General features: G+C 46.5%; 2 protein-coding genes and 1 pseudogene across 2 annotated transcripts; 2 read left to right on the forward strand and 1 right to left on the reverse strand.

Moving 5' to 3' along the window:
- The first annotated feature begins 12,030 nt into the window (after positions 1–12,030).
- Positions 12,031–12,636, forward strand: LOC120846255. The gene has a single exon (XM_040217956.1). The coding sequence runs from the start codon at positions 12,031–12,033 to the stop codon at positions 12,634–12,636; it is 606 nt and encodes a 201-aa protein (XP_040073890.1).
- Positions 12,637–25,067: 12,431 nt separating this feature from the next.
- Positions 25,068–44,091, forward strand: LOC115312183 (annotated as a pseudogene).
- Positions 44,092–45,428: 1,337 nt separating this feature from the next.
- Positions 45,429–61,009, reverse strand: LOC120846254. The gene is made up of 8 exons (XM_040217955.3): positions 60,966–61,009; positions 55,680–56,058; positions 55,334–55,498; positions 52,237–52,423; positions 50,584–50,826; positions 50,353–50,524; positions 50,143–50,288; positions 45,429–45,607 (listed from the first exon to the last, which is right to left on the reverse strand). The coding sequence occupies exons 1-8, from the start codon at positions 61,007–61,009 to the stop codon at positions 45,429–45,431; spliced, it is 1,515 nt and encodes a 504-aa protein (XP_040073889.3).
- Between the last annotated feature and the right edge of the window lie 83,170 nt (positions 61,010–144,179).

Genomic DNA, 144,179 nt, shown 5'->3' on the forward strand with positions numbered 1-144,179 from the left:
CTGATGGCCCCTTTCTGACTACCCCGACATCTTGCGGTACACTGTTACGTCACAGGGCACTGGCGGGCACTTTGAATTTGGCTTTGTATTTATATTTTTAATAAAAAAACTACGCAACTCTAAAGTGAAACAATTTTTTCGAGATGTCCTGATACGCAATTTAAACGCCTAGCATGAAAAAAAAAAAACTTTTTTTTTTAGTGTCAAAGGTTTTTTAACAAGTTTTTTTGTTTAATATTCTGAACCAGCGCCTGTTATACACCTTGTTTCACGAAGCACAGTCCATATTTCCTGTAAAACAGCCCATCGAACAAAATATTGAAGAACGGGTGAATAACGGTTTTCCTGCCTTAGATTTTTTCTCACGTTCGCTTTTTTCCCCAATTTTTTTTAAAAAGTATTACATCTTACTTCTAAGACTGAATTCACACGGTGGGTGCGTGAACCACAGAATAAATCGAATATTTGTTTTATGATAACTTAATAAATAGGTTTGTAACTGTCTGAGTCGCTGTTTTTGTTGTTCTTTTCAAGATGCGTGGGAGCTGGAAAATTTAAAAACGGCCGGCTGAAAAAAGACAGCAAACTGGACGGACATCTTCAACGGGCCGGCTGAAGATGGACCGCCTGCACTGACTTGACGTGCCACAACTATAAAGCCATCAGAAGTTGGATCTGGTGTCACGGCTGTATTGCCGTGACATTATTTGGCGGTAATATAGCCGTGACACGAGATCCAACTTGTCACGGCTACATAGCCGTGATATAATATCCCGGCAGTACAGCCGTGACACCGATATTGAACTTGTCACGGCTACATAACCGTGGCACAATATCACGGCAATACAGCCGTGACACAGAGATCCAACTTGTTGCAACTATAGAGGTGTGTTTTCATCTTAAATCGGGCAGGGGAAAAGGGTCTAATTTTTAATTTTCACGAAAAAAAATGTTTTAGGGGCATTTCTCAAATGGAGGAAAGCGCAAACTGCATGTTCCCCAGATTTTTTGTTCTCGAGTTACGAGCCGTAGAAGCCGCAGTGGCAGAAACTAGGGTTTTTGCCTGCCGTCGCAGGTCGCGTGTTTGACACCCTCTGCTGGCGCTATTGTTTTCTCTACACCCTTTTAACTTTCCCCCCTCATTTGATAGGTATTATAAAGATACTTTGATGTATTCAAATATTTTTAGGAATTTGATTGTTTTCTAAAAAACATGTCAAACTCGTCACTCCGGTCGCTTTTCGGTCAAATTTGACAGTCCATTACTTTGTCTGTACTTAAGGTGAATTTTCTTTCTTTGGCTCTACAGAAAGCCCAAAGCAAGCCCATTATAGATATAATAATACCATTATGATCTGTCGACTAGCCGCTCCGCTACCTTGACGTAAACGTTGTAAGAAATAACAAATGTTGAAAGTTTGAGGTCGATTTTCTCAGAAACCCCATTTTTGTAAATTTTTATTTTTAAAATTATTTTAGAAATTATAGTCGACTACAGGAAAAGACAGTCTAGAAATGTAATATTTTGGTTGTATGTCCTCTGTTTGAGCCGCAATCGCGTGAAATATGTGAACGTTTGTTATTTTTCACAACGTTTGCGTGGAGGTAGCGGAGCGGCTACTCTGCAGATAATAATATTATTAATTTATATATAATAGGCCTGCTTAGGGCTCTCTATAGAGCTAAAGAAATAAAATGTACCTTAAGTACAGACAAAGTAATGATCTGTCAAAGTTGACCGAAATTCGACCTGAGTCACGAGTTTGACATTTTTTTTCAGAAAACAATCAAATTATTAAAAATATACGCCAAGGTATCTTTATAGTATTTATTAAATGAGGGGGAAAAGTTAAAAAGGTGTAGGAAGTAGACTAGCGCCAGAAGAGGGTGTCAAACACCCGACCTCCGACGGCAGGCAAAACCACTAGATTCTGCCACTGCGGCTTCTACGTTTCGTAACTGAAGAACAAAAAATCTGGGGAATATGCGGTTTGCGCCCTCCTCCATTTGAGAAACGCCCCCAAAACACATATTTTTTCGTGAAAATTAAAAATTAGACCCTTCTGGTCTGCCCGATTTGAGATGAAACCTCCCATATCGGGCAGGTTGAAAGGGTCCAGTTCTTAATTTTCCCGAAAAAACTAATGTTTTAAGGGCATTTCTCAAATGAATGAGAGCGCAAACTGTATGTTCCCCAGATTTTGTGTTCTCGAGTTACGAAGCGGAGAAGCCGCAGTGGCAGAAACTAGTGTTTCTGCCTGCCGTCGCAGGTCGCGTGTTTGACACCCTCCGCTGGCGCTAGTGTTTTTTTACACCCTTTTAACTTTTCCTCCTCATTTAATAGGTTGTATAAAATACCTTCACGCATTCAAATATTTTTAATAGTCTGATTGTTTTCTAAACAAAATGTCAAACTCGTCACTCAGGTCGATTTTTGGTCAACTTTGACAGGTCATTACTTTGTCTGTACTTAAGGTAAATTTTATTTCGTGGGCTCTATAGAAAGCCCTAAGCATGCCTAGTATAGATATAATAATATCATTATGATCTGCTGAGTAGCCGCGCCGCTACCTTCCCGTAAACGTTGTGAAAAATAACATGTTCACATATTTCACGTGATTGCGGCTCAAACAGAGGACATACAACCAAAATATTACATTTCTAGGCTGTTTTCTCTTGCAGTTGACTAAAATGTCTAAAATAATTTAAAAATAAAATTTTACAAAAATGGAGTTTTTGAGAAAATCGACCTCAAACTTTCAACATTTGTTATTTCTTACAACGTTTACGTGAAGGTAGTGGAACGGCTAGCCGACAGATCATAATGATAATATTATATCTATAATGGGCTTGCTTTGGGCTTTCTCGTTATGACGTATATAAGTCGTAATGACGTGTAAAAGTTGACCAAAGAGCGACCGGAGTGACGAGTTTGACATGTATTTTAGAAAACAATCAAATTCCTAAAAATATTTGAATACGTCAAGGTATCTTTATAATACGTATTAAATGAGGGAGAAAAGTTAAAAGGGTGTAGAAAGAACACTAGCGCCAGCAGAGGGTGTCAAACACGCGACCTGCGACGGCAGGCAAAAACACTAGTTTCTGCCACTGCGGTTTCTACGGCTCGTAACTCGAGAACAAAAAATCTGGGGAACATGCAGTTTGCGCTCTGCTCCATTTGAGAAATGCCCCCAAAACATTTTTTTTCCGTGAAAATGAAAAATTAGACCCTTTTAGCCTACCCGATTTGAGATGAAAACACCCAGAAACATGACATGCTGTGACGGCTATACAGCCGTGACAAGTTGAATGTAACTTGTCACGGCTGGCCCAATAGCCGGCTCCAGACGAAGAGTGTAGCGTTTTTCAATGTATTCCCACGCGACAGGACCCACCGGAGTAACTCGAATTCATTTGGGTAAGATTTGGAACACAGCCAGTGTCACACCGCGTATATAAATCGTCTCATCTTAGCATGAACTTACTGCGAAGGCTGTGCAAGCGTGAGCGGGTAGCATTGACTGCCTTGACTGGAGCATTTGCTGCACGAGCGCTCGCACAGCCGCCGAGGCTTCATTCAAAGCAAATAGCTCAGACGTTTAGCCAGCGCGGCGCGGCTAACAATAGTCCATGGTATACTATTCAGTAAACTGCTGCCTGCTTATTGCTGACACCAGCAACTTCCTTTGAAGACATAAGGACATTTATCTCCTGAGAGGCGGGCCAGCAGACGCACACACGTACGGGCTTTCGCCTTTCTGCTTCGCTTTGTACGCCTCCCAGCTTGTACTTGCGTAAATGAAGATAGTTATTAACATTATTTTATTAAGTTCTCGGTTAAGCATAAAACTACAACTAATGCATTCCAGAACCCGACCGAACTGGCCACTGACTTTGTGAAGGCTTTGAACGAATACACTGGCATCACTGCGTGAGGCACATTAAAGACCCGAGGTTACTGGTCGCGCTGCGCCGTCTATGAATCCTTTTTGAGTGACGAGCGTCGGCTTTGGGCTTGTCTGCGAACTAGAATTGAAGGGCCGCCCGACACTCCTCCGCCCGTCAGAACACATTGACATCCTGTCGGTATATCGGTTTTATTGCTTTTTATGACCTATATATTACCGATGCTCAAAATAAAATCACCAAAAAAAAATCGTAATACACGCAAAGATAAATGCTGACAATAGGGAGTTACGACGCATGTGTAAATGTGTTGGCGGGGTATTGGGTATCGTTATCGGAGTCATAGGAACGACACGCTAAAACTCCCTTTTGTCAGCACCTATATTTGCGTAAGGCAGCGCCCGGAGTTTCTAGAACACCGTGTTTGATGTGGAGCAGCACATCCCGAGTACAAATACCATGCGACAGAGACCTCAAGGCTGGCCAAAGTCGCTTTCGTAAAGGAGTACAACCCGCAAGAAATCAGCTTACTACCTATACCTGAATGAGGTGTGGGTGTCGGATAACTTCCCCAAAGAATGGAAGGAAGCACAGTCGTCCTGATTACTAAGCTCGGAAAACCCCTCTCCTTGCACAACCTGCGCCCGATTTACCTTACCTCGTGTCTGGGCACTTGAGAAGGTTCTATAGCTTGGCATACATATACATTTTTTGTTTGCCGACACCTCCGCCCTTTGCCAACACTCTTTATGGCTACAGTGGTGGAAGAGCACGAAAACAGTCGTGGTTGGCCGGTCACCCAGTGCTCCAGCTCTTGCATCCGCAGTTCTACAGCGCTGGGACATTTAAGTGCACGTTAACCGGCGACCTGATAAATGTATCGCAAACTACGGTGTGCCGAGTCGCTGGGCATGTGCCGCGGCTTATCTCCAGTCTGTTGTGCCACCGTCTTGCCAATTTCCCGGGAGCGTGGCGGACTTGCACCTTGTGATGTAAGACGTTTATAAGTTCAACTTATGCGGTAAAATTTCTTGTTCAACATTGTATGCAAAACGTTCCAAAGAGATGAATTCGCATTTTTGCTGAAGGCCCATCCACGCAGTATAGCATTTGACTGCTTGGCCACCTCAGGCAAGAGTGACGATGGTACCAGTCATGCACCAATAAACGTATTTTACATCATCGTTATGAGAGTTTCAGTCGAGTTACAATCGCGAGATACTTGGAAGTTCCTGCTTCGGGCAGATCAACCAACCAAATAAGTAGCTCTGCAGGCGACGTCCGAAACACGGACATCCTGACGACTCGCGGCCGTATCAACACGCAATGTTAAGAAAGTGAAGTCGAACGCTGCTGTGTGCAGACCTTATTTTTTGGGGGGCGTGTGTATCTTTAGAAAGCAATGAACACATTCTAGAACAGTTTAATGGGTTCATCATCAGCAGCTATTCTATGGATATACACGAGCCCACACGTACAAAGTACCGAAATTAAATTTCAAGCTCGCAGTGAAATTAGCATGTTGAATATGTGGGTTTTACTGACGCTGGTACATTCATTACATTCACCGAATAGTTCTATGTCACTGGTTGGCACAATGACCCGCCGCGAGGAGGTTGTAGTATAATGATGATCTGGAGTCATGTCCTCAGTGGCATTCATGGGCGAGTCTTTTTCTTCTGATTCAGCGATTGAGCTGCCACAGATGGAGGACGACAGACTGCACTTATCGGTGGAGACGTGATGACTTGAATAGTAAGGGTGACCCAGAAGACATGGCAAGGTCGACTTACGTGCACCGGGGAAAACCCCAGTGCGGCAGACCGCACCGGGGACAGGAGTTGTCAACTTATAAACCTTGTCCAGAGACCGACTGATGATATTAAAAATATGAATCGAAGGGAGAAATCTTGATCAAATGCAACCGTCTTCGAAACACTTATTCATCCTCTTCTTAACTAAACTTACATCATTCAGTCCTTTTTTTTTCTCTGTCGTCCAGGTAGTGAACTACACGTGCTGTAACGGCATGCGGGGAATGTCAGGTCCGTGTCGCTGCGTGGGGAGGCCGCTCAGGCATCAAGCCTCCTTCCGCAACCGCAGGTAGACAGAACTTAAAACAGCTGGATGTGCTGTCTAAATCGTTCCGCTAGTTGCCCCTGCAGTTCCTGAAATTATTTGTCAGAAAATCGATGCAGTACATCTAAACCACTGCTGCAAAGTAGAAAAAAAAATATTTTTTTTTGCTTTGCATTTTTTATTGTTGTTTACTTCTGTGAAGCCCAATGCTTCGCAGCAGTGGGCTTCGCAGCGCTGCGCATCTGAACGTTCGGCAGGCCATTTTGGGAACGAAAACTCGAAATAAGGACGGTTTCACAATTTTATGTTAAAACGATTTCCTAAGCCTTTACAGCGAACCTTTAACCCTGTTTAACGTCGCTTTGTGGCCGCAACGTTCTTGTGAACTCACGTTACCATTTATTTTACGTAATTGTATGTACAGTGTTCCTCAAACTCCATGCTGCCACTTGGTTCCCCAAATATTGATCTATTGCCGGCTACTCAAAGCTAAATTTTTCACTACAGCTGTGGGAATCTTTTTATTATGCTGGGTCATGATCGGGGGGTCAAAAGGACACCATGTAGTTAGACCGTTAGGCCGATTAATGGCACAACCAGTGCCAAAAACGAACCATCTCATGGCCGTTTTTCTCCACAGTGTATGGGAGGTTTTCTTCCTTTTTTAAATAAAAGAAGAAGGAAGAGTTAGACGAGCTTCTTATTAGGCTTTGCGTGCGTGGTGAGGCAGCATTTGGAAAGGGCGAAATTTTATGGCACGCCTCTCGGCACATCAGTAACAATATTTCTGTTGCTCGTAGTGCCACAGTATCCCGAATATTGCTTTCAGGAAGTAATATATATTTTTATTCTACTTAATAAATGAAGAGAAAGTTTTTTTTTATTCCGATCCCTTTTATTTTTAAGTAAACAAACTGCAAGTGTTTATGAAAACATCCATATATTATACACAGAATACATAATTATTTGTTAACCTCAAGTCAGCCAACACTATGCTAAAGTGCCAACAAATAATTCATAGGGACTTTTAGTAAACCGTTACCGTATTCCGCGTACGGCACTACCAGAGCTTTTTAAGCATGCTTTTAAGCGCGCGCTCGGGAGATACCGTGTCGTTATAGCGGGCTCGCACTGAAGAGCATGCTTTAACGGCTCCGGTAGTGCAGTTCGCGGAACACGGTTCATGTTTTCTAAAAATCCCCAATAATCTCAGAAACAACCCTCTCCCCCTTGCCTACGTTTCCCCAGGAAAGAAGGAAAGAATTTCAGAATAAAGAACAGCTTGCGGTTTGGCAGCCACGTGCCCCCATACTTACAGTCTAGCCGCTTTTCACTCATATGTTTCCACAGATCTTGTTTCTCCCATTGTTCGAGAGAGTGTGCCCGACTCCTAGAGGGAAAGGCATCAGGACAGGGACTGTCAAACCATGCGTGCACTTTGGCTTGGGGTCGAGGAAATGTTCTGTCTGGCGACCTTTATCACTCGCCGGTGATACTTGTCCCCTTTAGATAACGGATGTTTTCTCCATATCGTTTCCTGTTGAAGGTCGTGGAACCCCGGGTTGACCTCATTCATGGGTTCCGGAAGAAATGTCCCTGGAAGAAACGTCCCCGGAAAAAAATATCCCCGGAAAAAAGGTCCCCGGAAATTATGTCCCCGGGAAAAAAAGGCCCCAGGTGGAAAGTAGGAATAAATGGCTCCAAAGGGACATTTTTTACGCTTTCCTCGGTTTTTCCTTATTCTCACGGCCCTCGGGTGATCCTGTCACTGTCCGGTCACAAATGACCCGAGTCCACACTCGTCGAAATGGAACGCCGTCATCTCAACCTCTGCGAAAGGTACGCCGCTGGCCCGCAGTCTTGAATAGTAACGCGTTACTAGTAACGCGTTACTAGTAACGCGTTGCTGTAATTTTGTTACTTTTTTGGTAACTTGTAACTGTAACGAGTTACTTTTTTAAAATGTAACTTGTAACTGTAGTTCTATTACTTTTTTTAGGTAACAATGAAAGTAACGACGTTACTTTTGTCGTTACTTTCCAGTGTTTTATGAATGATATTTCACTGAACGAGCACAATTTAGATACTTCTTGCACTTTTCAAATCGTCTATTCCAACATTTCGAGTGTCAAGTTGGCCTTGCACAAACTTGTGAATACTTTCTTTCTCGCGAGTCACGACCCGAACATAGCCACGTGCAGATATCATGAAAAAAAAAAAATCTAGTTGTCTTTACGCACGCGCTTGTACTTTGTGACTGAACACCTACATCTTAGTGTCTTAAAGCACTATCTATGTTGTGTTTTTTCTTTTTTCAGGGAAAACGCTTTTTAATCCGGTGAATCAACCGTGAAACCACAATACACGCGGAGGGCTCTGCGCATGTTTCGTATTTTGATTAGCGCTAGTACTTCGCACTGCCCATGTTTCGTATTTTTATTTGCGCCACTAATGTGGCGTGGAAATTCTCAAACACTAATTTCGAGAAGCAACTTCTGCTAAGTTGCAATATGAAGTAAAAACGTACTTTTTAATTTTATGCAATTGGTGAAGGGCGTTTTCTAGTTTTTCCTAATTTTTTTTTTGTGTTATAGAAAAGTAACTGAAAAGTAACGTCGTTACTTTTTAAAAGTAATTGTAACTGTAACGAGTTACTCTTTTGTTGCGGTGACTGTAACGGTAACTTCGCTACTTTTTTCTGAAAGTAACTGCAACTGTAACGAATTACTTTTTAAAAGTAACTTACCCAAGACTGCCGCTGGGGCAATCGGAATTGAAAATTTCATGTGTGCCGTCGGCCGTGCGATCCTCTTTTGACTTTCGTGTATGAATCTAGAGTATGTCATTTCATTCCTCATTTTGTAACATTGCATCTCAACTGTTTTTGTTTGTTTTAGAGCGCATGCAGCTCTTAGGCACCCATTTCCGGCTTGAGCGGCGTCGCCGTCGGCGTAACCGCGCGGTGCATTATGGGACGCGTGACCTGTGACGATGACGATGACGTCACGTGATTCCGGTGACGTCAAATGACCCTCGTGAGGTCACGTGACTCCGGTAACGTCACGTGACCCCCGTCTTGTTACGTGACCCGGCGAGTTCACGTGACCTCACGAGGGTCACGTGACCTCACGGCTACGCCGACGCCGCTCGGAGGGAGGAGTAGCAGGCAGGATGAAGAGGTGAGGTGAAGGGAGGAGGAGTATACGTTCTCCTCAGTACCCTTCCCTCCTCCACCTCAAGAGCTGCGCTCTAATTCGGTGTTACAGGGGGTTGTAAGCGACTTTCATTTTTTTCTCCCAGTATTTAAAAGACTGGCATCAAAGCTAATTTAATGACGGAATGTGCTCAGTTGGCGTTTTGACCTTTATTCCCGACTTTATTCCCGACTTGGTTCCTGCAACATTCGAATCACTTCTTACACCCAGGGGCGTTGATGTTAGACTGACTCTCATTTCAGTAGTCAATAAGCGTTCCTAACGGACAGCAAAGCCGCGTGCGTCAGAAACACTTATCAAGAGAAACAATAAAATACGCGTTATTTTCGTTGAAACACAATACCACCGCGTCTTTGTGATAATTTTAGCGGGAAGAAAACGCCTAGAGCTGGGAATATTCCCACAATTTCGTTAAAGGTGCCACGAAAACAAAATGGAAAAATGCTGCGGCGCATTTAAAGGTTCCTTTGTTTGCCAACTACACGCCGGCCAAAGAAGCGTGTCAGGTCAACCGAAAGAAATCAGCCATGAACAGAAACGTGAAAAGGCTTGATAACCACTCTGACGAGGGGTTTCCCCAGGAATTGAAATTAAGGGTGGTGTCGAAATGCTTAGGGGGGCGTGTTGGGGGGGGGGGGGGGGGGGGCATTGAGAATAGAGGAGTCGTTTCTAGTTAAGAGGGTGCCTTCAGAAAAACAGGGGAGATGTACACCCCCCCCCCCCCCCTAGGGTGTGTGTAGGGAAATCACTGACGCTGACAGCGCTTGTTTGGCTTATTAAAGCATGAATCGGTTTATTGAGCCTTCTATGCTTTAAATCATTATTCTTTTAACTTGCTACAGTCCTAATTTTTCTCAGGTATTCATGGAATGTGTCTATTACCACGAGAGGAGTTGTGTTCCGAAGTATTTGATTCGTGCAGCTCTTACTGAACTAACTACCGAACCCTTCGATATATTTCTCACAGAGCCTAGCATTATCCTTAATAAGTGTCTTCCAGTCAAATCTTGTAAACAAAAGCTGTACGCTTTGGGTAGGTGAAAATATACAAAACTCTTAAACACATGAATAAAGAAAAGAAGAACGGAAAATGACGTTTGCTTTTGTTTTACGTCGTTGTGGTCTTCTACATTTACATGCAAGAAGGACAACGTACATCGCGTCCTGGAAACAAAATGGGCAACTTTACATGTTTAAAGTTTACAGTGGTGCTGTGGCGACGCCGCCGAAGTGAAGAACACGTCGATACTTTTCTGTAGACGTAAGCAAAGCAACGTAGAGCGAGAGCCCCAATAGCAACAAACATATAATGCAAAACAGCACGAACACGATCTTGACAGTTTCCAAATGGGCGTAAGTGGCACTTAAACTTTCCACCGTGCTGAAATGTCTTCAAGATAATGCGGCAATATAAGGAGACGTATAAGGGCCTTTCCTAAATCGACTGCGAGCACGAGTCGGCGTGGTAGAACCCCTTCGCAGTCAAGCCAATTTTCTATCAGACAAGAAGCAGCCGCATCGAGGTATAACTGGGGTGACCTCCCGCCATGTTGTAAAATGACTTTACAAAACCTCCGGATAAACTCATCACGTAGTTCGTTATCGTCCCTGCCGTTATTGTCTTCGCAAGCAACCTGAACTCAGCCAAGCAGGTGAGTGGCTGGACGGACGTTCTGCAAGACCGGGTCTTCGCATGCTTCCTGACGTTGGCGACAGGCGGAAGGCTGCATATTATTTTGTTCCCGCGATGTCTCAGATATCATGGTCTCTATGTACGACGCTTCCTAAAGCGATTACCTTTTGCGTCGCGAATCTCTACAAAATATGGAGTATGCGATTCCAAAGGGTATTGCCACCGTATTTCGTACTCGACCTATAGCCTTCTTTTTATGTGGTGCGAATACCATGATATGTCATTGGGTTTGATAAGTGCCCGGTATCAAAACGTGATCGCTTTAATCTCAGATGAGGTCCGCGATGAGATACTTTCAGTGAAATATGGGGTCATTTTTAGTGATCCCTACTACATATATGTCCAACACCGAGGTGTCTACACTATACTTCGAAGTGACGGCAGAATTCTGCTGATGAAGGACAGCCAAGTGGAATGCCTGTCACCTAGGGAAGGTCATGCCGCCGCAAGCTGGAAGCCTCGTCTCTTAGAGCAACTTCCCTTGGATGGGGCTCGATTGACGATGAGTTGCATTTACCCTCCATGGTGTGGGCATCCCACATACGCGGTACTCCTGGATGCCTTAGATCACAAAACCGCCAGTTTTCGCTAGAAACACTATTCTGGATCAACTTATCATGAGTTATATTTCAACGACAGTTACACACCTATTGAAAATGAAGTCAAGATTGTGGGTGGGCACTGGTCTCCATGGAACCTGCGTTTTCCAATGAAGGTACGACCGCGCTTTTACCATTCAACCGGGTGTACGCTTTTTACGAAGAGAAGGTACCCCCTGCCAAAGGGGGCCGTGCTTATCCTTCCCTTCTTCTTCCAGGCATGGACAGCGCTGCTATGCGGGATGTTGTTGAGTGCATTCACTATATTTCTTGCGCTTTGGGCCGACAAGAAAACAATTTTCAGTGCTCACACCGCGGTGCTTGCCTTTGTCGCCTCATTGCTGCAGCGAAGCGATCAACTCTCCTACAACAAACGAAGACAGTTTTCAACAGAGCTTTCTACAGCTCTCTGGAGTGTCATGGGTCTTGTGCTTGCTACGGGATACAAAGGTTCACTGACGGCACTCCTGAGGAACGTACCTCTGGAAGCCGAACATCCGACATTCACGAACCTCAGTAGCGTCTATCAGCAAGGATGTGTCCTCCAGCTTTTCACTTCAAGGATTTGGGGTATGATACTTTGACAAAAGACGCCGCGAAAATCGTCAAGGCCGAATGTCTTAGACTAAGGAAGCACAAAATAATTCAAGACAAAAAGTATTTTCCCATGACGTACGAGTTCGCGGGTCGACACACCAGTACCATCCATCAAGAACTCCGCAAGCTCGACTACGTCTCAACAGGGGAACTCATCTTCAGGGCGATTGATGGACCCGAGATTATGTACGCATGGCAATTCAGGGAAGCTTTCGCGCAGACCGTTGGCCAAGCCCAGGAGTGTGACCTGTTTAGCAGGGCAGAAGCTCTTCAAGAATGCAAGATCAAGTACCAAACCTATAGCGTCGGCGTCTCTACAGAGCCGGAAGTTTTGACACTAGGCGACCTCGTCCCCTTCTTTCTCATCTGGTGTGTGGGACTCGGTGCAGCGGTACTCATCCTTGTGCTTGAAGTGGCTTCGGCTTATTTACGTGTCTTGTGTGTAAAGCCCAGACGCCGCAACAAACAAGTTTTGTTTAAGAAGCCCAGACCCTTCAAACGGCGTAAACAGAGACTGGACATGAATCAGTGTTTGGCTTACTGAACTGAACTTTTTCTCTTCCTTTTGGTGTGCCACTGACCAACTGTGTAACCCCCTCCGCACCCCCAAAAATGACTAAATTAGCTTTCCTGCTGTATGAAAGCAGCCGATCACAGTGAACAATAAAAGGATTCCAGCGAATGGCATAGTATATGTTGAGACAAAAAAAAAAAAAGTGATGGCCGGAAGGAGAATGAGCATGTCGTGGCAGTTGCTCATCACCCCTGGGCACATCGCATGTGTAATAAGTATTCGTATTCTGAGCTTCGTCATTTTGTCGGATTCAATTTTTTGGCGTGATAAGCTGCCTCCGTGTTTTGCAGGAAGGTAAAGCAGCAGACATTTCTTAGAATAGACTGAATATCTGCAAAGTCATCTTGCCTGCCAGCACGGTTGTACAAAAATAAAAGTGTCACAAAGAAAACTATATTGAAGATCTGCTACACTTATAGTTTTAGAACGCAGCTCTTAGGCGCCCGTTTCCGACTTGAACGGAGTCGCCGTCGCCGTCGGCGTCGGCATAACCGTGAGGTCACGCGACCCCGTTGAGTCACGGGTCCCCGTGAGGTCGCGTGACCCCGGTGACGTCACGTGACTCCCGTGAGTTCACGTGTCCCCGGTGACGGCACGTGACCCCCGTGATGTCACGAGGGTCACGTGACGTCATGAGGGTCACATTACGTCACGGGGTCACGTGACCTCACGGGGTCAGGTGACGTCAACGGGGTCACGTGACCTCACAGTTACGCCGACGCCGCTCGGAGGGAGGAGTAGCAGGCAGGATGAGGAGGTGAGGAGGCGGGAGGAAGGATATACCTTCCCCACAGTACCCTTCCCTCCTCCTCCTCAAAAGCTGCGCTCTAATTCGGTGTTACAGGGAATGGGAAGCGGCTTTCATTTTTTTTCACTGTGAAATAAACATTTATAACGATTCTAGCCAAAACCAAATAATCGTGTTTGGGGAGATTTGAGAGGAACTTGTGGGTACCATTTCCAAATAAGTAAAAAGCGCAACACTGTTAGCACAAACAAGCGATTATTAGTTTTTTTTATAGGAACGAAAGGTTAATTGATCTCAAAGTTATTATAGGTGCTGAAAGTGCTTATTTGGGATATAATGAAGACGGTGAAATTTCGTTCCCACTAATACTCTTTCGAAGTAAAATGTGAAAATGCGCCAATGTCGTGTTCGCGCTAATGGCGTCGCGATGTGTACCTTGGGGAATAGTATATTTCCTTATTTGTTGGTGCCGTTTTTTTCTACTTGCCACACGGTGTCTTTTTTTCCAAGGACATATGACCGGACCGCCCGAAGGCCATGAGGATCAGGGAAACCCAGAGATAGAGACTAATGGGGACATTTTTTCCTACTTTCCACCTGGGGCCTTTTTTCCGGAGACATTTTTTCCGGGGTCATTCTTTCCGGGGACATTCTTTCCGGGGACATTTTTTCCTACACCCCTCATTCATAGCTTCCACTAGTCAGAGATGTTATGTTCAAGTTCTCAAAGGACCGGAAACATTGTCATTTTTTTTACCGTCTTACGTTGTGACCCGCAAGCTGCTTTTTTATGCTTTCGGGTTTGGGGCGGGGGGGGGGGGGGGGGGGGGGGGGATAACTAGGCAGCGATTAGTGAAAGCGGGTCTGGAACGCTTGCATGGAAGGGCGAAAGGTTTGCTGTACTGTACCGAGGTCATGCTTGGATTGAAAAAGGGGACATGTGCATACGGGACAGAAAAAAGTGCTAAATGATTGTTAGCATTTCCTGCGAAGAGGAGCTGGAGCACCGTCATCATTTCTTCAGCTGCCTTTACTGTATCCTACCTGCTCTGTCGAAACAAGAAGTTAATTTTTGCCTACGTCTAACTGACCACACTGACCCTCTCGTACGAGGTACTTTCGTCACAGGAACACTCGTCAAGGAGGGCGATTCGTCACCGGAACACAGGTTGCAAGGTTGACCCGGTACCAGAGAGAATACGTTTGGCATTGCTTTAGAGAAATTAACTAGGGTCCAGTGTCCTCGTGTAGCAAAAAATACGGGACTTTCAAGGTAGCGCCGTTTCTCTTCTATCAGGTGTACACGGTGCATGGGCTGTACCACGGTACTGTGAACCCGCTTCTTGTACGCTCTGCTTCCGAGCAAAAAGGGGAAAACCCACTAGCGGTAATTTTCATTGTGCATATTGCATGGTTTGAGTTTTCATATGTCGCAAACTATAGCATCACTTTCATTTCTTTTTCGGACCTTTCTCGGTGCTCTCCGGCTTCATGTCATGTGTGGAAGTCGAGGTAATCCACTGCGACTTCGAGGCGGCCGTGATCGCAGCGTGTCGCAGGAATTTCTCTCAAGCGAGAGTTCAAGGACGTTTCTCTAAGCTTGAAAGTAAGCCATAATCATAATGACAACCTGGTACTTTATTCGGCTTACCATGTAATTAAGCCTCCCAGAAAAATGCGTTCCTCTTTTGGAACGTCATATGCTGTAGCATATTTTCACAAATTCGTAGTATTACCGAGCCCGATCACCAGAACAAACTTTAAACGCCGAAATTGTAATTCGTTTATTAGCTCTTCTACGCGTTCTCATTACTTATTTCATTTAATCAGTACGGTTCGTTCATCTGCACGTTTGGATTATTCTCTTATAGGCATACATATGGTGGAGAAACAACCAGTTGTGTCACTGCCTCTTCGTCACATACCAAAAAAAGAAGTTTTTAAACTGCATATGATCAGAGAATAACAAAAGTGCATGTCAAGCCAATACAATATTCGATCGACGTATATGTCAATAAGTATTGTCTTTTCTAGATGCGAATCTTACCCGCGTTGGCGTTCCTGCCACCTGAAGGCTCCAGATGCCTTTGGCGAGCTTCTCGAGGTCCTTCCTAGTGAGGCCACCGATTTGGCGATATACTACGAAGACACCTATTTTGGACGCCGAAGGCGCAGTGGAGTTCACACAGCCATGTTCCCACCGTGCATGATGCCGTGCAGCAAGATATGCCACGCACTAACAACGCTGTCGAAGCCTGGCATCGATGCTTCCAGGCGAGTTACAGTTGCTTTGGTTCTCCCTGTTTTAATATGCTAGAGTCAGTATTTTCCGTAATATTTTATATTAAACTGCACTTGTTTTGTTTCTGGCTGCGGTCCAACGTCGACTGCTGCCTTCCCAACCTCTGGTCCTTCCTGAGGTGTCTGAAGGATGAGCAAGCACTACAAGAACTGAAGAGGGCCCAGCTAAACGCGGGACAACCGCCGCCGCGTCTCGCAAAGATATATAAAGAAGTAAATGAGCGCATGTCTAGCGTTCTAGAGGAGAAATTCACCGGATCTCCTCCCTGCACGCTTCGAAATATTGCTAGGAATATCCGGTTTTGAGTTCCATGCGCAATAAAATCGAATTTGTTATATGTTCTTTCTAAACCGTGTCGTGGCATCTAGTTATATTTATTTCAGTTTCAGCGCCATGCTTTGATCACAGCTGCCAAACAGGTGCGTTAAATAATTCATAGGAATAAACAGAAGCAAAATTTGTAGTTCTACAGTCCAACTCCACGCCGCGACACGAGTGTTCTTTGTGACGATTATTCCGGCGTGACGACAGTTCCTCCTACGAGATGTCCTGTGACGAGTTGGCTTCCTTGACCAGTTCACCTATGACCAGTTGGCCTGTGACGACCGGGCTTGTGACGAGTTCTTCTAGACCACTTTAATGACGGCACTTTTCAAAGAAACCGCTGCAATTCGTGGTCCAAACGAAACGAAGGCTTATTTACAGCGGTTCAATGACTTAGTATTGTAAGTGATTCTTTTATCAAACGTTTATGGTAGTCTTTTAGAGCGCAGCTCTTAGGCGCCCGTTTCCGGCTAGAGTGACGTCGCCGTCGCCGTCGGCGTAACCTCGCGGTGCATTATGGGTAAATTTCCCCGCTAAATCTAGCGGAAAAATTTCCCCGCTAAATCTAGCGGAAAAATTTCCCCGCTAAATCTAGCGGAAAAATTTCCCAGCTAAATCTAGTGGAAAAATGGCCCCGCTAAATCTAGCGTAAAAATTTCTCTGGGGTGTCACGTGACCTGGGGGCAGGGTGTAAGATAGACAGGTGGGGAAACGGCCCATAGAAGCCTACCGCAGCGCCGTGACCGGATTGTGTACTCGTCTGCTTGCGGGTACCCCCGATTTGCGACAGATGGCGCTGCGGCGAGAGGAAAAAAAGTCGGAATCGGATTTGCGTGGAACTCTATGGGAGAGTGCGCAAAATAAACCGAGAGCACGACATTCCTTCATTGAAAATCCACGAGAAATCATCTCCGTGAGTTTAGCCGGTCGCCACCGGTCGTCCACCCGGAGTGAGAGTTCGCTGTGCTGCACATAGATGGCGCCACAAAAAAAGAGAAACCCGAGGGGGACACAATCCGGTCGCTCATTTGGCTCTCGTTTCCCCACCTGTCTATCTTACACCCTGCCTGGGGGTCACGTGGCCCCCGCCGAGGTCACGTAACACCCCCAGGTCACGTGACCCCAAGGCCACGTGACCCTCAGTACCCTTCCCTCCTCCTGAAGAGCTGCGCTCTAGTTCGGCTTTACAGGGAGTTGTAAACGGCTTTCATTTTTTTTTTCACTTTCTTCCACTGATGCCGAATTCCACAATGGTATACGCTTTGTGCGGGAACTATAGGGGGCGCTTTGAAAAACGCGCGTAACGCCGCTAGCGGAGGAGCTGGCGTTCGACAATGAGGCGTCTTTTTGCATGCCAAGCTGTGGTGGCGGAAGCGCGCACGGACGGAAGTTTTGCTTTTTAAGCCGATATGTTGAGGGTGACGTTGCATGAGGGCTGGGGCAGACCCAAGAAGGGCATCTAGCTGTTATCCGCTTCTTATATTGAGTTTTAGTCGTTAAAGGGGTTATGACACGAAAATTAAACTGATAGATTATTCTTGAAATGGAATGCTCATAAGCTACTTAGTGTATACACCAAGTTACTCAATTTTTATAGCTATAGTAATTGCAATAATCAGTTTACGAATTTTTATCATTTTCATCTGGGTACCAGGCAACACGCCGAGCTGGTCACGCCATGGTGTCCGTAAACCACGTGACCATGAACGCTCTCTCATTCTAGGCGCCCCCATGATCGCCCAAGCTCTCCTCGCCGCGGTACGATCAAAACCGCTCACGCAACTCGGTAACCCGAAAGCTATTCTTGATCTCGCCCCCAGCCCGTTGACCTTCCACCCTGCATGCACTTGCGAAATATTTCCGGATGACAATGACCGCGGCGAGTTCGTCAGTAACTCGCCGCCGCTGGAGCTGGTCGCCAGCGGGTCGCAGTCAAAATGAATAGCTTCCAACATCTCTTAATAACAATCACTCTCATCGCTGCTGCGATCAATGTCGAACACTTTGACAAGGTGAGCGATGCCGTAGACGTAATCGTCACGGACCGCATGTTCAAAACGCGTAAGGTAAATGAGGAAGCTGAAGCTCGAGACGCCAAGAGAGCTAAGTCTGTGAGTGCGTGCAACCGGACGCCGCGCGGGAGGCTGGCTACGTAGACAGCCTTCAGCCCCGTCCGGTCGGCCCCTCCGAGGGATCGGCACATAAATCGATTTATCCACGAAACTATCGCGCCATTTTCAATACAAATTTAACAGGATTATAGGAACATACAATGGGTTTTAGCAGTATTGTTATCTCATATTTTATTTTTTGGCGTGTCATAACCCTTTTAATGGGGGTAATTTCTGTAGTTGCGGTCGAAAGAGGGGTTCGAGCAGTTTCCCGAAAAGCAAGATGGCCACCACCATAACTGCTCTCAGTGGGAAATTTGTTTTGCTCGTCTCTGTAAACGTAGGACGTGACGATGATATTTGGAGGCGAGTGAGATGTTCACGAAGTTTGTGCACTAAGTGTGCTAAGTTTCATTAAGACAGCATGTGTGAAATTTATGTTTCGAACGAATAAAGCGGTACGGGATATCCAATATCGGAACCCAAAATGTTGTGTTGTAACCGGGCTGTGCGAAGTGCTGATTTGGGCACACACAGTTTCTTGGACATAACCGTAACTTGACACAACACTTAATATACCGAAAATTGGTGGCACATGCAACCAGGTGGAAATTTGGTTTGAGCGGCGTAACTGAATGGGAACCGGTTTTGACCGTGAAAGGGCTGTTAAGAGAATACCACTCGTCGTGGGAGGTGCACACTTTACAGGTAGGAAGGGACCAGTGGGGCAGTACTTCCAGTTCGATCAACCTTGCATTAGGTGGCTCCAAAGCTGAAAAAAGAATTGTTGTCTACAGGACTCTGGGTGTCGGCGTTTCCAGATCCAATAGGAGGCTGATCTAAAGAAGGAGCGCTCCACATAAACTTCCATACTCAAACGCCGATTGTCACTTTTTGGACCGTCCGAATTTTTCTTCATGAAGTACAGACTGCGTGCCATACTTGTCCGGAAATATCATCGACACGTACGAAAGGGACGAAACTTCTTTGGAGGATATTCCTCCAACGAAATTGGCACTGCATACCCGAAAGTGGGGATGACATTTCAGTTCGTCCCATCGGCGCTAACATATTTAGGCGTTAGTGGTACGAAAACAAACGTAGAGCGCAAAGCGGCAGGGTAGAATATGTCAGCCGATACAGTGACAGACATGATCGGGAGACCAAATTTCTTGCGTCGTACGGCATGGGTCCATCGCTGTAGCTGTCCCGCAAAACAGCGGCGAGTTGAAGAACTGTGAAACCTTGTTCCCACGAGATACGACGCGTAAATATTGGAGCACTTAACGAAGCAGCAGTTCATGCTGTCAACCCAGCGCAATCGCAGCGTTCCGACTTCAATGCGTACCAACGTACGCGGCGTGGTTTCGTTTCGCTGGGGTACTCACTGCCTATCTTCGGTAACGGCCGCGTGGCGGCGCGCCGGTCGCGTTTTACGGAGTGTATACAATTATTACGTTCGACCAGATGTTTCAAAACTTCAGAGCAGGGGTCCTTTTTCTTCAAACAGCGCTTATGTTCAGTCAACCGTTCATTTATGCAGCAAATAAAACTTCTGCTGTTCTTGAAACTTTTGAGTGTGTGTCGTTACCTGCAGTCTCGAAGTTTTTGAATCTAGGTTCTGGTTCAAAAAATAATTATATATATATAAAAAAAAAACTTTTATGAACATTTGATTTTTTTTTTTGTAATGTAGTTCAAAAAATTATATCAAAAGATTTGTTTTTTTTTGTGCGGAAGGTATTTTAGTTTGGTGAAGCTCCAAAATACGCGACCTGTGACGATCGCCCAAAATCAGGAAATCCACCTTTGGTTCTCTAGAACTAAAAGCTTGAGAATCAAAAATACGACGCAAAAACGGTTTTAGTTTCGCCCAAGTGAAAAATTCGCTCCGTGACCCCTTCTGGCTGCACAATAGGCGACACTGTTCGTACTACTCTATTCGCGAGTTGGGTTCGGCAGACGTGCTTGGGCACTGCGGATGAATTGCAATATAAAGGACGAAAGTTTTGCGAGGAAAAAAAAAAAAAAACGGATGCGCTCCTATGTTTATAATTGCACAACGCAGTCCACGTTTCTGGCTCCCTATTTTCGTGTGCAAGTCTATTTTCCCTCTACTCGCTAGAAGTATAGTTCCCTGTTTTTTGAGCATATAAAAAAAAATCTTGTTTTTTCGGGGTTTATTTTTCGCAGTGGGAGGTGGGGAGGGCCGGTTGCAGCATCGAAAGAATAAGACACAGGTGGGACGAGGGACGAGGTACATTTTCAGAAAGTGTACGTCGTCCTTATATAAGATAAATATTTCTTACATTAAATATAGGGCCTCTTCTTTATTCAAGGGCAGGTGCATTTCGGGGTTTTCCAGTTTTTCATGATTTTTATAAAATCGACTCGGGGTTTAATTTTCGCGGTTAATCGGTAAATGCCGAAAACACAAAACCCTAGTTATAAGCAGTGCGCTAATGCTGATCAGAACAGAATATCATGGTTCCTTTAATACATTTTATTGAGTATGTACCAATAAACCAGTCTTTAATATTCTGAAAAACCCGGGAAGCACAGAATGTGTCGTGCGTGCATTATGCGCGCGTTATGGCTAGTTATGCCGGGCTACGGTGAGCTTTGGGTGGTTTCGGATGCGTTGCACGCACGACACACTTGTGTGCTCGCGGGTTTAATAGAATAATCTATACAATGTAAATTCTTTATTAAAAAATACATGTTAACCACGAAATTGTGATGGCCTTGGCGCCGACAGCTTTGCATATAGTTGGAACGGCAGGAAGAACACTCACAGCGCTGCGTGAGTGTTCTTCCTGTGTATGCGTGAAATTTCTTTTAAGTGTGTCTGATCTTGTGCGCTGTGAAGCAGTATCATGAATATTCCCAGCCTCGGCGTTTTCCCCCTTGAATTGGGAAGGGTGGCTGCCACCATCTACTGTCGAGACCAGTTATAAGTTATAACGAAGTCAACGGGTATTGCAAATTGCTTCGCTATATCCACTTTTTCGTTATATATCACCTCATACAAATAACATAAAAAAAATAGATGACGCAGGTTGTCACGGGTACATGTTTATGGAGCCTGCAGAAAGCTGTCGAGGCTTCCCTGCAGTCGTCCTCTGCTAGATCGGAGCCGCTTCTCGCCAACTACCGAGAAGCTCCGATCGAAAAAACATCCTGCTACGTACGGACCGCGGAGGACGCCGGCGGTGGACGGCATTCCTTGCGTTTATGCACACTCCTTCGAGGAGGGCACGCTTTTGATTCAAGGAGATTGACTTCGTCTTCGTCGAGGTGCCGGTGGTGCCGGGGCTCTCCATCGTTGAGTGGCGATGATTCGCCAAATCGCGGCTTGAGCGACCTCACCGACCAGACGCCGACACGGATCACGAAATAAACAAAGGAGCACGCACGACACCGAGTTCGCGCTCAAGCTTGTTTGTCGTCGGTATAGAGAGCCTAGATTTAAGAGATGGGGTGACTGCTCGATCGAGGTCACGTGGTTTGTGGGCCGCGTTTGCAAAACGAGCTGCAACATCCAAGGAGTCAAAACTCAAAAGCGTAATTCGCCTTCTGCAAACGTGTCCGCCTCTCCACCATGGTGTACTCTCCACCCAGTTTCCTCGCGCCACACTGACCACGCGACAATCAAATGCTAGCGTACTGACTGCTCCCTCTATTAAATCTAGGCTCTCTCCGTCATCTCTGGGAATACGTTATCGCTAGCGCTCCGTACGCACCTATCGGCATGCCACGACGGCTTCTCCGCGTGCGATGCGATAAAGCCGCTTCCCAGATGAGGAGCGGGGAGCAGACGATGTTGCAGAGACCGCCGCCGGTAGCCTTTCCAACATCTTCTCCAGCCTGTTCTGGGTGGCTTCTTGGCCACGGCAGCAAAGTGCGGCGTCCGAGACTGAATAAACTTTCCGAATGTTATTATTTTTTTAATTACCATAAAATGTTTCTTTGCTATATCCGCGGGAGCCGCTCAATTTTCTTTACTAAAAACAGACAGATATGCATTTAAAATCTGCATTGCTCACCCTCATTGACAACTTCACCCCATCTTTCTTCCTCATCGCCATACCTTTTCTTTCCCCTTCCCCTTCTGCCCAGTACAGAGTAACCAACCAGAACCTACGTTCAGGTTAACCTCTCTGTCCTTCCTTAATAAACCCTTCCCTCTTTTGCAAACGAGAATGGCAAATCGTGATCGCTTCGCTGTAGTCGCTTTTTCGTTATAACCGACTTCGTTATAACCGATCTCGGCACGTAAACATGTGAATACACCTCGAGGCTGTGGAAGCAGCCGTCTCTGCAGTCCTGGCGGATCCGGTATCTCGCTGTGTCGGCGGCAGCCGCATCCATCGGCGCAACGTGAAAGCGCGACAGCGTCGACAGTGCATATGTGTTCTCTCGGACGTGTGGTTTCCAAACCGCTAAGGGATGATTTGGCGCCGAAAGTGCGCTGTCTAAAAATAAGAGAAGTAGAATGTGTTCTCCAAGCTAAGTATGTGGGTTCTGCTTCTTTCGAGCGTGCGTGTAACGCATTAAGTCCTGAGTGCTCTTCGATTGCGAGGATCCCTTCGTGGTAACCAAAATAATCACGAAACAAGGAGGTTTATCCCATCCCCTAAACTATCTATTGGTTGCTGTGATTAGTCGTGGACTCGTGGCATCATACGCCTGCTGCGCTATCCGTTGGTGCCTTATGATCTGCCTACGTGACGTTATATGATCGCGTGGGGAGTTACACTTCGTTATCGGGGAGCCAAATTCACGCAGGCTCCTTGAGTATATACTTGGTCTCGCTGTTTGCGTTTTCTTTCAACCGCTCTCGTTGTGCCGAGCAAAGGCGTTGGGTTGCGGATCGCACGGTCCGAGTGTTGCTTCTCACTAGAGCTGCTCGGTAAATCTCGCTCGTTACAGTTATTTGCGCTTAATTACCAGTATGCACCACTGACTATGGCTAAGAATGCCTTTATCTTTGGATACTTACGCATCGCCTACTACGGACTGACTATGTGTTATGTTGCCTCGACCCGCGTATAAAGCTTTTTCGTCACATTCCACCGTGACGCTTCGCACAAAATCCAACCCATAAACCCATTCTGCGTTAATAAGAATGAAAGCAAAGAAGCACTTAATAACTTTAAACATAGTCTCCTTCACATTCAGCGCAAATTTTGACACCGTTACATTAATGCCTCAATTTTGCGATAAAAAAAAGAGAGCTTTTCCACTTTCTGAAGAGAGAAGTCCAGCGAAGCTGGCGCTTTGGTGGCATTTGCTATGTTGGGGTTTAGCTATATTGGGAATTCGCTATGTTATGGTTGGGCGTCGCGGTGATATGGGTTGCGCTTGCGTTTGGCATTTCTTGCTCGTTAATCGTCGATGGCATTGGCTCGACGGTGTCGGTTGAATTAACGCTGTCGCTCTCGTCAGTGCTCGACGAGGGCGAGGTCTTCGTCGAGGGGAGCTTGGTCGGCACTCGAAGTTGTTGTCGGGCTGGGAGCAGCGGCAATGGCAGTTTCGCGTTGGCGGCGTGCCCATTCTCGCTTCTGGGCGCGCCGACGCTCCTCGTATTCCTGCTGCTCCTCTTCGGAACGTACAGCACGGGTGCGACCCATGAGAAATCTGAAGTCCAACTGATAAGGAAAGTGGCGCGATCTCTATGTCACAGACAATGAGGTTTTATTATAGCGCGGTTCCTCCATTCACGACGCTGGCTCTAGTGCGCCACACAGGTGGCCGCCGAAGAGCTCGTGGCGTCGCGCAATGTCAGGGGGGAGAGCCGAGAGAGACGCCGCACGTGGTGGATGTATAGACGACCCGGGAAAGAGGCGGCGGTAATGGAGGGGGGAATAAGGTGGGGAATACATCTTTGCGTTTGAAAACTGTTAGTCTACGCTCGGTCTGTCACCGGAGACGATCCGCCAGAACCTAGCCCGCCATAGACAGCTCCTCTGCAAAAGAAAGATACCGCATAATTACGTATTCACCGCCTTTTTCACCTCGTCGTCCGCAATGAACATCTTGAAACCGAGTGCCTCCTCGAGGGATATAAATATACGATAATCCTTGTACCCCGTTTCACATTAGGTCTTACCGCAGCCCACGCTGCGATCTGATGAAGTTAATCAAGTAGGATCAAAAAAGTGCACCGTCACGGCTCTCGGCTTCCGTATTCGTTGCGCGTGTGCCGTCGCCGGCTAAACCAATCGCGCCCAGTGAAGGCGCCATGATCCCGCACTTTTCTATGCTAATGATTTAGCCGCTGCTTTTGAACACACACAGAAGACGAGCTTCGTGACGATGCACTTTTTGACGCGCTACTTGTTGGGCCCCGTCCAACGTTTTCAATTACCTTAGTTGTAGAATTTCTGCGAAAGGGGTACCCCCCCCCCCCCCCCCCCCTCACTTCAATCCGCCTGAGCGCCTCCCGTCGTCTGAAGCGCCATCTAGATTTTCGTTTCATCACTGCGCATTCTACGGAGCAAACCTTGAACGTCACCTAGACGCTGTGTTTCGAAAAGTATGTATTTCATAGAATACACTGCAGTTGCCATAGCAACCGTCCGGCGCGTCGATCGACGGGAGGCGGGTCGTGGTGAGTGAGGGATGGGGTGTACTGTTCGTGCAAGCAGCGTCCGTGAGCAGTTTCTTAACTGAACTAATCTAATGACGTTGGCCCCGTCCGAGAAGGTTTTATTATAACTTCTGGCGTGGAGGGGGCGCTTCGTAGCTGACGCCAAAAACACTGACCGTCGCCGTCTTACTCAGGGCAGAAAACGGATTGACGCAGTCTGTGGCGTAGTACGACCAAGGAGGTTTCTTACTGTTTCTGGTTTGATGTCTGGCGCTTTATTGGAGGCAACCCTTTGTGAAGCAACTGCAGCCGTTCGCGAAGGCAATGGTGGGCTCCTGCGTCGCTTTCGCTTACGTAAATAGCGTGAAAGCCAACGGTGAAAACTGCAGCAACTACATTACATGTGAATGTATATGCAGCAAGCACGTGTTGCAACGAATGTCGCAGCACGTGAGCAGGCTTACGGGAGAAAGCCCGATGATTATGTGCATTTGAAAGGAGAAATAGAGCATTAAAAATGCACGCACATCGCAGGTTTTCCACAGACAACTCTTGGCGTGCTGCGTGGGAGCGTGCTGCACGGCAGGTTGGGGGGGGGGGGGGGGGGGGGGGGGGTTGCGGGTTGATTAAAAATACTGACGTTCTTTGTTCGGTACACTTCGAAGCTGACTGCTTTGACACAAGTGGTCAAACGAGAAGACTTTGTTTTGGTAGCCTTCCAACTGTTTTCTGCATTTCTAGCATACCTGCGGAACGCGGTGAGTATCGTATACGTAACTGTGAACGCTTATTTTGTATTTTAGTAAGTTGCATCTAAAACTCAAAACGGTGCGCTTATAACAGCCATGCATCTGCAAAACAAGTGCTATAAACGACTCTATTTTCGCGAGTTTGAATTTTCTCTAATTTCTCAGAGTGTCGATTTCGTTGATACGGTGATACTTCCCGTGAACGAGTTTTCGCAATCGTGGAAGGAATGCTATGTATTCATTACGAAAACATTAAATAGGCTGAATTCAACTGGATAACGAGTTGCTTTGAAGGAAAAGTAGTTTCAACTGAAACATTTAAGTGTTTAATAATTGTTTTATGGGGAAATTTAGCATTTTTTCACTGATTTTGCTTCTATCAATATCCTCTTGACTTATCTATTTAGTTTTCTGTATTCTCCTCACCATCCTGAGCGTTATGCTTTTTGTAAGTACTGGGTATAAACGAACAGGTTAAAAAAAAATGAAAAACGCGAGTTTATGTTTACAACTATATTAATAAAAGAGACATATTTTGGTCCCTTTACTCGGCCTAGATGCTTCTGTTGTATTTCGCAGGTAACTGTAAGGTGAAAATAAGATATCTGAGAAAAAGAAATCCAACGTGTCTTAAAGGGGCCCTGCAATCATATTTAAGCGTCTACCTTTTTTGCAGTTTCCACGTCTCTTGGGGTTCGGGCAAGCCAGCGGGCACGGAGAGAGTAACTAAATATCAGTGCGTCATATTTTAACCGGACGACGTGCAAACCTCCTCCACCGACGAGGGCGACCCGCAGTACCGAAAGCGCGCAAAATGTGACGTCTTTGGTCCTGGGCTTACTACTGGTAGGAACCGATAAAAGCTTCTTTTTGGTCTAAATACAAGATATAAGTGGCGCGAACTGTTTCAATTATGCAGAAAAGTAGTTTTTGTTCAGTATTTTAGATCATAAAAGAAACAAATGCAGTTTATAAAGTACGGAAACAAGAAATGACCCGTCGACATACCCGCCAGCAGGGTGTAAGATAGACAGGTGGTGAAACGAGAGCCAAACGAGTGACCGGATTGTGTCCCCCTCGGTTTTCTCTTTTTTTGTGGCGCCATCTATGTGGAGCACCGCGAACTCTCACTCCAGGTGGGCGAACGCTGGCGACCGGTTAAACTGACGGAGAAGGTTTCTCGTGGATTTTCAATAGAGGACTGTCGTCCTTTCAGTTTATTTTGCGCACTCTCCCATAGAGTTCCATGCAAATTCGATTCCAATTTTTTTCTTCTCGCCGCAGCGCCATCTGTCGCAAATCGGGGGTACCCGCAAGCAACCCGCAAGCCGACGAATACACAATACGGTCACGGCGCCGCGGTAGGTTTCTATGGGCCGTTTCCCCACCTGTCTAGCTTACACCCTGCCCGCCAGTAAGCGGTGGAAAAAGCGGCGCATACATGAAAGGAGTATTGGGATCCGGCGCCGACACGGAAAGGTACCGGATGTACGCGGCGGCGCTGCGGTCGTATGTACAGGAGGATCCGACCGGCTCCGAGCGTTCCGAAGGCCTTCGGCAAGAAGCTTTGTCTTGCGGTTTGGCCGTTTTGCGGTATGGCAGCGCGAAGTGGCTCCCATTCTGAACTGATCTTTACCCCGTGTTGGCTGTCGTTAGTGGCCAATGAAGTGTCAGGCCGAATTAGTGTTTAATCGCGCAGCAAATGCAATGAAAGCCGCTCTGGCTGTCCGCTGTATACAGCCTATCCAGAACATGCTTTAGTGGCGCCCTCTCGCGCCGTGGACACGGAGTGCGGCAGCCGTGAGCGCTCTATGAGCTCACCAGCCCTCCTCTAGTTCACGGCCACTCAAGCTACCAAGGACGTCATCGCGGAGGTTATTTTTTTGCTTGTTTTTGTAATTTTAATTTGCCTATAATTTTTAAAATAAAGCGAAATTCGAGAAAAGAAAAGTTTCATTAAGTCACTACGTTCAGTGCGCTCAGGTTCGGTGCAAATTAAAAACCAGTAAAAAAGTCCTTGCAGGGCTCCTTTAAGCAACCTTCAAATCCATAAAAAAAAAAAAATATATATATATATATATATATATGTTTTTTTGTTTTTTTTTGTAATACGCAGCTTTAAAAGCAACAGAGCACTGCAAGCGCCCCTTCCAGCGCTGCATCTTTTTTGTCCTGAGTGATATGGCCGCCGATCGGCAAAACTGGCTTCACCCAATCGCTTTGGGAGAGTGTGAGAGACCGCCACTCCAGAAGTTTTATACAACCTCTTTCGACCCGTCGCATCGTGGTGCTGTCTGTGACGGTGTGAAACGGAGTTAGGGGCGAGCGTTGACCAATCTTCCATCCTCCAGCCACCTCATCGACTGTCACCCGCGGGTTTTGCCGTACCACTCGTTCCACAGCCGAGAAAGAAAAATCAGCCTTCGGGTGTAGACGCGGCGTGAGGGCGCTGCAGAGGGAGCGATGATCGGTCAAAGTCAAAACTGTGCTCCTCATCAACTCGCCGAAGTGACTCACAGCCGTTTCCAATCTACCCCCCGCGTACTTGGATGAATATGCGCTCGTTTCTCATCCTTACTCCCCCCCCCCCCCCCCCCCCCCCCCCCCCCCGAAAAAAAAGAAGAAACAAAACAACAACAAACAAACAAACATTATAACTGTAATCATGCACGCCGCTTCTTTCTCGTTCATACTTCCAAGGAGGAGCGCTCAACTTGGCTAAGTTTTGCCGACGTCAGACTTCCCATTAGGCCGAAGCATTTGGACCTCGAGCAAGAGGGCATGACGTGTATATTTAGCACAACCGTGTACTCCATGATTTTGACTTTTTATTGGCATATGAAGATGGTTTTTTCCCTCCATCTTACGTTTTATAACGTTTTTAAACTCTCACTGGATTATCTCGTCGGGCCAGTGAATAAATATTAGGAGCCGAGTTAATTTGATTGCAAAGAGCCGTGACGATGCACTTTTGGGTGCTGCTTGAAAGGCAACGCCTAAAAGCCGCAAGCTGCGGAAATATTCCGCAAGCTGCGGAAAGCTGCGGTCGAGGCTCGAAGTGAAACGGAATATAGCCTTTCATAATGGTTCGCTCAAGATCCGCGAGGTGGCGACCGCGTCGCCGTAAAGACCTAAATGAAGGGTGCGAACATGGGTGAATTGGTTGTACATTGTATAGATAATTAAAAGCGCCGAAAAACACGAAGGACTAGTAGAAGGAGGACGCACATACACCACAGAGCGCTACGTGGTGTACGTCCTTCCTCATACTCGTCCTTCGTGTATTTTTTTTTTAGCGCTTTTGACGTTCTACAAAAAGGTTGAACACACTGCGTCGTCACGTTTAGCTTATCCCACTTCACGTTTCGCGCGAGTCGAGGCGTCTCGGCATTCGACACCGAGCCTCCGAAGACCTTGCCCTACTATCCAAACTGCGAATCGGAAACACGTGTCATCGTTCAATCTCTCGTCGCACCGAGCGCACGTGTCCTCTCTCCCACGCGCAGAAAAACAAGTTTCCGTTCATCTTGCGTGGTGTTATCTTCAGAACGTCAATTCGTCATTTCGCAGTTTATGCTGTCTTCTAGCACTGCAACTTATTGTTTGCTCAAGACGAGGGATTTCAACGAGACGTAAACAAAGCCTCGGACGCTTGCTGTCAGCCTTCGAGGAGTGGCAGAAACTGTTGCAAACCGAATGACGTCACCGCATCATCGAAACGCAGGTGTTTTAAGAGAGTGTGTGAGAGAGAGAGAGAGAGGAAAGTGGTTGAAAGACAATGGCGTGGACAGTGTCTAAAATTCCGCGAAGCGGCGCTTGGCGTGTTTTGTTATGTCACCTCTTCATTGCCGTATACGGGGCTTTCTGTGTATGCGTGGCATACATATCGTTTTGAATATTGTCGCAGTCCATTATTTCGCGATTTCCTGTTGAATAGGTCGCATATGTCTGTAATACCTTTTCGTCATACCGCGTCAGTCGTGTAAAGGGTTCACGTTAGCCTGCGTGTCCTAAAAAACAAAAACGCTATGAGGGTGTTTTAGTAGATTGTTTCGAAACCTCCCAAAACCACACCCAATAACGATACGATGAAGGCGCAAGGCCGTTGACGGAGTATCGGGTTTCGTGTATCGTCATCGAAGGTATCAGAACGATCTACTTAAACGGGAAGCAAAGCCGCTGCCCCATTGCTAATATGTCATTAAGAAAAGGCACGATGTTAGCTGCTGACTTGATGAAACTATCTGCGGGTGCACGCTCCGAGCACATGTGAAACATGCTCGCTTCATGCACGTGTGCGCTTCGAACATGGGCGGAGTCAGTTTTTGCATGACCAGCCTTTTGCAAGAAAGGACGCTGCCGACACTCTCCCAGTGGCCAGACACAAGTTTGTAAACAAAATGTAATGCAAGTTTGTGTTTTGTCCCTGGTCAGAACTGATTCCTACATTTGCACCGGCAGACCTCGTAGCTATACCCGAATGGTACAATGTATCTCCCAGGGTGCAAGAGTGTGTAGCCTGCCCGAGAGCTTTATTGCACTATTTAAATATTTTCTCTGCTTTAAAAACTTTGTTTCTCTGAATTTTTTAAAATTTTCTTACTAGTATATTATGTGTCCATCCACGAAAATATCGCGTAGCCCGGAGAAAAACGCAACTGCAATTCGGGACTTCGGCATGATTATTGAGGAACAATCTAAAACATATTAGAAAACAACGCAGAAAAAAAATCCGTAGAAATCCTTAAAAAAAAAAAAATTGTCAATTAAGTAATAAAAAGTATCCATTGTACACTATTGGAAAACTGTGAATAAAATATATCAACTTGAAAGGTTTTCGAAGTTTTTATGGCAGTTTTAGATAGCTTTCCAATCTGTGCATTTCGCTTTTTATAGGCGGAGTTCAATCAGACATATGAAAATTCCTTTCGCCCTGGAGGAGTAAACTACGTGTTGCCTTAATCCCGAGGCCCGCTTGAATATGATGCTAGCTATGGCAATTGAATGCGCAAGTATGAGGACATGACTTTACCCGGATTCAAATCAATAAGTTTGGCGTTTTCTCGAACCAAACAGGTTGCATGAAAGAAAGGACACAATATTGGCTTTCGGAATTCTTTCTCCACTGTAATAATGCTTCATTGCCAAGAATATCGCTACTTGGATCGCATGAAATTTTCGTTTTTATATTTGATATTTAATCTACCGGGTGATTCAAGGAGACGGCAGGCTCTTTAAATCGACTGGAAAATTCGGTTTCTTAACCTATCGCGCTACGACTTTGTGCAGCGTTGCCCACAAATGGTGCATTTTTCTTTTTGTAAAATTTGTAAAGAGCAAACTTACCTGAGGAAAAACTAAAGAAAGAAAAAGGCTTAGCTTCTACGAAAACGCAGCGATGCCACCGGTCTGCAAACAACACGGCGCCGTTTCGCACGGGAGACAAGAGATGGCGCAAGCGGTCGCGACACCAACTGCCCGTTAACGGACGAGCAGACGACGCCGAGAGCCGGCGTATTTAGCAGACAAGGAACTGCAGTTCCTTGTTGTTACCGCGCCTGTTTTTGTTTCTGCGACTGTCGCCGCCTGCGGAACGCGCGCCGCTTTTGAGTCGAAAAGATCGTCTGCTAAAAAGGCCTGCTCTCGGCGCCGTATGCTCGTTCGTTGGCGGCGTTCGTTGCGCCATCTCTTGTCTCCCGTGCGAAACGGCGTCCTGTTGTTTGAAGACCGGTGGCGTCGCTGCGTTTCCATAGGAGCTAAGCCTTTTTCTTTCTTTACTTTTTCCTCCGGTAAGTTCGCTCTTTGCAAATTTTATAAAAAAAAAAAAAAAAAATCACCATCCGTGGGCAACGCTGCACAAAGTCGTAGCGCGATGGGTTAGGAAACCGAATTTTCCGGTCGATTTAAAGAGCCTGCCGACTCCTTGAGTCACCCGGTAGTTAACGTTACATTTCCAAACTTACTGTATTTGAAGAACTAAAAAACTAAAAACATCAGTATCTAAACATGTTGGCTACGTATGAGCTTTTTATCTGGTAATATTAAATTTGATGTCTCCACAACAATATCTTTGTTACATTTATGGATTCCAAAATATTTATTTATAGATTATGTGACGGCTTCTGAATTTTAAAGGTGTATTTTATACCAACAGGAAAACCATTTCCAAGCCACCGTTTTAAAATATTACCGAAAAGAACAAGAACAAAGCATGTTGCAATATATCACGGCATACAAGCCTAACTGGTCTTGTCAACAGCTATTCCCGATTTTTGTGAATTCGCTATAAATGGGCACTAGAAAAAAAAAAAAGTTATGATCCCCAGCAGAGTGCTCATTTTCACCTGTCAGTGGCCAAGACGAAAATAAATATGTGTCAATTGAATAATAAAGAAAACCCAAGCGTGAAACAAACTTGTAAAAATCCTGATGCTTAACGTCTTCCGTGGTTGTTTTCCATAGCTTTAAAAAGAGGAAGAAAAAATACTAATTATACTTTATTATTTTACAAATGTGGGCATACTCAAGACCGAAGCCTAATATCAGAACCCCAAGAATATACAAAATATGTGCGCAGGAAAACTAGCAAAACGCCGTTTCTGTTTTACCTTTAAATTTATTGTATGAGAATGCAATTTTTGTTTTCTTTTTTCGTGTCAATTTTATGTTTTTCCCAGGATCACGCATATCTATCGACCCGTACATATACAGGGTGTCACAAATGAAAATTTACACAGTCTTTTTTACCGCAAAAATAAACTAGGCGTCGCCGAACGCTCATTCTCCGCCCAAAGGTAGAGCTAGAGGTCACAATCAGATGCCAAAGTTTCAGCCGGATCCGATAACTTAATCAAAAGTTATAAGTGCTTTTCTGAAATTGTCAATGGGAAAATGGCGGCCGGCGGCGTTTTCAAACACATGGGGCTCTATGGCACCAGAAACCGAAAACAAGCGAAAATGGGCTCCATTTTCCCATTGAAATTTTCAGAAAATCACTTATAACTTTTGATTGAGTTATCGGATCGGGCTGAAACTTTGGCATCTGGTTGTGACCTCTAGCTCTACCTTTGGGCGGAGAATGAGCGTTTGGCGAAGCCTAGTTTATTTTTGCGGTGAAAAAGACCGTGTAAATTTTCTTTTGTGACACCCTGTACGTCGTCATTTCCTTGTCATATCCTTTTTTTTTTGTGTAGTGCTTTTATTTTTGTAACACGTGATAGTATTCTGAAAGCTGATTTTCGATAGCATCGAGAGTCGAACAAAAGGAAACTATCGTCCGTACTAGAGTGCATTCATATGTTCGCATGCGAACAGTTTTTGCAGGTATGTATACGCATAAATACTTCTATCAGCATTCGCCACTGAACAATAGCTGACAGAGCAGCCAGTGAAGCCCGCTAATTAAATCAAAACATTGAGCCTTGAGAGTCAAAATTCCGGCATGGCTGAAGTTGACTGGGGTGTCGCCATTCCACGGCGTTGGCCGCGTGTCGATTCCCATTTACTTCGTCACTGGTCAACACAGGCAGGAAGCACAAGAGGTGAGCCACATACGCAATCAAACGTCCGACAATTCGTACGTCGTGCCAGAAAAAATGGCCGAATTACAAGGCGCCAGCCAATCATGCCTTCACGTTTCGTCACCGCTTCACGCGACAACCTGATTGGCTGATGATGATTGGATGCAGCCATCTTTTTGGGAGAGACGGCAGAAGCATGCCATTCAACATTTCGGGTGCGCAAACAGTGTATGTGTTCACTGTTTTGTTGTTGTTGTTGTTTGCGTGTTCAAATGTTCAAACACCGAAAGTCTCGGAGGTCATGGCCAGATCTATCCTCGCTGAAATCGGTCGGAATCGGCTGTCTTTCTGGCGCGTCCTACAACGCCTCCCTCCGGTCGTTCTCTCACGCCTCCGTCTGGCTGCTAATACGACCGTCATTATTAAGGAATGGCGTCTCAGATTTTATAAGCCACGTTAGTAGGCGCACTTTACTAACCAAATCGACCAGCGAAACGAAAACTGTATGTCGTCCCGTGTGTTGTAAACAGGCCACAACGGACGTTTATTCCGGCTTAACAGTTCAAAAGGCTCCGTTCGCCTTTAGTCACGTAGGCTTAAGAAGCGCGTACAAAACGGTAGCACGAAAAGCTAAAAGAAGAAAGCGAGTGGGCCTCCTGCTTTTAGGCGGCGTTGACCTGACCGTTATATCGCCCCGAAGACGAATTAAGACGGAGCTTATCGAGAATTAGCAAAGCCTGCGGCCATCAGCTGCGCGACTCTGCCTGCCTTCGCCTGGAATAATGAAAAAGCAGCGGGCTTCTTCCAGAAGAGACCGTCTTGGACGAAGAACGACGCGAAGGGCAGAACGCGTCCGTCGACCGCTTTCTCTCTCGCGTCCGCTAGGTAGCCAGAATCACCTGCCGACGAAACAGGCCACAGGCGCTATTGCTGCACTCGTCGAAACAGCTAAACAAAAAAAGCCTGACTATTTGGTATTTTTTATATGCGCTCGACATTAGTATCTATAGGTACTCGCAGCGCCGATTGTTCTCGCTCTATACCGCTGCTTCTCTGAATCGTCAGGTGACAAAGTGACGTCATATGACACTGTGACGTCACGCAACGTGACGTCAGGTGCTTGAGGAGTGTCCGCAGATATTGATTCTGTCAATCATGTCTGCAGACCGTGTATTTTGTGTTATATATGAGCAGTTTTACTTCGACTTTATGGCTGTCTGACGTGCGGCGAATCTGAAGCGCTCAAGTTTCGCCGCTGACTACAGCGCCATTCCAGCCCCTGGCGGAACGCCCCGAGCCAAGTGGCTCGCGTTGGTCATCGCCCCGCTTCGCCCCCATAGGCGGTCTGCTACGCTAGTCAATAATACTAACTACGATAGAGAAGATATAAAAGCCCGGCTAGCAGAAATCTTTCGTTGTTGACTGCAGTAACAACCTTCGATATTGTTGTAGTCAGTCCTTAAAGTTCTACCGCTTTCCTGAAAAGCCTATGCGAGACTCAAATGGCACCAAGCCTCGACCACGGCAGTGCTCCGACAAAAGTAAGTTTCTCGATCGTTAGAAGATCAGTTTTGCTAAATATGCCGGAAAAACGAAATGGAATTGCTGTCAGAACAAAAACATCATGAATACCGAAAGCGGGAAAGTCCGTTCGCAGTGCCTGCGTGACGGAATATTGGGTTTACGTGCGCGTCTGTCCCTTCCCAATCGCGATATTGGAACCTTTGGCATAAATATTTCAACTATAATCACTGACAAGATAAGAACAGCAGGGAGGAGCTTCAGTTACCCGGCCTACTGCTCTATCTTCCAACCTTCAACAGCGCTTCTATCTTGCAAGCTCGAGCGTGACGTACAGCCAAATCGCATCGAAGGGCAACGAAGACGTGCTGGAGGTCGGCCGTTCAGAAGAGACGCCCCGCCGTTCTTACTTCGTCAGTAGTGTTGTAGCAAGGAGGGGGGGGGGGGGGGGGGGGAAGGTGTCTTTTTGGGGTTGCGAGTGTAGCTTTGTCCTGACGTGTGTTTTTTAATCGCTGTCCCCGTTTTTTCAGCTGTTCGACCCTTTATTATACCCACGCACCCCCCCCCCCCCGGCCACACACACACACACACACACAAACACATACACAAAAGGGATGCAAATCCCAGCCACCTCAGCGAACCCGCCCCCCCCCCCCCCCCCATCCTCTTCCTCCCCCTCCCCCCCTCCTCCGAAAAAAAAAAGCCGGGCTACGCCATTAATCGTCAGAGACTATAATAGTTTTTTTTTTTTTTTTTTCGTGGCGATTTTCCGCTGATCGCGCCAGGGATCTTATATTTTTGACTAATTTTTTTCAGTGGGTGTGGTTCACCCGCAAGAATGACGCTGAGGCTCATTATGCAACAAGTTACTAGGCGAGATACCAGCCGAGGTGACCTTAATTTAATGGAGACTGATTGCAGGGAACCCACCAACCGTGTAATTGCACGTGAAAGATTCTTCTTTGATTTTAAATAATTTTCATTCCTTCGCTCGCATATACAGGTGACCTTTCCTCGTCTATTTTGCACTCTTTATATGTGCCTGGTTCTTAGCTAGTTGATGTATCATTAGTTATTTTGTAACCTCTGTAGTCTCTTTTGTCTTCGAGTTCCATGTTTTGGTTTAGTTTGTACCCCAATTTTCAGTATAACTTGGATAAAGATACAGATTAGTCTAGGTGATGACTGCTTTCTCACAAACTGGGAGACATCTTTCTTGAGGTTTAGAATATCAGGAACAGCTGATAGGCCGTGGAAGATCCCTGAAGTAGTCAAGGTTCTTAAACCTACAAATTCTTTGACAGGCCTTGCTCATCGAGATGTGTACATTATCTGCAAGTGTCCTGCCGGGCATTGCGGACAGCAGTTCCCTACTGATGAGGCAGGCTGGTGCAGGAAGCGTGTTCAGGAGAGGATCCGGACATTTCGGTGTAGGACGCTTCGGTGCGGTCTTTTCGGTGCACGGACTTCCCGGTGTGCGGACTTTTCGGTGCATGGCCATTTCGGTGCACAAACTTTTTCGGTGTGGGACTTTTCGGTGTGAGGACATTTCGGTGCACGGACTTTTCGGTGCACGGACATTTCGGTGCACGGTCAATCAAAATAGTGAGTTTTTTTTTTAATTGTGTTTTTTCTAAAATTAAAAAACACTATTTTAGGAAAAAAAAAATTCCACTTGATAATTTTTTAGATTTGGTGATCTATTTACGGTCACTTACTGATATGCGACCTATGTGACTTTGTTAGGTGGAGCACCATCCCGCGGGAGGATCGGAGACGTTGAACGTTGTGTTTAGTTTGCCGGTGTCTTTTTTTTTTTTTTTGTCAACGTAGGCACAAAACTTATCACATCGTGTTTACGCGTCGGGTCGATACAGGCTTTCTCGGCGTCTTCTGTAAAGGTATTGGCTTTGTTCTTTATTGGTAATCTGTGTAGGAAAGACCCCAACAGCAAGAAGCTTGAGAATCTTGAAACTTACCCGAGACTTTGGTAAAAGATGGGAAGCTTCGTGGAACTTTCAGACGTTCTTCTTCTTGTGTCCTTTTTCTTCCACGACGTTTCCCATTTTTTACCACAGTCTCCGGTAATTTTAATGTGTTTTTTGTCTTGATTAATCTTACAAACCTTGCGACGTGTGGAGGATAGGAAGAGCTTTAATTTCTCCTGTCAGGTGTGCTAAACAATTGATGCTATACGATTTCGCGGTGCACGCACATTTCAAGACATTCCAAATTGTTTTGGGATATCGCACATAAACAACTTCTCAAGCTCTACGAAAAAACGGTGAGTGTGCAGGCGAGCTGGTGGATGTTGCTCATGTTGAAAATAACCCGAGACGTTGGTAAAAGATGGGAAACTTCGTGCAAGAAAAAGGACACAGGAAGAAGGCCGTCTCGAAGTCCTGCGAAATTCCTTAACTTTTACTCGGGTTGTTTTCAACGTTCTGAAGCTTCTTGCTGTTGGTGCCTTTCCTAGACGGATTACCAATCATAAAGCCAAAAACGTTTAAAGAAGACGCCAAGAATGCCTCTGTCGACTCAACGCGTAAACATGATGTGACGCGCCTAGTGCTTACGTTGGAAGAGATACACCGGCAAACGAACCATGACGTCCAACGTCTCCAATTCTCACACACGATGGTACTGCGCTTAAGAAAGTCACTCAGGTTGTATATTAGTAAGTGACCGTAAATGGATGACCAAGTCTACAAAATTATAAAGTGCGAAAAAATGAATTTCTAGCTAAAATGGTGCTTATTGTGTTTAGAAACAAAAAAAAAAAAGAAAACTTTTGATATTGATTGGCCGAGCACCGAAATGTCCGTGCACCGAAAAATCCGTGCACCGAAAAGTCCGCACCGGAACGTCATACACCGAAACGCCCTACACCGAAACGTCCTAAACCTGTTCAGCAGTACTAATAAAATTAAGACAATCGTCAGTACAATGCTCGCACCGGTCCACAACTCCAGCCCAGCGAGGACCTGTAGTCGTAACTGTATGCGAGGGTCTTTTCTCTTCCCGTAATTACCAGCCTATGCCCGCACGATCGCCGGCACATTAATATTTCTTCGACGTGGACGAGCCCGCAAAGCTATCCAATTGAAGTCGTAGCATCAAGTGCGAGAACGTAGCCTGCCGGGGGTTCAGCTACCGAAAAAGAGTATCCCGACACCGTCTAACAGGAGGCACGAGAACATTGTTTTATTGTGATTAGTGATCTTTCTTTTAAGAGGAGAAAGCAGAACGTTATTTCAGCGCAAAACTTAAACAAGCATCGCTCACCCGTAAAGTGATCTCGTAGACGCCGCGTACAGTCGTACTTGCGAGGCGCACCTGGCTCGTTGGTGGGGCAATCAATCGCTTACTCGACGGAAGATGCGTGTTATTGGAGCTTCTCTATCGTTTCTTTACTCACCATGTGATATATTTCCTGCACGCTTTCTATCTCCTTCTAAATCTCCACCGTACGCTCGAAACACCTGCGACGCCAATGCGACGCGACCGACGCGACGCGACCATGTTTTGTATTGCGGTGGCGCTACCATCGCAATTTTGAAGCGCCCCTTGGTTTAGAGTGACCACCCGTCCCGCGACTCGCGGGGCTGTCCCGCACTGAGGGCTCCTGTCCCCGCGTCTCGCGAGAAATTCCCAAATCTTCAAAATGTACCGCATTTCGCCATGTTGTGAAATTCACTCTGCAACTAATGGTGCTGTCGAATAACAGGGCATGGGAAAGCGTGGAGGTCCCTGGTAATCGTGCGAATCGCAATGGTACGCAATTTGCTATCCAAGCCTTGCGGGAAGCGACCATCATTCTTGCAGGAGATCTGACGCGCATGCTCCGTTGTGCCCCCCCCCCCCCCCCCCTCCCCCCTTGGTGACAAAATATTGTAAATGGTCGCGGAAAGTTTAAATATAAATTATTGTAATTATTTCCAAATCGCTGTGTCAATGCGAAAGGGTTGCTGTGGACATTTTTTTTTTTTTTTTACTTAAAGGGAGTGTCCGGTGAAATCCGGAAGTTCGTAAGTTTTCGCGCTACTCACGTCGAGGGAGCCTAGATATAGACATATGCAATTTTTATTTTACAAAAGGAGCCCCGATATTAGTTTTAAATCAATTATCAGCGTGCATACGAAACTGTACAGTGATTTCCGCAAATAACAATGGCCGACGTTGCGACGGAGTCGTGACGTCAGATCAGTGATAGAAACATCGGGTTTGCGGTTGCAATATGCCGTTTGGGTGAAATCTACAATTAATACTGCCTATATGTGGGGTATGTAGCGCTGTGTACTTTGTAATATAATCTCCGTAGTGCAGTCCGTAGGCGTACGGAAAGCGGTTCGCGTTGGGTTTGTCGGGTTATTAGTAAAAAAAAAATCCAAAACAGCCGTCCGTCTCGAGCAGCTGCGCGAGAGTCCCACGGGCTGAAATACCTTCTCGGCAACGATTTGCTTTGTCTTTGCGAAGGAGAGCGATAAGGCTGCCAGTATTTTTGACAACACCCAACTGAGCATCAAGCGGAATGGCCAAATGTTTTCGTAATTTCGGTTTTGATGTGTACTTGATACGTTAGATATCATACGTCGCTGGCGGCTTTTGATATCACGTCGCTGGCGTTACAACGCCATGCCGTAGAATGTCTAGTCACTGAACGAGCACGGTATATTTTGCCTCAAGATTGAATGAAAGTTGGGTTGCGAACGCGAGTTCATACGTTTTTACTGGAGCCCTCATTGCAAAAACACGCGTCGTCCAGCTGTCGCAGCAGATGAGCGATGTTGGGAGCTCGGGTGAGCCACCGAGGATGGGCTCGCACCTTCGATTCGACCGCTTTGCCCCTCATGACTATGTATTACCCCTATTGCTTTTTTCTTTCTTTTTTTTTTTTTTACTTACTTACTGTTAACCTAGGTTAACCTTTCTGTTCTTCTTCTAAGTATCTCAGCCTAACACTAGAATGATTGGTGATGCATTTTACTGTGCGTTTTGCCATGCCATAGATCAAAACACAAACTAGCTTCCTCTCTACCAGTATAGCAGTGTCATTTTGATTTTTTTTTTCAATTTCTTAGTTTTGTTGCACAAAATGACTTCACAGCTTTTGAGTCACATGAGTAACGTACAGCAGACCAAATATAAGAACCCGCAAATTGGCCCTTATTTATTAAATATGTGTGGCGCAAGGAATGCAACTGTTTCATTGGTGCCTAAACCCATTTGCATCCCATGGTAAAGGTTACATTTGCAATTGTATGTGCATTTGGGTGCCAATGGAACAACACATTTGGGTGCCAGATCATAGATTAGTGCCGAGCTTACTGCTCGGCACTAATCTATGATCTGGCACCGATTTCGTAAATGGGCTGCGTTGAGAGCTCTGGAGCATGGAGCTACAGGTTCGTCAGACTGACTTGTCTGGTCTATACATTTTTGCAAAACTCTATCATCACAAATATGAAAGTTAAAACCTTTACAAGCACCTGTAAAATGTATTCACAGAAAAATTGAGTGGAAAATCTATCAGTGAGCAAGGAAGTCCACCAATAGGAAAAACAGTACACAACCAGTGGTTATTCTGGAACTCACTTGAGATTTGATACAATGATAAGCAATTAAAAAAATTTCAAGGGACAGATTTTTACCAAGGTTCAAAGAACACTGCCATACTAGAGTTGGTGACAGGTGAAAAGAACGATAGGTGCTCTGCCTACAGTACGTAATTTTTGGCCTTGATAGCACGAGCGTGCACGCTCAGCCAAAGCTTGGCAGAACGGGATGAACGCATTCTGCATGGGAATTCGACTGCACTCTTAAACTGTCACCAACCATAGATAATCTTAGGAAGAAAATTCAAAAGCGATTGAAATAAAGATTTAAAAAAAATACTATCGTAATGGTATGACTGGAATAAATTTACTAGCAAATGGCTACAGCACAGAAAAATGCACCAGAACTGTCCTACTCAATAAATATGGGATGTTATAAAGCGGAAAAGCATACACGATTTCACTGTTAAAATGGTCAGAGGTACCAGACCACTGTTCATACTGTTGTGTATAGCAAACTGTTGTTGCGCGCTCTCGAGAAAGGGCGCCACCTCACCGGCGCACAGGCCAACGAGGAGACGAAAAGAAGACTGACGTGGCCAAGATGGCGTAACGAATGTATCAATAAACACATTCTCTTTTGACGTAAGAATGTTCGGCCTTGGAAACATGACATGGTGGGAGCGATAAAAGAAAAGAAAGAAATGACTAACCTCAAGAACAAGAGGATGCCATCCAGAGATGGGTGAGCGCCCACCAACTACTCAACATGCCGGACAAAGAAGGAAACGCCTCCAAACAAAGGGCAGCAGCAACGCAGCAGCAAAATGGCCGGAACTTCTTCAACCCGTACGCCATTGAACTTCCTGGAAAGTTGGACTTCCATGACAAAGAAAATCAGGAACCATGATTCATCACAACAATGGTGGAAGGATGTCCAGTGCACTTCAAAGTTGATACAGGAGTGGATGTCGGTGTTATTCCTCCGTCCCAGTACGACAATAACCGCATCGAGAAACCAAGGACACCCAACAAGAGACTCTTTGGACCTGGCTGAACACCCATCACGGCAAAGGAAATGTCGGACACAAACCATTTCATGGCACAGCAGGTCAATGCACCAACAAGTTTTTATAGTGGAAGGGCTACAGACTGCACTGTCGGGACGACCAGCCATACAAGCTCTTGGCTTTCTGGCACACTTGGAGACAGTGGAGACAAAAACACAGGAAAACCCGACTCAAAAAGGCAAGTCTCCCGAGGCAAGACGAGTTTAGCACGCTGTTCACGGGACTGGGTGAAATGAAGACAGCCTACAGGGTGACGCTCCAAACGAATGCTACACCTTATCCAGTGGCAGCTCCTTGACGAGTACCTGTTCCACTCCTGCCCAAAGTCAAAGACCAACTCGAAAGCATGTAGAAACTGGGAGTCGTCAGGCAAGTTGACCATGCAACGCCCTGGTGTGCGCCTATGGTCATTGCAAAGAAAAAGAATAACGAGATCAGAATATGTGTCGACTACGGACAACTAAACCAGAAAGTGATCCGGGAGAGAGTCGTCATACCAACAGTGGAAAAAAACCTGGCAAAGTTGGGCAATGTGAAGTTCTTCAGTGAGCTCGATGCCAACGCTGGCTATTGGCAGACACCCCTTGCACCAGAATTGAAAGACGTGACCACTTTCACTACGCCATTTGGGAGATTTCAATTCGTGCGGCTACCCTTTGGCATTGCAACAGCTCCAGAGTTCTTCCAAAGAGAAATGCTCCGCATCCTTGAAGGACTGCCTGGACAAGCGTGCCACCAAGATGACATTGTCGTGTTTAGGAGAGATCAAGGTGATCACGGAGCCAAACAGTGCCTCAGAGAAGCTGGAATGACATTAAATTCACGCAAGTGTGAATTCCGGAAAACAAAAATAAAGTTCCCTTGACACGTGCGGGGACAGAATGGTATTGCCGCAGACTCGGAGAAAGCAGAAGCCATCAGAAAGATGCCACCACCAGAGAACATGACTGACCCGAGGTCCTTCCTGGGCATAGTGAATCAGTTGGCCAAATTTCTTCCAGGACTGGCTGAGAAGACAAAGCCGCTACTAGAGCTGCTGCTCAACGAAACGAGTTGGTGTTGGCACCAACCTCAGCAAAGAGCGTTCGACGAGATCAAGGCTGACCTGACAACAACTCCTGTCCTGTGCTATTACGATTCCAGAAGCCTCTGACACTATCAACAGACGCTTCACCATATGACTTAGAAGCCATACTCCTCCAAGCCAACAACGAAGGGAAGCAACAAGCCAGTGGCATACGCCTCCCAGGCTTTGTCACCAACAGAGCAAAAGTATGCTCAGGTAGAAAAGGAGGCTCTCGCTGCAACGTGGGTGTGTGAGCATTTCAGGATGTATGTGGTCGAACTGCACTTTGTGATTGAGACTGACCACAAGCCACTGGTGCCTTTGTTCTCGATGAAGAGCATTGACGAAATGACTTGACTTCAGCGTTTTTGCATGTGCTCGGATACGATTTCACAATGGTGCACATACCAAGAAAGGACATGCACACTGCCGACGTCTTGTTGCGAAAACCACTGCAGTGCCTAGATGAAAACCTAGCATCAGCAATCGAAGAGTACAAACTACTGACGATTGAGCAGCTGCCAGCCTCCACTGACATGCTAAACAGGACTAGAGCCGAGCTGCAAAAAGACAAGATGACATCACGCGTCATGCACTGTTGTGCAACAAAATCGCCGAAAACGGAGACGTTGACACCATAAGTGCACAAGTATGCAAGTGTGGCTGACGAACTGTCAGTTGTACATGGTCTCCTGCTCAGAGGAACAAGGCTCGTCTTTTCCCCAAGTCTACGTCAGGAAGTGCTGGAAAGACTTCACACAGGACATCAAGGTACCGTCGGGTGTCGCACAAGAGCACTATAGTCTACATGGTGGCCAGAGATCGGCCAAGACATCGAGGCGTTCGTGAGCAGATGCCCAGCCTGCGAGAGGCACCGCCAAGCACCAACTGAGCATCTGCTTCAGACTCCTCTCCCAGAATGTCCATGGCAAGTGGTCGGCACCGATTTGTTCTACTTCAAAGGAAGGAACTACATCATAGCCATGGACTATTACTCAAAGTGTTTTTAACTTGAAGAGCTACACGGGACACAGATGAAGCGTGTTGTACATTTCTTGGACGACCTGTTCGCTCGCTACAGCATCCCAGATATCATTCAGTCGGACAACGGCCCACAGTATAGCTCACTCCAGTTCGCACAATTTCTGAGTGGCTGGGGCGTAGAACATGTGACATCTAGCCCACACTATCCAAAGAGCAATAGTGAGGCCGAGAGAGCGGTTCAGACGGCCAAAAACATTCAGAAGGTCATTCAAGGCCTTCTGGTACACCCAGCAACGCCAGGCCCCGAGGGCTACTTCCCTGCCGAACTTCTCATGGGCCGCAAGCTAAAGACAAATGTTCCTACAATGCCCGGGGGCATTGCAAACAAAGTGGATGTACCGATTCACGTATCGACAACGAAACAAGGCCATTCGAGAAAGGGAGGTGGAAAGCTACAATGTCCGACACAGGACGAAAGAAAGAGCGCCCCTCCATCCAGGTACTGTGGTCCATGTTAGGCAAGGCACCCAACAACAAGGAACCAATGTTGGACCAGAGGATACACGGAGATCATACATCGCCCAGACAGCCGTCGGGAATGTCCGTCGTACAAGAACACCTACAAGCAGTGCCTCAAGGAAATCTTCCTAACAATGGAAAACCGGGTTGCCCAGAAGAGGCGACGCAAGTCACTGCAGCGGTCGAGCCGCGAGACCACCAGAATGTCTCGGCCTCTAATCAAGCCAACGACTCGCTTCTCAAGCGGGGGAGGTGTCGTGTATTGCAAAATGTTGTTGCGCGCTCTCAAAAGAAGGCGCCACCTCACCGGTGCACGGGGCAGTGAGGAGGCGAAAAGAAGACGGACGCGGCCAAGATGGCGTAACAAATGTATCAATGAATATGTTCTCTCTTGATGTAAAAATGTTCGGCCTTGGAACTAAAACTAACAATGCCAAGCTTCAGTACACAGACTTTTGGCAATGCATGGCAAGATTAAGTATCCACTAATTTCAGTAAAAAGCGAACACCAAGTAGGTTGTTTACATCAGAACAGACAAGAAAGCTCGGTGTAAGTCGGAAAGCGTCTATACTTTGAAGAACACTCATACCAGAATGTGCACGGAAAAGGCCTGAACACCACAATCTAGATCAAGGTCCAAACATCCTTACCAAACAGTCACAACTCACAAAAAACAACATAACCATTATTTTAAATATTCAATAGTCGACAACCTTTCAAGACAAGAACATGTGGCAATACATTAACTTCACTGTTTAAAATAGTCAAAACTATATGCTACAGTCCTCTTCACACCAGGTGTCATCAAAGCAAACCAATGCCAAAACCTGAGTGTAAACATCTGAAAGAAGTGTGTCTTGGTAAGAGCTAAAATCTTCCAACCAAGCAACTGCACAGGGTTAGTCTCAATATCAGGGACGACTTGTTGGCTATTGAAGAAACGCCAACCGACAACGTAACAGCATGGTGCTCGGCAGGTCAGCCAGTTTACATCAAGAATTTCTCCGAAACTTCACCTTGGATCCCAACATTCATCATAAAATCAGCAGGCATTCGGTCATTCCTCGCGGAAACAAATGACGGGTGGCACCAACGTCTGAACCTGGACCTCATTCGCCGGTGTCAATTACGAAATCCAGCTGAAAACAACAGGAAAATATCTTTGCCATCTTCTGTGTTTCCTACCACTTGGATACTAACGGATGAAAAAGAAGCCCATGGACAGCCGGATAAACGAACACAAGAGACGAGTGAGGCCAGCGGCTCAGATGCACCAGAGGTCCATCCACACACTGCGACCAGACAGCATGGCTGGATGATCAAATAGCTGACACACCTAGAGTACTATGTGTTGCAGTAGTGCATACCAACCAAGAAGGGGAACATAGGTAATGCCGTAATGTGGGGTTTCACTGCGCGACAGCGGGGCAAAGTTCTCCGGCGCCCCACGCCGGCTCGTTGGGCCATACACCGACACGGGCCTGTACAATGCTCATCCAGATCAAAGCTTGCAGGGGTTTGGACTGAACCCAGGACCCCTGGGTTCAACCCCGACCTCTGACAGTTTCAATCTTGATTAGTGTCGTACTGGCTCTTGTTAGGGTATCACTACTACCTGAGGCATGTTAGAGGCACCCCCCTGGTGCATCTAACATGCGTCATGATACGTCACTGTAAGGCCACCAGAAGAGACACACATCTCACTGCCTTCGAAAGCGTGACCGGTGAGTGGCTAGAGCAGTCTCCAGGCCAGGCCTCTGTGCCAGCGTGCTGCCCAGTGTTGGTCGTTTCTGCTTCGGGAGTGCTTCCTTCGCTGCTGCGAACGTTGGGTACCTCTCAATGTGTTCAAAGAGTCCAGTTAGCAGCTTCTGGATGTAACCTAAGAGCAAAAAATTCACAATAAGAATTAAACATAATGGGATAAAACAGTGCTCAAAGGTACAAAATGAAGCGACAAACCGGACAGGAGAGAGCGCTGACTCGCAACTAATATGTATTTTTACAGATAGACAAGGAGAAAGACAACACACATTGATCCACACATTCACACGCACATCATCTACCGATGATATCTACGCATTACTGCATGTGCTGGACCTTCAACGTCAGTTGCAGGAATTTTAGCTCCTTACTCGACAAAGCCACTGACGCTGAGCTAATGCAGTTTTTTCCAGCACTGTGGATGTAGAATGCCTCAAGCACATTATGTGTCAACTTTTCTTTGTGCCTTCCCAAAATCGTGGTGGTATTGAAAGACGGTTTGCACAGGCACTCTTTACAATGAACTGAAAGGTGCACTCCCACTGTGGCTCCGAGATAGTACCTGTGCTCACGGAGCCCATCGTTCAGAACGATAGGTTGTGTGAGCACAAGTACTACTGTATCTCGGAGCCACCAGTGGAAGGGCACGTTTCAGTTCACTGTAAAGAGTGCCTGGGCGAATCATCCCGTGAGGTGCTTGAGGAATTCTACATCCACAGTGGCAGAAAAAACTGCATTAGCTCAGCATCAGTGGCTTTGTCGAGTAAGGAGCTAGAATGGACCTTTTTCCAGTAAGCTTCTGCGCATGCATACACTCCCGCTGTCGCCATTTTCACAGGACACCGGGACGCGGTGCCCTGCTAAAATGGAGACAGCAACATTGTCAGCATCTATCTTCGTGCGTATTTAGTCTATTTTGAATCATGGTTTTTTTTAGTATCGGTAGTATGGAATATTGTCACGAATGAAGGTGACGAAAAGCCGAACAGTGAACTGAAAATAAAGATTTAATGGGCGAACTTGTGCCAACCAAAAATAAATAAAGAAAGAGCGTCGAGGTAGCAGAAAAGCGGGCGGCGGTTCGGCGGCACTACAGAGCGCTAGCGAAACTGGGACTGACTCGACAAGGTCGCGGGAGCCGCTTATCTACCCTGCGTCACTATCTCGAAAGTTCGGCAAAGAAGGTTCGAGCGTCGCGCGCTCGGGGCGAGGATGAACTGGCACTTTCGAGAATAACAAAGCAGAACGAAAGTTACGTCTGCTGCGAGAATGACCGGGAATCTTCTAGAAGACCGTGACCGAGCGTTGCCTTCTCGGCTCTGCGGGTGGCATTATCCCCCCTTTAAAAGTGCATCGCCCCGATGCAAAACGAAAGGAAAACGGAAATGGCTAAAACAATTACGGCGAAACAAAACAAACATGCAGTTTCACAATCCTAACGCGCGTAGAACGGCTTGAGTCGAACTACGTGGACGACTTCGGGTCGTGGCTGGCGGCGTCCTGATGGGCGAGTTCCGTCGGGGAGCACCTCGTAGTTCAAGTCCCCAAGGCGGCGGATGACCTTGTAGGGTCCGAAGTAGCGTTTTAACAGTTTCTCGCTGAGGCCGCGGCGGCGAATGGGCGTCCACACCCATACCCTGTCTCCGGGCTGGAACTCCACGTCGCGGCGGCGGAGGTTGTAGCGGCCTGCGTCGACACGTTGCTGGTTCTTTATTCGAAGACGGGCTAGCTGTCGTACTTCTTCTGCTCGTTGGGTGACCAGCTGGGCGTCGTCGGTGCCGTCGTCCGTTGGATCGTGGGGCAGCATGGCGTCGAGCATCGTCGTCACCTTTCTGCCGTGCACCAGCTGAAAGGGTGTAACGCCGGTAGTTTCTTGAATCGCCGTGTTGTACGCAAACGTGACGTAGGGCAGCACTTCATCCCACGTCTTGTGTTCCACGTCCACGTACATAGAAATCATGTCGGCGATGGTCTTGTTTAGTCGCTCCGTCAGCCCATTGGTCTGCGGGTGGTATGCCGTGGTCCGGCGGTGGTCGGTGTGGCTCAGGCGGAGTATCTCTTGTGTCAGGTGCGCCATGAACGAGGATCCTCGGTCCGTAATCAGGACTTGGGGAGCGCCGTGTCGGAGGACGATAGACTCCACGAAGAATTTGGCTACTTCCACGGCGGTCCCCGACGGGAGTGCTTTTGTCTCGGCGTACCTGGTGAGATAATCAGTTGCCACGATTATCCACCGGTTTCCCTGCGCCGACGGTGGGAAAGGTCCGAGAAGATCCATTCCAACCTGCTGGAATGGTGCAATCGGGGGCGCGATCGGTTGCAGGAGACCTGCCGGCTTCGTCGGTGGTTTCTTGCGTCGTTGGCATTCGTGGCACGAACGGACGTAGAGGTGGACAGTCTTCGGAAGCTTGGGCCAGTAGTATTTTTCTCGGATCCGTGCAAGGGTCCTACTGTAGCCAAGGTGACCAGATGTTGGGTCGTCGTGGCAGGCTTGGAAGATCTCTTCTCGAAGACTGGCAGGAATCACCAGCAGCCACGTCGAGTTGTTGTCCCTGAAGTTTTCTTTATAGAGGATACCTCTCCGGACGGTGAATCTTGGCAGGTCACGTGAGAAGGCTCGGGGAATCGTACCCCCTCGTCCCTCCAAGTGGTCGATCAATGCACGCAACTCAGGATCGTCCCGCTGGAGCGCTGTCATGCCGTGAATGCTCACCGCGCCAAGAAAGTGGTCGTCGTCGTCGTCGTCTTTGGCACATCCGGTAGCTGACTCGACAGGGGCTCTGGACAGGGAGTCGGCGTCGCTGTGTTTTCGGCCTGACTTGTAGACCACGGTTACGTCGTACTCCTGCAGTCGTAGGCTCCATCGAGCGAGGCGTCCCGATGGGTCCTTCAGGCTCGCTAACCAACACAGCGAATGGTGGTCGGTGACCACCCGAAAAGGAGTTCCGTACAGGTATGGGCGGAATTTCGTGATGGCCCAGACGACGGCCAGACATTCCTTCTCGGTCGTTGAGTAATTGCGTTCCGCGTTCGACAGCGTCCGGCTAGCGTATGCGATCACGCGCTCCGCACCGTCTTGTCGTTGGACCAGTACCGCTCCGAGTCCTGTATTACTGGCGTCCGTGTGGACCTCCGTTTCGGCTGATTGGTCGAAGTGGCCGAGGATCGGTGGTGACTGGAGCCGTCGCTTTAGTTCGTCGAATGCCTGTTGTCAGAAATGTCACGAATGAAGGTGACGAAAAGCCGAACAGTGAACTGAAAATAAAGATTTAATGGGCGAACTTGTGCCAACCAAAAATAAATAAAGAAAGAGCGTCGAGGTAGCAGAAAAGCGGGCGGCGGTTCGGCGGCACTACAGAGCGCTAGCGAAACTGGGACTGACTCGACAAGGTCGCGGGAGCCGCTTATCTACCCTGCGTCACTATCTCGAAAGTTCGGCAAAGAAGGTTCGAGCGTCGCGCGCTCGGGGCGAGGATGAACTGGCACTTTCGAGAATAACAAAGCAGAACGAAAGTTACGTCTGCTGCGAGAATGACCGGGAATCTTCTAGAAGACCGTGACCGAGCGTTGCCTTCTCGGCTCTGCGGGTGGCAATATAAAGAGCACTGAAAACCGATACAACGGCACGACGCCAATGTGTTTTGACCGGCGGAGGAATGTTGGGCTGCTCTTCTATTGTAGTTCGCAGACAACTCCCCAGACGGCGCTTGTTACTCGAAAAAGGTCCATTCCTGAGACTGACAATGAACGTCCAGCCTGTGCAGTAATGTGTAGATATCGGTAGAAGATCTGCGTGTGAACTTGTGGAACAATGCATGCTGTCTTTCTCCTTGTCTATCAGTAAAAATACATAGTTACGGGTCAGCACTCTGTCCTGTCCAGTTTGTCGCTTCCTTTTGTACCTTTTTGTGGTTTTATTAACCAGTACCAACTTGCCCAGCTGTCAACCTTACTACAATAAGAATACACACTTCATCTTACTGTAACAGCCCCTTGACATCTCTGGCCCATACAGTGTGCAAAATTCTGTGGTGCTCACATTTTCAATTTCCTTGCATGACCAGGAGATGTCAAAAGTGCCCCCCCTTCCCCCCCCCCCCTTTTTCTTTTTACTGTGAACAAGTTTATATTAATGATCCATATGACTTTGCTGGATTGCGCTTGCCTATCTCTGCGTATGTATGCAAACGTGGCCACTGGTTGGCCACGTTTATGGAGGCACAGGATGGCCGAGTTAGCATTGCAGAAGCTGCATATGCTGCCCTTCTCTGGTGCTGTGCTTTTGCAAAACTTTCGCCGGATACTGAAAATGAAGCTTGCATTCTTACTGCGTGTACAGATATTGTTTCATCGAACGGCGATCAAGAACAAGATGTCAACCATTTCTATTTTTTATAGTAGCCTCCAGAGCGCTAGTCAATCATCTTATGCCTCCAAAAACATGGAAGACCGGTGGCCTCATTCGCGAAGCGGGAAAGCGTGATCCAGCAAGTTGCTGGCCAACAATTATTATATCAGGTTCTTCAATGTAACTCGACTTTCAAGACCAAGCTGAAGGGACTCGGCTTGGTCCAAAAGTATGTAAATTATATCTATGTGTGGATGGTAATGTTCATAACTTGTGTTTACACATAGTTTGTGAATACAGCATACCAAACTTGGTGTCTTCCATGACGGGAACAATGGTCCACTGTTTCCTTGCTCTGGAAAACTTCAGGGCGTGTTTGTCTTCGCCGTCTTCTGTGAGGCGCACCTTCCTGTCCGCATTGCAGTTGTAGTGGAGCGCTGCAATGTATGTCCTGAAAGATGCAGCAGAGCGTAACAAATTAGTAGTCCAGATGCCAGGCGAAGTGCAACACCCACCTTGCCAGCAGTCCATCATATCGGTAGCTAACAGACTTGGGGGCAAAATGAATCAGCACCCCATGGAACGCATCCAGTCCGAACGTCTGCTCGTTCGAGGACAGCTTGGGAATGTCCCGCAGGAGATGCTTAGAGAGCACAACCGATTCCAACTTCTTGTAGGTTTCGGTGCCTAAAAGTAAGAGCAACTATAAGCGAACATTCTCTAAAACTTGCAACCCAGGAGCTCACCCTCCTCAATCCAGAGCCGATCACTGACATCCCCGTGCAAGCACGCTGGGTGCAGTGGGTTCGGGTGGTGGTGGACATTGCAGATGTGCCTGGTGAATGACGTCCATTTTGCCAGGATCAGGTCCCCCCGGCCGTTGCTGGTGCGGGCGCACCAGTACAGATGTCTCGTGATGGTGTCCAGCCATTTTTCCAATGGCTTGTGGCGTGGCGACTTGGCGATTGCCACAATCTTCTTTTTAATGCCTGTAAATATAATTCCCTTTCAATGCTCCAATGTAATGCGGGCAATGAGTTTGAAAACACTTTCATTGTAGTTGAAAGATGACTTCTATAAACTGCATTATTTTCTACTGCTGTATATAGATTATAACTCCACAAACCAGTGGCAGAAGGATGATCTCATAAAAAGGAATGCTCCTTAGTCCAGAACTGTCAAGATATTTCTGAGGAAATTATAAAGAGGCTTGAATGTGCTCTAACTGCAGCTGAGACAATGCTTTGCTCAATTGTGGATCCTCAATTATATTTTGCTAAGGCAAAACTTATAAGCAAATTTTATGCAGGGCTTAGGTGTTCATGTGGCATACTTCCAGCTCCAGGCTTCACCGGAAGCTATGCTGGTGAAGCTGTGCCCTATGCTCATGTATGGGAGGAGGCACACTTTTTCTGCTAGCTCCACAAAAGCATTGCCTGATGTTCCATTTTCACTCAATGGCAAGCAAGCAGACTCTCCTCTGCAGATGCTGTTGGGTCTTGGAGGGAGGAAAAGACCTGGAGAACATGGGTTCATGCGACCTGTATAGGTCCTCGGCAGGGGCGGATGCAGGAATTTCCTGAGGGGGGGGGGGGGGGGGGGGGTCAGCTGTTGGTCAGCGTACCATATGCTTAGGAACCCCCTCCCCCTCTCCCTCGTTTCACACCCTAAATTTTACACATGCAGAAATCAAGAGGGGGGTCAGGACATCCGGACCCCCTTCTAAATCCGCCCCTTGTCCTCGGTCGTGTTTCTCGAGCTCCATCATTGGTGTAGCCCCTTAAGATATTTCCAAGATTTTCCAACACCAAGAGTGACAGAAGAAGCAATTGTCTACATGCAAACTAATAATAAAAAAAAAGGATGGAAGGTTTTAAGAGAACGGTAAAACACGAGCAGGAGATAAAATGTGGTTTTGTAAGAGCACCCTATCCCGCATGCAGCCTGTACAGAGGCTAGGGTGGATAAAATGGTCTTTCCTAAAATGTCCTTATACCGCAACCAGCCTATCTTCGGTTCATGCAGCTCAGCAAGTATTTTGGCCTGGAAAACTAGGGACTTCCTGGCAGCTCCTAAGCCTCAAACCTCCAATGTTGTGCTCCCTCTTTTTCATTAGTGATTTATCACAATAACCTTCCTGAAATGGCATCACAAACACCACTGGTTGGTGATAAGCATGCTTAAAGTGCAACTTCAACCTCTGCTTGCCTGCACTTGGAGCTGTTTTATCTTCAGAGATGCAACAATGCATTGGTAAACAAAGATATGTATTATTATAATCATCTCGTTGTTGTATTTGGCCTGTTTTAGTTTATTGTCCTGGGGTTTCTGTTTGACCAGTCAACCTTTATTTCAGTCAATTTCGTGGGATATGTGCTTTTACTGTGATATTGGCTTACCTTTGCTGACATGCCAGATATCAAAGCGGTGCTGGATGAGGGGATGCTCTCGCTTCATGTACGCGCTGACCTGCAGGTGCCTGTCAGTGACAAGGACCTCCACGGTTATACCTAGTTCCGCAAAGTAGACTAAAGACCTAGTCAGCCCCTCCAGTTCCATGTGGCAACTTGACTTCACCTCAGTCGACTGAAAAACAACCGGTATACAAATGCCATGAACTCTGCAAGTCCATAGTAGTAATAAATTTCTAGGATTAACAACTTCATTGAACGAAAGTGTAGTATAAGTGTAAAATACCCCAAAAATTAGAACACCGGTTCTGAACAATTGAGTCCGCTGACATTGCTTATAAATCATTAGGAACATTAATTTTTTCTATTTAAGCAACATTAAAAACTATTGAATTCCGATTTAAACCCTTTCCTCTTTGAGAGAGTGAAAGCATAGTTGTGAAATAAACTAACTTGCAATACAAACATCATGCTATAAAGGAATTACTAAAATAAGGGAACATTTCCAAACTAATATCAGGCATAACTAACATCAACTTCTATAACTGAAGAGAAGACAGGCGAGCTGGGATAAGATTCCGATGGAGACCCAAAAGGAGGCGTGAACGAACAGACAACACAGAAATGTCACGTGCAGCTGTACTAATACGCTCTCAAGCAAGATAATGGACAGCCATAGCTTTAATGGCATGGTTGCCATCCACGGACCGATGTAGACGTGACACGATTATGTCCACTTCAACTGACACATTCCCAACCGGTCCTTCGATGCCGAACATCCCGCCACAGTCCATCCAGCGCCATAACTGCCTCAAGGAAATCAGAGGTGACAGCGCACTTTTGCTTCCCGTGCTCAAATCTCGAGATCTGCCTAACATTTCGCCTCCTTCGCTGCGTCTTCTCGGGCCCGCACTGCCGCATTGGCACGCATTCTGTATTTTGTTCGCATGGCTCGAGCTTGTAGCTTTATCCCCGATACATTAGCATTTTGTTAATTTCATTATTGGAATTATAATTTTATTTGCACAAGAACAGGTGCATCCACGGTGGCATGCTAAGCTTAGCAGAAAGGTGAAAACCCTTACACGTGTGCACCTACTAGCCTGCCGCCATGAATGTTTCCTGTTATTGCTTGGTATTCTCCACATGAGTGAGTGCTGTCTGCACTGGGTACTTCAAAGAACACACTTTTTGAGTTGACAAGCATTATAGCTGAATGAGAAGAGCATCGTGGTGCAAGCCGTTGGATACTAGGATCAATTTCCCGCAGGCACTATCTGAGAACACATTTTTGTAACATTTTCGTCGAGGTGGAGCACGCACACACAATGCGTAACTAGAAAGGGTCCCACTAACAGCTATCACTGTAAAATTTCACATGCAGCTGTGATTTTTCGAACAAAAATAGCACTCGGATAGATTGAATGACGAGCATAGCCTGGCAAGCCTTCCTTCAGCACCTGGAAGGAGACTTGCATTTGGTTCGTCCTTCTCTTCTTTGCGTTGCCTGACCATCTTTTCTTCTCTATTAGTCTCCAGTCTTTACAATACACAAGTAGTATGCAGGTAGTTCCGGGGACAAAACTCACCTGCACGCAGTCTTGGGTAAGTTACTTTTAAAAAGAAATTCGTTACAGTTACAGTTACTTTCAGAAAAAAGTAGCGAAGTTACCGTTACAGTTACCGCAACAAAAGAGTAACTCGTTACAGTTACAGTTACTTTTAAAAAGTAACGACGTTACTTTTCAGTTACTTTTCTGTAACACCAAAAAATAGGGAAAACTGGAAAACGCCCCTCACCAAGCTCTATTGCATAAAATAAACAGTACGCTTTTTATAGCATCTTCGATCAACTCGCACCGGAATCGCCCTGAAACCAGCACAGTGCACAGCGCTCCTCGGTCGTGCTGCGCGATGTCGGTGCAACATCGAGGACAAACTGCGCCGCGCCGGTGCACCGCGGCGAGCTCCACCTTGCGTCAATTCGCGTTTTGTTCGTTTATTTTGCGTAGGTCAGCGCACGGTGCCCGTCTGCTGTCAATTTCTTCTATTTTTTTACTCGCGGATTTGACGGTCCCACAGAAATAAACATCGTGGACGTGATGGTCGATGGGGTTACGAAGCGGGTGAAAATTCCACATGTATATGTTGGCCATCATTATTAGTTCCAAGAAAACGAAACACCAGATAATAGCCGTACCTCGCTGTCATCGAAACGCCTCACGCCGCTTTCCACGAAGTTCGTGCTTTTCGGGCGCTCCTTGCCACCGCAGCAATCGCCAGTAATCGCGGCGACGGTGAGAAGCTCGTCGTCTCGCCGTCAGAAGACCCGAGGAAATCATCTAGTGCAGCTGCGAGGCGTATTCGTTTTTGCAAGATCGCCATCTCGATAGTCTGCGCGTCTGCTACTCCCGCCATCTTTTCGATTCCCGCTCCTGGCCGCAATGCCTGATGGGACTGCCCCCCGGCGCACCGCCGATTTTCTTGGTGCGCGTTGGGGCAACGAAAAGCTGCACCGGGAGGGTGCGCTTCGTTGATCGAGGACGTACGGTGCGCACCGGTGCACTTGATCGAAGATGAAGGGGCGCACCTCAGTGCCCCGGTGCGCACCGGTGCGGATGATCGAGGATGCTATAAAGTGTTGAGTCACAAAGTACAAGCGCGTGCGTGAATATAACTAGATTTTTTTTCATGATATCTTCACGTGGCTATATTCGGGTCGTGACTCGTGAGAAAGAACGTATTCACAAGTTTGTGCAAGGCCAACATGACACTCAAAATGTCGGAATAGACGATTTTAAAAGTGCAACGAGAATATAAATTGTACTCGATCAGTGATATATTATTCATAAAACACTGAAAAGTAACGACAAAAGTAACGTCGTTACTTTCATCGTTACCTCAGAAAAAAGTAATTGAACTACAGTTACAAGTTACATTTTAAAAAAGTAACTCGTTACAGTTAGAAGTTACCAAAAAAGTAACGAAATTACAGTAACGCGTTACTACCCAAGACTGCCTGCACGCTCTTGTGAAACTAGATTGGAGTGTTATATAAATGGTGGAAAACATTTGCAATGCCCACCTGTACAAGTTCCAGGTGAATAATACGGTTGATTGATGTCTCCAGCAGCGAATACGTCCCGTGCAGGGCAGAAAAGCCAGGGGAGTCCGATCGGCCGTCGCCGGCCAGCCGTAGTGGCCGCCCCTCCAGGCTCTTGACAAGAGTGCGTTGTTGAGCTCTCCATACCTGTTGTAAAAAAACAGAGCATTGCTAAACAGAAATTAAGGAGCATGTAAATTTACAGCAATTGACCAGGAAAGTAAAAACAAGGACAGATGACAACAGGGAGGGTTGCATCCCTTGTCTTTGATTAATTTCGAAAATTGCTGTGCATATTCTAAAAGATAGCACAATCTAAGCTGCTTACGTTCATCACTGCTGGGAGCACGTAGCATCTCTGATACTCGTTGAACTGTGTGGAATGGATTCTGGCGACGCCCATGATATCGAAGAGGCGGAGCACCTTTGTTGGGCAGCCTCCACTGAAGACGATCCCGCTACACATTAAGATGTTGCCCTCTGGCTTGCCATGACACTTAGGCTGGCTCTCCCAGATGCTGGTGTGGCCAGCGCCGCAAGTGGTGGTGGCCTTCACCATGGATCCGACAAGGTCAAAGGAGACTTGGGTGTTCATGGAGAAGCAATCCGAGCACCGCTTCAGGAGCTTCTTGAGGCAAGACCCAAACACGATGTACTTGTCGACGGCTGCTTCACTTTCATCAGGTGCTGCGCCACTTCCTGGGGCCCTTTGAGATAGAAAAAAAAATGAGGAAAGTTAAACTTCAATCAAAAGAAAAATGTATAGCGCCTTTGTTGAGTGGTTTGCTCAAACAGGGTTAGGACGGTTATAAAATTTACCGGTTATAAGCTGCAGCCCTGATTGAGCAGCTCTCGCCGCTCTACTAATAATAAACTTAATTTAGGCTCGGGAAAGCCATATAGCTTTTATAAAAATCATTTAACTTAAAATAAGGTATTACTAGCTCTCTCTCCCTTTCTAAGAGAAAAAGAAACAAGACCAACAATGGGGCACTAATAGTGTCATGCTAAATACATCATAACGAAGTTCCAATCAGAAAAAGTTATTTTACTCAACTCTTCACCGTCTGAGTAGTTTGGACGGTAGTCAGGATCACTTGGATCCTGAAGAAGACCCAGAGGATCACTGCAAAAACACGAGATGTTTAAATGAATATCTCCACAACCAACACTCATTTCCTGACGTCTGCGTGCCGAGGTGGCTCCCATGCAAATTTCAGTACACAGATACACAAATGGGCTTGAACCCCAGGCCAGCACACAAGTCCCCATATTGTAGGCTTGAAATCGAGCCAACATGTCTGTAATCTGACAGAAGCTTCTTGACTGAGATTTTGGCTTCTTGAGCTGAGATTTTGGCAATGTGTAAAGATCACAAGGCTCATCCGAATTCATCCTTAGGTATGCCGACGCCATATGCCATTCATCAATCTGTACATGATATTTCCGAATTTCATTTCATTCCCAGAGTCTAGTATAAAGAAATCTACAAGTTTTGAATAAAGGGGGTTAAGTGCCACTAACTGGTCACTCAAAGTAGAAATTAAAACTGTGGAAAACCTAAGTTTGAAATAAATGCAAGGGTGCAAATGAGCTGATGTACATTAAACATAATTAAAAAAAAAAAGGGACTGCAGGTAACGACACACACACTCAAAAGTCTCAAAATACAAAAATTGGGACTTGAGTGCGTGTGTGCGTCACAATCTGCAGTCTCGTTTTTTTTTTTTTTTTTTTTTAAATCATGGCTAACTTTGAGACCGCAGTATTTCGGGTTTGCATATATGGGCCTTTGTGTAGAGCATAAAGAAATAAGAGCAAAAGTGAACTGAGGATCTCTTCTAGAGAGGAAAATTTTCCTCTTGAAGGGTAACTGCTAAGAAAAAAAAAAGTATATTTTTAAACAGCCTAATGGACCTTTTCTGACAAGCGTTCTGCCGACGCACGAGCGCCCGATGCCAAGCGGCGGAAGTCGGGAACGAAAAATCGAGGAAATTCGGAAGGAGGCTGTATATCAGCGAGTAGAACACGTAACTGCAGCATATATATAATTGTATTACACAAAAAAAGAATGTCGACGGAAAGGAAAACCCGATGTTTGGGAGGGCGCTGCTCAGAGAGCGAAGAAACTGGTAGCGTAGCTCCTATTACCGATTGGTAGTGCAGGTAGGTCACTTCCTCGATTTTTAGTTCGTGCAGCCACCGCCTGGTGCCGTTGGTATGTGGAAAAGGTCCATTGGGACAAGCATGTTTCAAAAAAAATTTTCTGCCAAAAACGAAATTTTTTAAAGCAATATTTATAGCGCGAGACTCATTTTAGTTTGCGGCTATTTCGTCCGTTTTAAATCACGCGCCACAAAGTTTGTATTCTACGTCACGGAAAGGCTGCTATACGTCATGGGTAACGTATTCCAGCCACTCCGCACGCGCGTCGAAAGAGCGGGAGTTTTAAATGTGGAAAAGTTGTAACTTCAACTAAATTACGTCATGCAGCGTAAATATTGCTAGAAAAAATTTGTTTTTTTCGCGGAATATTTGTTTTGTGACATGCATGTCCTAAATAGGCTGTTTAAAAAAAAACATTTTTTCTTTAATGTGGGGTGTCATTTCACGAGTCAAGAGGAGCCATAGTGTTGCACATATAAAGATGCATGGCAAAACGCATTTCAGTGTGAAGGCATGCTTACTCATCTGAGGCCGAACCATCAGCTTCATCTATTGGAGCCTCTGCCGAAACTGGATTTTGTGTGGCTGAGTTCGTTTGTTCAGTAGTCTCAGTCTGCACTTCCTTGCTAAGTTTAGCAAATGCTGTCTGGGTACCTGCAACGGTGAACAATCTTCAGGCATTAGAACCAGCTCAAATTTTGCAAGGGTAGCATTCAAAGAGCAATAAATTACACATGCTGTGCGACCTCTTTTGTCATGCGTATGTAAGTAAGGCATTCTCACCAAAATATTTTTTGATCACTCATAAACAGGTTAGACCTTTTCCTTGGTCGATAGTGCCTGCCTAGCCAACAAGTGGCTGAGACGGCTCTCAAGCCTGGTTCACATATTAACGTTTGACTGCATTCGAGAGCAGAATGGCACGCTTGCAGTCAGTTGCAGAAGCGTGTCGCCTAGTAACGGGACAATGCTTGCCCTATTGCACAGCACTGCAAGGAAGTTGGACTCGGTTTAACTTTGAGTGCAGAAACACTTGAGGTGTGTTGCGGTGGGCCAATCAGAGGCCCACAGCAACGCGGGAACAGTACACCATGTTGTTTGTTTATCCCCATTCGCCGGCGTCGTCGAGTTGTCGCTGAAATGTGCTTCTATGAAGTATTTCTGCGTTTGACAGCAAGGATTACCGCGGGATTATGTTCACTGGTGACAGTGGTTGGATATATTGACGCCAGAGGTACTTTTCGCTCCTTACTTTATCAGAATGTAGACTAACTCATGTTTACAAGCAAACTGGAGCACCCCTAGCAGACGCCACCGGCACTGTGCATGCGCGATGGAAAGTGGACAAGAAGCTCACCGTTGCCCATAAACAAACTATTAAAATGCGATGTTGTCGGCGTCAATGTGAGTCCTCGTGCTCTTTTTCGTATTGGAATTGTTGATTCTTCGTCTTCCTGGCAATGTCTGACTACTTGAGCGGCCTCAGCGACATTACCAAGGCTCACTACACCGCAAAACTTTGCATGAATAATGTGACATGTGACGATACATTCCATGTAGACGCTGCAGAATGGACGCTAAAGCCTGATTTGTATGATGATATTCTGCTCGCAATTTTCAGTTGCAACGTCGCTCGGGCTTCAAAAGCGTGAACCGTAGCTGAGGTGGTCGCTGTCGATAATGAAAATCGCAAGCATAATCGGACCAAGTGAATCAGGCATAACAAGTCGGTAATGGCCACTGGTAACAATGATCACCATCTCTTTGTATCTACTGTTTACACCAGGCTTGCTTACCCCAACCAATCTTTAAACTATTTTGAGGCATACACTTACTTCTTATCGCAATTAGCGGGCCAACATTTGGTCTACAAGCCGGTGTCGTCTGAAAGAGCAGACGATAAGCAGAAATGTTTGAAAGAGCAGACGACAGTTTGAACAATCAGGAGTCTGTTTGAACTTGAAGATGCACTGAACGTAGTCTGCAAGGGGTCCGTCCAACTTAACGGTTTTCCTGCGTTCATGTTGGAACAAAACAAATATATCTGATGACCACAAGTATCCGTGAATTTAACACAAAGTGCTTCCCGCCCAAGCAATCGTGGTCTGACGGCGTCTGGATTTTTTTTTTTTTTTTTCACGGCACGTATTCACATTTTTGGACGAACTGAGCACATGAAAACTGACCTTCAAGCCTTTCTCAACTCCTTTGGAACTGCCCCAGTCACGGCGTTTTGACAAGAAGGCAGGTTTTTCTCCGATTTCTTTCAAAACAACGCAGGAATGCACGTCTCGCATGGCAACTTCCGCCCACAGCCCCAGACCGGAAGTGCGCTTGACACGCCACTACCGCGCTGCGACATAATAGAGTTGAGTTCGTGTATTCTCTCGCTGGTGGTAGGGGATGTTCGTGTTGTTGCTGGTACTTTCAACAGTTTCATCGGCGTATCAAAGGAATATCAAAATGATTTCAATTCCCATCGCTACTGTAGAAAGGGCTAATGCAGACTTTGTGTGGCATGACGTTTAGCTGAGCTGGCACTGTTTAGAGATAGCGACTGCCGGTCGTGCCGCCGCTCTCATCAGGATAATAAATATTTTTGAATGCTATTAGCCTTTTCCGAATTTTTTTTGTTATTGTCACATTCGTCAAACCCTCATCAGAATTTGAGATGTTCTCAGATCACGGTCGCGAGGTCGTTTCTTCAGACCCTTTCATAAAAAGTTTCTAGTGGTAGCCGATGAACATGCGTTTTTGTCACCGCCGTCTTCAATGTGACAATGGACAAGATCTGTCTTCTTCCGGAGCACACCAAGACTCGGAAGCAGGTCTTTCTAAGGTTGGGACAGTATGAGTAGCCAGAGTCACGCGGACCACCAGAGAACTTCAAAAAGCCGTGTCGATGTGGCTGCTGGCAGCTGACATGCTTTTGGTGGATATCGCTTGCTATTGGTGAGCCGAAAGCGTCAATAACGTTCTACACTACTGTGTGTGCATGCCTTCCACAAACGACTTCTGCAATGTTCTGCATCCGCATTTCTACAACTGACCACACCACACTCGAACGCAAATGTGTGACCCAGGCTTTACTTTCAGCGAAGACAAAAATCAGACTGCAGGACTGTAACTGAGCTGATGAAACAAGCCCTTGCCTGCAGACCGTACACTGCTGCTTGGCACTGTCTCTATGCAGAAAAGATTCAGAGCCATTCTCAGATCCAAATTAGATCTCTGGTTCTATACCTGCTACAATGAAACTGCACAGGGCAGATTTCCCACTTTGAAATTTTAACAACCTGTTTCTGCATATGCATGTGGTATCCACACCTTAGATATGAACAAAGCACAAAGTATATCCTGATTAAAAAAAATACGATCACAAGGAAGTGCTTGTTTTTGGTCCACTTGCATCACGAACCAACTAGCCCAAGTATTGATACATCCTCACCTATGCACCTGACTTTGATCTTGGTCTGGTTCCTTCGCGTGCATGTTTGCAGAGGCTCCGTTTGTGCGCCGACACAGACATTTCGTGGAGTCGGTTCAGTCTCCGGCTCAGAAACATCCATGGAAAGCTGCTCACAGTCTGGAACAAGGGCTCCATTTCCATCTGGGCAGGGGTTTGGGTCCGGGACCGAATCGGCGGCACCCGTCGCAGCGCGTTCGGCGATGGCTTCGTCGACAGCCTGCGTTTATAAACAACGTCGCACATCGCATCATTCGTCTGCTATTCTCACACTTCAACAAGCAAAACCCGAAGTCGGCCAATATATAATTACTAAAACTTATCAAAAGTACTTGTGAACCAGTAATGAGAGCAGAGAAAGCGCTCGCGCGCATATGGATCAGCTCCCTGTGGCCTCAATAGCGAGCAAAACGGCAGGAGTCGGAGGTAGTGTGTGTCATAGAAAACACGTCGTGACTTTTTAACTAAAAGAATTCAACGCTTTTAGAAACCAATATTTGACTTACGTCCTTGCGTCTCCTCTTCGCAAACGCGCCAGGGAGAGGGGTTGGTGGTGCAACGACGTAGTCGAAGATGGTCGGTACGGCGTCCGGCTTCAGTCTCGGAGCCCTCTGCGCTAGACCGAATTCTTTTGAAAGCCGCGAGCTGAGCTCGTAGCTATGGTCTGTGAAGTGCACGCTGCACAAGCGAGACGCTTTTGTAGGAACCCAGTGCGCCCGACGCACTGCGGCAATCCATCTTGCTCGCCGCGGCAGGTCTCGCGGGAACACATGAAACGTCACGTCTTTTTTCGCACCCCGATCGTTGTGGCACCCCACCGCACAACAAAAGTCACCACCCATTCATAAAAATGAAATCTATAGCAAAGCCACGCTATAAAGAACGGATCAGGAACAACTCCGTAGCGCTTGATAGCACACGAGGACGGCCGCGATCACTGATGTGACGTCAGAGCGTCTGCTCTTGACAATGTTGCCAACGCAAACGCCGTATATTTGCGGGCAAAATTTGAGCAGTTTGGACTTGAATGAAAATTCAATTACCCATGCAAGGAAGCATAAGAAATTCAGGATATTGTGCGGAAGGTATATCTGGACGTAATGACAATACATTTCAACTGTTTTATTGAAGGCAAAATTTCACCGGACACTCCCTTTAAGACAGCCACAGAAGGCAAAGAACCTGCAACTTACAACGGTCGGAAAGGAACATAATGTAAAACTTTTGTGGAGGACCATGTTGATAAGATTAAGCGTTGACGGGAAACAATATTCCTAAAAAAGATGTAGCGTTTCTTATTTCCATTTGATGCATTGAGTTCTGCTGCAGTCGATTTTTTTGTTTTCAACTTCGAAACATTTAATAGCATATTTGGCATAAAAATACTGTAAAACTCTTAATGTTCGCGAGTCATTACTTTTCGTAATTATCGCGAATGGAAAAATTCGCGAAATTTTAGGGTACGTGAAAATTTCGGTCCTTAAGAGTTTCAACGAGGCCGTTTAGGATTCGCGAATTATAGTGGCTGCGATAATGTCCTCTGCGACCGAATCGCGAATAAATAGGGGCCGCGCAAATTAAGGGTCTTACAGTATACCACTGGGAGGGGAAATTATTTGAGTCTAGCTGCTGCAATACAATTAGCAGGTCTATAAACAGCACCGGATATGAAATGTGTTAACAGTGCCTCGTTTCGTGTGGTGTGCGTGTTAATAAATTTCCAAAATTCCTCTACAACCCCCCCCCCCCCCCCCCCCCCCCCCCCACCGCCCCGCGTCTCCCGCAGGTGACCCTACCCTGGTTAGGCGCATCGAACCTCACCATACGACATCGGTTGGTGCGGCGCTCAAGGAATTCGTTTCGTCCGTTGCAGCGCGCACGGGAGTTGTTTTCTATGGCGCACGGGTGTTGCTTTCTATGGCGCAACGTAAACGTCCCAATAGACATACCATTCGCTACTTGTATTTTTAAACGACGAAATGCCTCCATATTTTGTCATTCGAACATAGATGTTGGCATCGCTTGGAACCGGCGACAGAGAAAGAATGCGAAGAGCAAGACGCCTGCTTCTTGCACAGGGGTTGCAGTGACGTCAGAACACCGCCGAGTTATGATTGGCTCTGATTGAAGGATGGTGGGTCGACCTCAAAGCAAGATGCCTAGAGGTCCACCCACTATCCTTCCAATCGAGCCGATCAGAGCTCGGCGTTCTGACGTCACCGCCACCCCTGCGCAAGAAGCAGACGAACTTGCGCTCCGCATAGGTGAGCGGCGTTTGGCAACTTCTGGTGCCTCAGGACATTTTGTGCAGCTGTTTACAAACGACGACGATGATCTGCAAACCTGTCTAAGCATAGTTTTGAAGACTGAAGGTTTCAGAATTATGCTTGCAGAGGCTTGCAGCTCATTGCCATCGTTTGCCAACACCAACAGTATAACAAAAGTTAAAACTAAGGAACCGGAAGTTACCAAACGCCGCTCACCTCTTCAGTATTAGTTCCGCCTCCAGCACGCGCGATCGTTGCCTTCCGCCGAGCTTTGGCTGCGCGTGCGACGAAGTGCCGGGAAGGGCAGAAAGCTGGTACTGCACGCGGAGCAATGACTGAATTCTTAACTTGTCACCGACTATAGTTCTATCCACTACATGACTTGCACGTGACGTTATCGGCCCGTATGCGCAACTAGTGCTATGGTGTACTGTCCGGGAAGTGTGACGATTGCGGGGTGAGAGCGGTGCCCCGACAAGCGCAGAATAACCTGTGTGTAAACCTGTAGTGGGAAGCAGCGCCATCGTAGACTCCACAACTGGGAGAAAAGGTACTAACTAAATGCAGAATGAGCCTTTTATCACAGTCGGTAGAGGAAATGTTCAACCGTAAATAAAACGTAGTATATATTGAAACTGCATAGCATTTATCAGACAACTTTTAAAGCAGGGGACACACTACTAATAACAACATACAAATGACAGTGTGAAAACACGAGTCACCACAATATCCGTGGTTCGAATGCCACGTGCCAAGTTACTCCTTGAACTCATTGCCATGCGGCAATCGAGGCACAAATCTCGCTGGGACTCGCGTTCGAATCTTTATGCAGACTGTCCTTTGTATGATATATAAGCGGTGTGACCCCGGTTTAACGCTTTCGTGTGCTGGGTATGTAGCCTCAATGGTGTCGTCACGCTGGTGACGTTACTATTCAGAGCTAGGTTGCTCCGGGACATAGCTACCGACGCGGCAGCCAGGAAGACGAAGCAAACGAGGGTGTCATGACGAACCCACAACTTTTATTCCCGAGCGTGAAGAGCCAAAATCCCCCCGTGTCCGATAGCACGCGCTTATCTACATCTTGCAGGATGCACGCTGGCGCCATCTCTTGGGTCAGAAAACAATATCAGGGTGGCGACCCCTACATGTCCCCCCGGAGCTAGTTACTGCACACCAGTTACACAGTCAATTTCTTCTGGCTTTCTACTCGCGGATTCAGTGGTTTCACACAAATGAACATTGTGGACGTCACTGTCGAAGGGGTCACGAAACAGGTAACAGTTCCAAAGGTATGTTTTGCCCGTCATTGTTGGTTGAAAAAAGAATACCACCAAATAATAGCCGTACCTCGGTGTCATAGAAACGCTTCACAACGCTTTCCACGGAGTTCACAACTTTCGGGCACTCCTTGCCACTGCAGCAATCACCCGTAATCACGGTGATGGAAAAATCCTCGTCGTTTTCGCTGTGAGAAGAGCTGAGGAATTAATCGAATGCCGCTGCGACGCGTGCTTGTTTCCGCGAGGTCGCCATCTCGATAGACTGCGCGCCTGCTGTTCCCGCCATTTCCTCGATTCCTTCTCCTGACCACAATGCCTAATGGCACTGCACCCGGCGCACCGTCGATTTTCTCGGTGCGCGTTGGGGCAACGAAAAGCCGCACCAGGAGGATGCGCTCCGTCTATCGAGGACGTCCGGGGCGCACCGGTGCTCTTGATCGTAGACGAAGGGGCGCACCTCGGTGCCCCGGTGTGCACCGGTGCCGCTGTCGAGGAGGCTATGATAAAGAGACAGCATCCTCCAGACTTGCCAACGAAATGGGTCACACAGACGTTATGCTGCGACGCAAACGGTTTTACCATGAGGTCGGCATGACCTTCACTCTCTCCTTTTGTTTCTTGCACTGCTAGCACATTTAAGTCAATCTCCGTGAGTAGGCGATTAAGCTGGTACTGTCTGCAACATGCTGAAATGCCCTTGACGTTTAGAGTTCCTATACGGAGTCCGGACGCGAGCTGTACCATTGCTCTGGTGCTGTCAGTGCCGCCTCTTGGTGCTTGCCTATCGCTTCGTGACTCCAAACGATTAAGCATATGATGGTGGCTCACTGCGACAGTCCTCCCGCTTAGGACAACGACGGAGACTGCTGCTCGCCTGTATAATGTCCCTTCTTTCTGACCGTCTGCCACGGCCTCTCCGGAATGCCGAGATCCAGTTCATTGTCGTCCCCTGCTGTCTCGTCCAGCTGCCTCTTCACGTTCATAGGATTTAGGTCCATGGCCAGTTCACCGTTATCGATCATTGCCATGATATTGGTGACCCCTTTTGTCTCCGTCGATGCCTCCGGCGTATGCTTGCCCGTTGCCGAAACCTGCTCTAACATTCCGTTGCCCTCAGTTGCACCAGTAGGCGGCGATGCCTTGGCAGCCACCTAAGCCGCCTTCGTACCGTCTGCGTCGCCTGTTGTTTCGTCCTGATCCGGCACTTCTAGCGTTTTCGGCGACAACACCGCAGCCTCCTCTGCTTTTGTCTCGTCCATTACGAGGTCGTGGCTTGCATCTTACACGTGGCTGACTACGGCACTAGCGCATGAGCGCACGCAATCTTGAGTCACGTGGCCAAAGCCTCGACACTGTCCGCACTGTGTCACACGACAGTCTCGCCGTATCTGACCTACCTGTGACACCGCAGGCATAGCGGTGCCCGCCCGGGGACGGCAACTAGGACCTTTCCTCTGTGGAGCCTCATCTGGTGTGGCAAATTGTTCACTGTCACCCCTTCTTTGAGTGTTAGTCTGGCGATCCTTGTAGTCAACGCGACATCTTGCGACGTCTTCAAACCCGTGAACCAACCACTTTTCTCTGGTAACCTTTTGAAGTCTCAAACTCCTCCAAAGCCTTGAGGAGAGCGTCCTTTGGGACGTCAGAGGGGCCCCAGTGCACTTTGACGTAAGCCTGCACACTCTGAGCAGTTGTTTTTTCGCTGCAGCAGTTTTTAAACTGGAGAGGCACACGTGGCCCATCTTGCACACACCGAGCCCTGCAACGTCCTTGCGTAAGTCAGCCTTGTCGAGCGGTTCTTGAAATCTGCAATTCATAATGGTGTAGCATTGGCATCGCAGTGAGGGTAAACCTGGTTCTTCGCCTAGTCTCCCCCCGGCAGAGTCGGCAGCACATTTCGGTAATCCTCAGGGATGCAAAAGTACCATCAGTACTGTCGGTAGCGACCATTATCACATCGCGTTCGGAGCGAGCCGTTTTGAACGTTCTCACTGCTCGGAGGTCATGCACGCGCCGCCAGGCATATACGTTTGCACGGCTTGGGAACGACCAGGGCTTTATACGTGTAGCTATCGTGTTCCACTCTTAAAGGCAAAGCTTAAAGGGGCACTGCAAAGGGATGCAGAAATCCAGACGCTGCTTCAAAGGGCGTGCCAATCAGTGTCAAACATGAGCGTTCAGTGATGACATTGGTCTGAGCGTCGGATAATGACGACATAGAATTCTAGAGGTAGTACTGGCTGAATAGGCGCACGTGACACGTTCTGATAGTTTCAGGCGCGTGATTGTCACTCACATTTTTGTTTTGAACGCCGGTAAATCGGTGGGGCGTCAGATCTTCGTAACTAGATGTTCATCCCAACAATTCAGAAGATCGAGCATGGTTGACGCGTGCTCTTGTCGTTTCGGTTCTCTATCAGTTAAGACCAAGGACGCCATCAACAGTAGAAATGGGCTCAAAATTCTTAACTTCTTTCACCTATTATGTTCAAGACACATCCTATATATTCTTTATTATATTTTGTCTGTGGCTAGAGTCCCACACACTAGTTCGAACAAACGCGATTCAAATTAAAAAAAAAAAAAAAAAAAGGCCAGAGACGCTTTGCAGGGCCCCACCGCCAAAGATGGAAAATGATTATCGCACACGTGCGCAGTCTAGCTGACATTGAAGACGCACCTATAATTCACTCAGATGAGCGTGCCTCCCAGCGAGCTTCGAGAACCTGCAGCAGCGAACAAGAACATAAAACGAAGTAAAAGGGCCTTCGTTTCCTGGGGTTTAATAGGGCCGACAAAAAGAGCGCTCACGGAGGGAGCAATGTGCCGGGCGAAGCGCACCGACTGGTTCATCAGCGACAAGACGTCGTTCAAATGCATGGCGTGTGCTGGACCCGATGAACCGATAAACACGTCCGGAGAAGATCGCCTGCCCCCATGTCGGGAAACCGTCGCCTACTTTGTCCGAAATTGCCAGCCTCCCCAACTCCTGGCTGTGCTCCTCCCGCCTCCTCCCCCTCCCCCTCTTTCTTTTTTTTTTTTTTTTTTTTGCTTAGGGTGGTTTGAGTTCCCACGCGCACCTTGCTTTTGCCCGTCTACGTCAGGGAGTGCTACCGGTTTCGCCGACTCGGAGCGTCTCAATACCGGCGCAGAAAAAACAAGAAGCGTTTCTCCGACTGACACGGTAGTGAAACGGGAATGCTTGACGATCGATTACGGAACTGTGGAGAGACCTCACCGTACCGCGAAAATAGTTTCGCACGTACAATGTGAAACAACAACAACAGAAACGAAGTTTGCCTTAGGCGGTGTGGCTTTAGAGACGTCGCGTCGAGACGAAACACTCGAAGGGGTAGGATTCGCAAAATCGTCTTGCCGGCGGAAAATCGTTTCGCTGAAAGCTTCTCCCCACTCCCACTGAAAGAAGAAGAAGAAGAAAAAAAACTTCCAGTCTTTCCACTCTGGTAAAGAAGAAAGACCAGCGAAGTTGTACTATGGTGGGAATGAAGTAATGGCCGGCCGCAAATCGGCAAGCTAGAGTGCAAAGGGTCGAAAGGCTGCCGCCGTCTATGAGCTACGTTTCCGCCGTCGCTCATAGATGGCGGTAGCTATCCAGAGTTCTGTGTCATCAGGTCATTTGAGGACGGACACAATTCTGGGAAAACTAGCCCTTAACAGCTCCGCTGTGAAAATCACTGCTTTTGTGCTTGACACCCTGTGCGCACTGACATTACTGAAAGTTCCAATTACCGTCCTGCAGTAGCATGCAAGTTTGCGGCGTATTTTATGACAGGCACCTTAGATCAGCCGGGTATGGTTACCACAAACAAATATTTGATCGCCTTCCTCGCAATAAAAAAAAATGCGTTTGAAGGGTAAAAAAGAAACAGAAAAAAAATGAGTGAATTGATTTTTTACAAATATATTCACAAATTTACCGCAGGGCTGATTTATGGGTCAGGCTTGGGAAGGGGGGGGGGGGGGGGGGTGGGGGGTGGTAGAGGGTTCAGCGGAAAGTGTAAACGTCACAGACGGATGTGGCGTCACGGGTGCTGCGTTGACCATATTTATTCTGTATATTTAATGACGTAATATTTGGCATTTCCCCAGCAACTAAACATTTCTTCGTGACAAAAAAAAAAAAAAAAGAGGTATGGCGTTTTTTTTTTGTATTAACAAAAGTTTTTAACAAGCTTAGTGGAAGGCGGGGAGGGGGGGGGGGTGAGTCCCCGTTTCCTTTAAGTCCACCCCTGGCTGACCGGCATTTCAACGTGTTCGGAAAATTCGTCAGTTTCCCGAGTACTCTGTTGAGAGTGTACGGGCCGTCCAAAGTCCAAATCCTTTTCCCAGGAGTGGAAATGGTTACGTGATCGGAACAATTGGGCGACTGCAAATCGGGTGCTCTCTTTCTTTGTTTTCACTGACACAATCTGACACCCAACCTGTCCCGCATCACCACGACCAGCAGCCATGATTTCATACTGTAAGCCTCATTTTAACACGACGCGCTGTTGAAATTTGAGACAAATTTCAGATCTGATCCGACAAGACAAGATCAAATGTCAAATATGTTCAATATATTAGTGGGAGGTAATTCTACCTCGATATATGAGGTTCCATGCAGGATATCACCCATAGATAGTTTGGTCAATGTAGAACTACCATTGTGGACATGCAATATCAGTGCTATTCTTTTTTACCCAGCCCACACTGAAGCTGACATTACGTGCACCACTGGAAAGATTGAAAAGTTGTTTGTGGCCACAGAAAAATATTATTATTATTATTATTATTATTATTATTATTATTATTATTATTATTATTATTATTATATTACTATTATTTTATTTCCGGTCCATAAGGAATATAAATACGCCGTATGTAATGTAGTTCTGTGGGTCCGTGCGATGTGCAGTTCATTTGCTCATTCCCTCTCATATAAACGCCACAGTTGCTGGAGATATAAAGAACGAGAAATCATTATTCGAGGTAGCTCATTTTTGCTTCTTGTGGGAAGGGCTTGGGCCTGAAGTAACTACGAGCGATGCTTTCAATGAGCGCACAAATGTATCCCCAATAGGTTCAGCATCCCCCGCTTCAGGGAGCTGGCACGATTTTTTTATTATAAGGATTCGACGAGAGAGAGAGAAATATATATATATATATATATATATATATATATATATATATATTAAGAAAGAGAGAGAGAGAGAGATTAGAGGGTATGGAAAGACGAAGTTAGCTTTGACCAATTTTTATGTCAGGCTACTTCGTGCCAGAGCCGTATATGTAGAGTTTGGCCATTCATTGGGAAATATAGGAGACAAATGAGGAGGCGCCAATGGCTGAAAGCAGACTTGTGCCCGTTACTCCAAAAAAGTTATTAATTACAATTACAATTACCTGCCTAAAAAGTAGTGGATTACCGTTACAAATTACTCCCCGTAAAAAGTGACTGATTAATTACTTCGTTACTTTACTGAATTACTTTTGCGTTACTTTAAAGAAACACGCAAAATACATGCAATATCTACTGCGTGTTTGTGGGGGGAATTTCGGGCCCCATCAAAAATAAAACAGATTCAGGTCTATATCTACCGATTATTGTACGATAATAATTTTACGACGATGGATCTATAAAGCTCTAAAGGACTGGAACGGGAGTTCGATATAAACGAATCTAGCGCTGTCCACCCGGGACAGAACTGAATCCCACGAACATGCGACGAATGCACATGGGTGGCGGAGGCACGCACACCATTCGAAATATGGCAACGGCAAACTTTAGAACACGACTCTCCTGAAGATGTGGTTTTCCTACGGTTGCTATATATTGCCTAAATAGGGGCTGGTTTAGCCACTACAACCAACTGGCTGTGAGACGTACATGCGGTACTTGCGTTTGGGCAGATTTCAGAGTGCCGCTTGTTGAAGGTTGTTATCCGGCCTTGACCCGTTTGATCTTTTTCTTGGTCATCGAACTAATCAAAACAAACTTCACACGAAATATTCATCCACAATCTTTCAGCTAAGCTGATTTTTCCGTTTAGGAAATATTAAGAAGGCACAATTTTCAGTGAACAGCAGGCTTTAATGTATCTCACGCGTTTACAGCCGCCTTGCGCTGCCTTAACTCCTGTGGAGGCACCCTACTGTGTCTAAGTCAGCCACTGTTTATTCTCAGAAAACCCGGGCTGGTGTTCCCTTTCCCTAAATTGTCGGAGTAAGTTCCCGTAGGCGCCATCCGCTGACGAGAACCCCAACATTCTCGTTTCTAGGAAAATGGGTTCAGCTTCGAAGTCCCAAGCCATTTTGGCTGTGCTCCCCGGCCACCTTTTGCCTGCTGTCTAAAGTTACTGTTTGAACTGACAGTAGTGTTGATGCTACATTTTTTTTTCTGTTCCAATGAGCTGCTGTCATCGCTTCCCTTATGTTTGTGCCTTACGCATCCGCTAGTGCGAAGTCAAGTGACAGAAACCACAAAGCTGGTTGGTCCAGCCAGTATTTAGCTTTCACAGCGCTGTCAAAGATGAACAGGGTCAAGATCCCGTTACAATTTTTTTTTTGTCTGCGGGGTGGGTGTGTGTAGGCAGAACATTGACGAGCAAAGGACGGTCTCGTGTGACAAAAAAAAAAAAAAAAAACTGATTGGTTTTTGGGGGACAACAAGCAGGGGGTGGTGCGGAAAGGAGGGGGGGGGGGGGAAGGGGGCGAGCGGAATCTGCACCACGGTCACAGTGTCCACGTTCGTACTCTGCATCCCACCGATGGTTTTATGGGCCATTAGTTTTCTGCTCTTTTGTCCGCTCGAAGCAGTCCGTTCGTTTTCCAAGTCGAAGCTTGTTGCCTTCATGTAGACAGTCGAATCCTCCCAGCCTGACTGACCGCTCGAACAAGCCCAGAAACGGGCTCTGGCTGGGCTGTCGCGGTTTCCGTGAATTCCTTTCCTTCGCCAGCACTAGATCTCTTCGCGAGCGAACCCCCGTCTTGTGTTACCATGCTAAAATCGCGAAGGCCGTTGCATCGCCCTTCTTCCTTTCGATTTTTCTTTTTGACGGGGCGGAAGAGTTGTAACGGGTAATTTCAGTAACGCGTTACTGAAAAAGTAATGAACTTAGATTACAAATTACATTTTCAAAAAAGTAACGGATTAATTACAAAATTACTAGAACAGTAATTAATTACAAGTAATTCCGTTGCTGGTAACGGATTACTTCCAAGTCTGGCTGAAAGCGTGCTATGCGTGTTCCAGGGCGCCTTCACAAATTCGAATGTGGCCAACCAGAAGCCGTAAATAATACCCTGGCGGTGGTCAAGAGAAACGAAATTAATAAGCGCGTCGGAGTAAATCTCAGTGACTGAAAATATGGTGCACGTGGTGCCTCAATCACGGTGAGCCAAATTCATGGTGGAAAAGCGCGACAAGCGGAACGATCGACATAATCCGTATGCCAGGCACCGAGGGCCGGGAATCTGCCGTCCGAGCGGTCACACTCTGTCCGAGCAAAACAGAGATTGAGAGGCCCATTCGTTTCTTACATATTTCTGCATGATCATAATCGAAACATCACGTGCACCCTATTTTAAACCATAAAGGGTTACTACAGTTAACTCTTACGAGCTTATTAAAGCCCTATACCTATGATTAAAACTGTTTCTCGCTGCCACCGCTAGGAGATTCTTTTCGGCTTCTGGTTGGTCAAGGGAGCATGTCAAGTCCTCTTTCTGAGCCTGGTGCACTCCCTGGTTCTGCCCGCACCTCCCATTGACAGAACTCTCTCTATACACGGCTCTGCTCTGTGCTAGAGGTAGAAACAGAGAGACTTGGGGAGAGTAAGAAAGTTATGAAGAAATGACAATTGAGGGATGGCAGTGCCGATGATTGAGGTTTCAGGGTGCATGGTGTTTTGTTTTTTGCTTTCAATTAGTTTGCGTGAAACGCGTATTCAAAGCCGTGAAGTCAGTCCAGCGCTGTACAGAAAGCAGACTAGAGGCTGGGGAGCCTCGGCAGGTTTTGTTGCTGAAAATCATAACCAGAGCACTCTTTAGAGGCAAACTGGGAAATGGTCCAACGTCGCCGATATGTCTTTAACAAGGGTCGTTTCAGTCGCCAATGAAGAACATTCGAGTAAAGTGTGGTTGATGGTTTCTGAATAACTGCATTCTTCACAGCTTGATGATGCTTTCCTGAGTAATAACGTTTTCCTCTTTTTCGTGGACGCAACACTAACTTTAAGACAGTGAAGCACTTCCCGTCGACGAAGTTGTTAATATGCCCCTTCTCTGACAAAAACAAACAAACAAACAAACAATGAGGCCCTGACTGAAGACAACACGACTTCCGTGGCCGTTTCAAATAACACGTCTATATTAATATTATTATGCCTAACAAAGCCTAGCACGACTTAAAATGAAAAATAATGCCCCCTCTCCCCTTTCTTTTCAAGAAAAGAACGAACCGAAGTTAGGTTGGAAATTGAAACAACTGAAAATTCTTGTAAACTGATTTGGAAAAAATAAGCTGCATGAAGCATAGAAAGCGCAATCGAAAGCATATTGAGATTTCCGTGTGGCTAACTTCGTCGTGCTATCTACGGCCCCTTCAATAAATTCTAGCGAAAAAACGTCCCCGAATGTGGTTTTAAAGCCAAAGCTCTGCACCGAAAGAGGACCAAAAGAATTCCAAAATTGGAGAAGCAGTTGGAAAATCTCGCGCAGGCTATTGCGTGAACACAAAAACACACGCAAGAAACCCATCCCCGACAAAAATCACGAGACACGGTCGCGATTAAAAGCTATACTCTGTTTACCCCTAAGCCGATAGCGCTTTGGAAATGACGTGCTCATTGAACCAGTGATATGTTTCGCCACTTCATCCCGCTCCCAGCCATACCCACGTGGAGAGAGCTGGATCACGTGATGAAAGGCAGGCGGTTGATTGGCCCGCCGAGCGCGTAGCCCTCACCGCACTGTCAGCTTAGGGGTGAACGTTGTACGCCCGCACTGGATAGTGCATCCACCCGAGAGAGCGGCCCGCTGAGCTTCCCCGAACGACGGAAGATCGCAACGCGCACGAGGCGACGGTGCCCCGACCAGATCTCGAAGAAAGCAGGGCGCTGCGCAGGACGGCGCACGCACACGCACCACCGTACCGCCGAGCGCGGGGAGCCGGTGCAACAGGTAGCCGCGTTCCGTCGGGGCGCGCACGATAAGTCGCCGGCGTCCGCGCGAGCCGGGTAATTAAATTTAATGGCTGCCCCCGGTGCGCCCGGCCTCGGTGCCGGGGTGGCCGGGAGCCCCCTTATCGGCGTGATTAATGGGCGCGCCCCAGTGGGCTCCGATAAGCGGCCAGCCATCCCGCCGCGAGCAAACAGCCGCGCCGGTATGCGCTGCCGGCCACCGCGCCACGACGCCAGCACGTCCAGAGGGACGATAAAGCCTGCAGAGGCGACCCCGCCGCTTGGGGTCCTCTTCGGGGCGTCGCCCGGAGTCGGACGCATCGACGGCATCGCCTGCCGTGTTGACGCGCGCGGATGATCGGGCCTCCCATACAAAAATGATCTATGGACGTCTATGGAAAATCCTATGGTGAGCTATCACCTTCTATGGCCCTCTATGGTCAGCCATTAGAAACCATAAAACACGCTATAGCCACCTATAGGAAAATGTATGTCTTCAAAGCTTTAGAATCTCGACCATTCCGATTTCTATACCTGGCTATAGAATAATTTATGACTACGCAGCTATAGACTCGCGACTATTCAATATTCTTTAGCGAGCTATAGAAATATGTATGTCCTTGATGCTATAGATTCGCGACTATTGAATCTGCTTTAGCTGGCTATAGAGTGGTGTATGTCCCTAAATCTATAGAATTGCGACCATTGAATTTTCTTTAGCCTACTCTATAGCGTTTTATGTCACCAAAGCTATAGGCCTTTGACCTTTCAATGTTCTTTAGCCGGCTATAGAGTGGTGTATGTCCTTAAATCTATAGAGTCGCGACCATCGAACTTTCTTTAGCCGTCTTTATAGCGTTTTATGTCACCAAAGCTATAGGCCTCCGACCATTCAATGTGCTTTAGCCGACTATAAAGTGGTGTATGTCCCTAAATCTATAGAATCGCGACCATTGAATTTTCTTTAGCCGACTCAAAAGTGTTCTATGTCACCAATGCTATAGCCTCCGACCTTACAATGTACTTTAGCCGGCTATAGAGGGATGTATGTCTCCCGAGCTATAGACTCGCGACCATCCAATTTTTTCAGTCGGCTCACTGGTTTGCTTAGGCTATAAGCCCGCGACCCTTTTTTTTTTTTTTTTTTTTTTTTTTTTTTTTTACTGCAGATGTACGAAAGTGGAAGAGAGTCATTCATGCGCTCGATCGGGGCGAGAATTTTCTTCAGCCAGGTTAACAGGTTATACGCCCGCGATTACAAAAGCGTCCATAGCTGCCTATAGGGCTATTGCAGTTTTGCCGGCTGCTTTCCCTGCGCATTGCCTTATTTCGGCGTTGACGTCATCTCAATCTTCCGTTTTTTAGCTCCAATTATCTGTCGTTTCCAGTGTATTTTGTAAGTATATGTATTTCGTAGCGCGCCTTCTACGTTGTCCGTGTCCCTGCCATGTTTGTATTTCTTTCTGCCTGCTGTGTTAAATATATTTAATGTTTTTTTTTTTTTGTGTATATTTCGTCGTTCTCGACGCGGCGTCAAGAACGCTGCTTACGCCACTACAGAGGTGAGCTTTACTCTTGTCACGACGGTTTATCGCGCTATAAAGCCGTCTATTGGACTCGTATAAAGTCTCGAGAGGGCGGTTTCGAATGCCGGTGCACATGTCATCGGTGTAGGCAGAGCAACGACGTAGCAATCGCGACGCGAGTGCTGACTGCGCCTCGATCTGGCCGGCCGCGCTCGCTCTGTGGAAATGTAAGCTTGGGACTCTCGAGCCCCGTTAGCTTACTGAAGATGCAAGACACTACTTGGTCGTCGCGAATCCTTTGCCCTTCGAATGGCTTCGAAGCCGTTCCAGCGCCCGGCGTATACCCTACGCAGCGTCCTCCAACAACCGTTCGCACAGCATCGGAACCCTCCGTCTGCGAGCGCCGGCGGCTCGCCGTCGCGGGGATTATGTTCGCGGGAGTTCATATTCGCGGTGTTTCATGTTCACCGCAGGAGTTCATAAAATGCTTCCATTCAAGTCGCAACGATAAATCGTCGGCGCTCGCAGACTGCCAGTAGGCTCCAGAAAGGTTGCGATGCTGCGCGGGCGGTCGCTGACAGGCGCTGCTGCCTAGGGTACGCCGAGCACTGGAACGTTTTCGCCGGCGTTCGCAGGACAAAGAATCTCAACGACAAAGCAGCGCCCTGCATCATCAGCAAGTTAACGATGCTCGAGAATCCCACGCTCGAGAGTCCCACGCAGTCGTCTCTCATTTCGCGATTGCTGCGTCGTCGCTCTGACTAAACAATTCACAGTTCTCTCGAGACTTCATGAGCGTTAAATCGACGCGCCTATAGCGCGATAGAGTGTCGTGACAACCAAAAAGCGTACCCCGGCAGGGGCGTAAGCAGCGGTGCAATGTCTGTCAACGCCCATGTCGAGAACGGCGAAATATACAAAAATAACAGCCGAAAAAAAAATTAATATCATTAGGCACGCGCTACCCTAGGTGCGTCCAATTATCTTTCTGTTCTGCGAATTCAACAAATCAGCAAGCGCTGTGGCTAATTTTTCTTCTTTTTCTTTAAATTATGAGACATTAAACTCATTGGAGCTTCTTGGAGCACACATCCCCACCATGAGTCATCATGGTGCTCAGAGATTGTAATTGATGGCAGTGATATAGACTGAACTCACGGATGAAAAACGTATTACGGCACAAATTTCTTAAACCACTCAATCATGGATGCCACAACGATGCAAAGATTCCCAAAATTGACGTTTAAAAATGCGAACCTAACAGTGTACACATAATTCAAAAGTGCTTGGTAAAAAAAAAAATATATATATATATATATATATATATATATATTTATTTATTTATTTATTTGTTTGTGGACATCCTGCGCAAAAAGAAAGTATTCGCCATTAATTATTCATTATGAATTAGAATGTGGGCTAAAAGGCGTAAAATATGATATCTTCAAACATGCCTCGTTTTGGGTCACTTCTGGGAAGTGCAGCTTTAGAAAGAAGTCCAAAAGCTGGGGGGCCTTCACGGAGCTGTCCTGTTCACTCGGTAGTGACAGCAGAGTAGACGCTATGCGTGTTTAAGGCCAATCATGTCTCCGGTTAGGGTCCCGTGACAACTGTCTCGAAGCTGGTGATAACGCTGGACACGGCACCTGCCTTAAGCCCAAGGCCACACATAGCATCCACTGCACTATCAACCTTGGCTCGAACGGTCAACAGGATATAAGTGACACATTCTCTCGCTGTGTTCATTGTTGGTATGCCCCTGAGGATTAGTCTTTGTGATCGCAGCCCCGTTCTGGCCTTGAAGGAGCTCTGCTTTTCAATTTTTCTGTTTTCTCTCTCTCCCTAAGCTAAAAGCATTGCAGAAGGTGCGTACTCGGCAAACCAATCAACCGTAGACTTTCTATTGCTTCACTCCGCTCTCTGTGCGCATGTAACGGAAGGAGCGTGATCACGTGGTTTGACGGATGACGTAATGGCCGCTGCCAATCCCGGAATGAGGCTGCTTGCGGACCTAGTTTCGCGTGTCGTGCGGTCCGCGGGGCTGCTGTGGATTTCGCTTCTATGTTAAAAGGTATCCCGATCGAAAAGTCCTACCCGTATGTCGGCAACAACCGATTTCTTCAAAGAAGCCCAATACATTCTTGTGATGCGTTCAGTGTTCGGTTCGGCAAATGACAGCTTGTGCTACATCGTGGTGAATCTTCACGGATCCCTTCCTTCTCGGTTTTGTGTTTGAGTGGTTGGTCTGCAGTGCCCGTGTCGACGTATATTTCGGATTACATCTTTCAAGTCCGGTATTTTGAACGTAAGTGCGCTGCAACCTACTCGGCGACAATTGACCGTTCTGTAGTGTCTATCTCCTGGCAGTGCCTATCTTCTGACAGCTGGGAGAATAATTTCCCCGTAATTCTACCGCAGTCGCCTGCCATTAGCTCTCTGAAATCATGTGAAAATTGTAGTTAGAATACTGACATTCTTATTCTCTCTGCGTTTTGTGAAAAGACGTTTCATGGACACCTTTTCGTGGATAGACGCTTCATGGACACACGTTTAGTCGGCACTCGTTACGCGAATTGCACGCTGCAGGGACATTTCGTCGCGCCTGTATTCCTGAGGCGCGTGCTCACCGACTCAGCCCACCCGTTCACGCCACTTCTTGGCAAATCATTACAAAAAAAAAAAAAAAAACATATTTTGAGTTGTTTATAAACGTCACGTGATGATGAAACGATCTCGATGAAACGTCTTTTGATAAACTGATTGCATCGCCAATGAGTGGCGACTGGCATTAGAATTTCGGGGGGAAAGGGGGGGGGGGGGGAATTCGGCCGGCTGCCGGGGGACTAGACATTACCCAGGAATTGCCTTTGGTTCTCAGTTGTATAACAGCTCAGTAGTACCTCTTCACATAGTAGAGATTGCTTAGTGTGTGCTTGTCTACAGAATGGGCTGTGTGTAATAAACTTCTAGGAGATTTGAAAACAATACCTTGTGTCTGTTTACCTGTGCTTTTTCAAACACCTGAGTGAGTGCATTTGTTTTTTGTTGTTGTTTTGTTGAAATGTTAGCTCTTTGTTTTAGATGGGGCTACGAAGTTCGGCACGTCTCACAAGGTTTTTTTTAAAGATGTCCAGTGACAACAAATAATTTGTTTCACATTTCTTACGATTGCGGTAAAAAGAAAAACTACAGGCAGCTATGGCACGATGGTAAAGAGACTCATACGACGAGATATAGAAGAAGCTATAGCAAACCATACAAAGAGCAATAGGCAGCTAAAGAAATCATAGAAAAAGCCATAGGCAGCTATTGCACGGTGTCTAAAAAGATCCATAGAGTAAGGCATAGAGATTTCTACAGCACACCATACAAGATGCTATAGGCGGCTAAAGGAACCATAGAAAATTCTATAGGCAGCTGTAGCACGGTGGGTATAGAGAACCATAAGGCGAACTTTAGAATGAGCTATAGCGGACCATACAAGGAGCAATAGGCGGCTAAAGAAACCATAGGAAAAGCCATAGGCAGCTATAGCACGGTGTCTAAAAAGATCCATAGAGTAAGCCATAGAGATCTCTATAGCAAACCATACAATATGCTATAGGCGGTTAAAGGGACCATATAAAATGCTATAGAAAGCTGTAGCACGATGGGTATAGAGAACCATAAGGCGAGCTATAGAATGAGCTATAGCGGACCATACAAAGGGCAATAGACGGCTAAAGAAACCGTAGGTAAAGCCATAGGCAGCTATAGCACGGTGTCTAAAAAGATCCATAGAGTAAGCCATAGAGATCTCTATAGCAAACCATACAATATGCTATAGGCGGCTAAAGGAACCATAGAAAATTCTATAGGCAGCTGTAGCACGATGGGTATAGAGAACCATAAGACGAGCTATAGAATGAGCTATAGCGGACCATACAAAGGGCAATAGACGGCTAAAGAAACCGTAGGAAAAGCCATAGGCAGCTATAGCACGGTGTCTAAAAAGATCCATAGAGTAAGCCGTAGAGATCTCTATAGCAGACCATACAAAATGCTGTAGGCGGCAAAAGGAACCAAAAGAAAAGCCATAGGCGGCTATAGCATCCTTTCTAAAGAGACCCATAGACTAAACCATACAGAATTCGATAGCGAAATTTCCATTGAGAAAGCTATAGACAACTATAGGGGAGACCATAGGGAAAGCTATAGACCGCCATAGAAACGGCTATAGCTAATTGGGCCAATTTGCTATAGCCGGCCATACAAAGGATTTTCTATAGCCGACCATAGACCATTTTTGTATGGGCTTGGCTGTGCCGAACGCTGCTTGCTCGAATGAAGGCCGAACTGTCGTTGCTTGCGAGACCGCTCGCCACTGGCGATAGTTCTTCACTTGCAAGTACATGGAATTTTTTTTTGTTTCTTATGTCCCTGGCTGCTGGTCCACATTGGCCTCTTCGAATAAAAATTGCAAAGGAAAGGTGTCCTTATTGATAGGAAACTAGCTGTTGACTTCGTTCAAATGAAGTCGTTTTAGAGAAATGCTAAATAAAATTATACGTGCTTCTAGCCAGCGAGAAGCTAGCCTGCCTCAGGGAACAAAGTGTGCTGAGCTGTCGAAGACACAAGGCATCTTTCTGCAAGTGATTGATCTACAAAGCTCCAAGAGATGATTAAAATCTTTAGATCTTTACCTTTTTCAGCCGAACATGCACGATAAGACGTGTGGAGTTTTCAGTGTTCCCGACCTATCGCCTCCCAATAGACTTACGTTGCAGACAAGCTCTCATGGAACTATTTATGGGCTAACGACAGGGTCCTGCGAGAATCCGGACTCACAGCAGGGTCCCTTTATCCTCGTCTTCGTGGTCGAGGCACGTGGCCTGCAGCAGACACGGGCAGCGACGTGCAGCGCCGGCACTCACGCAGGCGGCCCAGTGCCGACGTCTCCGGTCACTGGGTCCGCGCCAGCAGCGAGGTCCATCTCGGTTAGGGCTCCGGTCAAGAGAAAGACTGCAGCAGCCACTCTTCCTCATTGCCGCCTTGGTCTCCCTGTTCGTAGCGCCTTCCTTGGCCCCGTGACCTTCCTTTTAGAGCGCAGCTCTTAGGCGCCCGTTTCCGGCTTGAGCGGCGTCGCCGTTGGCGTAACCAAGGTCACCCCAAGGTCACCCCAACGTCACGTGACCCCCAAGTTGACTCCCCAAGGTCACGTGACCCCCTCCCCGAGGTCACGTGGCCCCCCTCGCCCGTCACGCGACACCCCCCCCCCCCCCCCCGAGGTCACGTGACCCCCTCCCCCCGAGGTCAGGTGACCCCCCCGGAGCATACTAAAGAATGAGGGGAGGAGAAGGAGGAGGAGGAGGAGGGGTCTACCCTCCCCTCAGTACCCTTCCCTCCTCCTCCTCAAGAGCTGCGCTCCAATTCGGCATTACAGGGAGTTGTAAGCGGCTTTCACTTCTTTTTTTGGTGACGAGTTAGCCCATTCTCGAGAATTAGCTCGGGTGACGTCAGGTGGCGCGTTGGTGTGCAGCCGCGGGGGAGCAAAAAAATGGGAGGCCATGGGGACTGCCGGGGAGGGTTCCCACAGACACTGGCAGTGATATAAAGAACCCAGGGATCCGGGGCTTAGTCCCCACTTCTGCTCGTTTCGACCTCAACGAGCATAAATAGTACCGGCGTGAGGCGTGTGTCACTGCCGCGTTATGCGCGTTAGTAATTTCAGGCTAGCAGTCGTGCTGGACTTGCTCAATTTCTCATCTACAGCTTGTAACAGAGTTACCAAATCCTGGTCAACTAATGTCACGCTGTCTAAACATCTTACATCCAACAGCAGGAAGGTCGATGTGCAATGTGCTTCAGTATGGAGCAACGAGTGTCATTTAATCCGGATCGGGTGCCGCGTGACTACACGCGCAGCCTTAGCACACCTATCTCCCAGCACCAGCTGCGATGGCCCAACGCAAGTTGCCGTTCATGCCCTGACCAAACGGGCGACAGCAACGAATTGCGTCAAGTCGGCAGTCGATCTCGGACGGTATATACAAGACAGATCAAGAGGACCCCGTCCTTCGAGCGGCTCACCAAGAGCGAAGCGACAACATAGGCGAGGCAAAGACGACGAGAGACGGTCGCCCCGACAGCTCTTGGAAGCGGGCAAGACGCTTCGATAATCTGGCGGTCACCCCTGGCGCGTCGAGGGAGTGCCGCATGAAGACTCAATCCCGGGCGGTAGGCGCTCTTCGTGTACGCCACGTCGGCTGTAATCGCGTTGCGGACGATTCGCATTTTGTGCTGCGTTCATTCTGCGCTCTGTAACCTCGATGACGACGGAAAGATGGATGGAGGTTGGTTCGTTGCCTCTCGGTGTGGGGTCACGTTTCGTCGCGTTCGGGTGGAGGGGGCAATGCACCGCTCGCGAGTTAATGTTGGAGGCTAATTGATTTTTCATTTTGGCAGCTAGATGCCGCAAAACGATTAATCGTTTTTGTTTAATGATCCCCTATGACAATTTTTGTCCTCATGTGTTGGCACCGCTTTTACTAGGAGATACACGTTTACCGAAAGTGGACACTTTAAGGACTTCCTGACGATCAAACCCATCAACCCGCACTGCGATCCAATGAAGGCATTGCGGCATCAACGAGCCGTGGATGATTAGGCTCGCGTCAGGCGCTTAAATATATTTCTCGCGGACATTGTATCTGCACTTGCTCCCAACAAAATGCAGGTGTGGTTTTTCTTATCATCTACGTGCACATGTCATACATACTAAAATTTTAGCAATCAATGGATTGTCGAAGAAATTGGAAATGAGGGCTCTCAAAACGTGATACTAGAAATCGCCTTTCGGCAATTTCAGCTCTTAACAAATTTGTGTTCGGTCAGGCATTACCGTGACTTATAAGTACGAAGTGTTTATTTATTATTTGAGACTGTCTCATTAAGCATAACGAAATACAAGTTCTGAAGTCTAAGTTTATAAAAAAAAAGTGCCCCAAATGATGTAAAAATTGTGCGAGACTCTTTATATTATTTGTATAACAAACACCCGGTCTTCGAAACAGTCTGGAGAATGACAATATTAGCCCAAATTTTGCACTTTCCGAAAACCCTCGATGTTCAGCCATGTTTTGTTAATGTAAGCACCTCATCCCCCCCCCCCCCCTCCAATTGTTCATAACGTGAGTTTTCCATAATAACGAGATAAAAATACTCGCATTTATGCAGTTTTCCCCCGAATGTTTCTGTCTCGGCATATTTGGGTATCTGTGTTAACGGTTTCTATATTAACGAGACATCGCTGTAGTGCCCGATTGCGAGGATAAGTCTTGTCACGTGCGAGAATCGTCGACACAGTCCATATCTAACCTCTCATGGAGTGTAGAAAAGACAACTGAAAACCGATACGCGTCTCTGCAAATTCGTTTTTTGTTTTCTATTTTATCGCGTGTGGTTTGGCAGCAACACTTCGGAGCCGGTGGCTGGCGGCAGCGGGCGCAGTCCAAACCGTTCCGTCGTATCCCTCGCGGCAGCTGGGCGGCAGGCACCGGCACGTCCCCGTAGCGCATGCCTTCAGCTGCTCCTTAGCGGTCGACAGCGGGGGTCTGAGCGCCGCGGCACAAGACGCGCCTGGCGCGCTCGTTCCCGCTGACCGGCGCAACAACTTCATCGGGCGTCGGGAAAAGAAACGGCAGCCTATTAAAGCCGCTGATTCGAGCTGACGGATGGCTCCCCCGGGGCGCCCGAGAGGCTTTGTCTGAGCGCGCGCCGCTGCTCACCGGGCACGGCAGTGTCCGAGACCAGCGCCGCCGCTGATGGATGGGCGGGCGCTTCCCACGCGCGGCGGGGGTCTGGGCCCCGGAACGCGGGCCCCGAGCGCCTGGCCCCCACGGGAGAGCCGCCTCGCTTCGCAGGCCCTTGTATGCACTCGCGTCTCTTTAATGTGAACACCTTCGTACACCCAACACTCGTCCATAATAACGAGACAAAGATGCGTGTTTTTACGCAGTTCGTCCCTGAGTGTTTTCTCTGCAGCGGGGTGTTCGTATTAACGGGGTCCACATTAACCAGACGTCACTCTGTACGTATATACCTGCCGCGATCGACAAATTCTCCCGCAATTTGTCCTTTTGGGTTGCGGGAGTGGACTTTGTAGTTTATTATCGATTGAACAGTGACGAGCGACGAGAGTTTTATTCTTTCTTTTCCTCGATCGATGAATGGCGTGAAAAACCCTCGGTGACTCGTGACGTATCACTGTCTGATGTTGACGGCTCTCCACATAACTCCCGTGGAAAAGCCAGAGCGACGGGTGGATATCTTTTGATGGTGTATGCATAACAAAATGTCACTAAAACCATGCAAATATATTGACACAAACCAGTTGATCGACGAAACCCAAGAAATCGTTGCCCTGCGAACCGATGTCAGAGGAAATCGACTTGTCCGGCTAGCGGCGTCTACCTCACCAGCAGCCAGATTAAATACGACTTCTCGTGTATACAAGATGTAGACGAGCTTATCCCAAAAACATCCTAATTATAAGAAAAAGATTCGATGCTCCTCACGTAGCGTGAGGAGCATATCAAATATGCCCTGGAAGCTGCCGACGTAATCCTTCCGAACGATCCCCACCAACACACACGCTACGCAACTCGACTACAGCAGAGCACCTGATCTAGACCTGGTAATCGCACAGCTCTCTATCACCTGGGCGGTACTATTGGATGCCTGGGTCAGCGACTACTACCCAATGGTTTATTAACTTCCGGACTTACGACTCAAGCTTCCAAAGAAAACCGACAAAACAGCCTTTCGTCGGAAAATCCTGAACTAAATTCATGATGCACCCGAAGAACTCATCGCTACACCCCTCACAACCTTTGTGGGCAAGGTGACAGAGCAGGGCAAGTCAATGCTGACACACAAATCCCTGACACCCAGCTTCTCACAATCTTTGACAGAAGAGCGGCATAATTCGAGCTGTACCGACAAAGAAGGTAACTAGCACACTACGAGAACTCACCGCCCTAACAAATGAGGCACGCACTAAGCAGAAGTTGGAAATCACGTATGGTTCACACACTGTGAGTCCCTCAACGAGCATCCATCTTTCAACTCCACGTTTGGAAAATCGAAAGGCCGACCGGGCCGTACACAACATGGCACTGCACAAAGACAAAACTATTGAGGATAATCTCGAAAAAACCGAAACCGTGTACTTTACGCAACCCCTCATACCACTTGATGAAGACGCATATCTGTCCGAAGCACAGATGAAAAACCAACCCAGGGACTCCCCGTTCACCCCAGAAAAATGAGAAGGTGCGATAACACGAGGCAAAGTAGAAAGTGCTCCCGGGTTTAACCAAGCCAGCATGAGAATATTCTGCAACATGCATGATGCGGCGAAGCAGAAACTGCTGAACTGGTTCAGCGACTTATGGCACCTAGGAGTACCACCTTACAGCTGGAAGCTTTCGTGGATCTCGCCTATTCTCAAGCCCGCGCATGCTAGCGGATCACCACAAAACGCCCGGCCCGTGTCCCTGACCTCCGTATCCCGTAAGGCGACGGAACACATGGTGCTGACACGCATTAAGTGAATCTTTAAAACCGAAGGTTACTGTCGTACACAAACAGAATTTCGCAAATGCCTTCGAGCACAAGACAGTCTAGTCCAGTGGTCTAGCCCACCCCCAAGAGATCGAAGGCCAAGGGAGGGTAGGGGGGGGGGGGGCAATATTTTGCTATTCGGGGACAAAAAACAAACATACAAGGGGGGCGGAGTTCACGTTGCAAAGCAGCCGACTGTCCCAGCGACAGCCTAATGGTAAGGCAGAAACGAAACCTTGTGCTTTTTGTAAGCTCACCGTATTGCCATCTTAAACTTTCATTTCCATATGCGACTACTTTGGACCCCCACCTGAAGTTATAATATTTAAAACATCAATGCACTGACAGTTCTTAATACTATAACGATAACAAGCATACCATCCTTGCCCTGTTATATAATATAGGCTCAACGGGCATGAGACAATATCTCTTCATATTGTAGTTTTTGCTTTCCTGGCGGTTTTTGTAGCCGGATTTTAAGGAAATACTTGTATTTTAAAGTGTTCTGTGACAGATAGGTGCCCGATCTCATAGCATTATCTTTGCCAGTTGCTTCTATTCTGCAAGAGTTCGTGCAGCAGGGGTGTTTCTCCGCGGATATAATTTTATATATGGACGATACGAGCTTGTTATTTTCTGGTAATCATTTGCGTGGCCTTGAAACTGCGGCTAACATGTGGCTATGGAAGCTATGTTCCTGGCTGGGATAAAATCAGCAACAGTCAAACGTGAGAAAAACCAGATATGTTATTTTCGAGGCACAAAATAAACTTGATGAATGTAATATTATCTTAAAGTTTCAAAACAGTGTGACTGAACGAGTCTCCGCTTATAAATTTTAAGTGTTCTTTTTGAAGAGAACTTATCATGACCACCCCCCCCCCCCCCCGTATAAATAAGACTCATAAGAACATCTCTCGATCCATTGGTATCTTATACAGAGTTGGATCTTTGATTCCAAGATGGTTAAAACTGCAATTGTATTACTCTTTAGTGCATTCTTATCTTTATTACTGTTTATTAATATGGGGTTTGAAAAATAAAACAAACTTAGAAAGGCTTTTTATCATGCAAAAAAAGGCAGTATGCTGCTTAGAAAATCTAGATTTCATGGACCATACTGCCCCGTGCTTTCTAAAGCACAATTTGCTTAACGTTAACCAAATGTTTCATATAAATCTTTCAATTTACATACGGAACGACATAATTAACGACCAAATGACTTTTTTTAGACATTCCTTTGGAATAATACTCAATAAAATTTAAGGCAGGAATCCTATGGGATACCTCGGTTAAGAGCAACCTATGGGAACAAGAAATTAGTATACTTGATAATTGAATTCCTATACGAACATCCAGATGTTATGGGAATAATACTAAATAGTGCTTCACGTTGCAGCTTCAAATACGATGTAACATGGTATCTTCTGGCATGTTGTTCGGAATAAATTTTGAACATCAATTTGTCTCCACATACACTGTGTATAGTATTGTGAACAGGCCTATTTTAGCTAATCTATAAAATATGACGCGCAATTTTCATCCTTGGGGAGGTAATGGTACCTATGATATTGCACTGCTGTTTCTTGCCAATGTTTTGTACTTGTTTGTTTCCCACTGAGTGCTGATGCAGTCTACTGAGGGGACTGGGCCTCATCAGGCAGAACCTATCTGCCTTTTGTACTTTGTGTGTTCGAAATAAAGGAAGAAAGAAACAAACAAACAAAGAGCCCGCACTTCTAGCCCAGTCGCGGCACGTTCCGGTTGATTTATATGAAAAACGGCTGATCGAGAAGCAATAATTTAAACGAAGCAATACTCAGTCAAAAGGAAAACAGAATAAAGAGAAATGTGTAAACATTTAATATGAGCAGAGATCCTTTTCGAGCGGAAATGAATCGATGATATAGAAATATTATTTATGCCGCATATGCACTCGAGGAATAGGAACGGGAGCTCGCAGCCGGAAGATGCTCGCGGGCCGCGTATTTGAAACCCCTGATCTAGTCCATCGGACAGTTTATTTATTTATTTATTTACCCTCAAGGGCCCCGGAGGGTGCTACGGAGGAGAGGGGGGGAATAGGTGACAAAGGTACGGTTGTTGATACATAAAATACAACACAGTAATTAATGCACGCTTGCTCAGACACTTCAAAACATATTTACACAATGTTATAACAGTAATACCAACTAGAAAATGGTTAATCAAAAACTAACACACAAGGCATTTTTAAAATCAATAATACAGGTTATGGAGGCTATGTCAGCGGAAAGGCGATTACAATCAGAGCTAGTGCGAGGAACAAAGGAGTTATAATAAGTGTTAGTTTTGTAAATGGGGATACCGACTTTGTACTGGTGATCTACGCGGGATAAAACGTAAGTATACTTATGTCTCATAATAACCCTTTCATGCGCCGTGAACTTCTAACGCCACCTATAGGTGGCGTTAGAAGTTCACGGCGCATGAAAGGGCTATTATGGTAAACCTTATGAAATAAAGTCAGGCGAAAAATGCGTCTACGGTTCACTAGTGTGGGTAAACCAAGGCTATTTTTCATTGAAGTAACACTGGATGTACGATGGTAATTACAGAGTATGAAACGTGCTGCACGATTTTGAACTGCTTCCACCATAGTGTTATGACCGGGGTCCCAGATAGAACATGCATATCCAAGTTTAGTACGTACTAAAGTAGTATATGAAAGGAGTTTTAGTGACACTGGTGACTGTAAAAAAGTTCTTTTGAGATATCCAAGCATGCGATTGGCGTTGTTAGCTACGTAGTTAGTGTGAGTTTCCGAGGAAAGATCAGAAGTTATGTAAGTACCTAAGTATTTGTAAGATGACACAGACTGCAGCAGAGTGTCGTCAATGTAGTTATTCCAGCATATGCTAGTATGACGAGAAACTCTCATGGATTTACATTTATTAAGATTGAGTTGCATCAACCACTTGTCGCACCAGTTAGATACATATAGTTAAGATGAAAGTGGAGAACAGAGATGTCCGGAGTTACTTGTTATTTCTCTATATAGTACACAATCATCAGCAAATAAACTAATATTAGAGGAGATACATTCAGACAGTTCATTAATATAGATGAGCAAAAATAGCGGACCTAAAACAGAACCTTGGGGAACTCCAGATGCTACGGGAGAAAGTGAAGTGTTAGTACCATTAACATGCACAAATTGAGAACGGTTGGTTAAAAACGATTCTATCTATCGGATCAATGTTGAGGTTGCATTTGCTAAGTTTTAATAGGAGTAGCCGGTGAGAAACTTTATTGAAGACCTTAGAGAAATCAAGGAAAACGCAGTCTATCTGGGAGCCACGGTCAAGGACAGAATGAAGCTTATTAGTGAAGAGCAGAAGTTGTGTTTCGCAGGAAGATGATTTGCGGAAGCCGTGTTGCATTGGTTGAAAGAAAGAATTTGATTCTAGGAAACATGCGAGGTTAGAATATATGATATGTTCGAGTATCTTACAAGGAATGGATGTTAAAGAAATTGGCCGGAAGTTATTCGGTGAGGAGTGGTTGCCACTTTTTTTAATTTGAGTCACCTTTCCAACTTTCCAGTCTTCGGGAAGGCAGCCTTCCTCCAATGATTGGTTAAAAATCATTGATAGTATAGCCGATGAATACGACTTCGTGTTCTTTAAAAACTAAGAGTTAATATTGTCGATACCGGATGAAGAAGAGAGCTTCAGGTTAGTAATTATTGCAGCTATACTATCATATGATATTAATATTGGATTCATTGGAAAAAAGCCAGGGCTATTAAAGTTGGGGTACGCAGAAACATCGGTGGAAGTAAAATATTGCATAAATTATTCTTTAGAAATGATGCACACTCATCTTGACCTACTCGTTGCCCCGTCTGCGTTTGTAAGCTTCAGATCACAGTGGTTATCATTAGGTTTAATTAAGTTCCAAAAGTGGCGAACATTTGTAGATAAAAATTGCGCCTCAATGTTGGCCACATTGAGAGTGCCGGGAAGGATATAATAATCTAAACACCGTAATTTTCAGCAACTGGCCATCTTTTCAGACGACTGTGAAGTTAGAACAATAGGACTGGGACCCTAAACTCGTCAAACACAAAGTTCGGGCCGAAGTTGACAGAGCGCACCAATTGGACTATAACGACGATGACTTCGCGTTTTTGTCACCGACGTCCAATCAGCGCGCTCCGCGAACTTTCGGCTCCAACTTTGTGTTTGACGAGTTTAGGGCTCCTGGATGCTTTAATTGAAACTAATATCGATGTAAATTTATGTATCGCCGGAGGATGTAAATAATTGTTCGAGCATGATGCTATGCATAAATACTACGTAATATTTCTTTGATACTGCTAGAAATAATGTATATGCACAAATATACTCGGAATAGGAAATACTCGAGATTTAAAGTTTACTGCACCGATAAAAAGTCCAAGACTTCAAAACACAGTGTTTCGGGCCACTGCCCTTAGGTTTTCAGTGCGGGGGGTAATGTCGGTACAGTCCACACTCTAAAAAAAAAAAAAAAAAAAAAAAAAAAAAAAAAAGCTGTAGCTTTTACACCTTTTGTCCTATATAAGACACCCCAAAACTTCGGTTCAACGTACAGCGAAATAACGTCGAACTGACGGCGCCAAGTTTTACGAGAGGCTGGATGACGGTGGGATATAACATATTAAACAGCTAAAGTACTTATCAAGGACAACAAAAGAAAATCACTGAGGTTTTGCAGTAGAGCAAAAAAAAAACATTATTTTTTTTTTTTTTTCTTTGCAGTGAGTCATACGTACATTAGATATTTTAATAGGTTGTACCACTCGGCTATCAAGCCGGTAATGAAAGTTTGTACTTTCGGTTCCACGTCAGCGGGCTGTACGTCGAGCTGAAGTTTTGGGGCGTCTTATATGGGACAAGGGGTGTAAGAATATACAATTTTTTTTAGAGTGCAGCAATGAAGTGCGCCTCTCTTTTGCAGTCGGCGTGTTTGTTTTATTTTTTAACACGCTTGTAAACGTTCTGCCCAATTCAGCCTGCGAGATCTTAATTTCATCGATGTCGAAGTGGTGACGAGGCGAGCAATTTAATGTCGGTGACATCAGTAACGACAAAAGAAGCGCCTCATAAAATGTCAAATAAAATTTCACGGTTTTCTAGAACAAACAAGCGATTAAAGTAGAGATATTTCCAATGTTAAACGCGGAAAAGGTTTTGGCACACACCTGCTGTTTAGATGACTCCTCAGTATGCAAATCTCGGTTGGGTGGCCCCGCGGGGTACGGTTGCTTCAAAGTGTAATAATTCAACTGGCAGACGATGCAGTCGTAAACTCTGCTTTCTATTAAGAAATTCTGTGGCAACCTTAATAAAACGGTGCTCTGTTCTTTCTGTGGCATGTAAACGGAAACCCATCGTGAAGCAGCATCGCTCCACCGTTCTTTGTCGCAATCACATTAACCTTTGGGAATTAAGTCCGAGTTTCACAAGAGTCGTTCGCAAATTGCCATCATATTCCCTGTTCGGTACTGAACCAAGGCTTACCAGCGTTCTCTTCAGTTTCTTCAACCTGCCAGATTGACCCGGATAGAACAAAACACCTTTTTAAAGGACGAACCATTCATTATGCAACTGGTTGGCACGGTGACGAATCATCCTTTGACGATCCCCATGCAGCGGAGATACACTCGCTCTGGAAACAAGGCACACAGGAATGACTTCAAACGTTCTCACAGCATTGCTCAAAGCAGATACGCCATCAAAGTCGGTAACACCAAAAGTGATGAGCTTCCCAACAGCATCGGCGTCCCACAGGGCTGTGGCATCAAGGAAAGCGATGTATAGAGAACGCCAGTTACTTCCATTCTTCTCCTAAGCTGGAAAGATAGTATTATACAAACTACTAAGTTAGGGGAATACAGTGAACTGTGTGAATAAAATGAGAAAACTAACGATGTCGTGTTCGCGTTGTCACATATTCTACAAACGCACGAAATCAATTAGAGGCATTCTCTTCTTTTCTTTTTGCACGCACACGAAAACACACGGAGGCGGGCATGCAACCCCCCGTCGAGGCTTAATTCAAAACCAGGGTTCTTCCTTTGCTGACTGCCGCAGACATTGACGCATGTTAATATATGCATGTAGGCACGCTTACCCACTGGCACAGAAACAAACAAGCTCACCCACTCACATTCAGGCAGAGATGGCAGTAATCACATTATTGCAATGGAATTACAGTAATTAAATTACTTTTTGCAGTAATGAGTAATGTAATGAATTAGTTCTCTAGGCTAGTAATTTAGTAATATAATGAATTATTTTTAAACAGTGATTTCGAGAAAATTACTCATTACTTTTGAAATTACTTTTGTTTTAAATTAGAAAATTCGGTTACAAGGTTTAAGAAAGAAGAGAAAAAAAATATTGTGCATGCTGAAATGTTGTGAAAGAGCATCAGAGGAAATAATCGACGGCCACCTGAGCAAAAAAGCCTTGTACGAAGAGCTGGACAGACGCACAAAGGAGAGCTGGAAAGGCGAAGGAGAAAAACTTGCGTGTAGACATCGCTGGAAGGCAACGGCTTACAAACTCCAGTCACGACAGATTCCCGGCGTCGCGTCATCACGACTATACTATACTTCGTTCATCCCGAAGTTGACAGTGCTGAGGGAGCTGCAATCTAACCAGAACCAATCAAACACCTTCTTTTAATCACGTGTCTTGTCCCTTTCTGCGCGAGTGGGTATGAACGACTCGAGAGCGTGGTTAAGTGGCGAACGATAGACGTGTGACTGCTCCAACAAAAACGTAGCTTTCACCGTTCATCCGTAAGCTGACAGTGCATCAGCTAGGGATGAACGGCTCATAGGCTAGAAGGCGACGGGCACATCACCTGTGAGTTAAACATAATTTAAAACCTGAGAGGACAGTACAAACTGATCCCCAGCCTTGTACCTTCGTCAAGCAAGGTCAAACCGTAAGCTTCGACCATTGTGAACAACAAAACGACCGGAATAAATAGTTCATTCCAAATGCCTTGTCAAAACCCCAGAACGTTCTGTGCGTCCTCGAGCAAGGCAGGTGCCGCTGGCGGTATGCGTCGCTGCCTTTCCTTGTTCGGGAATTTATTCGGGAATAAGCCTCCGAGCAGATATCGCTCTCCGTTTGTTGGGAAAGTACGCAATTTAGGAAGCTGGCGCCATTCCCCGACAGGTGATGCTTCTGTTTAGCAATTATCCGGGCCCTTTCTGTGACAATGTGCAAGAGTTTGGACTCTTCGGGTGTTTGCTAGAAATGCTCCTCGAAAGGAATGACCGAGAATAGGTCAACTATACTCGGCGACAACTTTTCCTGGCAATGCAGTGGAGGGTGCAGGTACGCGTTCCCCCTCTCATTTTGAGCGCTGAATAAAGCTGTGCGCTAGCTCTCCTCTCCACTGCATTACCAAGAAAAGTTATCGCCGAGTATAGTTCTCTCGGGAGAAAATAATTAGATTGCATCCGAGGCGGAAGGGAAACGTTTCACGTGACGACGTTTTGTAAGAACGAGCTGCCATTGCCCGACTTAACACACTGACACGGACTACAACTTCTAAATCAGGAAGTCGGAAACATCTCACCCTTTTAAGAAGCCCGACCGTTGAGTGAACAGCGAAACCGGTGAGTCGGCTGCCTTTCCGAGTCACATCTAAAGAAGCTATTCATCATGTTTAACTCTTATGTCGTGTGCGGCAGCAAAACTATTGTTCAGTGTGTTTCACATTCAGGCACATAAGGTTGTTGCGGTTTAAACAGGAAGATCTGAGTTTTGGTATATATAGACCAACTCAGCTCTGACGTGACATCACTGCGGTGGCGCAGCTGTCAACACTACGGATGCGCAGCGCCTCGCTTCTCCCGGATCTGGTTCCTGCACACGCGCTGTGTAGGCAAACGAGGGCTTGTTTTGTAAACACTGTGTTGGTGTGCACGGTAAATAAAGTGTGCGCAAATCACTGCCTCAAGGTATTCAAAAGTAATGTCAAAGTAATTTCAACGTAATTTTATTACTTTTGGCAAGCAATTGTAATGTAATGTCATTCATTACCTTTAGTGTGCGGCAATTTGCAATGTAATTTAATTACATTTTTTGCAGTTTTCAGGAAAATAATTAGTAATGTAATTTAATTAATTTTTGACAGTAATTTTGCCATTTCTGCATTCACATAATCGTGAAGTGATGTTTCTTTCATCATTTTGGCTAACTCGTTCTCAGAATGAACATTCATAAAGATAGCATCATTATGCGGTTTTGTTTGAACGCGCGGGATTTTACAAAAAAAAAAAGTGAATTATTATTTTGACACAAATGTGAATTTCATTTTTTTCTTACAAAATTCCCTTCTCTCCCGAAAGAATGATTACGTTTCTTATATGAAAAAAAATTGCTAATCTCCCGGTGTTGAAGGTTGAAAGTCTCAAAACTATTAAAATACAAAACAAAAGATAGAGAAACGCTATAGCCAAAGGAACTAGTCGCGTCGGCTGAAGGTGCCGGTGAAGTTTAACATCTATCATTTATCCTATCGGGGAAGCCAGCTTCCGTTTCATCCCACTGCCATCCTTAATTTTATGTTATGCGCACGCAGTCGCATATTGTACGCAACCGCCTGAGCGTGTGCATGCGTACCTGCAGATGCACACATACATTTTTTTAATTGTTTCTGCCAGTCGTTAGGCCAGGGCAGGAGTGGTACAAATTTGAATACAAAACGCAACAAGGGTATCAATTTGAGGCATAGAAAATATCGAGTTCTTTGGTGAACGACACGACATCCTTCGAATTAACAACACAGGACGGTAGCTTGTTTCATTCATCGATACATCGAACGAAAAATGAGCACTTAAAACGATCTGTTGAGCACCAGTACGGTTGGATATAGCGATTATGCCTTGTTTTTTGCAGCATGGGCTTGGATGTCGTTAAATATTTAGGAATGTCTATCTTATAACACCCCTTCAGAATCTGGGAAAAAAAGTTTCATCCGGTTGATCACAAACCTGGTTTGTACGTTGTTCAAGTTTGCTCGGGACTTGAGTGCGGGGACGGAGTCAGTTGATTTCTAACTAGTGAATATAAAGCACACTGCTTTGTTTTGGAGGTTTTCTGAAGTAGAATATTTAAAGCGGTAAATGGCTCCCATACAGGGCTCGCGGAATCAATCGTTGGGAGAACCAAGCACTTAAAAGCCATTGGTTTCATTTCTGGGCTCCCATAGTCTTACTTTCTTCTGAGCATCCACAGTTTTTGAAATATTTTTAGGAATACATGCTCGACATGGGAGTTCCAGCCTAAACTGGAGCTGAAAAACACTCCGAGATATTTATACTTGGTAACTTTATTCAACGCAAGACCTTTAATAGTATAATTAAATTCCAAGATTTGTATTTTGCGCGTCACATTAATGTAAAGTCTTTTTAATATTGAGTTCCATCTGCAAGTCAGCACACCATTTATCTATTTTACAGAAATGCCTATTTAAGTTATCTTGATCGTGAACAGAAGAAATATTACAATATATTATAGTGTTGCCTACAAAGTGCTTCACAGTTATCGCGGGATCAAATCTGTCACTCATGTCATTGATATATAAGGTAAAAGGGAGTGGTCCCCAGCACGGATTCTTGCGGAACACCGGATAGCACTTTTATGCGTTTTTTATAAAATGCACGAGCGGTGTGAATGCGGTTTAAAATGACACTGACAGCGTATTTATGATCGCCATGGTTTCTATTTGTACATGACATATGAGAGCCCCGCCACTCAAAACACAACGTGAGGCTCAAAATTCGTCTCTTTTTTCTCCCAGAAACCGCTGATCGGGAATTAACTGGCCGGGTTGAGTCGCGCTCACCCTCTTCTCCGCGGTCACGGGCCGTTTTCACAGGCACGCAAGACACACATGCTCAATAAAATCGAAGTCGTGGGTCATCGAAGACACGCCATCCAATATTAAAAAAACAAAAAAAAAATGCAACCCATTTCTTTCGGCCCTGCAAAAACGTTGAATGAAAAAAAAAAAAAAAGAAGTTCCCTAGAGTATTGGAAGAACATGTACCGCGTAATTCTCAAGATGGCGTCGTATTGCTGGAGTTGCGGGCTGAACTTCTGGACCAAGCTGACTAAGCGATGGCGGCGGACGGTGGACCCCTAGATCAGAACTGTCGGTCGTGGTACCGGCAAATCTGCGTAGTTCTAGAAGAATTTTTTTTTTTTTACTGAACAAAACATTGATGATTTATTCCGTACGGGTCACCCGACACCAAGCCGATTCGCACGAAGACGTCGCCGAGTCGTCACCCCTTCCCTTGACTGAAGACATGGCTCGTCTTACGAACACGAATTGGTAAGCGTTTGAAAAAGGCGCCAACGTCAAGCACAAAGTGCTTTACGTTTGCGCGTTTTTCGTTCGTTTCCCACGGCCTGAGAAACGAAAGAGAAACAAAAACGCGGTCGGGTGTAATTACGTGACTTCCTGCAACTCTCATCTCCTATACATTTCTCCCTCCTCCCGAGCCCTCATATGGCGGTCATTAAATCTGTGCCCATGTTTCGCTTGCGAACAGTTGCGTTTTTTGACTTTAAAAAAAATACACATGATTCTGTAACAAAATATGGGGGGTGGGGGGGTGTCAGTGGTTTTTGAAAGAAGCAGTCACTTTTGTTCTATCGTCCTCGGAGATTAGCTTGCTGCTCAAAATGCCTAAAAAACGGGCTCCCCCCTCCCCGTCCCCGCGTGGTCCGCACAGAGTTGCGCATTTTTCCCTTTCCCGCTGCGACCAGAGCAAGAAATAACCTTTTCGGCTTCCCCCCTTTGATTTTCACTGGCCGTTGTTCGCTACATGAAAGCTCCCATAACTGTGACCTCACGGTGATCATGTGACGTTACCTGACACCACGTAGTCACGTGACCTTAAAACGTCACGTGACGTCTAAGAGTCACGTTGTCATATGGCATCAAATGACGCCATGGTGACCACGTGATGTTCAGGGGACAGTGTGATGACACTTGAAATTAGGGTGACACGTAATGTCACGCTGTCACGTTGCGTCAAAGTGTCATATGACGCCACGATGTCACGTGATGTCACAGTGTTTTGTGACAGATCTTCATAGCATTTTTTTCATAGAAATCGGCTGAGAAAGCACATTCTACAGCGAAGCCCCAAAGTTGGGTGAAGCGTTTAACGTAACTGAATAAATCTGCTTGGTTCTGTATCGCGCTATGATTTACCACAGAGGTGCCCAAAGGAAGCGGACTCATCGCATCAAAAGTTCAAAAAATAAACTTTCCTAAATAAAAGTGAAAAAAAAAAAAACGATAACTGATTTTTTAAACCTATGGCGTCCGTCTACTAACCGCGCACCCTCCGACTGGAGCAACAACCAACAGATGGCGGCAGCGGCGCAGGCGGCTCATAGGGGCGGCTGGCGGCAGCAAGCGTCGTTTCTAGAACGCGTCCTCGTAATACTCGCACGAAGGTACAAGGCGTCAACACGTGTCGCGCCAGCATTTGTCGCCTGAAGGTTGATTCAGTGCATCTGCGCTTGAGTGTCATCGACTGCATCCGTTGTAACTGCTCGTAAGCGCTTACAACGAGTGAATACACTGGCCCCTTGGCGCCATTTATCACAAAGCCCGGCTACACTTTCCGTCTGCGTATGAAGGTTTCGCAGTATTTGTGAGGTCAAATCTATAGCGCCATCTACGAGATATGGTCACTAATAGCATTGTCACAATTATTTCATGACCATGGTGAACTGATTATGCGCAGAAATGATAAAAAAAGGCATATGGGCAGAAAGGATTTTGAGTTTGAAGTGAATTCGATACGAAGAGTGTTTTCGGCCAAATATTTTGGAATGGAATATCAGAGTTTCTACAAGTTTACTACCGTGCACAATGCTTAAACAAAAATTCAGATGAACTCATGAAGGTTGTTTTCAAACTTCCACTCGTCAACTTCTAAGCTCAGTTAATTTTCATATAACTATGTTTTATTACCCGTGACATGTAACGACAGATTTGCAACAGTCTCACAACAATGTTAATCGAGGAGGGTTATAAATCTGCTTGCTATATGCAAATATTATTTCTTCGAATTCAAATTTGACAAAAAAAAAAACAAAAAAAAAAAAAACGAAAAGCACGAATAATGAATTTGGGTTGTCAAGACATCCCTGCCTGACATAGTCTGGCACAATAGCGGTGGGTTAGCGCCAAGGTGTAAAGTTAGGCGAGTTGGTTGATGGTCATATTGAATGGGTTAAAAGAGCGCAAAAAGTCGAAGGACCAGTAAAAGGAAACACACAGACACAGCGCTGACTTACAACTGCACTTATTGATCAAGTAAACTTTAAACCAGATAAACATACAAGCAACCGACCCCGATAGCATGTCATCTTCCCATAAAGCCGACTCGAGGCTACACGTATTTACCCGCGTTTCTGATAAAATTTATCTCGTGCTAACCAGGACAAGTGGCGGAACACTTATGCACATGGACGCGTCATGCTTGGCAATAAGAAAACAACAAAAGCTTCGGCAATCTCCCGAGCATACTTAGTTCTATGTCGTGCTGAAACCTTAATTTAATAATAATAATAAATTATTATTATAACTACTATAATAATTATAATTATAAGAATATTAAAATAATAATAATAATGATATTATATTAATATTATTATTATTGTTGTTGTTGTTTTTTTTTGGGGGGGGAGGGAGGGGGATAACCAGGCAGGCTTTGAATCAGCCTTTAATGCAGCTGAGTTGAGTTGGCGTGTGTGTGTCTGTATAGTACCTTTTGTTGATTATATTTCCAGCTTTTTTGTGTTCGCTCGCACTTGGTGACTTGCAGGGCCCCGTCGCACAAGCCATCATAGGCTTTGACGGGCCGTAAAAACATTTGTACCTCAGCGTTGACAATAAAATTATTATTATTATTATTATTATTTATTTGCTCAGGAGAGCCGTGGCACCGCGGAAAGGCGACAGCCCGTACCATGGAGGCCCGCGCGGTGCCACGTCTAGCGGTGATGATTATGCGATGATATGTACAAAGGGGGGACGACGCTGCGGGCGATGAGGGCCCAGTGCTTCCCAGTGGGCTGCTCGCTGGGCCAGTCCCCCGTACAGCTGGCAGAAGTACCCTGGCAAGCTCTCCAGGGCGGCGTCCGCTGGCCCCACCGTGCGTTGGGGTTGGGAAAGCCCTGGCGGCCCGGCGGCGACGAAGACGCCATGCTCGATGCGGATGATCCGCTCCTCCGAACCGCCACGCGAGTGCTGGAGTCCCGGTGGCGGCCCAGGCGAGCAGGCCAACGAGCCAAGGCGACCCTCGGCGGGCCGTCCGATGTACGTTCTTAAAGGCAAAGCTCTGACGCCTGACGGTGCGGTTGCTCGCCTCGGAGAAGACAGCGGCTCCAGGAGGCGGCCCAGGCGAGGTAGATTAAACATTGGAGAACATGTACACCTGTGGCAGTGGACCGCTAAGTTGACAGACGGGGAGGAGCGTAAGGACAGAGAATGTTCCCTCGCCCGGTGATTAACGCATCTCCCCGTCTGCCCAATGTAAACTTTTCCACAGGACAACCGGAATTAGATACACCACTTCACATGCGCAGGCGATAAACCGGTTACGGTGCTTAACTTGACATTGTGTACCCGCGCGACCACCTCGATTCACGTCTGCACACAGCCGCCCCAATTTAGCTGGAGCCGAAAACACAACTTGCACGTTGTACCTACTTGCAACCTTCTTGACACCGTGAAAACTTTCGAGAAGCGCACTCAACGGTTAGCCGCGTTGAGTGCGCTTCTCCCGGATCTCCTGTGCACTATTGGAAAGCAATAGCCGCACAGCCCGCTTGCTCCACTAGCTATTGCCTCCCCGCAGTGCACATGTGCTCGGCGAGAAGCGCACTCAAAGGGACTATCCCAGCTGCGATCTACGCTTCGAAAAGTTCGAATGTCGCAGCAGTACACCTCGAAGCGCATATCGAATAGCGCATTATTCGAAACTACTGTTCGAAATTTCAAATAGTGTAAACGACTTATTTTTCGCGAGCTCAGTATATCGCGATTTAGGTCGAAGCTGAAGTTTTTTGAAAAAAATTACACCATCTTCCCGAGGGGAACCATGGGGTGATGCGGAGCATCGTAGTCGTTGTAGTCAGTCTTGCTCTTGCCGTCGGCGTTACCGTCGTCGTCGTTGCTGGCGTCAGCGAACTCGTTGCAAATAGCTGACAGTGCGTTGGTCCGATGAGTTTCGTTACGGATGTTGCCGATGCGCGTGAGGTTGTTGTCGAAACAAAGTCTATCACACACCTTGCAACTGTGTCCGAAGCTCCGGTCCAGGAAGTCACGTTTGAAGCGAGCGTCGGGCATGCGCGTGCTGCTTGGCTCGCGCCGCCGCTTTCGCTCCGCGATCGCGGTCGCGTGCAGCATCCGGAGCAGCCTCTCGTTGTTGACGTTTACACGCGGCTTTCCGTTCTCGAAGGTCGGGTTCCGCCGCTCGCTTCGTACCTTTACTTTCAACTTCACGGTCCCGAACCTCGGGTTCTGCTGCTCGACGTTCACGAACCAACGCGGCTTCCCGTCTCCTCTCCTTCACTTGAAGGAGAGGAGACTAGAGGAGGAGAGTTGCATATGCGCGCGCGGTGTGAGTAGAAGCGAACGCACGCGAAGTGCACGCAACTGGTAGAGAGAGGGAGCGGAGAGAGTAACACGCAGCTGTTGGAGAGAGGGAAGGAGGAGAGTTGCGCATGCGTACTGTGAGTGCGGACTACGACGCCGCGGGACATAGACCCGAGCAAGAGATGCTCCGCATCTAAAATTCGCGGGTTCTAATTTTTGCGACGGGGTAGGACCTCAATTATACATTACAATGTGTTTACATTTGACCGGAATCGTTCGAGGGACCTATTTTTCGTGAATTGTAGCCGATTCGCGAAATTCGCGCCATCCCAACGAACCTAACAGCCCACGGAATGTCGAAATTCCGCCACCGAGTGTTAATGTCCAAATTATGTCACGCACCTCGCTGCAGCAATGAATGACTTCCAGCAGGTCTGCTGCAGGACCAACTCGAGCAGTTCTGGAAAGCGTGTGACATTGTTTGAACATTAGCGCTGGGAGGGGAATTTCGGTGTTCTGTGGAATATTGTCCGTGGTTGCGGTTAATATCGGGAAAATAGAGATCCGTTGATGTAAAACAGTATGTTTGGATGGCCTTTTTTTAATTTTTTTCCGATTTGGGGCTTATTATTACAGAGTATAGCATATACTCTATCTGGCTTCGTCGTCAAGCACGGCCGGGGTCCAGCTGGTCTCGAGTTGCGGTAGCCACTTCTCAGCGAGTTCGTTAGCCGGCCGCGGGCGCAGTGGACGCACGATCGAAAGAGAAACGGCGCTGCACCGGAAGCGTTCCCCGCGGCGGAGGCTTTCCGCGCCATTGCCCGTCGCTGCTCGTGCGCGGAGACGCGAACACGGCGCGGGTCGACCCCACGCGGGGGCCACGCAATTTGTCCGCGTCCTCGTGGTGGCCATCGAGATCGCTTTCGCGAATCGCTCGTTCTCGCACGATGTAGAGGGAACGTAAAGCGAAACTTGGTTACGCTACAGGCTACAACCACTTATACAGTATGCGCTTCAGCCTTCAGGTATGGTGCCTGGAAAACGTCTCCAACTGGTGTGTTTCATGAAGTTATGAGAGAGATTTAAGGAACCGTTTTTGCACATCCGATAAGGTACGATGGGCTCTCCGGTTCGAACTGCGCATGCGCTAGAGCAGAAGACTCGCCTTCGTGCAGTTTGTACCGGAGGGCCCAGAGTACCGTATCGGATGTGACAAAACATTCGTTAAAACTCTCTATTATAATTCACGTTGGAGGTGCAGCTGGCGCTAGTGTGCGGTTTCAAATTGAGGCAGACAGCGAACAGTGTGAAATTGACTTATGGTAATCTGTTCACCTGGGGGAAAAGTCGGTGCATACTCTCTCTTTGCTTGATTCCAAGAGCAGATATTACGAGGAATTCTTACGCACTAAATAGCTTGGAACATTTCTCAGTCGTGTAGACAAAAAAAATATTGGTAAGTTACGACCTTTTTTTTTCTCTCTTTAAATTGATGGTACTAAACACCGTGATCAAATGGCTTAGCAGATGTAATTATCTGTATTGTCCAATACTGAGAGCGCGAACGTGGCATCGCCGCGTTTCTGCAGGGGAGGTTTACGTTCACAACCGGCGAAGCGCATCTCGAAAATCAGGAGAGGTGGCAAGAACTACGCAGCAATTTACTGTATCAGGATTTGGTACCTGCGTGAATGCAGACCGTCACAATAAACTGAAATCCAAACATAAAAAAAGTTCGGTGTGCCATAAATAATTTTAGTCTTATTCTCTCTCATCATGCATATGCCTTTTTTGCAAAGAAAACTTTATTTTTGTTGCTACTTGTTTTTGGAATAAAAGCCAGAAAACACTTGGTGCCCGATAAAAGTGGCCTGGTATTGAAAAAAAAAGCAATAAAAAAAGAATCTTTTAAAGGCCTACGCACTTTTTATTTGTGTGTTTTCAACCATTAGTAAAGCTACACGACGGGTCATTTTAGTTTCGTGGCAGATCTATGTAGCAATATTAGCGTCATTGGAATGCTGCCGTACTTTGAATAAACCCTAACTTCCTTTCCCTCGCTAATTTTGCTTAGATATGTTGCTTGTCTTTACACACTTGCTCTGAAACATAGGTTTGCGCCTGAAATACTGAAATAATAGACATCGCTCGCTCATCAGAAGAAGACAAAAAATCGAACTAAAGCAATTATACTATGATAAATTTACCTACTATTCGCTACGACCTAATTAATAAAGTTGATTTCTATCGTTTTCGTCGAAAAGACAATACGCACGCGCCTTTTCTCATAATGCACAGGAGCAACGCAAAACTAGACTGGTTATGTTGTCTGCTTCAGTTTGAAACCGGAAGTCACACAGACACTGGCGCCAGCAGAACCTCTAAGGCAAATTATAACCAGTCTATGGTGTGTTTACCATGCCCCAATACGAGGTCCCTCAATGTACACCTGGTGACGTCAGAGAAGCGCCTCCTTGACGCCGACCGCGATCCTGGCGGTGCTAAAGCAGCGGTGGTGGGTGTGGCGCACGCCTGTTCTGCTGCAGATCGCTCTCCAGTGTGACAGCCCACGTTAGCTTCGGTAGCCAAGAGTTGGGATGCCGCGACGACAACGGCACTCCAGCTGCTTTTTACAGCGGAGCTGTTAAGGGCTGGTTTCCCCAGTATCGTGTCCGTGGACAAACAAATGTCGACACAAACTCCAGACGGCTACCGCCATCTATCAGCGAAGGCGGCAACCAGACAACCGGCTTCCTGGTTGTCTGGCTGCCGCCATCGCTCATAGATGGAAGCAACCTTTCCAGCCATTCCACTCTGGTTTTCACCAGAGTGGAAAGGCTGGATTTCTCTAGACGTCGTCCCAGACATCGTCCTTGAAATCGTCATAGACGTCGTCCTCGAGGTCGTCAAAGACGCTGTCCTAGATGTTGTTCTTGAGGTCGTCCAAAAAGCCGCCCTTGAGGTCGTCCTAGAGGTCGTCCTCTAAGCATCGTCCTAGACGTTGTAAAGATAACAGGTTCGCTGGTCCTCCATCTTCATGTAAAGTTGAAGGGCTGTACATCTTTTTCCTTCAGAACTTCTACGCCCAACTGTCAGGATCGCTCGAAACATCCTACAGGAGGATATTACGGTTTTTGCGATGTCATCGGATGCCACTTTGGTACCACTTCTGATGTGGGTGGTATAGGGCGCAGAGGACGGGAGTCGAAGACGAGTCTCAGCCATCGCGGTTAACGACACTGATCAGCCATCTCGTTTTTCTTCAAATCATTGTTGCCAGTTATCCGACATTTTAGTTAAAATTTAAGGAAATGGCTTTCCGTCCTCGAGAAATTTCACAGTCCGCGATAGAGCAAAACGGGGAATAGAGTGCCGGTCTACTCTACAAGTCATTTAATAAATGGCTCAGTTTACGGTGGTTAGCTAGAACTTAAAATACTCCATTGGCGTTCATGAAAAAGCTGCATAAACTTTTGTCGCTAGTTTGCACCATGACTAAAAGCATAGTCGAATTCAAATTAATTTTTTTTTTCACAGTTACATTTCCGTCCTATGAATGAAAGGCCTCGCAATTATTGTTTTTACTTGATATTTTTTAATAAGCAGGGCTTTTAATTTTTTTTGCAATTTTTTTTTTGTAAATAATTGTTTCTTGGATATTAAACCCCCTCAGTGGCTCCGAGACAAAAGCGCCAGCCTACAGATCCCCAGCTCGAGGGTACATATCCCGACCAAGGTGCCTGCGGACAATTAAGGAGCCTTGTAACCGAGATTTCGGTTGGACGTCAAGAGGTTCACAGGAATCGAAATTAAGCCTGAGTCCTTCTCTGAGGTGAGTCAATACCGTTCGTTGGTTTGGCACGTAAAACCACCACACTTGACTTTACTCGTGGTTGCTTCAAACGAAAACTAAGACGGTGCGCCATAGTCGAGAAGAGAAAAAAAGAGACACCCCTGCAGTTAATGTTTGTTTTTTTTTGAGGGGGGGGGGGGGGGGGGGGCAACAGGAGCGTTCCAGAGCGTGAAGACTAATTCACACATACAGCCCAGCGGTAGCGCAACGCTGAATTAACACTAGAAGGAGCAAGATGGCCAGTCATTGAAATAGGCAAAGATTTATTTGCACAGAATTTGCGTTGGTGACAATAACACTGTTGAGTAGGTCGACAACCCGTCGTGTGATTACAATAATAAAATGAATGAACTGAATAAAAAAATAGCGAAGGACAGTCATAACTGCTTTTACACACAACTTCATATATCCAAAAGCGTTTATCTACTTTACGACTTTCTGCAGAACCTTTTCATGACGTGCCAAAGTAGACCCACAACTGCTTCGTCAGTTCGCTCGCCGCGCTGCATGGTCAGTTCAATTGGCGATGACGAACCCTCAGAAAGTCTGCGTTGGCAGGACGACCACAGTGGTGGAAAAAAAAAAAAACTATAATTTATGAAATTTTATACTTGTAAAGTTTTAGAAGACATCAAGGATTCGTTTGGGGACGGGATGAATATAATGTTTATTATTTTTTTCGATAAATTGAGCGATAAATTTACGTCACGTACCGTCATGGTATCATTCACATGACACAATTTGACACTATGACGACACGCCAAATCATGACGACACAAAATGTCACGTAGAAGAGAAATCGCTAAGTTCGACAGAGAACCCAATGTCACGTGACCTGACGTCACGTGTGTCATGGCGTCATGTAGCGTCAACCTTCCTGCTAAATTTAGCGGCAGAAATGCACAGGCGGACAAACGGACGGACAAATTTTCAGGATAAGGGGTTCCGCTAAAAAGCCTTATGCTTTAAACGATCTGTTCTATGACCTATTTTATTACTAGTGTAAAAAAGCGAAGCGTGCAGTGCAAAAAAAAAAAAAAGATCAATCATAGGCTGCGTCAGTAACAGCTGCCTTAAAACACCTATAGCGCAGCTGCACACAGTACGGTAGCACCAAACGTTTTGACGGCTTCTCTTGCGTCAGTTGGTCGTTCAATGGACAGCATTATGAAGAACACCGAGGAGAAGTAACAAACATACATAGGACAGGAAAGCTATGCAAACGAGGTTCATTTGAAGCAATTTTTCTTAAGAAGCCAAATTTTTAAAAAGATAATCAGGATTTTGTTGATCAATGTAACTAAAAAATATTTACCCTCCTTGGTTACCTTCAGAACGCTTAAAATGGAGTGAAGAACTAAACAATTTATGAAGATATACTCTGTTGTTAAATTCAGAATCGCAGCGCACTAATAAAATAAAAAAAACAGGGGGTTTGTTTGTTCACGCACTCTTCTGTTTACAATAGTCTTTAGTACTTTTGTTTTAATGGATGTTCGATGCTTGTACCGAAAGAGTGGAATTAAACGGATGAGAATTTTGGTTCAGCACTTTTTGGCTGAAGATTATTATGGGAGGAGCTCATGTGGGGCTGCAATTTTAATATGCCTGCAAAAAAGCTACTAAGTGACACCGACAGGAAGCATTCGATATATATTATCATGAATATAAGCAACCTCTTAGCTGGCCAAGGTTTAAAGTAATACTCCTTTATAGCCATCTTTGTCAGCACTACCACGCCGGAATGCAACCACCTGATTAAGTGTGCAATAAATGCTTATTCTATTCCATTCCATCAATTCTGGTGCATACTATACAGATGGTGCTAGGATTACTTTAATGTGCGTGTGGATCTGAAGTTTTGTATTTTTAGTCTATCACTTTTATTCGGCAGAAATGATGATGCACCTGCAGCTTGCCCTTTTTTAAGACATTGGTGACGACGTTTCATAGTTTACGCCAAACAAATTCTCCAGGTAATTAAAAGTTTCCACTTCGGTGTCCTAAAATTAAGAACATTTGAGAATTAAGGGAATATTGAGAAGTTTCCAAAAACACCGTTAAGGTTTTTTTTTTTTTTTTTTGATATGACCATGTTTTCCTGTTGGAAACTCTATCATATGACTTGGCTTAAAATATGAAAATAATTGGTCAGATATTCTTACATTGACAATCACTAAATTCAAACTCCATTCTGCATTTCCAATCATGCATAAAAACAATATTTGAACGGCCATTAATTTTGATTTAGTTGGAGAGAAAAACCACGACGGAAATCAGATCATGGTTGGATGCTGTTCTTGGGGAATCATCACCATTATTTTCAACCCTTTAAGGTTCTAACTTTCGGAATTCAAGCGTGAGCGCACAGACACAAGTAATCAACCACGTTCAGAACGTCCAAAAACGGCTTACACACCAGACATTACGAACAAAACTTATAACACGGTCTTATCAAATCGCCGAATAAGGGTGCGTGAAATTCAGGAAGCCATGCGCATATGTTCGCAACAAGTAGGTAACATTTTACACTAGGAACTCAGTTCGGAAATACTTTCTGCAAGATGGGTGCCGCATTTGCTCAATCCCGAGATCAAACACATTGGAGCTCGAACCTTAGCCGACATTTTGGAAGTGTTCTAGAAAAATCTAGTTGATTTCAAAAGAGAATGTTTTACTATAGTTGAGACCTGGATTCATCACAACACCACAGAAACTAAAATGCGATCAAAACAATGGTCTGAACACGGTGAATCGGTTGCGAAGAATTGCGAACACCACTCAATCGACTGGAAAGGCGATAGCATCAGTTTTCTGTGACGCCAAGGGAATTTTGCGAATAGATTACATTGAAAAAGGAAAAGTGGTTACCTACCAATACTGCTCAACACTTTTAAAGAAGCTGAAAGAAGCAATCCAGGAAAAACGCCCGAGAATCCCCAAGAAAGAGTCTTGTTTAATCATGACCACGCACCCGCCCATTCAAGTGCAATTGCTCACCAAAAATTGACAAAATTGAAGTTGGAAATCCTTCCACACCCACCCTATTCACTTAATTTGACTCCCTCGGACCTGCACCTATTCTCGAAAGTCAAGCAAGTTTTCACTGGAGAGAGATTTGGGTCGAACGAAGAGGTCATCGAAGCTGGCAACGGCAAGTTTGAGGACCATGCGGAAGGTCACTTCCTGGAAGGTATCGAGAGGTCGGAAAAACGCTGGACCAAGTGCGTTGAGCTTCGAGGACATTATGTTTAAAAATAAAGTATAACTTGAATCATATTTATTTGGCTTTCATTGCCATTCCATAAACTTTTCAAATTCACCCTATATGCACAGCAATGAAATGGCACTGAGAGATGCTTAACGCCTTGAAACCTGTCCTCCATAGACGTGATAGGATAAATATAGAAATGTGGATCTGTATGTAAGATTTGACCGCATCGTATTTCAATTTCGACTTCAACACACGAGTCTATGAACCATATTTATATCCTGTAAGATTTTTTTTTTCAATATATGGAATGTGGTCATAATATAACCACCTCTTTTTCACCAATTAGAAAAAAAACTCGTCTTTTTTTTTTTGTTATATATAAGTAACGATTCAACTTCAAACGTAGACAACTCTTCGAGCCCTCTGCATAGCCTATACTTTATTGAGTTTTTTGTCCAATAAATGAAATCTCTTAAGCTCGTATATCCTTACTAAGCACACCCGCGACACTGTTAGCGGGAACACGGCATCGGCGGTTTCTCGCATTTTACTTCGAAATGGTACTGGCTGGCATCGCAACGTACCGCTTAGTTGAGTACCCCTTCTGAGCACTTTCTACTACAATATCAGGTTTGATGATAGTTTTTCAATCCTGAAAGAAAAGCAGAGAAAGCCAGCGATGGGGGGCCTGTTCACGCTAACACTGTCGCGGACTGTACACTCAGTAGCCAAGTTTCTGAATTTGTGAAAACAATCAGACCGTGGTGTGCTATCCGTACCCTCCGAGAAACCCAGAACGCATCTTTGATAAGGTGTGATTGAGCATCTCCGTCCGGGCGGGAAAGATTCCCGCCGGCTACGGTCTCCTGCGCCACAGCTGCGCACGAGACAATCGAGTGCCCCGTGCGCGTGCAGTGAGCGAGCTCCGTTTCGAAGGACCTGTCGTGGTGCATCCGCCACGGCATCAGCCGTCCTCCTCGGAGCCTCCGCAAGCGACGAAGCGTCCGGGCCGCCGGGGCCAGCCGGTCCCTCGCTGCCGCTGCGTCAGTCTGGGCGCAGGGGGAGAACGGCGGGCGTGGGAACCATCTTGCAGGCGCTGGCGTCCTGCCGGGACGGGGCTTTATGGAGTGAGCCGTAAATCAGCGTCCGCCGCGGCTGGAGACGCCGCCGAACGCTGGCCTTGAGGCGCACAAAGGGCGAGGCTTGCCGAGCGAGTTGCCTCGGCCCGGCCAGCACGCCCCCTCCTCCCGCACATGCCCGCCGCTGCTTCGACCCGGAGGCCGGCTTCTGGTCAACTGGAGCATTGCTGCCTGCAGCTGGGATCGGATGGCACACCTGTATACGCGGGTCGGCGTCAGAAGCCGACTGCAATCTTGGAAAAGTGACTCCGCTTCTAAACTTGGTGTGGTCTAAGCCGCCATCACACTGCCCATACGGTATAAAAGAGGCACGGTATTCCTTGCAGACACAATGACAGTATTATCTGAGGACACGCCTTATGCGTGTTCGAAATACCTTTGCTTCATGCACATGCATGTTTAGAACATGTCTGGAGACACTCTCTGTATGACCATTGCGATGGTCATGCAAGGAAGAAACACACCTCAGACAGTGTCTTACATGAAGTGTTAACAATGTGACCGCGGCCTGCTTTTTTCCTTTGCGTTTATACGCTTCACAGGACTGGGTGAAATGAATGCGCCTTCATTTTACTGAAACGAATACACGCTTTGCTAATTTACACAAGCACCAAGGGGAACGCTGGGGACACAGATATGCACGCGCTCGCCTTATCTATATATAAGATTCGACGTAAATAACCGAAATAAGGCGATGACAAACCCGTGTCTCTAAATGCCATACCTTTTACTTTTTTATTGTTTTTGATAAGAACGATTACAGCTGTAGACGCCAGCATGTGCAGCGGAAACGTGACTACACTCGCAGTACACGCCTTAGTTCTTGAATAATTTAGCAAAAAGCCTAAGGGTGACTATTAAACGAGACAAAAAGGTCATATCAATGGTAATGTTTATTTTCGCTTCAATATTTTAAAAACACAGCCGTATTTTTAGATGTTATGACTCTATGCTCAGTAATTATTACTTTACTGGAGCAAGCGAAACGTTAAACGAGATAACAATATCTGAAAATTGCACAATGTCTCATTTTGCCCTTCCCTGTGGGGCAAGATGTGACATCGTAGTTGGGTACAATGAGACACACTTAAAGAAACCTTATATGTGTGCAGTTTTTGCAATAAAACACTTGAAACACACTGTGTGAGCTAGAACATACTCTTGAGCCCACTCCTTGGATCTAATGCACCCGATCAATACTGAGCGCTTGGCTCCAAGGTTCTTTGCATTCCAGGCACTGCCAGTCTCTTGTGGTGTGCATCGCACGGTCTGCAGAACGCTCGGACACGGCGCGCATCTTTCGAATTGAAGGATCTTTCTCATCACAGTCACGTCTTTTCATTATGATTAAAAAGCGCAAGAATACGACGGACACAGAAGAAGACACAGACACAGGCCTTCTGTGTCCGTCGACTTGTTGCGCTTTTTAATCATTATGAATCATCAACTTGTCCGACTTTTTACCCTCGTCTTTTCATTTTTATTTTTTTTATGGGGGGGAGGGTGTAGTGGAATGCCAGTTTTTGGTTGCTTTCGTCAACATCAACTTTTCCTTGTGGGGAGATGACGTTAGAAAAGTGCTGCTCTCCGACCTGCGTATTGTCTTTCCGTCCTACGTTTGGAACAGAAGAAATGTTTCATGAAACTTGAAACGCCGGAAAGAACGCGAGTTTTGTAACCCAGCTGTTTTTTTTTTTCTTTTTTAGAGCCGCTGCTTTTTACATTCACTGCGTCGTTTGGCTCACCTTTGAAGCGCATCCTTTAGTACTCCCAAAAGTATGGCAGGAGTGCGAAGGGAGTGACGCTGTTGCTTGACACTTTCAAGAGCTTTGTTGATGCGACTTTTGCGCTATGGAGCCCTTGTTGTTTTTATTTTATACGTCCGGACCATCCTAGATACCGGGGAAAAAAGAATAGGGCTCAGAAAAAAACAGGAGAATCGTGTGTTATTGACATGGGCGTCATAGGATGCCAGATTGTCGCTCTTTGCCTCACGCGTATCCTTTTACGTAAATAAGTATTTCGTTAAAAAAACGCAACCAAAGATTTCTCGTATGTGATCCGCATTAAGCGAATCAAGCATACCAAAAGAATTAGAGCTTTCTTTGGCAGAAACTGGGTGCCAACCGGAGTGCACGTCGCGAAGCGAAACCTCGCGCGGAATTTTGGCGCCTTTTTGACGGGGGGTAAACACGTCATCCTCAAGTCCGCATTTAATTTCTCCAGAACCCGCAAGCCGATAACTATACATTTTTACAGATGCAAAGTGAACAGGTCATGGCACCTTTCGGCGAAATTTGAACGTACTCCGATTGCTTGTCTAGAAGATGAATGGCGCTAAACACAAACTGTCGCATTTTGCCCCGCGTCTCATTTTACCCCACCTAACCTATACGCCCGTGCGCATCACCAGGTTGGGGAAAATCAATCACGTAACGATGCAAACAGCTGTTATGCAGACCCGAGGCAATAGCTCATTGGCGATTAAATGCGCTTTTTTTCTCGTTTTGGTAGCTTTAGCCGTTTTGATGGATTATGATCGAATATTCCATAATCAAAATAATATGCGGCGTGAGAGGATAAACGTTTTGAAAGTCGGCACAAAGTGATGCCTCGTGGGTTCTTCTGCAGATGGTCAGCTGGTCACAGAGAAGTGGAGAACTGCTCCTATAGGGCGCGCCACAGAGGTTTGAGGGTACTGAATGTTAGAACCATTCATAATTGGCTACCTTGTTGTTTTATACAGGGTGTTTTATTTGTTTTAACTTAACAGATTTGTTTAAAAAAAGCCGTGAAAGTTACACTTATGCGGTTTGTACAGGTGAGCTATACGGCCAAGGGCACATAGTATACACTCTAAAAAATGTCTGTAAGTCTACTTTCACGCACAACACTCGGATAGCCAATCAGCGCAACTTACGGAGGCAGCTCAGCGAAGGGCGATGCCGAAACATACGTTTAGACCAAAAAATGCAGTCTGAGTTGTGACATTAAGCAATGCAAAACGTCACGCTTGCATTGCTTAATGTCACAACTCAGACTGCGTTTTTTGGTCTAAAAAAGTGTTTCGACATCGTCATTCGCTGAGCTGCCTCCGTAAGTTGCGGTGATTGGCTCTTCGAGTGGTGTGCGCGAAAGTAGACGCACAGACATTTTTTAGAGTGTAGGGGCTAATTGTATCGGTCAGTCATATAATTATTCAAAATTTCTTCAATAAACTTTTTAATTAATGAAAATAGACATATGGTTCCAATTAGAAACTTGCTGGGCGTCATCGAAAACCACTAAATCAGTAATTTATAGAAAGACTTTGAACGCGTGAGAAGCGTAGTAGACTAATAAAGTTACCACTCGTGGAGCAGGTGCAAGGCTGGAGCTAGACAATTGAGACGGAAAAATCGCGCGGGCGCCTTACCGCAACCGCTAGCCTTGTAAGTATACTTACAAGGCTAGCGGTTGCGGTAAGGCGCCCGCTCGTGGAGCAGGTATACCTGCTCCACGAGTGGTAATTTTAATGCACTACAATGCCTATCACGCGCTCAAAATCTTTCTGAAAATTAGGGATTTAGTGTTCTCGATCACGCTCTGCAAGTGTTTAATTGAAAGCATATGTCTATTATCGTTAATTAAAAAGTTAATTAACGAATTTTAATTAATTAGTCGACTGATCGTTTCGATTATCCCCCTATACTATTTCCCCCTGGTCGTTAACTCACCTCCACAAACCGCATAAATGTAAATTTCACGGCTTTGTTCAAACAAATCTGTTGAAAAAAAAAAAAACGGTTTATACACGTCAGTGTTGTACGGAACGGCGTTTCTGGAACGCGTTCCTTTTAAGAGGAACGAAGGAACGCCGCCGCTCCATTTTGCATCAGTGGAACTGGAACGGGAACTGGTTAGGTTTTTACAGGAACGGAAGAAGGAACGGCGTTCCTTCTTTTTGTTCAGTGGGGCAATTTTTATTTAATTTCGAAATGGAAAGTTCTAAAAGTAAAAAAAAACACATCGCCTTTGCGAAGAGCAGGATGTCGTTAACTTTTTGGCTACTTGGGGTTTATTTTGTGTGGTCCTCGCTTGGTAATAGTCGGGTACAGGTGAGATAGTAGACATTGAAAAAAAATGTGCAATGCCTGAAACTGCGGTGCAAAAAGCAAAACTTTTTGGTCGAAGGAAAAGACACAGAAGAAGGGACGTTTCAAACTGAGCTACTTTCTTTGCTTGCACGAATCCTCATACATTCAGAAACCTAAGGCCAACCATAGCCATCACTAAACTTCTGCAAAGAGACCTACAGTTACAACAAAATAACAGGTTACGAGACATTGAACTCACCCTTGTATCCCAGACATTGGTTAATTAAAGGATACACAAAAATTAACCTTTAGTACTTCTCTCCTTGTCCCCCACCTTCAAACTGAGCAACGAATCCAACCTTCAAGAAGGACCTGTAGTTTTTAAGACTGACCTTCCAAAATCCCTGCCCTCTACTTCACTTGCTCGTCTTGCGGACAGCAACACCGAGATGCAACTGTTGTCCAGCTCGAACTAGGGAGTTTGTTAGATTGGAACGTGCGAGGTTGTTGCAAAACGATCGTGCAATGTGGGATAACAGTACATTTTGCTCGTCCGAATCGTCCACCGCAAACGTGAATATGGTTAAAACTGCCAGCCTTTCCACTCTGGAGAAGAAGGAAGACCAACGAAGCTGTACTATGGTGGGAATGAAGTAATGGCCGGCCGCAAGTCGGCAAGCCAGAGTGGAATGGCTTTTAACGTTGCCGCCGTCGTACATAGATGGCGGTAGCTGTCCAGAGTTCTGTGTCGACATCTGTTTCCTGGCGCACACATTACTGGGGAAACTAGCCCTTAACAGCTCCACTGTAAAAAGCTGAGATTTTTAAACTTGAATATCTCAACAAATGAAGTCCTGCTTCCGCTTGTTTTCTTCTACTGATGCCCTTCCATCACGGCATTCAAATTCGTGTATTCCCATTTGATGGAATAGATAAAAGAAAAGCTTTGCGTGATCTAACTAAATATGGCAATCAGCAAGATGCAAATGTAACGTATATGTAATGATACGTTCCATTTATCGACTGTAACGGGAACGAGTTACTTTTTCCCAGATGGAACTTGTAACGGGAACACGTTCCAAAAATCAAAAGGCACGAGGAACGAGCTTTCGTTCCTTTTTTCAGGAACGTGTACAGCAATGCAGTAGACTCCTAACCCGGAGTTTTAACGCGCACAATGCCGTAGTAAGTACACGTGCATGTCTAAATAATCGAGTCTATTACACCCAATTGCATGCCTAACGAAATACACACATATCGGCATATTTCGGGAGAAGTGGCGTGACATTTTAGTTTGTCGCCATGCTTCCATAATACAATTGAAGGTAAGCTTCACTGCTGTAGTTCTCCCATCGCGCTGAATGCAATGCAGTAAAACTTACCTCGTGCACGCACGCTCAGTTTCAGCAAGGTAGTAGTGGTTCGGTATCAAAATCAAATACCGAGTTAGTGCACTTTTCATATAACCTTTCCGAGTCTTAATTGGTGCTTTCTTTTTTTTTTGGTGCCTTTACTTTTGTGAATTCGCTGGCGGATCCGCGCCGGCGAAGAACGGATTTTGGGGCCGCGGGTGACGAGATGGACTCGGCGTTGTCGCAAAATCTGGATATGGGTCCTGGACCATTTAAGATTTTCCACCAGAGAAGAGCGGATTCGGTCACCCGGCTCTAAAATACACTCACCACCGGCGCGGATCTGCCCGATGATCTGCAAGTGTAAAAGCACTATAAAGCCATCGCGCTGTAACGCCGTATTTGAAATCGGGTAGCAGTGTAGCTTCAAGCTTGGAAATATCCTAGCCGCATAGTCTTTAATTGTCACTAAGCAAGGCCACTAGACTCGCCACAAAGCTGGGACCAAAGTTCGTGGAGCGTGCTGATTAGACTCTTTCGAGGATGACCTTTTGCGGGGCGAGAGGTCAGTCATGCGAACTCTCTCGTTGCTTAAATTCTAGCGAGAATTGTGGAACACAATGTTGCAGCAAAGTTCACCGGAGCGCTCGCGGGCAATACCGAGCCCTCCGATTGAATGGCTGCACGGATGACGTTGCGTCTGTGTGTCTATATACATGCCATGTTACAGTAAATGCTGTCTAGATTGTCTCTAGACGGATTGGCAATGTTCCCAACTTTGTTTCCCTCGCTATGGACTCGTCGTGTTCGAAAGTTATCGGTTGACGTCAAAGGGACGTTTCAAAACTTTTGGAAGGAGTTATTTGAGAATGACATCAAATGTGGGCTTCCAGGATATAACCACCAAAGTACAGGTTAGCACGTGACTGAATTGATCAAGATTGTGACGAATAAAAGCGTGTAAATAATTTAAGAACTCACAAAACAATGTTTATTGGGGCGAACTTGTACCATAAACTAAGATAAAAAAAGAGTATTTTCTTACGGCTACACGGAATAGCGACTGTCTCGAAGCAGCGCGATAGCACTGCTTTTGTACACGCCTTACATTCTGGAGTTTCCTGTGCGAGAACGTGCGAGGAAAACCAGAACTTGGGATGAAACTTTCTAGAGAAGCAAAAGTTGATTTTAAAAAATCAGGCTGAGTGGGGCTCGAATCCAGTTGCATTGTCAACAGCAGGGAGATGGCAACGCATGCGTTGCCGTCTCCGCCACGCACGCGAAGAAATGACCACCCCCCTCCCCCCCCCCCCCCAAAAAAAAAAATGGAGGAACGCAGTATTTATTAGAAAACAGAACGAATCACAACATGCCTGTCATACGTTTTGCGCATTTCAGCGTAAATACTCTCCAGATGATTTAACGCCTGCATACAATACGGTTTATATTGAAACAGGCAGAAATAGTAATGAAACAATCAGTGTTCTGCGAGTCCCTAATTTGAGTTTTGTCTTCGTATGCTGCAAAGCTGGGCAGGATAACGCTCTTGAACTATTCGCTTCGACCTTCACCTACATTTTTTATGTAAACGCACCAAAAAGGTTTTTGACAACGTCCATTTAAGACAGTTAAATTAAAAAAAAAATGTTCCCAAGGATCATAAAATACAAAACAAATTATTAGCATACATCTGCTGCGCTTTAATCACGCAGTCAAAATCCAATACAAAGTTTTAACGCATGCGTTTTATCAGTCGATTTATATGAGCAAATGACAGGAAGAACCGTTGCGAAAAACTGTCTCGTCGATTTCCCCATTATGCTCAGTGTTGAAATTATTGTCATGCGACGTAAGTTTCCTCGCTAAATTTAGCGGCTAAATTAACGCGACGTGTCCACGTCATGTCACCTCAAGTCACGTGACGTCGATTTCTGCCAGGTGGTAGTTAGGGCTCAGCAGATTTCGTGCCTCCCCTGTCCTTGTCGGCATGATCAAGCTTGCGTAATTTTATCTTCCGCCGTGAAGAGACGCGGTTTTTTTTTTTTTATCCACGCCGGTGTGTCGTCGTCCACAATTGCTACAGAGGACATGACAACAGCACTAGAAAAAGAAAACAAATAGTGTCAAATATTGTCGGCTTTCTATGAACTCGGTTATCAGTCAATTAATCAGTTTTTTGTGTAGGATCAAGACGCGTATTTTAATATTCTTGTTTAAATAATTAGTGCAGTCTGTCTTATGTAAATTTCATCACTAAAATAACGAAGTCAAATATTTTTGGTGCAGTTTTATGTGCGAGCCAAGCTGAAACTACACGCGTTTAGTTCAGTACTGCGTAGCTTTCTTTTTCGTCATTCCTTTTTTTATTTATTTATTTCCCTGCAGACAATCGGGACGAAATTCCCAGGTTAACCCTTTTGTCTTACCGTTTCGTTATTTATTCCTGGTTGGGTATGGGGCCGGTGATTATATGGGTCATGAATTTTATTTTAGGCTTGGATAAATAATTTTGAATTGGAATCTTACGAATCGCAAATCGTTAAGTGGGCAAAAAAAGGAAAAAAAAAGAGGGTAGAAATTTAAAAGCCTGCTTTCCGGAACGAAAATTCGAAAGTATAGCGGACTATTTCGTACCTCCCATCCTTCGAAAGATTTCCGTCTTTTCACGGTGATATATCCGCGGTACGCCAAAACACGTCAGCCTTCCCCAGCTCACGCATTGGACACGAGCACCGCGTCACTCGGACGTAAGCGCTCGTCAACAATCAATCCGCCGACGAATATTTGAATTTGCGTTCGTGGCCCATGAGTACCGTGACGGCACTTATAATTGCTTGTGAACGACAAGTTCCATGGTGTGCTTCAAAATGACGGTGGAAAGTTGGAGTCATTGTGCAGGTGCCTCAGCACGTCACGACCGCGTGGTTCCTCAATTCGCGTTTTGAGTTGAGGAGGAAATCTAAGGAGGGAGGCGTTAAAAAATAATTTCACGGCCCCTTTAATACTGAACCAAAGAATTTAGTGCACATAATAAGTGGCGCACGTTCTTTCCACGAGCCAGCAGCCGCCGGTGTGCGCGAGCACACGCAACGAAAATGACGTCAAAGACCTCCATTCGCGCTTATGAGTATAGTGATATGCATGGGCTTCGGGCCAAAGGAGAATAAAGACGGGCTTTTCATTTCTACAAGTGAAAGCTACGTGCTTGGTAGACCAATTAATCGATTACCTTTTACACCAGACACCACTGTGTAGATGCAAAACTCGTCTTTATTCTATTTTGGCCCGAAGCCCATGCATTTCACTGTCATCTTAACTGCGAATGGAGGTCTTTGACGTCCTTTTTGTTGCGTGTGCTCGCGCACACCTGCGGCTGCTGGCTCATGGAAAGAACGTGCGCCACTTATTATGTGCACTAAATTCCTTGGTTCAGCATCCCTTTAAGAATGGGCTCTGCGTGCTACGTAGTGGCGGAAAATGTTTTTTTGCGGCGGAACTGTTAAGGGCTAGTTTCCCCAGTTTTCTGCCCGTGCACAAATAGGTCTCGACACAACCCTCTGGACAGCTACACGCCACCTATCAGCGACGACGGCACATTGTACAGCTCCGCTGCTCTTCCTTCTCCACCAGAGTGAAAAGGCTGAAAGCTTTCTTGTTTAAACCTTGTTTTCTACTGGTCACGAGATTAATCAGATTTTGCGAATGACGACCGACGTTACCTCATGACATGTACGGTGATAAATTGAGGGAGAGCAGGAAATAAGACGTGCGGTGTCGTTCGAGCGCCGAGCACTGGATGAAAGGATAGTTGGCAGACGTAACGGCTAGCTGCCTTTGTCTCCGCTATCCTTCTAATCAGAGCTCGGCGCTCTGAAACACACACACACACACACACACACACACACACACACACACACACACACACGCACACGCACACGCACACGCGCACGCACACACACACGCACACGCGCACGCACACGCACACGCGCACGCGCACGCACACGCACACGCGCACGCACACGCACACGCGCACGCACACGCACACGCACACGCACACACACACACACCACACACATCGCATCTCCTTTCTGTCGCAGTGTCTCACCGCATTCCATGCACATTGGATTGCAAGTGGCGCGGAGTCGTTGCATTGCGAGCTGGTTCCGACCTGGTGTTTTCCACTCATTAGTCTTTGGAATATAAAAAAGAGCAGAACAGAGAGAGAGAGAGAGAGAGGCGACTTTGAAGATATATAGCTGGGGTTATGTGGCACACAAAACTAAAACAAAACATAATCCTTTTTTTTTATCTCAGCGTGCTTGACTATTGAATCTTGAGTCTGGAGGCCATAGTTGTTGGCTTGTCGAGACCTGCACCCAAGCACACAAATGTACTCCTCTTTCGTGTAAAACAACCAACGTCAAGAACAATGCTGAGCCATTATATTGGTTATACATACGAAGTGTAAGTCCTCTGCTACATTTGCGCACTTGCTCCGCTATCGATCGGGGATCAAAAATATTAGGAAATCATAATGTATGCTCATGGCTTGACCTGTTATGGAAGGTATATTTCACTTTTACAGTAATCGCAAGCAGTGATCACACTCCGAGTTGAGTAGCTGCTTTTAAGTAAAGAGTCTCAAAATATTATAAACGTGACGGGTTGATAAGCGAGTAAGTAAATAGTATACAAGTGAATAAATGAATAAGTGAATTAAGTGAGCTCTGCGAATAAGTGAATAAGTGAAATGGGGAAAATAAAATGCCGCCAACCTTGTTCATATTGCTGGCTTCCTGCTTCGTAATGGGTAATGGAAAACCAAAATATAATGCATTTTAAAGCAATATTGGTATAATAATAAAGAAAACAGCGTACTAAAGAACACAGGGAAAAGTTGATGGCGTACACAAAAAAAGCCTTGTTTCTTCCACCTGTTCCTGTGCCCTTGCTTGCGCTATTCTCATCATGCAGCGACTCGCCCGACTGAAAACCCTTGCTACAATATATTAGTACCGAGAGCTTGAGTTGTCACTTCAAAAAATTCGTTGAAGCGTGCGCCCGAAGCAGTATCAAGCGTTTGAAAAAATTTCAAGATAATATATTTACAAAAAGTATAGCGTACATTAAAGACATTTAAAACTGCTGACGAGTAGGAATGCGAAAGCATTCTTACACGGAACGCATTCCTACAAGCCGTGCGCCACGTCTTCCCTTTTCACACTGCGCTCCGGCGGTGACGTCACGGTCCCCCAGTGCGCAGGCGCGGCGAACCCAGCCAGCTTCACGACGGCTTCCGTGACGAAGCATCCGCGTTGCTGTGCTTTTCTTTGTGTTTTATTTCAGAGGCGCGTTCGCTTTGACCTTGAGCACCCCGCCGGCTTCCGTGACGAGGCATCTGCGTTGCTGTGCTTTTGGCCAATGGTAATTTAATTGCCGTTTCGCTGATACAGACGGTTACAGACAACGCCGGCTTCGCTCCATAGAACCAGTTGATGCTTTCGAATTAAAAGGACTGTTCCTGAGACAAGAAAGTGAAAACGAAAGTGGTGCGACGGGGCAACTTTGTGCTTAAGCCTGTAGGTGTTACAAAAAAAACGAAACGAAATAAGTGATTGGCTAATAAAAGGAACACGTTACAGCCCTCGTTACCTTGAGATTAGGGTAACCTGTTGTCGTTACCCCTCTAAATAAAACGTTACGCAAGTTAATTTTTCGTTACGTTTTATTTCGTGAAATAAAATCAACCCGGCGATTGGCCTCTCGGCAGAGCAAACATTTTAATTGCCGTTTATGTTTGCATTGAGGAGGTCCGCCACAGAACGTAACGAGCAAGGTAATCATATACGTCAGTACAAAATCCTAGCCTGAAAATAGGTTAGATATTGCTGTTCTAAAAACGTAATGAGTACATTACTGCGCTACAGGGAAAAGTAACGCTTTGCATGCAACGCATCAAGTAGTCATTATAATGTGTTCTTTCTTTTTTTAGGTCATTCAGAATTTTAACATTTCTAACAGAACTGCCAACATTGCAAATGGCCATTCGCATCTCGAGGTGCGCGCCAGCAATCGACAAAGCAACAGCAGTCCGCCCTTTCCGAACTGCGTGCCTATGAAACTATTGTGCATAAAGCAATTTTTTATGCCCAGTGCAAGCCCGCACATCTAAGGCCTGCACTGGGACACGCAGATCAACTCCCTCCGTTCCTTTCACAAAAGCTGTTTTTTTTATTGCAAGGGTCAGTTAAGACAATTGGATCTACACAATAACGTCCAGTATCAAATACTCTTTAACACTGACCCCCCCCCCCTCCCTTTTCGCATATTTTTTTTTTGTTGCCAGGCAATTTATTTATGTCTTAGAAGTCTACCCAATAAATATTTTTCTACAGCGTCACGTATATTTTAATATAGAAAAAAAAACGCAACTGCTTCAAATGGAAATCAAAAATGGACTATAGGGAGGAAAATTAAATATAGAGGGGAAAGGGGGAGAAGACAAAGTAGCCAAAAATCACTTAAGTGTAAGCAACTTTTTTTTTTTTCATTCAACGTATATTTAGTTTGTTAGAACCTACAAAATATGGGTATTATATTTTTTTATTTTTGATATTGGTTGTGTCCCTTCGATGACTTACGGCTTGGATTATATTTGGCGATTGTGTCTAAACCGTAGAGGACGGCACGTGACTACGGAGAAGAAAGTGAGCGCGACTCAAACCGGCATATTCTCGATCGATGGTTTTCGTTCGGAAGGAAAACAAATTTCGAGCCGCAAATTGTGCTCTGGGTAAATAAACTCTCATATGTCACGCACAAAAAAAAAAAAAAAAAAAAAGAAGGCAGAGACATTTAGGCTTGCTTACGTGTAGGAAGACGAAAGCATACCCACATGGGCAGCGCATTCCTACAAGCAGCGCGCCACGTCTCCCTTTTTCACTCCGCGCTCCGGTGGTGACATCACAACCCCTACTGCGCAGGCGCGGCGAACCCCGCCGGGTCCACGCCTTCCGTTACGATGCATTAGCGTTGCTGCGCTTTTCTTTGCGTTTTATTTGTGAGGCGCATCCGTTTTGACCTTGAGCGCCCCCGCCGCTTCCGTGACGAAGCATCTGTGTTGCTGTGCTTTTCTTCGTGTTTTATTTCTGAGGCGCGTGCTTGATGACGTATTGGTGTGACCATCTTTCGGGCACAACGCCGCCGCTTTTTCGCGTAATGAGGCAGGCAAGTAAGGTTTTCGTCTTAAAACCTTGGCGAACATAACATACCGTGTCAGTGTCGCTTAAAGTGGCCATCAAATGAATTTGGGCTGGGAAAAATTAATTTAGTTTTGAATTTTACTAATCAAATATCGTTTAGTGGAAAAAAAAGACGGTAGAAAGTTAGAGTCCTGCCCTTTTCGGTACATAAATCTGAAAACATAGCGTACTATTTTGTATCTCCTTTCCTTTGAAATCTCCCCGTCTTTTCATGGTCATTCATCCGCGATACTCAAAGCACGCCAGCCGGCACCAGCTCACGCATTGAACCCGAGCACTGCGTCACCATCCACCAACACAGTGTTTACAAACAAGCCCGCTATGCCCACACCAGGTGTTGACAATGTGCGTGCACAGAACCCGAATTCGGGAAGAGTGAAGCGTCTACGCATGCGCAGTACCGACAGCAGCGCCACCGCAGATGCGTGACGTCAGTGAGTTGAGTTGGTCTATACTATCCGTTTACCCCTATGCTGACAGCGCGGCGAGAGCTACGCGCTGCCGGACCAATCAGCCGCCTCCCTTTTATCACCTGACGCCAGTCTCTGTGCGGGAGTATGCGCGGGGAAGCGTGACCACGAGGTAAAAGATATAGAAGTTCGACAGGCCCAACGAACACATATAAATTTGATTCGCTTTATATTGAGTACCGCACAAACAGCCCTATCCCTTTCAGTGGTGCACTGAAAAAGATCACAACCAATGCACAAAACAAAGGTCTACGTAGCAGGATGAAAGAGAAACCTCAATACATTTTCGAAACTTTCTGTCGGGTTCCAGAATGTCAATATCAAGATCGCATAACCTAGATTCAAATGTGTTGAAAATTATGTTGCAAACGAGTCATGGGATCAGTTTTGAACAAAAAAAAAAAAAAAGCATAAAAAAAGAAGTGAACACGGCTTATCCTCTGAGGACGCCGGTGAGTCTAGGCAACCATTTACGACCATTTACAACACTGTCAGCTTAGGGGTAAACGATGGGTACACAAACAACGGTCAGATCAAAAGGGGAGGTTTTCCTTTCCCTCCTCGTGAACCACTAGCGGTAAACTCTCGCCCCTTTACCTTTGTAACGCTGCCCAATTTGTGAGTTGAGGAGGAAAGCTAAAAAGGAGGAAGTTGAAATAACATTTCATGGCCAATTTAAGTCGCCTTTTTTTCCCCCAAGAGTTCGTTAGTGCGTCTTATAGACCTTTTCACCCTCCGTCGCATGGACGCTGCCATCTTGGAATTACGTGACGCGGCCGCCATTAGGTGGCTTCAGCTCGTAGCTCGGCGCTCCTCTCCGTGCCTTGACCGGAGCCGTTGTATTGGTGTTCCTCACCGCGTTTCGTCGCGTTTCTTGCCTTAATCTGAAAAGCGTCGTCTGACGCTCATATTTGCTACCTAACTGCATTTCATTATGTGCATAACTTCTGCATCTAATTATACGACATGTTTAGACTATTTTCACTGTTGGTGGGTCGGATGTATGTGAAGAGGTTAGGGGGACATTATGAATCAGTACTGACGCAAGCAGGTGTTGGTGATTCTAGGGCAGCGCAAAGGTTCAAAGGTCAAATACTTATGAAATATATTACTAAAAATCCCGAGACTGAGGTATTGACAGACGATGACAGCTTAGGTTTGCTCAAGAATAATCATCGTATGAAGCCACTATGTGTGCTTTCTAAATGCGTCGTTTTTTGCCTTCATAAGAAATCGAAAACAGTTGCTGTTAATTATATAAAGGATATATAAGGTAGGGGACGGATGTTGAACTTGTATTTTATTTGATGCTCGGAATAATAGGAACCTCAACAGATACAGGTGATTCGTTTTTTGTAATATTTCACCTCAATGCGTTAGATGCGTTCACCATTTTTGCGATTAAAACATTCGCTGGATCGGGTTATTTTTAAATTTAAAGAAACTACACCCATAGCTCGGTCACACGTCTACAATCATTCACGTGCCTTAATTATTTTCCTGCATTACCATAATTTATTGAAAGTGATTAATTTGAACACAAAAGTTGGGACTTCCGCGGTTTGTATCGAAATTATTTGAGTGCAGTGTTGTCGATTCCGGATATGAATTTGCTTTCAGTGGCTGGTGATGTCGAAATGTACGAAGCGCATCAGTCCAAGTAAATAAAGATTTGTCTACTTGGGTTTATGAAGCGGTGCTTGGCTTTTGCTGGAGATCACTTCTCTTACGCCATTTAAATTAATTTGGCAATTTTCATAGAAGACAATAGGCAGTTGACAGGCCAGCCACTTTTCTTATATCCTGAGCACGCTGCACGCAAAGGTGCAACAAATAGTTTATTTCACTTGGCGAGCATTGTGAAATGTCGTTAATGGATACTTGACAAGGGCCGAAAGAGGGGCCGACTTCCTCCACGGCCTAGGACGGACTATCGAAATATTTACCGAGTGCTTAATTTCTTTAAAGAAAACAAAAGGAGAGACAGTATTCTTTTTTTTTTTAGATTATCTCTTTCATCATGGGAGCTTTTTCGAGCCTGCTAAGTTTTCAAAACGTGGGTGTGCAAAGAAATACAATATTGCGCAATAAACTTGCGAGTTCATCTGTTCGTCGCGATTTTGCACATGGTTCATCCAGGATGTCGGCCTGCTCTTGCACTGTGACCGAAATTAGCGAATAACCTGACCGAAATTAACCACGAACATAACCAGATCCGTCATTAGGTGGTTGTAAACAAAATAATACATTTTGACTCAAAACCACAACGTAGTTCTCAGAGTGGAACAGTATCACTGTTTTATTGGTTCTGCGCTACAACTAACATATTTGTTTCATAAAATTAAGCGAAAAAGTCATAACACACTAACAAAGCCACGAGCGCGTTGAAACCGAAACCGACTACGTCTACGCCTCTTATCCATAAGACAGGTAATTACAGAGATGATAAGGTCATTACAGAGGTACGACTTATATGCATTTTTTCTTTTATAAGAGTAGACCTTAAAGGGGTGGTGTAACGATTTTATTGTTGAAAGAATGCAGTTAGTATTTCCTATGTTTTTTATCTAGGCACAAGTGACAAAAGATGTTTTACCTTGCGTGTCTTTTGTCACGCGTCACCCAGAACTGCTATTTTGCTGGGTACTTCCAGAGAAAATAACTAATTATTTGCCGATTTGCTGCCGCGTGTGGCGTTTGCGGGAACTACGGTGACACGTCTGGGGGACACGCGGAAGTCAAGAAACCGTGTCCCCCTCCTTTGCACTCGCCGTCAGCCCCGTGGCGAACCGTCTTTTGTATCGATCGCTCACCGCGTCCTTCGACGATTCTAATCCTTGAAGAAAAGATGACACTCGCGGAGGAGGCGGCCGATGGCTCTGAAGAGAGAACCTAATGGGAAACCAGGTGGTCCCCCAGAGTAGGTCACCCGAAAGACAACGTGAGAGTTGAGCCTCGCGTTTTTACCTTCAGTTTGTTTCATGTTTTTTTTTTTTTTTTATTATTAAAAACTAGAACGCGCAAGAAAATACGGTTCTCTGCACTTCAAGAAATGCCTGGGCGTCTACTTACCCGCAAAACACTCGAAGAGTCAATCTCTGGGATCTATGGTATCATCTCAGCGTATGATGAGGCGGAATACCTGTTTAGACCTCAAAATTAAGTCTGCGCTGTGGCATTACACATTGCAAGCATGACGCTTTTCATTGCATGCCACAGCGCAGACTTTATATTTAGGTCTAATCTAAACGGATGTTTCGCCTCATCATTCGCTGAGCTGGTTCGCAGAGATTGACTCAGATCACAAAGATTGACTCTGAGTGTTTTGCGGGTAAGCAGACGCGCAGGCATTTCTTCGACTGTGTTCTTCGTTCCACAGGGGACACAACATAATTCCCGTAGTTAATTGGCGAAGTCCGAAAATCGTTGCACCCCACCTTCAACCGCGCAAGTTTACCAGGGGGGTTCTAATGCTCGTTCGATTCTTTGGCGAGAATAGAAAAACTGGCTCCAGTTTGCGTCTTTATTGCGTTTATAGTACACAGTGCGAGTTGATGAATGCAGTTTCGCCTCGCCGATCGTAAAAATACATAAGTGATACTTATAGAAAAAAGCTACTTATCTACCAGCTTTTTGTCAAGACAGCGGTTTATAGAATGTGCGACTTATACGAAAGGCGTGACTTATAAAGCCAAAAATACGACACTTACTATAGTTTAGAATCTGACAACATTGGGCATAAGCTGTGGTGCATATAGTATTTCCTAAAATCATTACATAAAGCAAAAAAAATTTTTTTTTTTTTTTTTTCGTTTTGCGTTGTTTGGTAACTGCTGAATTTGCTCTGGGCACGCCCGGGATTGATTGGACTAAAAAAATAACCAAAGCTTGGTTCTATGCTTTCTCTCTAAATATGCAGTGCTTCTGGCTAAACTGTGCTTAACACTGCCGCATAAACTCATAAACTACCTCGGCGAATAGGTTTTTTAAACCCCTGTGGGATACTCTACTCTCTTAATTCTTCCTGCACGTAAGGCATCACTCCCACGTCCCATCCAGGGATCGCGGCACGAACGAGCCCTCTCATCTTTCGAACGCTTTTCATGTACAGCCTCGAAGAAGATCGCGAAGACTTGTAAACTTGGCAGTAGCGATATACGACTTGAGAGGCGGGGATGGCAGGCATCAGCCCTTTTAGAGGTGTTATGTCTTACTACGCAAAAAGTTATCTGCAGAGAATCCGTCTGGATGACCGATTCCACATAGGAGCAGGGAAGAGAAGCGTGGCTGGTACCCCGACGCTGGGGCATGCATACGCCGGGGTCAGCGGGTTAAGTGGCTCTAAACGGCTGTCAGGGCGCCTTCAAGGCCGAGCTTCTTTACGGCCCCTTTGGGAAAGGTGCCGGCGCTGCTCGTCTATTACCCACGCCTGTTCTCTCTCCCCGATGTGTGTTATGTGTGTTAGCCGTTTTAGTTGGTCTACTTCACCTTGGGCTATACCCAACGGGTTGTGCCAATTATAGGGGTTGAAGAAGCCAAAGCCGACTGTACTCGGTCTCGCCCTACGATGGACCACATTAGGTCACGTGATATGTTCGCACGGCTGGATTGGCTTCGATGGCTGGTAACGTTTACTACGGTTCATTGTCAAGTGAAACGGAGTATGCCATACCTAAATCACGCAGCCGTGCCGTATAAATGTGCGGTTGAGGTTTACGTCGGTTTACGGTAGCCACAAGTCATTATAATCGTGAACATGTGGAAGGTTTTCAATCCTGAATTACTATTAAATGATTAAACTGACATTCCGGTTAAGAGTCATACTCAACTAGCCAAATGAATCCTCTAGACGATCTAGAGCGTAGACATCCAACACTACTGCAGAGCACCCTCACTATTCATTGTAGAAACATTCGCACAACGAGTCTGCACTTCCCATCCCTGAGGACCGTGACCTGTTCGCTAATCGGTTGGTTTGAGGAAGCAGAGAGGTCGATGTCCACAACCCTCTCGGTGTAGGTAATTTCATGCCCGCTTCATTGCATGGCTGCATTTATCTGGTTCCTCGAGGAAGCGGGGAGTGGCGGTCGGTGTCCTCCAACCCCGGTCGGATGACGGTTAGTCTAACCCTGCAATTATGACAGCGAAGACTCGCTAAACGACAAAAAGAATCTCAAAGCTTTGTCATGCTACCATTGATTTACAGGAAACTCGAGCAAGGATAAAGTCCCTTATTTCATGCAGCGGGCTGTATAAAGGCAAACAAATTAGCCTTATAGTGCGTCGGTCTGCATCCCGGCGAGCATATTGAGTTGACTCAAATTCATGACGAGGTTTAATTAAGGTATTTGTTTCCGTAAGTATACGGCTTAAGAGAAATCTTTTCATAGCGATAAAGATACGACTGTCGTATCCCAAGGTGATTGATGAGTAACCTCCTCCGTTTGGACACGTCTCCAAAAGAGGGGAACTTGGTCGCGCCGCGCGCATTCCATGTTACCTCGACTGGGTGTCGCCCACTGTCGCTGTTCGTCACCGAGTCTATAGGTGTCCGGGGAACCCGGCGGAATGCCCCGGCGGGGGAAGGTCTGCTGTACTCTGTTCACGCCTAACCTGACAGTGCAGTGGAGGCTACGGTGCTCGATGGACCAGAAACACTACAATCTTTCACCACGTGATCGCGCCCTCGTCCATATACGCACACGCAGAGAGCAGGGTTAGGTGATGAAATGGAGGCGGTTGATTGCCGCGGCGAGCGCGTAGCTCCGAAGCACTATCAGCTTAGAAATGAACGGAGTACAGTCCCGGGCGTCGACGCTGCCCCGGTTGCCCCCCGAGGTCCGCCCCGGCGCAAACAAAGAACCGCGGCGGGGATTTATCGCGCCGGCCGGAAACCGGCGCCGCGCTTCATTTGACGCCGCTAATGAGCTGCCCCGAGGCAACGGAGGCGACGCCGGATCCCGCCCTCGGCAACGTCGCTCCCTCCGGTCGCCGAAGAACTCGCCCGCCGAAGCCTCTCGGTTGTCCGTTGGACAGGTTCTGCATGGCTCGATGAGAAGAGTTGCACGGTATAGTGCGACAGGGCTGTGGTTGCCGTTGGAAGTGTGTTGTGTGTATGTTTAGCCAGCGGGTAGTCAGCCGCAGTGGACGTCTGATGTCTCCGTCGCAGACGAAAAACTTCTACAGAGCAATACCGCGGCTCGTCTCGGGTCTTTAACGTGCGTCACGAAGTAGTGATAACACGAACACACGCCGGAACGCTTGGGGTAAGCAAATCTGGGAGCCGTCTGAAGGCTAGCAAGTGAATCACTGACGCGTGTTTACCCATGCCTTACCCGCCCTTGCCCCCCCCCCCCCCCCCCACCACTCCCCTCCCTTCCTCCTCTCTCTCTCCCGGTGAAATAGGTGATGAGGCGTCCATGAAAACGCATCAAAGCGCCGAAATTGGCCTGTTGCTTTTCCGAAGGCGCGATCGGGATCGATAGGGACTGAATTTGAAGTCCCTGGGTGGTTGCAGTGGCACGGTTTGAGAGGATGATTCGGTTGACTCTTCCCCCCCCCCCCCCCCCCTTCCCCTGCTATGTAAAAAGCATTACAACACATTACCAAGCCTGAGCCTTGAGAATGCTTCTTTTCGAGATTGTCTGAGAGGACACTGACGGGTTCCATGTCGGGCAAGCCGACCCTGGCTCGGTCTACTCGGGTGAAGCTTTCTAGCCGAATAGGATGTCAGCTCGATATCTTTTGTTTCATGTATGCGTAGGAATCACTGCCAGATCGCACCGTCGCGTCGACTCAATTGACGGTGCCAGAAGAAAAGCGCAGATCGACGAATTGTTTCGCCCCTTCTTCCACGTCCATTTCGGCTATGACTTTTCAATATCATCGAGAGAACACAGCCAACGCAGCCTGCTCCTCTCAGTGGAAGAACACAACATGAATGGATGTCTGCTCGTTATGTTTTTATTTTCCTAGTCACTCATGGACATCACAGCGCTGATCTGAAAACTAAGACCAAAACATCGCGTGTGACTTTTGGTTTAATGCATAGCACGTGAAAATTTACGCGCTACCTTGACAAAAAGAAAATGAACAGAATTGCCTGTCTGAATGCTTTCCTTACAAAAATAGGTATGAACGTATAATGTCCGTACCAGTGCCATTCTATTACCCCTATATCCATGCTATGAATTCCTGTAGATAGGTCATGAACCATTCATGGACCGCTGGTTTGCCATGGAACAGACATAACAATGATATATGTCCCGATACAAAAAAGTTTATTTTTCCTTCCTATTGCCATGTTATGGCCCGGATGAATATATGGACATTTTAGTGCCTATGGTATAAGCTATAGATTGGTAGATTAATGAAGTCATGCCGGGTGGATGTTTTCGTTAGGTGTAGGGAGGTGCCCGAGTTAAACTGTCGTTGATTAAGCGCCGAAAACCAATATGCTACATTGATGTCTAGACTCTAGAGACATGTCTAACTTCAGAGCATATTCTATGTGGATTGGTGGAAATGTTCAATATATACTGAAATAATTCTTACCTGTTGTTATCTTTTTCTGTTATCTGTTACCTTATTCTAAGTACGATAACAGCGCCACCCTTTAGCGACAAGTTAAAAAATTAAAGTTGCTTTGTAATGCTAATGCTAGAGTCACTTAAAGTCTCTTGATAAGAGCTTCCTACAAGTAGCGACAATCTTTGAAGTGCCGACTGCGTGACAGTGCAGGCTTTAGGAAGCGAATGGCGACACACAGCAGGAATGAACTGAATGCCGCCATTTTGTTCCAGCGGATGTGCTTTGTTTTTGTATTGGTTGTCGTTACTTGTAAAAGGAATACCAAGGGACTTTAGAGTTACTGAATCTTCCCATAGTACCGAAATTCCCAGGCTCGAGGTGCCAAGATGGTGCCTCAATTTTTTAAAAGCGCAGCTCTTAGGGGCCCGTTTCCGGCTTGAGCGGCGTCGGCGTCGCCGTCGCCGTCGCTGTCGCCGTCGCCGTCGGCGTGACCGCGCGGTGCATTATGGGTAAATTTCCCCGCTAAATCTAGCGGAACAATTTCCCCGCTAGATTTAGCGGAAAAATTTCCCCGCTAAATCCAGCGTAAAATTTTTCCCCGCTAGATTTAGCGGAAAAATTCCCCGCTAAATCTAGCGGAAAAATTTCCCCGCTAAATCTAGCGGGAAAAATTCCCCGCTAAATCTAGCGGAAAAATTTCCCCGCTAAAACTAGCGGAAAATATTCCCTGCTAAATCTAGCGGAAAAATTTCCTCGCTAGATTTAGAGGAAAAATTTCCCCGCTAAATCTAGCGAAAAAAGTTTCCCCGCTAGATTTAGCGAAAAAAATTCCCCGCTAAATCTAGCGGAAAAATTTCCCCGCTAAATCTAGTGGAACATATTCCCCGCTAAATCTAGCGGAAAAATTTCCCCGCTATATTTAGCGGAAAAATTTCCCCGCTAAATCTAGCAAAAAAATTTTCCCCGCTAGATTTAGCGGAAAAAATTATCCGCTAAATCTAGCCGAAAAATTTTCCCGCTAAATCTAGCAAAAAAATTTTCCTCCTAAATCTATCGGAAAAATTTCTCGAAAAATTCCTGCGCTAAATCTAGCGGGAAAAATGACCCGCTAAATCTAGCGGAAAAATTTACCCGCTAAATCTAGCGGAAAAATTTCCCCGCTAGATTTAGCGGAAAAAATTCCCCGCTGTCTAGCGGAAAATTTCCCCGCTAAATCTAGCGGAAAAAATTCCCCGCTAAATCTAGCGGAAAAATATTTCTGGGGTGTCATGTGACCCCCCAAGGTCACATGACCCCCCCCCCCCCCCCCCCGTCCCGAGAACAGGTAACCGTCAGTACCCTTCCCTCCTCCTCCTCAAGAGCTGCGCTCCAATTCGGTGTTACAGGGAGTTGTAAACGGCTTTCATTTTTCTTTACGTTGGTCACCATGAACTTTTACAAAGCATGTTTTTGCGTAAAAACAAACGAAAAAAAAAGAAGTTTTTTTTTGTGGGAACTTTTATTGGAGGTAAGTAAAAAAATAACCAGCGCGTGATGTTTTCTAAAATATTTAGTTTACAAAGTTTTGCAACACAATTAATATTGTTTTTATACAACAATGTCTCACCGGTGGTCTCAGGTAGCACGTCTGGACCTGGGCGCGTCCTAACTTTGGTAGTAATTCGCGGCGCGTCCGCTTGGGAGTCGGGGGCTGGCATTCCTGAAACCTCTTCCACTGTATATGTTTCGGTGCCAAAATGGCCGATTATGGCCAAAATAGAAAGGTCGCAGCGGACGCTATCAAATGCGATACTCCCGAACCAATACAAGCAGCCGTGCAGTTCCCCGAGTGGTCGCTGCGGGAAAAATGGCGGCGGTGCGATCGTTATTAGTTCGGTTCTTGACTACGGATCGGTGCCAATTTTTCAGAGCAGGCTCTATGGCAGTTTCCCAACCAAGTTCTAGTAACATTGGTCTCTGCGGGCCCGTAACTATACTCCCTGCAGACTAAGGGGCTTCCCTGCGGACCCCGTAGGGACTCCCTTTAGACCTTGTATAGGTTCTCTGCGGGCACCCCATAGACGTTATATGAATCGTGTGTAGACACCCTATAGAGTCCGTATGGACTCTATAGGGTGTCTTAGTACAGGTAGGGTACAGGGTGACTTACATCGTCACTAGAATAGGACGTCCATAAAACGTCTGTTGGCCAATATTTTTAGGGCGGCCATAGGATGGCCTTAGGAATGCAAGAGTAGTTCTGGCCTGCCCATAGATGCTTTATTTTCCTCCTAATGACGCTGCTCTGTAGAACGGCCTCAGAGTGTCCATACATACTTCTGCCTTAAATGGCATCTAGTTCTCTCCCCGCTGTTGAGGGCAATTTGTCTAGGGTAGCACGATTAACAAATGGAATTTTTTAAATTTTTTTTAACCAGATCTTGCCATAATTAAAAAAAAAAAACTCCACTAAATTAAAAGAAACAAAAAGCGGGCTTACAGGTGATTCTATTTCGAAAACACTATTAAACAGCCCTACGTCTTTGTATTCGCGAAATGTGGATTATTATTTGCGTAATCTTAGTTTAAACATCTGCAGATACCAAAACCGAAACTTCGGTTACGAGAGGCAACATTGGTCTTGTGTCGTCAGAGTCATGTCCATTTCACGTCGAAGCACGTGGTCCGAAAGGTAACGTAACCCTCTATGCGACGGCGGGCGAACGTAGAGCAAAGCGCAAGTGTCGTCTGCTCCTTAATTTTCGCCAATATACCGGGTGAAACAAGGAGACGGTAGGCTCTTTAAATCGACCGGAAAATTCGGTTTCTTAACCTATCGCGCTACGACTTTGTGCAGCGTTGCCCACAGATGGTGCATTTTTTTCGTAAAATTTGCGAAGAGCGAACTTACCTGAGGAAAAAGTAAAGAAAGAAAAAGGCTTAGCTCCTATGGAAACGCAGCGACGCCACCGGTCTGCAATCAACACGGCGCCGTTTCGCACGGTAGACAAGAGATGGCGCAAGCGGTCGCGACGCCAACTGCCGCCAACGAGCGAGCAGACGACGCCGAGAACCGGCGTTTTTAGCGGACAAGGAACTGCAGTTGCTTGTTGTTACCGCGCCTGTTTTTGTTTCTGCAACTGTCGCCGTTTGCGGAACGCGCGCCGCTTTTGATTCGAAAAGATCGTCTGCTAAAAACGCTGGCTCTCGGCGCCGTATGCTCATTCGTTGGCGGCGTTCGTTGCGCCATCTCTTGTCTACCGTGCAAAACGGCGCCGTGTCGATTGCAGACCGGTGGCGTCGCTGCGTTTCCATAGGAGCTAAGCCTTTTTCCTTCTTTACTTTTTCCTCAGGTAAGTTCGCTCTTTGCAAATTTTACAAAAAAAATGCACCATCTGTGGGCGACGCTGCACAAAGTCGTAGAGCGATAGGTTTAGAAACCGAATTTTCCGGTCGATTTAAAGAGCCTACCGTCTCCTTGTTTCACCCGGTAGTTTGCGACAATATTCAATGATGTCTGCACCACTGCGGTTTCAGCTGGCGCTTCTTTAAAAAAAAAAAAAAAAGTTTTCTCAAACGCAGATTTTGGAAGCATTTGTAGAAGCTGAGGAATACTAAACACCACATGTATATGCAGCAGTGTACCACAGCCAATTTCAGAAGAAACAAATGAACTGTAGCAGAGTCAACAGCGTAGTACATTCGCTTGTCTTCACGAGAACGTTGATGCAATAGAGCTTAGTCACAACAGTCATCGCATAGCCCACGAAGCTATGCTGTGTGAGGTGACGTGTCGAATTACCTTTCCCCCTACACGGTGCACAATCATGTGTCTTGTGTCACCGAAAGTTTGGCGACAGCAAAGCTTTCGGCTGGAAAGGACCATCCACATTATGTGTTTACAGCGAGAAGAAAGTCGTTATTGATACATCGTAAGCTCGTGACACGAGGAGAACTTGTTTGCCAATGAAGCCGGCTGTGCGCGGCCGCGCACTTGCGTGTTTTCAGCACCGATGAAAGCTGTGTACCCCACTCCTATTTTGTTTTATGCGAAAAAATGACCCGGAATATAGCTCAACCTGCGCATCCCCAGTTGGCGGGCTGGAATCTTGACGAAGGCGCCCGCAATTTGACGCGGGCTTATTGCCGCGATGACGCTGTGTATCCAAGGTCTTTGTTACACGTCACAAGATCCCCAAATGGTTTAAATCAATCATCCGCTTGGGCGTGCCAGATTCCCTTCGTAGGTCTGGCACATTAAAACCTCCAAGTTCAGATTTTTTTCCCCGAAAATAACTGAGTCATCGCACCTTGTTTCTAAAAAGTCAAATTGGACGTTTGAGTGATTTATACAGCGTAAGGTTGGTCTGCCAGTAGGGGCGACACTGGTTTACACTGTAGATGAGCAATTTAGCCAGTGCAGTACAACCGCTAGCCTGGGGTCTTTAACGTACACCACGCAGTAGTGATACACGACCGCGCGCCGGTACGATGCTCATCCAGATCGAAACGGGCAGGGGTGGGGCTCGAACCCAGGATCCCTGGGTTCTGCAGCGCGAGCTTTCGCTCCACGCGCATCGAGCTGGGTGTGCGCTTCAGCCCAGTCGGCCACCGATCCCCTCACCACCTTGTTTCTACTTGCGCGAGAAATGCATATACCCGTACACTGGAAACGCCTGGTGCGACCGACACGGCGGTCGTTTGAGCGTACATGTGTCCTATGCTTGAGAAGCCTGAATTGTGCACCTTTATGAAGCTGTACGGCAGACGACTCGTTTGTTGTCAATAGCAAAATATTCAGTAAAATTATGAACGCAGTGATAAGTATGCTTCCGTGCACATCCATGTGGTTGCACAGCGCAATTGATATTTTCACGCACGTTTTGTCTTCTTAGCTAATAACAGCAAATTATTTATGTTGAATCAATCAGCAATCAGAACATATCATTGTCCTATGATTTGGTGACAACGGCTTCCCGGGGTTCCACCGGCACGGGATGTCCGTCCATACAATCAGATGCGCACTGTTGTGTGGAAGCTTGTGAAAGACAGCTCCCGGGCTGGTCAACTGGTAGTTTGAGCAGGCAGAAACACAAGATCGTGAGCCTATGGACCTTTCGCCAGGCATCGCAGTTAGGTATCGGATATGCGGCCCGTGCTCGTATCGTAAACATAACGTCGTTCTCAAATAACAAGAGCGGCGAGACGAAACAGACTGCTCTCAGCTTCCAACTGTTAGCTTCGAGAAGCGCGCAGCTAGGGCAGCGCAAACTATAGCACATTTGTGTTACGGTGATCACGTGAACACCGTTGAACCAACACCGGGAGGAGAAACTCACGGCATTATCGTTCAATTTTGCTTTGAAAAGTAAAAGCAAACAAAACGTGAGAATGACGTAGCCATGACTCTGACGTACTAGTCTCAATGTTGGCTGCTCCAACTCCGTGGTATTGACTGCGCTGTTGAATGTACCTCACGTCGCACGCTGGAGTTATCAGATTTCTGCGTCTTGACTCATTTGAAAGTTGGCTGGCCAGTTTATTAAATATGTAGACGAAATTAAATCGTAATATTTTACACGTGGTGTTCCTAGATGACACTGGAAAGGGCTGCATAGTTTTCTTAATAAAAAAGGTGAAGCGGAGTAGCCTTTTAAACTATTGTCAGGGTATGAACCTTGGCAATAGTGTAATGCCCGGTCATCATAACTTGCATGCTGTTACGATGTCCAGGTTTATATATTCAAAAGGAATGGAGTAAATTTTAATTGATGATATCCGTGTCCGGGTTACCGATCCGCAATTTGCAATTCTAGGCTTGAGTTGTTTATTTCTGAAAAATAAACTGCTGCAATGGCTTTTTGTTCCTCTTGCCCGTGTTGAGAACTATAGAATGCAGTTTCGGTTCTCAGGTGATATAGTATACTGCGTACTAAAGTCGTTTCAGCAACGTTTCTTCTAAGTATATCACTTTCCTAATATTTACTATAATGCAATGAATGCAAAGGCATTAACGAGCTGGACGGGAATAACGATAATAAACCCTGGGGAAGGGGGACAAAGGACAAACACAGCATTAATGAATGTCCGCTCGTTATGTTTTTATTTTCATAGTCACTCATGGCGTCACAGCGCTGAACAGAGCTGAACTGTTTGTATTTGTCCTTTGTCCCTTTTGTTCCCATTCTCCAGGAATTATTATTGATAATATTGACGTCGTATTTGTCGAAAGACCTAAGTACCCTGAATCAAAATAAAATTAAAATCAAGCCTACTTTCTTTATTTTCACGAAGTCCCTTTTAAAGTGTGTCGGTTACGATTCCAAACAAAATCAATGTCAAAACTATAACCTTGCTTTTTTTTTTTTTTTTTTGTCGGACTTTGGGAGTCCGTGTATTTTCTCTAAATGCATTTCCTAAATGCCTTGGGAGTGTCTGTCCGATTGAACGGGTATTCCACGATACCCCAACGAGTCAGGACTGACTCCCCGACTGATTCATGAATCTAAAGAACGTATGACTGGTGGAAATGCCATCGTTTCGACGGGCGCATCTCATGCGCACTTTTCCGCTGCTGCACTTCATGATGGGGATACACCCAGCGTGGCACGGTCACTGCTACGGCTTCTGCGATCAACACAAAGGTGGGAGAGGGAGGCGGCGGGATGAGAAAATTGGTGCGCTCTTGGGTGCGCTCGTGCGGAAAGCGGAAATCCAGGTTGTCTCGAGATTTCCCCCACGATTAAAAGTGTCGCGCGCGTGGGACCGCGTCTCCCGAGTTAACGAGTCACTGCTATTGTTCCCCTGGGGACGACGCCGTGTCGCCAACGCGGCTCGATTATGAAGGCCTTGAACGCTTCTTCGCTCGATCGTCCTTCGTGGAAGAATTATGCTCGAAGTTGACGACTATGGTGGCAATTAAAGTCGCTTACACCTCAAGAACAACTAGTGAGAAAAGCTCGGCTCCTCACGGAGCGTTACGAATATCAGCCTTTACGGGGATGAGCTAAGATCCTTTTGTAGTCATTTCAGAACGGTTATTCGCTATATTATCAGAAAGCATATACCTTGCTTCCAACGTCAAAATAATTTTTTTTCCACTACCAAATCTATTAAGAAACTGCTCAGCGTAAAACCTGTGCGCAATGTTTCTTTTTTTTTTTTTTTTTTTTAACGTTGTTATAGATCGACACGCGGGCTTGACGTCACGGAGCTGCGGCGGCGCTGCGATCACGCCGGAGCTACAGGGCCCTTAGCAGGAGCCGGGTGGTCTGGGCACAATTGCGCGCGTTTTGCATGGGCGCCATAGCATTTCAGCTTGCCACAAATCTGTGTAGCCGTTAATTGCACCGAAAGGTACAGCAAGAGTAGCGGAGTGAGTTTCCACAAGATCCCGGCGGACTCTGAGAGGCGCAGAAACGGGATAATATCCGTGGATCGAAACTAATGGTTGCCTCGGGCGGACGCGCGAGGCAACCATTAGTTTCGATCCAGCAAGCAAGCGCGGCTTCCATTTCAATCTCCGTCCCCGAGGCTTACTTATGCGCAGGGAAACCGTCGCCTGATCGAGACCACCCAGATTTTGTTCCTTCAGTGTTCACGCACAAAGCACCGGCCAAGCGTAGGTCGGTAACTCGCTACCAGAGTTGGCGGCAACGCGTTACTTTTTTCGGTGACGTAGTAACGTCCTCATTACTTAGTTTAGATAACGCGTAAGGTAGTTACGTTACTCCCAAGGCCTGAAAGAAGTAATTTTTTTTTTCGTGCTTTCATACTTCGTCTTACGTTCAGCCCAGACGCAGTCGAGACTAGGAGCCGGTGGGACCAATTAGACAGCACCAAAAGGGCACCATCATGGACTTCGTCATCTTTCTGTACATGTTCGATCACCGCTGAACCAACCATAAACAAAAAAAAAAAAAAGGCTTAGTGACTCCCTCTTTTGACGCTGGTTGATTGGTCCCCTTAGCTCGTAGTGTCGGCTGCGTCTGGATATAAGCTGAAATGAAGTATAAGCGCCAAGTCAGTAATTATGGCACTCCATTCCACCTACCTTCAAAATTGTGCTTGTTTTTTACCCATGCAAAAACTCCCATCTCAGAAAAATGCCGCCGCCCACGCCCTTTGTCCAGTGTCGAAAAACGCTGCCGCCAAAAAAAAAAAAAACAACAAAAAAAAACAACACTGTTATTGTCAATTTATAAATAAAAAGTAAAGCCAAAGTAACATGCGTTACTTTTTATCGGTAACGGTAACGCGTTCCTTTTATCTTGAGGTAACGTTGGTTGGTTACTTGTTCCTTTTATTTGCAAGAAACGAGTAAAGAGCAAACACTTGGACGGCAGAATCGTCCGATCCGACAGTCCGAACGCCGCTCCGGATTGCCGCAAACGACAGTTTGACACAAACGCTTCCGACCTTGTCATGCACACGACGACCCGTTCGGCTCCTCCCAGGAGATCCAAGCACTCCAGCGGAGGTCCGCGTTCGTAGATCTTTGGTCCCAGACTGACAGTCTAGCTCGCACGAGCGAAGTTAGGAGCTGGTCCTCGCTAGCGCGTGCATTCTTTGCCGGGGCCATCTTTATCGAATGAATTAGCGGGATCCACACGTCCGGCTTCCTGTCGCTCGTCCCATTTTCTTGTTCGTCCCGCCAGACCAAGCATGTCATCATGACGTTCGCGCTAGCTGCGCTGTCTTTGGCTGGACGCTTCCGACTGTTCGTCCACTGTGCGAAACTATCTGGCACGTTGGACGCACGCTGGAGTGCCAATCCGACGTCTGAAGCGACCAAATTTTTCGGATCAGGCGGTCGTACTGCCGGATCGGACGTCGGATTGGATGAATTTTTCGCGCATGTGTCTCGTGCTTAACGTATTTCGTTACTTTTTGGGTAACGCCTCCAACACTGCTCGCTACACATCGGAAGGAGACCGGCGGCAGGACGGAAAAAGCGTTACTCCTTGTCGTGCCTTGTGGTCATGAGAATAAGAACAATATTGTACCCTGACTCGAAGGACGCTGTGTGTATTTTATCAATTAATAAATACGCTTTCGCAGACCCACAGTCTGCTGGTCTGCTGTGCTGATCCCGCCGGCAGCGCGGAAAGCGGCTTGAAGTAATTGTAAGCACAGAGTGACCTGTATACGCCTGCAACGTGTCGACCAATAACTAACGTGGCAAAAAAAAGAAAAAATAATTAAACGACGACGTGAGCCATCTACGTCTGTGGCGGGAACTTAAGCAGTCCTACGGCGTACGGATCGTCTAAGGTGCTGCCCACGCACAGTTTGTCTCGAAACCGCTGTCGTTCAGGCTCGGGTAGCGCGCTCAAATAGTCGGGCGCAACGTACGACATAAGTTGACAGGAAATGCGACGCGCAAATAAATCTATAAGTGTCTCTACAACGTCAACAACAAGCGCACGCCATACAACGCAAATGGCGAAAACATATAAAAGGGAAGTTAAAGGGGCACTGACACCCCAAAGGTCGTATTTATTTTTATTGTCTAAAACGATGCAAGTTGCAGTCATAGACACGCAAAAAAAACCGCATCGCGAAAAAAACTTTTCCCGCGCGCGCGCGCGCGCCTTTTTATTTTTGGCGTTTGATTTTCCCGCGTCTCGCCTCCTCGCTTCTTTTGATCGGTGACGTCAAAAATCAGGAAATTTAGAAGCTTTGTAGGCGACATCTCTATAACATTTAATTACGGCAATCCTAAAACATGTTTTTTAATGCAATTGCGAAGGCACTACGGCCCTTCTTTTTGAAATACCAAAAATCGGGAGTTCGTTGTGGTGCCGTCTCCTGGATTTGTATCCTCCAACGGAAAACAGGCGACACCGCTCAAAACCGGTCCGCCGCAACGCCGGGGCTAGCTCCTATCCTCCTCGCTTTGGGTCGCCATGGCAACAGCAGGGAGGGGTGAAAGAAAGGGGACTCTCAGGTCTCCTCAATTTTTGACGTCAAGGCACCGGCGCCGATCGCGCGGGAACTTCGAATTCGGCATTTGGAAATTGTTTTTTTACTTCACGAATACTGAATTCCCAAATCTCAAATTTTGAGGGTAATGTCCCGGCATCGTTTTCAATCGTTTCGGATAATAAAAAAAAAATATGATTTTGATGTGTCAGTGCCCCTTTAACGAAAAGGAGGTTAGAGCATTGGTGGAAGGAGACTAGGGAAAACTGAAATTGGTAAAAACAACTAGCACAGCTGGAGAGAGGAAGGACAGACTAAAATTGGGACACCCTCCCACGTGGCTCCGGCCCAAAGTCTCAACCTTATCTCTCAGTGGGCCTGGTTTTTGGAAAGAACCCCACCAAGGTTGACCAGAGCAAAATTGGCGACTTCCTCGCTGGGGGGAGAAGGCGGGGGTGCGTTTTCCTTTTCTTTTTGTTACAGCGGAGCTGTTAAAGGCCGACCTACAAAGACATTTTCCGCGGGAGAATAGGTTTCCTCCTTGCCACCCAGAAAGGAGGAAACCCCTTCTCCTTTCCACGGAGACCAGCCTCCGGACCCGCCCTTTTTAGGGGAGGAGGAGGAAGGAGTGCGAGAGGGGAGGGAGCGAAGTTCGTTGGGGAGCACTTTCCTACCCTGCGGAAAATGGTTTCGTAAGTCGGCCTTTAAGGGCTAGGTTCCCGAGGATCGTGTCCGGTAGCAAGCAAATGTCGACACAAACCCCTGGACAGCTACCGCCATCTATGAGCGACGGCAGCAACCAGACAACCGCCTTGTCGGACTCGCTCATAGATGGCGGCAACCTTTCCAGCGTTTCCACTCTGGTTTTCACGGAGTGGAAAGGCTTAATTTCTCTAGGCATCGTTCTAGATGTCGTCCTCGAGGTCTTCCTAGAAGTCGTCCTTGAAGTCGTCCTAGGTCGTCCTAGACGTCGTCCTTGAGGTTGTCCTCGAGGTCGCCCTAGAAGTCATTTCGAGGTCGTCCTAGAGGTCGTCTTAGAAGTCGTCCTTGAGGTCGTCGTAGACGTTGTCCTCGAGGTCGTCCTAGAAGTCATTTCGAGGTCGTCCTAGAGGTCGTCTTAGAAGTCGTCCTTTAGGTCGTCGTAGACGTTGTCCTCGAGGTCGTCCTAGAAGTCATTTCGAGGTCGTCCTAGAGGTCGTCTTAGAAGTCGTCCTTGAGGTCGTCGTAGACGTTGTCCTCGAGGTCGCCCTAGAAGTCATTTCGAGGTCGTCCTAGAGGTCGTCTTAGAAGTCGTCCTTGAGGTCGTCGTAGACGTTGTCCTCGAGGTCGTCCTAGAAGTCATTTCGAGGTCGTCCTAGAGGTCGTCTTAGAAGTCGTCCTTGAGGTCGTCGTAGACGTTGTCCTCAAGGTCGTCCTAGAAGTTATTTCGAGGTCGTCCTAGAGGTCGTCTTCAAAGTCGTCCTTGAGGTCGTCGTAGACGTTGTCCTCGAGGTCGTCCTAGAAGTTATTTCGAGGTCGTCCTAGAGGTCGTCTTAGACGTCGTCCTTGAGGTCGTCGTAGACGTTGTCCTTGAGGTCGTCCTAGAAGTCATTTCGAGGTCGTCCTAGAGGTCGTCTTAGAAGTCGTCCTTGAGGTCGTCGTAGACCTTGTCCTTGAGGTCGTCCTAGAAGTCATTTCGAGGTCGTCCTAGAGGTCGTCTTAGAAGTCGTCCTTGAGGTCGTCGTAGACGTTGTCCTCGAGGTCGCCCTAGAAGTCATTTCGAGGTCGTCCTAGAGGTCGTCTCGTCCTCGAGGTCGTCGTAGACGTTGTCCTTGAGGTCGCCATAGAAGTCATTTTGAGGTCGTCCTAGAGGTCGTCTTAGAAGTCGTCCTTGAGGTCGTCGTAGACGTTGTCCTCGAGGTCGTCCTAGAAGTCATTTTGAGGTTGTCCTAGAGGTCGTCTTAAAAGTCGTCCTTGAGGTCGTCGTAGACGTTGTCCTCGAGGTCGTCCTAGAAGTCATTTCGAGGTCGTCCTAGAGGTCGTCTTAGAAGTCGTCCTTGAGGTCGTCGTAGACGTTGTCCTTGAGGTCGTCCTAGAAGTCATTTCGAGGTCGTCCTAGAGGTCGTCTTAGAAGTCGTCCTGGAGGTCGTCGTAGACGTTGTCCTCGAGGTCGTCCTAGAAGTCATTTCGAAGTCGTCCTAGAGGTCGTCTTAGAAGTCGTCCTTGAGGTCGTGGTAGACGTTGTCCTTGAGGTCGTCCTAGAAGTTATTTCGAGGTCGTCCTAGAGGTCGTCTTAGAAATCGTCCTTGAGGTCGTCGTAGACGTTGTCCTCGAGGTCGTCCTAGAAGTCATTATGAGGGCGTCCTAGAGGTCGTCTTAGAAGTCGTCCTTGAGGTCGTCGTAGACGTTGTCCTCGAGGTCGCCCTAGAAGTCATTTCGAGGTCGTCCTAGAGGTCGTCTTAGAAGTCGTCCTTGAGGTCGTCGTAGATGTTGTCCTCGAGGTCGTCCTAGAAGTCATTTCGAGGTCGTCCTAGAGGTCGTCTTAGAAGTCGTCCTTGAGGTCGTCGTAAACGTTGTCCTTGAGGTCGTCCTAGAAGTCATCTCGAGGTCGTCCTAGAGGTCGTCTTAGAAGTCGTCCTGGAGGTCGTCGTAGACGTTGTCCTCGAGGTCGTCCTAGAAGTCATTTCGAAGTCGTCCTAGAGGTCGTCTTAGAAGTCGTCCTTGAGGTCGTGGTAGACGTTGTCCTTGAGGTCGTCCTAGAAGTTATTTCGAGGTCGTCCTAGAGGTCGTCTTAGAAATCGTCCTTGAGGTCGTCGTAGACGTTGTCCTCGAGGTCGTCCTAGAAGTCATTATGAGGGCGTCCTAGAGGTCGTCTTAGAAGTCGTCCTTGAGGTCGTCGTAGACGTTGTCCTCGAGGTCGCCCTAGAAGTCATTTCGAGGTCGTCCTAGAGGTCGTCTTAGAAGTCGTCCTTGAGGTCGTCGTAGATGTTGTCCTCGAGGTCGTCCTAGAAGTCATTTCGAGGTCGTCCTAGAGGTCGTCTTAGAAGTCGTCCTTGAGGTCGTCGTAAACGTTGTCCTCGAGGTCGCCCTAGAAATCATTTCGAGGTCGTCCTAGAGGTCGTCTTAGAAGTCGTCCTTGTGGTCGTTGTAGACGTTGTCCTCGAGGTCGCCCTAGAAGTCATTTCGAGGTCGTCCTAGAGGTCGTCTTAGAAGTCGTCCTTGAGGTCGTCGTAGACGTTGTCCTCGAGGTCGTCCTAGAAGTCATTTCGAGGTCGTCCTAGAGGTAGTCTTAAAAGTCGTCCTTGAGGTCGTCGTAGACGTTGTCCTCGAGGTCGTCCTAGAAGTCATTTCGAGGTCGTCCTAGAGGTCGTCTTAAAAGTCGTCCTTGAGGTCGTCGTAGACGTTGTCCTCGAGGTCGCCCTAGAAGTCATTTCGAGGTCGTCCTAGAGGTCGTCTTAGAAGTCGTCCTTGAGGTCGTCGTAGACGTTGTCCTCGAGGTCGTCCTAGAAGTCATTTCGAGGTCGTCCTAGAGGTCGTCTTAAAAGTCGTCCTTGAGGTCGTCGTAGACGTTGTTCTGAGGTCGTCCTAGAAGTCATTTCGAGGTCGTCCTAGAGGCCGTCTTAGAAGTCGTCCTTGAGGTCGTCGTAGACGTTGTCCTCGAGGTCGTCCTAGAAGTCAGTTCGAGGTCGTCCTAGAGGTCGTCTTAGAAGTCGTCCTTGAGGTCGTCGTAGAAGTCATTTCGAGGTCGTCCTTGAGGTCGTCTTAGAAGTCGTCCTTGAGGTCGTCGTAGACGTTGTCCTCGAGGTCGTCCTAGAAGTCATTTTGAGGTCGTCCTAGAGGTCGTCTTAGAAGTCGTCCTTGAGGTCGTCGTAGACGTTGTCCTCGAGGTCGTCCTAGAAGTCATTTCGAGGTCGTCCTAGAGGTCGTCTTAGAAGTCGTCCTTGAGGTCGTCGTAGATGTTGTCCTCGAGGTCGTCCTAGAAGTCATTTCGAGGTCGTCCTAGAGGTCGTCTTAGAAGTCGTCCTTGAGGTCGTCGTAGACGTTGTCCTCGAGGTTGTCCTAGAAGTCATTTCGAGGTCGTCCTAGAGGTCGTCTTAGAAGTCGTCCTTGAGGTCGTCGTAGACGTCCTCGAGGTCGTCCTGGAAGTCATTTCGAGGTCGTCCTAGAGGTCGTCTTAGAAGTCGTCCTTGAGGTCGTCGTAGACGTTGTCCTCGAGGTCGTCCTAGAAGTCATTTCGAGGTCGTCCTAGAGGTCGTCTTAGAAGTCGTCATTGAGGTCGTCGTAGACGTTGTCCTCGAGGTCGTCCTAGAAGTCATTTCGAGGTCGTCCTAGAGGTCGTCTTAGAAGTCGTCCTTGAGGTCGTCGTAGACGTTGTCCTCGAGGTCGTCCTAGAAGTCATTTCGAGGTCGTCCTAGAGGTCGTCTTAGAAGTCGTCCTTGAGGTCGTCGTAGACGTTGTCCTCGAGGTCGCCCTAGAAGTCATTTCGAGGTCGTCCTAGAGGTCGTCTTAGAAGTCGTCCTTGAGGTCGTCGTAGACGTTGTCCTCGAGGTCGTCCTAGAAGTCATTTCGAGGTCGTCCTAGAGGTCGTCTTAGAAGTCGTCCTTGAGGTCGTCGTAGACGTCGTCCTTGAGGTCATCCCACCATAGTGCAGCTTCGCTGGTCTTCCTTCTTCACCAGAGTGGAAAGACTGAACTATTTTTTTTTCTTTTTCTTTTGTATTTGCTCGATCCCTCAGCCTGGTGGCACCCGGCTTGATGATAGTTACAGGGATGTAACTGGGAAAGAGACTGGGTATTTAAGTGGGGGAGGACAGCATTTTCTCATGCTAGGTGGTGCAAGCTACCGCCCGTTTACAAATGGCATAGCCAATATTATACTGAATAAACTTACTAGTTGAGTTTGAGACGAAGTCTGACTGACTTCTTTCGCGGTCTCTTCTACTTTTGGTTGTTTCAAGGTTTTATTTTTTTTACACCCAGTGTCAGCTGTGTTAACTTATTGGTAAACTTACATAAGCTCGCCTGCGCCTTCACTGTGTTTCCTGAATCGGTGCATAGGTTGTAACGTCAATTTTAATGTGAAACGTTCTGGACAGAGGACCCCGCTATAGTTCTACCTCCTCGCCAATAAAGCGCCGTACACAAATGATCACATGTCCACTCCGCGTTGTCCGGTTAGCCACCCGCGCAGCCACCTTCTGACTTTCCAACTCTTTTCGTGATTGGTGGCCAGGGAAGAGGAAGTTCCAACCCGTCCATTGTTTCGTTCGGCGGGGCGCACAGGTGGTCGCGTCCGTGCCGGGACTTGTCGCGAGCGGGCGACTCGCGTGTGCCGCAAAGAGGGCGACGCATGCGGCGCAGGGCGCGAGCGGCGATTCTCCCACGCTGGGGGGAAACCGCTGGCGGTGCACGCGGTCCCCGCCGAGAGATTCGCGCCGACGATAAGCCCGAACAAAGGACGCTGTGTAGATAAGAGGGCCGCGACACGCGCCAGCGATGCCGCTCACGCTGCCCTGGGCACTTTGTTTTTTGGTGATATGCCTTTCGGGAGGGTGGGAGGAGAAGGTTACGCGGGGTTTGTTTACTGCCTCGTGCGAGGATGTCGAAGGGCCTTTACTTCGCAGAACACAGTTAACTCTGAATTCCAGCCGCAACGGAACGCTACGCCTGAGGCCGGTTCACGACTGCAAATCAGCTTAAAGACCGACGACCAGATTCTAGATTCTGCAAGGCAGAATATCCTCCTCACCATGTTGGAGGGAGAAACAAGCAACAGCGGACAGGGTGGAAGAGGGAGAGCAGAAAGGGAGGGAAAAGTGGAAAGCGCGAACTGGTTGCCAGTCTTTGAGTCAATTCGCAGCAGACGCTACGACGTGATGGGA

The sequence above is a fragment of the Ixodes scapularis genome, unplaced genomic scaffold, assembly GCF_016920785.2.
Source record: "Ixodes scapularis isolate PalLabHiFi unplaced genomic scaffold, ASM1692078v2 PGA_scaffold0__279_contigs__length_252992795, whole genome shotgun sequence".
Lineage (NCBI taxonomy): Eukaryota > Metazoa > Arthropoda > Arachnida > Ixodida > Ixodidae > Ixodes > Ixodes scapularis.

Excerpts from the sequence above, each read along its gene's own strand:
- LOC120846255 (XM_040217956.1), top strand. The coding sequence starts at position 12,031 with ATGTGTCCTCCAGCTTTTCACTTCAAGGATTTGGGGTATGATACTTTG.
- LOC120846254 (XM_040217955.3), bottom strand. The coding sequence starts at position 61,009 with ATGCACGCGAAGGAACCAGACCAAGATCAAAGTCAGGTGCATAG. Across the intron at positions 56,059-60,965 it reads GATCAAAGTCAGGTGCATAG|GGCCCCAGGAAGTGGCGCAG; the intron begins GTGAGGATGTAT and ends TCTATCTCAAAG. Across the intron at positions 50,525-50,583 it reads TCGGCTCTGGATTGAGGAGG|GCACCGAAACCTACAAGAAG; the intron begins GTGAGCTCCTGG and ends TCTTACTTTTAG.